This window comes from Gobius niger (assembly GCF_951799975.1).
Source record: "Gobius niger genome assembly, chromosome: 10".
NCBI classification, from domain to species: Eukaryota; Metazoa; Chordata; class Actinopteri; order Gobiiformes; family Gobiidae; genus Gobius; species Gobius niger.
The window spans coordinates 29,455,071-29,568,518 of NC_136861.1; the positions used below are offsets into that span (position 1 = coordinate 29,455,071).

Here is a 113,448-nt window from a genome sequence, read left to right on the forward strand (position 1 = left end):
GTAATGGAACATACAAACTTATACTGAACTTACTATATTTTGGCTTAATTACTGAGTCTATGTACATGAAACAAAACCCGGCATAAAGTTCCATGTCTTCTCTGACAGCATGAATGAACGTACAGGAACAGGCCACCGTTTTTCCATACTGAGATATGTTCGTACCTGAGCGTAGACGAGTTGATACGTACCTGTCTGGTCTTTGTGTGTGCGCTCAGTCACGCAAAATGACCAAAGATGTTGTTAGCATTTGGCCTCTCCCAATGTATTCCTATGGCTCTAAACGGGGGTGAAGTTGGAAGCTACCACGCTCGTCCAACGGGCACACACAGACCCCAGACAGGTACGCATCAACTCGTCTAAGCTCAGTGAAGAACATATCACAGTATGGAAGAACTGTGTGCCCATAGTCACGCAAAAAGACCAAAAATGTAGCATTTGGCCTCTCCCAGTATATTCCTATAGCTCCAAACGGGGTGAAGTTAGAAGCGACCAAGCTCTTCCAGCTCTTCAAAGACCAGACAGGTACGCATCAACTCGTCTTTTATCGTAATGTTGTCCAAAGGTTGTGACAATATTAAAAACATGGATGGGGATGTTGGTGAGTTATTTCATTCAGAAGAATAATATGTCAGGTTTATGGACCTAAACCCTAACAAATAACGACCAAACATTATTAGACTTGTCCCTGCCCTCCATCTGAAATCATAACAATCAAATCTATGTGAACGCCGCCCTTTACCCAAGGAAGGACACAGCCTGTGCACCTGGAACAACAATGACAACGCCACTGGAATATTTCTCAGCTGACTTGCAACACAATTTGTTCTGAGATTACGTCCTTTGCTCGTGGACGTGTTAACTGTCTATTTTGTTGCTACCGAATGACAAACGGGTTGTGAAGGCATTTACATTTCACCTCTCACCTACCCAACCTCCGCATGCATGGTCATACACGTTATGGGTGTGTCAAGACAAGCCTGACAAAGACTGCAGGACGGCATTCCATCCCGCGCTCCCGCTCCTCCCTGCGTGTGCCCACGTCACGTCTGAACCTGGCTGAGCAGAACAGATCCTCTCCGTGGCCACACACACACCGTGCCATCTCGCTGTTACGACCAACCGCATTCCACGAATAGACATGACAAATTCGCACTGGGCTAAAATTAGTCCTCCTCTGTGGCTACGTACAGTAATGGTTAAAAATAGGAGGGAAGGGATTGATCAAAACGTCACAGCTGGAGCCTTGCCCGGTGACCCAGACGAGTTGCCAACACCTAAACCTAAAACTCTTGTGCTGCATGTGTCAAGACTCACAGGATGCCTTTTTACGACTCGCCGATATACTATTATTACGCCTTGCCTCCTGGCTAGGTGTGACATTTAATTTTAGCCGCTTTACTTCTTCTCAGCAGAACGTTGGCAACGCAGGAACAGCCAATGATTGTCCCGATAAAGAAAAACAGAAAGATGGATGGATGCAAGGACTGCACTATAAAGACTTCTCGCTCATGGTGCTGGGAATACTGTATATCAGCATGGCATTTGCAAGGGAAATAATTAAATCGCTCCTTGTGGTATCCTGGTAACTCCGGTAGCCTTTTGAAATGGCTTGAAGGTTATACTACAGACAAAACAAACGCACCATAATGCCAGATATCTCTTATCTATTGTTATCACACGATATGTTTCTGCACAGTCTACTGAACTTAGGTCTATATTTGATCTGGTTCGTAGATAATACCTCTTTATTGTTAGGTTTGTTCACATAAAAGTAAAACAGGCACATGGTTTTCAGATATATTAAAGTAATAGGCCCCCTCCTGGAACCACCACCTTAGGGGTTTGAGAGCCCGAATGATCCTGGAAGCTCAGTTGTCGGGGGCTTCGTGCCCCTGGTAGGGTCTCATGGCAAACAGGTCGTAGGTGACGGGTCAGACAAAGAGCGGTTCAGAAGCCCCTTATGAGAGACCAACAGGCCCGGTTAGAACCATGAGGCCGTCCCTCTGTGGACCCACCACCTGCAGGAGGAGCCATAAGGGGCTGGTGCATTGTGATTTGGGCTCCAACAGCTGCCCCCACGACCCGGCAACGGACAAGTGGAAGAAAATGAATGGATGGATAAAGTAATAGGCCACAGTTTTTCCATGACATATGTTGTTACCTGAGCTCCGACGAGTTGATACGTACCTGTCTGGAAGAGCGCGGTAGCTTCCAACTTCACCTCCGTTTGGAGCTATAGGAATACATTGGGAGAGGCCAATTGTGAACAACATCTTTGGTCGTTTTGCGCGACTGAGGGCACACAGTTCTTTCATGCTGAGATATGTTGTTACCTGAGCTTAGACGAGTTGATACGTACCTGTCTGGTCTTTGTGCGTGCCCGTGGTAGAGCGTGGTCACTTCTAACTTCACCCCGTTTGGAGCCATAGGAACATGTTGGAAGAAGCCAAATGCTAACAACATCTTTGGTCGTTTTGCGTGACTGAGCGCACACACAAAGACCAGACAGGTACGTATCAACTCGTCTAAGCTCAGGTAAGAACATATCTCAATATGGAAAAACGGTGGCCTGTTCCTTTAAGTGTTCTGTTTTCAATCAATCAGTGACTTCACTTATGATAAATGTTATGTTTATTTTTTTGCATTTACAAAAACATGTTTACATGGTGCAAAAGTAGTATTTTTGAGACAGTAATCCAATCAGAAAGCAGAATGAGCCGTAAACTTTGTGTTGATTCCATGGTAAACAAAAACAATTAGTAATGCCTGATCTAATATCCCCAACCAAAGACCCAGCCCAGTCCCTGATCAATATCTAATTAGTTAGTGCTCGCGCAGGCCTGCGTGCGTTTCAAATGAGGCGTGACGTAAGTGAGACCGTGAAGCTTATGTTTGTATCCGCAATACACAGACAACCCAATGAGTCGTGACTGTAGTCCTTGCCCGTTTAAGGTTAGTAAGAGGGTATACATGCCCATCGTTTTTATGTACAATCACATGTGTTCACCTTCTAGAATTCGGTGATGTCATAATCTCAGCTGGAGGGCAGGGTCATAACTCGATGGGAGGGACACCGTTTTTGAAAGAAATCTCCCAAAAAAGAAATCTAGTAATATTGAAGCTGATCAGTATTTGGTTGTATTTGGATTCACAAACCTACTGATTTATTCTTTTATGCAGTAAAGTACTTTCTACAAGCCAACGTCACGCAATTTTTATCTTCTCACCATTTTCGGACTCCTTCATGAGAAAGTATTTGGACCTTGGCGTATACGCGCTGACAGAGAAGACATTGAACTTTGTGACTGTTTCTGTTGCATGTGGATTGTTCCAGGAATGACAATGATGTTAGCCAATAACTATACAACTACACAAACTTTACATTTCAAAAGTTACCATAGTTACCATCCTCGAATGTTCAGTTGCCCACCGCCTCAAATTTAAACTATTGCTGGGTTTCAGGTGACATCACAGTGTTCCGAAGGCCTATAATATTATATAGAGGCAGAATTATTTTGTTTTTGAGGAAATGTTTGGTCTTGTACAGACAGATCATGGACCCAGTGACTGATATTAATGATCTTTTTTTTTATTCAGAATTTTATTTTTACGATACGACTTGTGAAAGTGTAATGCAGTTAATAGGAAAAACTGCTCCGGCCCCCACTGGGTCCTGTGACATCATCACAATCTAGAGCCTGAAAACCACCAATAGGCCCTTTAGAATGATGTGATGTCATATGAAGACAGCCTATTCCACAGCTTCTGACTGACACGCGTCAAATGTCGTTATTATTCAATGATCAGATTCGAGATTTGAGGATGTTTTGTGTGATTTCTTTCAAAACGTGTAATAGACATAGAATGATGTTGATCCCTGTCCTTCATCTAAGATTTTGACTTCAAAATTGAACATGAACCAAACTCTCGGCAACAAAAGGCGAGTCATGAAGCACACTCGGCGTAATCACAATGTGTTTCTCACTTTAACCAACAGAGGGCAGCAAAGATCAGCTGCTTCTTTGACGCTAATGGAAAATGAAGTAGGAGAGCTTGCTGACACGGGCCCTCTGGCTGTGTGTGCCCTTTAATATTTGATTAGGCCCTGCAACTTGTTGGGTCAAAAAGTCATTACCGCAAATTAACATTACAAATTACAACTGCGCTCAGTATGTAAAATTAGACCAATCCGGAAGAAAACATCTCATTACCCGAGTGCACCCTGCGGTTAGAAGCAGTTTAAGTAAAAAAAAAAAACTGCACATTCTCATAGCTCGAAGCGACTGGGCTGCAACAGCACATACTTCTTATTTAGCCTTATTAGTTAATTATTGGCATGTAGTGTGGAGTATATTGACTTACAAGGTCTTTACCCAGTTCACTTTATTGATTATTACATTAAGATCAAAGCAGAATAGTTAAATTTTAGGATATTGTTGGAAAATGCTGAGTATCCACGAAGAGTGATACAAGACACTTTTTGTGTACTTAATGCAGTCCTCTGGAAATACTAGGCCTAATATATGTCTGTGTGAGCTCTCAGTCGTACAGGAGTTGTCCATCCTAGATGAAAGTTCTTGAGACGTCTGCGCATGACACGTTTATTTCAAATCTTATGACAGTTTCTTTGTTTGTTTTTTCATATTATGATTTTTAATATTGACCACAGGCTTAATTGATTGACTGCGGAATTCTTCCGCAGTCAATTATTGGTTTTCATGTTCTTTATTATTATTCCTCTTCCATCTTTTTCCCGATTTTCTAGAGCTTTCAGCACCTTCATGCTTTGTGCAATTTATGCAAGTTATGCATCAAAACGTTCCGCATGTTGAGGAGAAGGGTGCTATTACTTTAGGGACTTCTGCAACTTATGGTTTTTCCGCAATCGGCCAAAATGTCGGAGATTTTTCCCATTGACCTATAATGGGGCTGCCGCAAATCCATGCTTTTCTGCACTTTTTTCTGCATTTTATGCAATTTCTGCACTTTGTGCATGTTCAGCTTATGCAACTTGTGGGTTTTGAGAAAAAATGGTCCTTCTGCAGTTTTCCAGCTTTTTTATACGAGAGTTTGACATTTTTGCATTGGTGTGTATGGGGGAATCCAGCCAATGGGGAGAGTCCAGGCCTTTCAGCCATTTGTGCAGCTTCTGCCAATCAAGCACTGAGGCCATTTCAACAGTTTGACCAGTTTATGGAATTTAAAAGTTTATGCAATATTAACAATTTATGCAAATTAACCAGTTTATGCATTTTAAACCGTTTATGCAACTTAAGCGTTTATGCCATTTAGGATTTATGAATTTTAAAGCGTTTATGCAATTTACATAATTTATGCAAATTAACCCATTCATGCATTTTACCACTTTATGCAAATTAGATTACGCAAATTAAGCAATTTATGCAATTTGAACAGTTTATGCAATTTCTGCATTCGCTTCCCGCAATTCCGCAGTCAATCGCAATGGCGCAGCCATTGCATTTCTAGTTGTGATTGTATTGCACTATATTTATATCGCCAACATCAAAACGATATTATCGCATTTAAATGTTTTTTTTAAAAAGGCGATTTGAACCCCCGTCATACAGAGCTACTGTTTCCACACTAAATAAAACTATTCTATAGCCTAAGTCAGTGGTTCTCAACCTTTTGGAGCCGCAACCCCCATTATATCAGGTAAAGGGGTTCATGACCCCCCCGCCCGGGTCACACCGTGAGAAATAGGAAAATTAGCCTACATAATTCTTAAAAAACAAAGAAAAAAAACAAATGGCTGAAATAAAATTCATGAAACTACGAACAAATAATGGCATTCTGGTACAATAGCAAACACATGCTACAATAAAACATTACAATATTTGCTAATGAAAATATGTATATTTTATCTAAATGATCTGGCAAATTTGTCTCGCGACCCCCATGGGGGTCCCGACCCCCAGGTTGAGAACCACTGGCCTAAGTGATAAACACTAGATTCATGCCTAATTGTTGACTTCCATTTCAAAAACAGGAGCCACTGTCAGAATAATTCAGAACATTTCAGACGATCTGCACAATGTTAAAGGCTTTGTCATGTGTGTTTTGTGTCCAGGGCTATTTTCTACATAAGTTGATGATCATAAGCATCTCACAAACCGAACTTCCACAGTATATTTCCCAGCATCTCATTGCAAAGTTTCGCCATCATCGACATGTTCAACTTTGCTAAAACTCGCATCCAATTTTGTTATGTTAATCGTGTGGATAAGCTCTACGTAAACACCCATTTTGAACGGCAAATAGTGTCGAGTTCGCTGGTGACAGTACATTACATTACTGTTTGGCACATCCGCAGTTCAGCCTCCAAATGCAGAAAGCAATATGAGTCATGGCCATTTGAATACCATTTACTTTTGGCAGTTCGTGTCAACGCTATAGGTCTCGGCTGTGCGCGCCTGCAGAAATATTCGTTTGCTGATCTTATAGCAGAAACGACTAGTGCAAACAGAGTGGGATGAAGGGACTAGAAGAGTCAGGTTTAAGATGCAAATGGGAAATCAGAGATAAACACGAAGAAAGACCTCGATAGACGGTCTGCAATGGGCTGAAACTTTTGGTAGAATATCACCTGAGGGAACAGTAATGTCCAATCTGATTCTTGAGTACTTAGAAGCAACGGTAATGTTGTGGTTACCCACTAACCAAAGGCTCTAGAAAAGATACCGCCTTGGCATTCAATGAGAACACACGAAAGTCAGGCACTAAACTTTCATTTATTAAGAAAACGGAAGAATCACTTTTGCTTGGAAATAGCCTATGCAAATTTTAAGATCAAAGACTTGACTCAACTAAGTGGAAACTAATGAACTTCACATTGAACAGATGGAGCGAGGCGTAATCACAGTCTTTCACTTCAGTGACTGTGTGCCCACCTGTTTCCACTGTCAACATATTGTAGACTGATTCATGCAAAAGGACACGTCGGAAAGTATAGAATGTGCACATGCTGTAAAATCAAAGCACCTCAAAGTAGAAACAACGTCGTTCAAAGTACCAGTTTAAATGAACTAAACCAGGAACCAACTTGGACAATTCCAGGATCAAAACAGTTCATGGGCCAAAGACTTGTGGGAATAGCAAGAAGACATCAACTGCATCGAAGCAAAGAATGGAAATCTGACTTACCGATGGGTCAATGATGTAAAGTGTGGACCGTACCTTTTGAATGAAGTCTTTAAAATGACGATGATTATCAATTGAAAGGATTTCCAAATCTCTCACTGGATGGGGTTGATCGAGTGTAGAATGTTTTCCTTGAGTCTTCAGAAACTTCTTCCCGCTCTTCGCAGTCGAACACAAGCTGGAGGCCGACTTGAACTCCACCACCAGAGGAATGGTCAGGACTGCATTTACCACACCTAGTGACCTACTACTACTATTTCACTGTTCAGCTTTCTTTATGGTTGCCAGGCTGTCCACAGATCTTAAGTGTACCATGTCTTTGTTTTTTTGTGTGCTAAAAGCTTCTGAAAAAGGATATCAACTTAAACCAACCCATTCCAGTCAACGATATTTGAAGAGATCTTTTACACCAATATCAAGATTCAACTCACAAAGCACATTTCAAGATTAAACTCTTCAAGAGCACATTTGTCAGAATACGGAGATTAGAACCAATGATCAAATACAAGGATCACATGCATTTCAGAACACATTTGCAGAGAACAGGATTTATTCAAGATAAGACCCAAGATATATTTCATTGCTTGCAGAGGTATTCCGAGCCATTGCTATTTGCTTATCTCAGAGATTGAAATTGCAATTTAGAATCCATGATCCCGAGTTCCACTGGAATGGAATGGTTCCATTGGTGCCCATATCACGACTAAACTGGGAAACCCAAAACATGGCTAAACATTCTAGACTTAATGAAAACAGGAGTCGGACACAGAGTTCAACATTGTTCATTAATGCTGCGTTGGTGGATCGAGCGTGCAAAGTGATTTTGTTTCCTCGTGGCTTCTTCCTCTTCCCCTTTGACCACAATTGTGATCATCACTGAGTAATGCAATCAGCTGACCGGGGCTTTTTTGGAACAACACAGCCTATCCACATTTTGTTAATAATGTGGAATATTTTCATTTATGGGAGAAGAGGACGCAGTTTCCTGATCGTCTGTGTGTGTTTTATCGGTTCTTTTTTCATGTGAGGAGTCAAAGCTAAGAGGCCAACCATGACAGAGACACAGACCATGTCAAAATCTATCACTGAACTCATGACGAATGCATATTCTACAGCGCCATGAACCAAGCAGCGCATGAGGAGTTTGTTCACGATCTTTATTACAACTGAAATGCAACATTCGTAGTATTCTGTGGACGAGAGATAATGATCTAAAACCTGCGTCAGCCACATGTGCAGCAAAAGTTTCAACACGACCTCACTACCACCTTTTCAAAATCAAAGACTTCACTCACCGTTGCTCAAGGTGCAGAGTTTGGGTCTCAATGTGGAGGATTGTCTCTGATTGGTCAAAACGCCGTCTTCTAATCTTCGCAAGGAAATGAACCTGGTCCAGAGCAGGTTTTGCGCTAAGGGCATGTTTCCACCAGTTATCCAGCTTTGAAGTACGGCAAAATCTACCCCGTTAACCCTCTATAATCCAGCTTCGTAGTACACCCCTCAGGCGTTCCTCTGATTGGTTAATCTGCCAGTCAATCATGTCTATCAGGACTCGCGGGAATAATGCCTTAAGGAAAAGCGTGGAGTCTGGCAGGTCCACGAGAGCTTTCACATCTGGGAGTTTCGATCAAACCAAATGGAACCTCAGAACAGTAACAGGTGCAAAAGCGCCCTCACTGAAAGGGCCGCGATGCACCTCATTTCCAATGCATTTCCAATCCAAACCCCTTTTAGCGTTATGTATCCCAACAAATTCAATTGGACACAGTTATGCAACTTCTGACCTTTAAGTATCTGGACATGTCGCAGTTCAAAGCGAGCGGTAAAAGATGATATAACGTACAGTCATTATAGCTTAAGCTGATATGATTCTCTTTGTAGGGAAAAGCAGTTCTTCAAAGATGTCCAAAAATAACTAAAGCACTCTCTGCTCGAGCTGCTGCAGGCTGAAGTCTATTGATCATGAAGTTCATTCATGATGCCCCGGAAACACTGACAGCAAAGAAGTGTGAGAAGAAAAAAAGGGACTATTTTCTGGAATGCTAAGCTGCTGAGTACCAATAAGATGAGATCAGATCAGACAGTTTATTTTATTTAACTATGCACCACAATGTCTTTGCTATGGCTATTTATGGCTATGTTGAATGTTTTAGTTGAAGAAAAGTAGAATGAATGCCGATAAGGGAGGATTGTTCCTTTGATATTGGCACCACCCATCTTTAATCTGAAAAGCTACTCTCATTTTGTTCACATGAGAGTAGCTTTTCAGATTCTCCCATATATTATTGTTGATTGGAGCAATGAATCGCTCTCCAAAGCCGCCATCATGAACGAAACAACTCAGCAACAGTCATTTTAACCGATTCACCAGCGATTTAAAGTGGTAGTCTGGAAGTCTACGTTTTATAAAATGGGCAAAATTAAGGTAAATAATAATATATATATAATTTTTTTGTAAAGTCCCTCCTTCCCAGCATCCAATCAGGAGTCTCGTATCCTCCCGCGTCAACCAATGAGACGAGCTTTTCCTGTGAACCAGCCTGTCAGGTCCAATCAGGAGGCGAGGGGGAGGAGCTTGATCGTTTCCATTTGAAAATTCTGTTCCCGCTCTCCTCATTTTGCAAACAAAAGGGTTTCCTGGTTAAAGAGGGAGGGATTTCGAATTTCACTCTGTCGCTCCTCACGTTACAAACTTACAGACTATCACTTTAATTCTTCGGCTGATGCATTTTGAAAGAAAGGCTGCATGAAAATGGCTCACGACTCACTGAAAACTGTTCAAAGACCACATTTTGGTTCCCAACGCGCCATTTGAGAAACATTGCAGAGAGAGAGTATCGGTATCAACAAGTTTGCACTGACTGGCATCTTCTCTACGATGGAAAACGCATCTACGGCTGAGAAAAAAAAAAATAGTGTGTGGTGAGAATGATGTGTGCTGTGTGTCAGGAGCAGTGTTCCTATCACCTGGAGTAGGAAAAAACCTGTTATGTGACTGAGATAAAACCAGGCACATGTCACCATGTACACAGAATCCCAGTCGTAGTGAAGGGCTCGCATTAATTCGTTCTTCTCACAGTGGTACCAACCGCACATTCAGTCAAAGAACATGTCCACAGAAGCCGCACAGATTGCAAGAGACAAATATATACACAGTCAGGAAGTGCCTCCCACTCGCCCCCCCTCCTCGCTCGCCCATCTCTCTCTTTTTCTCTCTCTCTCTCTCTCTCTCTCTCTCTCTCCTAGCATTACTCATGGCAGTGCGTTGCCGAGCAGCAGCCAGTCCATCCTCCGCTCTCTCTCGACATCGCATCCACAAATACCTTTCCCCATTCCTAGTTTTGTTTTTCTCTCTTCTGTCATTTCAGTGTCATTTTCGCACCCTAGATTTATTTTATTTCTTCCTGTTCATATCAACCCCCACGATCCCCTGTCACAGCAGGGGGGGTTTTAGCGGGGTGTCCGTCAAGTAGTCCAGCATGGAAGCAGTGGCACTTTACACGTTTCGGGCCACGGAGGGAGACGAACTTAGTTTCAACAAGGGAGATCTACTCAAGGTAAGGAAAGATAAGTCTACGTACCACTCAAGAGTAAAACTACAGAGATTAAGGCTACTTTTCCGGTATGACGTTCTGTGATGACGAACAGCTTTCTGCTCTCTATGTTCAGAAGAAAGTCGGGTCACCGGACAACTTTGGTGTCGTCTCTAAACCCCTGTAATGTGGCAGAACTGAAACGTGTACGGTTTATGCCCCGCTTCCTGTTTTTTCCCCCCCCCGTCTCGTCTAACCGAACTACAAAGGCACATGCTTCTGAGAGCCATTGTAAATATAGCGCAGAAAGAGCCACGCACAGCTGGATGATTAGTCCAGGAGAAAATTGCATCTCTAAGAACGGACGAGAGAGCGAGAGCGTCTTTAGTCCGGCACCAGCTGTTTGACACTTAAACGTGGAGTGCAGTTACGTGGGACCCCCGATGGCTACTTGAGCTCTTTTTCCAAGGGATAATTGGAATTTCCAGAAGTGGCACGTGCAAAACCAAGCTGAAAAGTCAGACAAAGCATGTTTAAAAGAAGGTGAAATAAGGTGCTAGACATCTGCCGGACGAGGCTTTCATTTCATTTGTTCGCTTATTGTCTCAGAATTCTAAAAAGAAACCTCGAGATGCAGCTTTCTCCAAGTGTGGTGTGCATAAGCCAAGATTCTTTCAAGTTTATGCTTCAGATGTTTTTCTTTCTGTCTGTTTCCTTAATTTAACATGTTTATTTCAGATCTTTGAGGGGATACTTAGAATGACATACAGCCAATGAGAAACAAAGGCATCAGACTAATATAGGAGAAGCTGGCTATTATCAAAGCTACTTTTTATTATGTGTGGTCATGAAGTCCATTATTTTTGCTTTTCACACACTGATGAAATGTCACATCAAGGGTTTTTTTTATTTTATTTTTATCGCAATTGCTAATTTTTGGACTGTTCTTGAACAATCCTTATTTCAGACATGAGAGAAAACTGCAATGAATGAACTTCTGAACCCACACCAGGATAGCGTGCCTTTGTCTAAACTAAAGGGTTACCGGCTTTTATACATAACACGACCCCATGCGTGCCTTTGTCTTTCTATAAAGCTAAAAAGTATTTACAATCTGACAGCATTTTGAGTTTGTGACATCGCCTCTTGTTCCCACGTTGCGTCATAATGAAGTACAAACCGGAGCTCTCATCTATTAAAGCAATCAAATATTAATTAATATCTAATGGATTCATGCTGTTTGTAGAGCTTGTCTTCACACTCGAAGTGCATTACAAAAAACATGTAGCCTTTTTTTTCATCATTAAAATCTAATAGTGAACTGATTATTCAAACCTCAGTGTGTTCAATGAGGCTTTGCTCCACTTTTAGCGGGTCTGTTTGTATAGTGGGCTTTCCGCAGTAGTAATTCACCCAAAATGTTTCTCCTTAATGAGCAACGGCGGCTCATTGAGGAGTAAAACTTTGGGTGGAATAAAATGTTTAATACTGAGATCGACCAAATTGTGTATTGCAATCCGCCTGCAAGACTCCATGAAAAGAGCAAACCCTACAGTGTAGCACTGTCGCTAACGTTTGATAAACCCAGTCCCCTTTGTCATATCACTTTTCGAACAGGTATGTCTCCGGCGCCTGTGACTCAACCAGGCGATAATTGCATCCACGCTAACAATGTGCGGCTGCGTTTCACACATATAGCGCGGCGCTTTGCATTTCCCTGTGTGCTTCGGTCCATAGGTCAAACACTGGTGCTGATAAATTATTCCCCACATTAGCACACGCGTCCATGCAGAAGCACACGCTCGCTCGGGCCTTTCACAACACTCGCTGTTTTTTTTTTTTCTTTTGGAAATTTTCCTTTCTTTTTTTTTTTTTCATCTCCAACTGTCTTCCACTCGCGCTGCACTTGATCAAAGTCTATTGTAGTTCATCCGTTTGTCTTTTCTTTTTTTTTTTTCAAACGTGGCACCAGATCAGTATAAGGTCGAGTGGCGCGTGGGCTAAAAGAAACGCTAAATATAGCTTCAGAACTGTCTTTTGCAGTCTGCTGTTAGAACCCAACAGTCTAGTTGAACAAAAAACCCTGTGCTTCTGTCACTGAGCATCTTGTGAAAAGATATTGTATCCATTCCTCCGTGTTTTTTAAGTCCACACACCATAGCCCGGTTATTCCACTGTCTTGCTAATGGCTAGCAGTCATCGCTAGCTATTAGCAAGACGGTACACGCGACAATACTGCTCTGTGTGCACAACAAATGTGCTTTTTGTCTTTGTGTCTGTGTTTAGAAGTGAGTATTACTTAAATTTACATGTTATTAGCTACATTTACTCAAGTACTTTTATGTTTCTCTCCCTTAATAGCTATTAAGGAGAAAACATGTGAGTAAAGCTAAAGCCTAAGTGTCAAAGCAGTTCTTGTGCAATTATTTGGATTGGCTTTCGTTTTTACTTACACTTCAGTTATCGTTTCTTAAAAGTAAAATTACTCATGTTTGTGAAAATATTTTTGGCAACCTAAGTTAACTAGTTCTCCATACGGTTTGGGAAATTCCAAAGTATCTTAGAAAGCCTTGAGCAAAAAAGGAAGTAGTCAAGAAATTAACAACCGATCTGTTTTGGTGTTTTGTTCTGATCGGACGCTGACTAAGATGTGTAAGAATCACTCATTTGCATTTCATTCACAACACAGTCAACGCAAAACTGAACAAAGAGAACACAATAGTAGATCAGAATCGCCTCATGAAATGAAAACATATATGAGCTTCCAAGCGCCATCAACAAGATCAAGTCAGGAATGAAGTGGATCTGATAATGGTCTAACAATAGGTTGCGGTCACATGACATCACAGTATTGTAAACAGCCCATCATTGAAGAATGGAGTTGGTTCAGCTGTGAATAGAGTTCGGGAATGTGACGTCATATCGCTGAGCATCATGGGATTAGCAGCAATTATAAACTAATGGAGATTTTAAAAGTTAAAATACTGGAGTTATTGTTCACATTAAAACACTTGGACACCACAGTGTGTTAAAGCAGCTAAAAGAGTCGTTTTCATACTTTTTTTAAGCTAATGTTAGTCTATGGGAGATATATACTAACAGCAGCAAAGATGGCGGATCTCCATGGTAACTGGATTTTCCCGAACTCTATTAAATTGTGCTAACGATATGGTGCCCGTCAAAATGCTGAATTTTGGGCTTGGTTTATGGTTGATATCTCTGTAATGCATGAAACAAAACCTGTCACAAAGTTACGGGTCTTCTCTCTCTTCTCACTCAGCATATGAAAACTAACATTCGGTTTCTGTCTCATAAAGGCGTCCAAAAGTGGTTGTAATATTTCAAAGTATGTGCCTGATGTTGGTCAGATGAAACTGGATGGACTTAAGATGATTATGGCAGGTTTGTGAATCATACATCCATCCATTTTCTTCCCCTTGCCCGTTTCCGGGTCGTAATCACACTGCACCAGCCCCTATGGCTCCTTCTGCAGGTGGTGGGTCCACAGTAGGACGGCCTCACGATTAACCGGGCCTGTTTGCCTCTCATAAGGGGCTTCTGAACCTCTCTTTGTCTGACCCCTCACCTAGTACCTGTTTGCCTTGGGAGACCCTACCAGGGGCACGAAGCCCCCGACAACAGAGCTCCCAGGATCATTCGGGTGCTCAAACCCCTCCACCGTGTTTAGGTGGCGGTTCCAGGAGGGAGGTTTGTGAATCAAATCACTTACAAATAATGATCAGGGAAAACATAGAACAAATTTATTGAACATAAACGGAATAGTCTCCATTTAAATTGAATAAAGTTGACCCTGAGAGGCACCTGAAGAAGACCAAGCACAACCAGCGCCACATGTATCACAGTTTCAAAAACACTGCGTTACGACCTATAGGTAAATGATGCAATCAACATTTCATAGAAAGGAGACCAAAAAAAAGTGAGTGACCTCCTTGTGGGCAAAGACACTGTGGGCATAAGACACTGAACTTGTGACAGTTGGGAAATCAAAACCAAGAAGTTCCCCCGACTATTTTGCAGAAGTTCAACTCCCTTTGTCAGATGATTAGCGGTTGCAGTTTCCAAACTTTGTAACGGTGCCAAAATATGCGCCTTCTTTTCATTACTTTCGGTTGCCATCGACAGACTACCCATATGTTGCCCAACAATGATGGATGGAGTACATTCTTCATTGCGTTATAGATTTATAAGGGGTTTCAAAGGCAGAGTAAAAACAGCTGGTGCGTGAAATGAAGCCCGTGGTGGCAGAGCGAAACGGAAGCTCTTTTGAGTGATGGGCTTTGTTGACAAAAGTATTGGAAAACTTCATTGGTATTGCAGTTCTGATACATAGGTAACTGACTAACCATGTAACAAAGTTTTTCCATGAGCTCTTGTTGTGTTCAGTCATCAGTCTGTTTTGAAAGTCTAGACACCTTCACTGCACTCATTCATTTGGCTCTAAACAAACAGTGTCTATCTAACGGCTTGCAGCGATTGTTTTTGACACTTTGCCTGCAGAGGAAGAGTCTACAGGCGTTGTTATGCTTAAGCTGAATTTCTTGTATTCACAGTATGTTCCATGGAAATTCTCATGAATGGCTTTGTGTAACGTTTCCTGTCCTTGTTTATTCCTATAGAGGGTTAACCTAGCCATTTCTTGCTGAAATAATTTAATAATTATCTAAATTAGCTGTAGGATAATTACTTAAAACAAACTTTATACAGTATGTAAATACTATACGACGTCTGTCTTTACAAATACAGCCTAGTTGTTTAGCCTATATTTAAGTTCAGCTAAAGGCTAATTTGATGCTAACAAATGGTCAAATCGTGAATCAGATTATGAAACAAACTTGGGTTGACGTTTATTTAAGTTTTCTTTTGTTTTTAATCTCATTCTAGTTTTTGTTTACACTCAAGTGTAGACAGGAAGTGGTCCTTACTCTATACTGTTTAACAGGAAGTTAGCCAAACCTCAAACTATCCACAAACCCTTCCATGCACAGAACCTAAAGTGAAAATTATCTAATGTCTGATCTGTGCAAAGCATTAGTTTTTCAATTAACCTCTCAAATACAGTGCCCGGCCAACAAATGAATAAAATAATACATGTTTGAAAAGCCACCACCCGGATAACCTACGCAAAATGTTCAGAGCCGCCTATCGGATAATTGCAGCATGCGCAAATTCAATATAAATGAATCTATTACCATGAATATTGTTATACATAACATGACATATCACTGCCAAACAGTTCTAAAGCATTTAAAAATGTGTAACTAAATAAGGGACATTTAAAGGTGCACTATGTACATTTTTATGTAAAAAAAAGAAGAAAAAAAGTTCATATCAAGTATGTAGTATTACAGTATGTACAGTATTTGACCTTTCGGTGACCCAGCAGATGTTTGAGTGGTTATCATAGCTGCTTTTACTTACCCGATGGCCTGTAGCTCCAGGATCAATTGTTTTTTTTTAGGTTTGCACTGATTGAATCCTATCCATGGTTACTTATACGTTCCATTCTGAAAACCGACCAGAATTCTAGAAAACTGAAATCCGATTGATCCTGAAGCATCGTAGAAGCCACCGGGATGAAAAGTAAAGGCGCTAAGCTAAGCACCCATACAGCCGCTGGGTCACTGAAAGGTCAAATACGAACGAATATCAAGTTTTCTTTCTCTACACAAAAAGTTGCATAGTGCACCTTGCTGCCTTCTGTTCTTCCTTAAGCATGATAGGCTCTCCTAGATTAAACTAAAACCTTTATTTACCCCATTGTGAGCTAAACAATGTTCATGTTGTGAACGCCAAACAAAACAAATGCACATGTTCACCACAACCACCTCCCCCACAACCCCTCTCGTGACCGCAGAGTCGATCTGGTTGGAGGAAAAAGTGTGTCTCCACCCCAATATCTCCTCCTTAAATGCCCTAAGTCCGGAGTGGCAAGATCACAAAGTGTGCTCCTCTACAAAATTCTACGCTATATTCTGCATTTTGACACACAAGATCGGGCCCAAGGGGTTTAGGCTGTGATGCAAGCAGCGCTAATAGAAAGCCTGAACAGCATAAAAATCATCATGTCAGACTGTGTTAGAAAAATAAATCCTACCTGAAAGGACAAACAATTAAATCTGACAGCCTCTGGTTTTATCCCTTGAGTTTTGTATGCCTATATTTACAAAAAAAGAATGTACATAAAATCAATTCCTTCACTGTCCAATAGAAGCACGGCCACTGATGAAAAGCCCATTAGCCCATCAAAACCTATTTAGTTCCGTAAGGCGCTTAACGCTTGCGAAAAGATATTAACCTGTCACAACATGTTTGGTATGCTTGAAAACTCAATAAAACATGACGATCACGTGTTCCCAAAGAAGGGTCCTGTGGGGGTCCTCAAAAAGAGTATATAAAAAAAGTATGAGGAATAGAAATCTATTCCAGAAGAAGCTAAATAAGCAAACTGACCATTTATATGATGATGGTGTCAAGTTATCAGTGCTTTATTGTGTAATATGTATTTCTGCATTTGAGAAGAACACACTGTAACAACGTTGAACACATGTTACTTAGAGGTCATTTTAAGATGACTGTTACAAGATATAATGTGATGTGGGTGATGTGGGTGCACAGATTGTAACTCTGGCCTATGAATTTTGGCCAAGATCATTGGGTAAAGTTGTGGATAATTGCTCAAATAGCAATACAACTGAAATTCATATACATAGACCGTCCATTATCTTATTCTGTATAAAACCGTTTCATAACATGTTCATATGTACATGAGGTTCTTGCATTAGTTTAGCCATTCATACTTAAAGTCGAACTATGCAACTTTTTATGTAAAAAAAAAGAATAAAAAAAAAGAATAAAGTTTGTATTAAAGCAGTACTAAGTAACTCATACCCGGGCCTAGAGACTATAAGCGCCACTGCAGGTGTCGTAGCATGTTGCAGTTTTTTACTCATTAATTGTCCATGAGAGTAAATACTACGCTGACAAAAAAGACAAAGGGGAAGAGGGATATTGTACATCCAATTACACAATGGAGATAATTTTCTTCACTCAAACTTGGCTGTAAATACTGTGTAAGTGGTGCTAGCCTGCAGTTAGCTTTGCCCGTTAGCCTGTTAGCTTCTTCTTCGTGATTCCATTAGTATGTATTGGAGGCCCCCGACCCGGTGGCAGTGTGGTTTTCTGGCCAGAGACACCGGGAGGAGATGAAAGACCCCCAATCATCCCATCAACACTTGTATTACCCTCAGAGGGATTTCAAAAAGCATTTATTAAGGTAAACAAGCTACAAAGTACTGCTTTAATACTCTTTCAGTGACCCAGCAGGTGCTTGGGCGGTTAGCATAGGGCCTTTACTTACAATCCCGATGGCTTGTTTTTTTAGGTTTTCACTGCTGATTGAACCGTATCCATGGTTACATATACATTCCATTCCAAAAACCTACCAGAAATCCGAAAAACCTGAAATGAAATAGACACTGAAGCATCAAAGGAGCCACCGGGATGGAAAGTAAATGCACTAAGCTAACCACCCATACAGCTGCTGGGTCACTGAAAGGTCAAATACACTAATAATCACCTCTGGAGTTGCATAGTGCACCTTTAAGTCTTCTCTCAAATATTAATGCCCTTGTTTAAAAGTGAACTGAGTCTGGGTTATAAAACACACATTATTTTTCCAAAATCGCGCGCACATGCCAAATTTCTATAACCCCTTGTTTGTTTTTATACGCCAACACGGTGACATTCTACATTGACATTTTGAGGAGCTATCTGGGTTAATGTGGCTCCGGCCTCATCGGATTTGCCGGCAATTGTGTGTGTAATCAAGGCAGACTTTACGTGGCCTTTCCAACTTGGCAGTAATCCTTTGCTCGTCGGGATCTGTGTGACTTGAGGACCTCCGCGCGCCCAAAGAAGGATGGAAATCAGTGTAGCGGATAATGGCAGATGAACAGCTGTAGATAGATGTGCGGTGGGAGCGTGCCCTTTCGCCCGATTGATGGTGATGACCTGTGTCAGTGTCATTAGCCATAATTTCATCGGCCCGTGTCGTCTTCTTCTTTTTTTCTGCCTCCAGATCACCAACATGGAGGACGACCCAAACTGGTACACTGCCGAGCTCCACAACCGGAAGGGCTTCGTGCCGAAAAATTACATCAATCTACGGCCGCACGCGTAAGTACAGAGACGATCGGCAATGCAGGAGAAATGTAACGAGTCCCACAGTATTTTACAATAGACAATGGTAAAGGCAGCGGCAGATCGTTAAAAATGGAATAAAACTAAATCTGCAACTAAATGTTTTGATACATTTGACTGCACAGAACAATAAAGAGCTATGCACATATTCTCCATAAACAGGTGTGTCAAAGCAAATAAAAACAACGTAGAATTGACACTCATTTGGCTTCTGTTCCATTCCTGTTGCTATGCAGTGACATCACTCGCAACCTTTAAGGCTCATTCATACTTCACAAGACGCAAGAACTTCTTGTTCTTGCACCCTGGGCTGCAGAGCAAAATTAAGTCATTTTTGCCTTGTAAACCATGGAAACATTTTGTAACTGACGACAGCTCTATGGCGACAAGGCAAAAGTGACTTCATTTTGTTCTGCAGCTCAGGGTGCAAGAACAAGAAGCTCTTGCGTCTTGTGAAGTATGAATGAGCCTTTAGGCCTCCACAAACATGTCTTTTAGTAGAAACCAGCTCATACGTATGTGTTTATCCAAGGTTGATGCTCCAGGACACTGTAAGCAAACTTAAAAGGTACATTATGTAACTTTTTATGCCGGAAAAAAGTTGAAATTGGTGCGTATAGATACAGACGGCATCTCGTCATAGAAGGGGGCGTGGCATTGCCGAGGGGGAAAACAGAATCTTTTGGGAAACACAATTGTTCACTCTTTTTAGCCATCTTCTGGCGGAATATTAACTTATTTATCACACATAAATAAAGTCAAGTCTAAATCAGGTCCATATTGATGTTTATTCACAGCAGATTGTTCAGTAGATGGGAAAAAACGGCAGTAGTAGCAAGCGCTAGCTAGCTTGTTAGCATCAGCATGATGCTAACATGAAGCATTGTGTTAGCATCTCCGTTATTTATGTATTTATGGGCTGTTGAACCACTTTGCTCCACTCCATGTCTTTGTATCTTTATTTAGTAGAAAACTAAATTCATAATTCAGTATTTGTTAAAGTAGTTTTTGAATAATTAGAGAAAGTTTCGATTTTCCTCCAAATTGTTTTCCCCCTTAACTGTTTTCAAACATGACCATATATGGGTGATTCCAGAGATGCCGTCTGTATCTATCGGGGGTTAACATGCGCCATAGATACAGACGGCATTTTTTTTTTTGAAAAATCTAAACTTTCTCTAATTATTCAAAAACTACTTTAACAAATGCTGAAATATGAATATGGTTTGATTTACACTTGACATTATTTATGTGTGGCAAATAAGGTCATATTCCACCAGAAAATGGCTAAAAAGAGATATTGTAATATTGTGTTTCCCAAAAGATTCTATTTTCCCCCTCGGCGAAGCCACGCCCCCTTCTATCAATCAATCAATCAATCAAAACTTTATTTATAAAGCGCTTTTCATACAAAGTTGTAACACAAAGTGCTTTACAGATTAAAAGCAGTTCCCGCCCACCCAACCACCCACTCTTCCAAACAGACAACAACACTGCTCACCCCACCCCCTCCCCATAGCCACATACACACACGCAGGCACACACACACAGCCACACGCACACACACAGCCACACACACACACACGCAGCCACACACACACACATACACGATGAAATAATGGACGTAATGCTGAGTCTGGGTACAGATGAACCAGGTAAGGAAATGCCATCAGAGGAGCCGTCTGCACCAGGAGCGGTACATCAGCTACAGCCACAGGGCACCACCACCGGACACCCAGCGGAGGTGCAGCAGAAGCACCACACCTCCATCCGGGCACCCAGAGGACAGTGCCCACACAGCCACAGCCGACCACCGCTCCCGGGGCAGAGGGCTCCCTCAGAGGAAACACTGGAAATTCTAAAAATGCAAAAATGCAATATACAAATATATACATAAAATAAATAAAAATAATAATAATAATAAATAAAATAAAATAAACATATATATAAAACTAACTAAAAACTAGTATAATAAGATAATTATAAACATAAATAATAATAAAAATAACTGAATAAATAAGTAAGTAGAAATCAGCTAAAAGCTAAGCTAAAAAGGTGGGTCTTGAGCCTGCTCTTAAAAACATGAACGTTCTCTGCAGCCCTGAGCTCCTCCGGCAGGTCATTCCAGAGGCGAGGGCCGTAATACTGGAAAGACGCCTCGCCATAAGTCTTTTTGTTGACTTTAGGAATAACAAGGAGACCTCTGCCAGAGGAGCGAAGGGGCCGTGAAGGTTCATAAGGTAAAAGCAGTTCTGAGAGATAAGAAGGACCAAGACCATTAAGACATTTAAAAACCATTAAAAGAACTTTAAAATCGATCCTGAAACACACGGGGAGCCAATGCAGCGATTCTAAAACCGGTGTAATGTGGTCCCGCCTCCTGGTCCTCGTCAGGACACGAGCTGCTGAGTTTTGCAAAAGTTGCAACTATGACGGGATGCCGTCTGTACCTATGGTAATGCATGCATTCCATTCAGTAAACCTACCAGAACCTGAAAAATGAATTGATCCTGGAGGGTCAGAGGGACCGCTATGATTGAAAATAAGGGAGCTATGCTAACCACTCACACAACAACTGGGTCACAGAATGGTACAATACCAAATGCCAACTAATAAAACAATAAATCAACTTTTTTTCCCACATAAAAACTTACATAATGCACCTCTAAAAAGGTTGTGTTCACGCCATGTCACAACATTCGAAAGAGCCTACAGTTTAAATTGAGGCGGGGAGCAGTAACTTTGGTAACTTGTTTTTTGGCAAATATCTCCACATTGAACAAACAACTGTCACAAACTTCAACGTCTTCTCTGTCAACAAGTACAAACTAAGGTTCAATTATTTCCTTCAGAAGTGGAGACAGAATTCAAAAAACATCTCTGTGATGTTGGTCAGTAGAAATGACTTTCAACCATAAAATGAACGGCGGGTTTGTGAATCTGAGCATGACCAAATAATGAGCAACATTTCAACATCTGTTCATTTTCTTCCTGGAGATGTATTTCGAAAAGTGTTACTCTACCAAACAGATTACGACGCCGTCACATTATGGAGCGTGAACGCAACCTGTTTGTCAACTGTCACCAACCATTGCAATTAAATATCTCCTCCAAAATTGACCGACCAATTTCAGAGATTCAGGAGCAATTCCAAATGATTGTGAGCCAATCCAAATACTGTGTTACCATACTATAACCACACTAAATCAGAGCTCAATACATCATCAAGTACAAGACTGGAAAATTCAATTTCTGAAAGTGCAATATGAAGCAGAGATGTTGTCACCATATTGTGGGAAAATGCCAACTACAAACTTATTGTGAGGATTATGCAATTAACGTATTTCCAGTTGAAAGTTGAAAATGAGAGCAAACTGACCCAAACCCTGAACATTAAAAACATCTAGTTCTGCCTGCTAATTATAATACTTGGCAAAACAGCAATTTCACATTTGTACGTATTTTGTCCAGTCCTACTTGAACACTGTGGCGAAAAGGAGCTAGATGAACTTCACACATCCGACTCCCGTCCATCTAAACAGCCCGTCAGTGGCGCTTGAGGGCCTTTTAGTTAGTTAGGCTTTGACATCTGCACTCTGGCATAAGGCTGCCCACCCGTAGGGACGTACACTCACTGGCTTACGTAATGCCACACAGTAAGCCCCATGTGTGTCTGTGTGTACGTGCGATGCTAGCTGGTGCACCCCCCGCCTGCCTATCAGATGCTCATTTACCAGCTGGGTCCTCCGCCTCCCCCCTTATTGTGATAAACACCAATCTGGCAACGTTGTATTAGGATGTCTTTGCTGCGGTAATGTAAAGTGAAGGGGGCGCCCCCCAGTCCACGGTTCACTCGAGGTTACCGCACAGTCCCAGGGGAGAGTCGGCCTGCAGGGATTGAAAGTTGTTTTTTTATTTGTGCACATGTCCAACGAACTTAAGTCAATTGCGGTGTCAGGGCACTGATGAAAAGGAACAATCTGTCCACCGGATAAATAAGTAAAAGATTTCAGTGAGTGTCCTGGGACTTCAATTTCCCATGAATTTTTTGCGTCTGTGCTAAAATTAAATGTTCAAATTTGTGACTTGAACAAAAATGTGGGAGAAAAAACATTTAGTGCTCAGATTAACCTCTTCACCCCCACTTTAACCGAGCATATTTTCTCCAGTTCGGCATTACCCAGATCTAAAATCTTCCTGACAGCACGTGTCACACACAAGGCCCGCGAGATGATTTAATGTGGCCCTTTGTAGAACGTAAATTTCTGAGTATGTCAAAAAAAAAAAAGGTAAAGTAAGTCTGTAGCCCATTCCTGTGTGGAGATCTGGATTTTGAAAGAATTAACCAGGATGCTCACTCCAGCCACTAGGGGGCAGCTTAAATTTCCACACGTGTCCAGCAGAGGGCACTGACATAATAAGAGATCAGAAAATAAACAACACATTACAGCCATGTGGTAAATGGACAGTCTGCCCCAGGCTGCGGCTACAACAGTAACTTACTGTGTGTGGAGTGAATGAATAATGACTTTATGTAACACTTTGAGAAACGTGTAACACAGGCTGATAAAGCACAATAAGTGTACGCCATTGTTATTTATTAGGCCACAGTCCTTCACAATATGCGGCCCAGGACCCGCCGTGGGGGCTGAATTTCGGCCCACGACTCAAACGAGTTCGACACCCCTGGCCTGTAGGTCAATGTAATGCCTGATTTGAAAGCTCAGGCAAAACTGATCTAAGATTTTTTCTTGTCCTGTTGTTGTTGCTTTTTGTCACGTTTTTGTTACGCTTCTGTCACTCTTTTGTTGACTCTCTGTTGCTTTCCTGTTGCGTTTCTGATGCTTTTTTGAATTTCTTTTTTTTTTTTTGCGACGTGTTTTGTTGCTTATTTGTTACTTTTTGTGTTACTTTTTTGTCCCTTTTTTGTAATGTTTTCATGGCTTTCTTGTTATGTTTTTGTCGCTTTTTGTCTTTTTTTTTTGTCTTTTTGTGACTTTAAAAAAAAAAATTGTCGTTGTTTACGCCTCGTTTTCGGCGCTATTTTGACGCTTAAATATCACTGTGAAAATATATTTGGGCTCAATCATTCACTTAATATGAAGGTATCATGATCGTAAATTCGACTTTTAGGCTGTTCATGACTCCATCAAGAGATCAAACTACAATGATGTCAAATGTAAACGGTAGTGTGAGGTTTTTGAGAGAGCAGTAGGAGGAAACAAGACAACCAAGCCGAAAAATGTCATTGCAGTTTCTTTGCCATCAAAGAGTTTTGTGAATAAATATAGCATCAACACAAAGAAATAAACTCTTTGGGTGCCAATAGTTTACATGGCATTTCCTTCTTTTCTTGTTTAGTCGGCATGTGTGTGCTTTCTTAAATCTGTATCTACAGCTCACCGGCCCTAATCTTCTTCCTCTTACCTCCAGCTGGTTCGCCGGGCGGATATCTCGCGGAGTAGCAGAAAGCCGACTCAGACACAGGGAGTGCGGAGCCTTTTTGGTGCGGGAAAGCGAAAGTGCTCCTGGAGAATTTTCCATGTCTGTCAGGTACGATAATCGCACACTGTGTTTGCCTGTAAGAAAAGAGAAATGAAAATACTTTTATATTTACCACTGTTGGGGACGTATCATTGTGCAAAATGGACTTAAACATATCTGGATCTAGTATTTAGTTTCATTCACGCAGTTTTGAGTGATCCTGTATACTTTGGTTCTCTCTTCATCTATTGCCTCAGCGTTCCTGTATTTCCTGAATTTTGATTTGCGAGTATGCCGTTAGCAGCAAGCTTGTTTTCATTCCCACTGTTGATTGCAGAAGGTGCTCCAGGCCAATTTAAAATACTGGCCAGCCCAGTCTCCCACTCTTTCCTATCTTCAGTTTTCATCAATTATTTTAAAATGTCATTACTGAGGCACCAAGAAAAAAATGTAATCCTGAATCATGCATGATGTGTCCACTTAGATACAGAGTGTGTGATTTTTAAAATGTTGTTATTGAGTGAAGGATGCTTGCCTACTTGTGACCACAGACACAGTATATTAACTAGGAGCTAAATTTTTCCTAAAAAGGGCAAATAGACAGTTCTTCAGAGCCTGTTCATCAAAATCTCAAACTTTAAAAATCAAGATGACAGAAACCGGCATGGTTAAACATATGATACTCACCTTAGAGTTGTCACAGAAAGAAATTCTATCTAAGGAGATTATAGTATTCTTTGGAGCCAGGCCTTTAAGTTGTTTTTGGGAAAGGTATAATCTCCAGATCAGTTGCTTCTGGAGTCGCCCCTTGCACTACGTGATGGTTTTGCGGCATCCTCATCCATCGCTCTTGACTCCATAGTGGCACAAAATGATTTACAACTCAAAATGTTGTTGATATGCTTGTGATAAACAATGTCAGCTACCAGAGCTGGTATTTCCTATAGGCAAAAGGTGCATAGGGCCCCCGCAGCCCCAAGGGCCCCGCATCTCAGTCAAACTCCGGTGTTGTTTTACTGTTTAATCAACGCGTTTTGTTACGGGCCTTTTTGTCTCAAAGTTACTTACAGTAACTCTGGTTCTCTGAATGTGCACAGTCTAAAACAAATTGGGCAAATTCTCAGTGGTCAGAAAGAAATAACCGTCAGGTGCAGGTTTCAGTTAGTTTTAAATCAGCGGTTCCCAAACTGTGGGTCCGGGACCAGAGGTGAGAGAATGTCACCATTTGCCATTTATCATTTTAAAAGGTTGGGAAATAGATTAGTAGTCCTAAATCCCAGTCTCACAGTGGCTTAGTGGTTAGTGGTTCTCACACAGAGGGACGGGGCCACAATAGAGGTCACTAGTTTCCACTTCTGCCCTGCACGACTGCACCATGGAACTGGTTTTGACCGTAAATGGGTTCGCTCTTCTTCTAACCATGGGATGTGTACTGTAGGGCCCCCCGTGTGGACCACCTAGATGCAGAATTTCAGTAATTTATTTTTTCCCCCAAAAAAAGCAGCACCTTCTACACACTACAACGTTGATCTCTTCATTCCTCTTTTTTACTACCACACTATCTTTGCTCTGTACGCATCCCCCCCCAGCTTGTTGTTGTCCTCTGGGATCATTAAACTTTGATGCCACCTCATCTAATGCAATCTATTTCAATTAGCCGCCCCATCCATACGCTTACTGTATGCGCAGATGAACACGTCTCCAGCCGTGTTTCCTGCCTTGTTTCTCGTCATTAATAAATGTAGCGTGTGCGTGCCGGCCCGGGTTGGCGTGGTTGTGGAGCGATGGAAGGAGGGAGGAAGGAGGGAGGAAGGAAGGAGAGCGAAAGAGTGCAGCCCCTACGGTGTGATGTAAGCTAATCCTGTCTGGCACACCGCGGCGCTGTGTGGAGCGCTAACGGGGGCCAGTTGGTTGTGTTTTGAAGTTTGGAGGGAGAGTCTACAACTGGGGCTCTGTGTTGTGCGGTTTGGGATAGGATTATAAAAGGTACTCCGAAAAACAACTGGCGGAGGTTGGAAGTTGTGGGATGTGTTTCAGCTGTGATAGTGAACTAAACACAGCGGCATAGCTAGTAGCTAAAGTGAACCTGATTTGCGTTATACGATCAGTTGCTAGAAACTGCTCGTCTATCCTTTTTTACCGTCACTTAGAAGCAATGGGAATTACCACAACTACGAGGTACTGCACAAGATGTAAGCAACATCTTAACGCATGAAAATATCCCTGGTACATTACGAAGTATTTTGGCGAAAATGCTAACGAATGCTACATAATGCAATTCAATAAGTCTTCCGGCGACTGAAAGATGCCATGTAAATGTAAAAGCTTTCAAAGTGAATGGAAGAGCTGTTGGAAAAAGAGGCCATTTTGGTTTTATTATGTCATTTAAAACTTTCAGAGATAGATATTGATTCGTTTTTGCCAACTCGGACGCGTCCAGAAAGCTCCGAGTTCGGATGCGAGATGAAGAGAGTAATGGCGGCCCCCAGTGGAAGAGCGCAGCTAAGATTAAACTTTAACAAAACCACTGCACTTTGCTTTTGGTCAGAGCCTTCAATATCATGTTACGGAGCATGTTTTGGATCATATGTTTGTGGGGAAGTTGTGTTAGCATCTTATCAGCTAGCTGTTGTAGCATTAGCGGTTTTGTTCACACACAAGTTTATTCAGATGGAACGCTCTGAGGTCGGAAGTCGTCATTTTCAAGCGGGAAAAATCCCAGTTACCCAGTGCTTAATTTGTAAATTAGTATTTTCAGGAACACTTTTGGTCTGATGTGATGGATTGGGGGGAACAGGCCAAAACATTTGCCGGAACACTCTCATTAAACACCATTATATCAGATACATTTTTTGTCAGATCCTCCTAAATATTTCCCAGATCCTTTACCCTGAAAAACTGATAATTGGGGGAATGCGTTCCGTTTGCGAGAAACAACAAAAAAGTCTTTAATACCACAATCAGTATTTCTGAAACTCAACAGAGAGCCCATTAGCCAAAAATGCTGTACCTACTGCTATAAAAGTAATATTTACCAAAATCGCTACATCCGGGATAAATGCTAACGGCGCAGAAGCTACGCTAACCCAGGAAGTAGTGACTTTAGTAAATATTACTTTTTTAGCAGTAGGTGCGGCATTTTTGGCTAATGAGTCTGAGAAATAAGTAGGCTCAGTAGCTCTCTGTTGAGTTTCAGAAATATTGATGGTTGTTTTTAAGAGGTTTTTTATGTCTTTTGCTAGTACCCGGAAGCGGAAGTCGTCAAACGTACGGTGCTGACTGTCCTGCGTTGCCATGGAGATAATCAGCGATACATTTGTGGCTTTGTGCAGTCAATGACATTTAGTGTCTTACCAATCGAGAAAACTTCTAAGACTCATGCATCAATATTATTACTACAAACAAAAGTATTTCCTCCAAATAAGCAAAATAAAAAGGATATTGCTGTGATAATTTGTTGTTTTAATTGTAAATTACGTAGTTTACCACCACCGAGTATGGAGTGAATGCACAATTGTCTCATGTAAAGCGCTTTGTGACTATATGTCTGTGAAAGGCGCTATATAAAGATTTTCTTCTTCTTCTAAATTATACAAAAAATAACATAATTTTGTAAACAGAACATTGGTGGAACAACACTACTTTCCCCCGCTTGCCTGTCTGGATTATGTAGCCTAATTGGTTGTGGGCTTTTTGAGGAAGCTGTCGGAGGCCTAAGTTATAGGCTGAGCAAACAGTGCTTGGCTGGTTTCATTGGCTACAAAAGAGTTAATGGCGTAACTTTCATGTTGAATTTTGAGAGAAAATCCAAAAACAACAGTATTTGAGCCTCATTTTTTATATTGTAACAACTCCTCCTGGGCCTAAAATTGGATTTTCAAACAGATGCTGTCTAATTCTCATTCCTGGCTTCAGAGAACGAAGCATGGCAGAGAAAAGTAGGTTGGGTGAATTTGGACGGAACGAAACGGCATGGCTTGCGCTAAATGCATTTGCCAAGAAGGGACCGGGGATTTTCAATGCCCCTTTTCTTTTGCCATCCCCCCACCACCACCCCCTCCGGTCGGGCTGCGCGTGGTTGTCTCTCCGGCTGTCGGATGGATGTGCACAGAACTGGGTCAGGTGTGTGTTGTGAGTGAGTGGTCCGCGGTGGGGCTGACGTCTTGACAGTCTTGGCTCAGTCCAGCGTTGACGTCAGCGCGGACACTAATCTCATCTACAGTACATCCCCTGAGCGACAAATGGAGGAACTTAACTCAGTTGGGGGAAAAAACAAGACGCGAGAGTTGGGGGTGAAATCAAGGGCGTGGACTTTGTGTTTAAAGTCGGTGGAGGCACTTTGCAAACGAAGTAATGGTAAAGTAATTGGCTGGCTCTCTGGGATACTGTTTACTCTTTGAATTTTACCACCAAGGTTCACATCCGCGCGGAAAAAAACATTCCCTGAGTTATATCGGAGAAAGTTTTCAAATTAACTGTACAAAACTCTTGAGTACAGTTTTTGGGCGATACGCTACCCAAAGCCCGTTGACTAAAATCGCAGCTTTTGAAAAGGTTAGGAAGATGGCTCTATTTTTAGGCACTGGTCACTTATAATGAGACAAACTGCCGGAGGAGAGTCCAGCCTAATTGGAACTGAAAAAGCTACATTTCCCACACGCGGAGTGCTGGGGCGGTCCGCCGAAATCATGTGGGATACTTCTCTGAAAGGTGATCATTTCCAAAAAAAGTGGGCACTCGCGCACCGTGAAGCTGCCCCTATGGGTTATTTAGAACCGAGATTATTTTAGGAAAAAGTGAAGAGAGGTGTTGCCTTCCCGGACTTTCACAGAAGGAGAGTTGAGAAATCCATTTTGCTTAGTTGCGCTTCCACGGCTCCCTTTGACTCAGCAGCCAATGTACCCGAGCCAGAGTCTGTCTTCCTGTGATTTTCTATGGTTTCATGTGGGTCTATTTTTAAAGACGCTACCTGCAGTCGGAATATATTTAAGAGTAGGAGTGCTTGGTGTGCTTTTTATAACTGTTCACAGAGATGGCACACACTTGGAAATAGAAAGTCTTCTTGCTTGCTTCCTCCAACACAATACGTAGACGTTCATCTTATTTGTCCATCAAGCTATAAGTTCAAGTGTGTATACAAGTATTGTTCACAGTGCTCTATCATTACTACGTAAACTGCAATACAAACTCGTTACTTAGGGTTCTTCTAGATCCCCGGCACAGATCATGACAGTTATAAATCCAGGAAGCGACTACTTTTGGTCAGGCAGTGTATAAATAAAAAAAACTTTACAGCACATTAATAGCATGGTAATAGCATGGAAATAGCATGGTAATTTATGGAAAAGGGGCACACCTAACCACAAACATAGTTAATAAAATATGGAAAAGGGTTGCAAATTGTATTCCCCTTCATTATCCCAAGTTAACATGCACTTTGTTTTTTCTTCCCGTCACTATCGTAGTAGATAATTTCCTAAATCGTCAACTGGACTAGGTTGTTGACAAAGTCTTCTTCGGCTCTCCATCGAATCCTCCTCCGTTTAACTCATTCATCCTGGACTATTTTGATGATGAACTCCTGGACAACTGGGAACCTCAACAAGCATCTTGCTGCACTGAAAAGTACAAGCAAAACCGGTGATGTTTATTTAATACAGAAGGCAATGCGTCAAGGGGGCGTGGCCTCGCCGAGGGGGATGAAAACCTCTCATGGGAATCACAATTTGTCTCTCCTTTTAGCTGTTTTCTGGCAGACTATAAACATATTTATTACACAAAAGTCAAGCCAGGTCCATATGGATGTTCTTTTGCAGCAAATTGTTCAGTAGAATTGAAAAACAGCACCCGTTAGCATTGCGTCGCTAACGCTTGCGTGACGTTAGCATTGTCCGTTTGTTTAAGTATTTATGAGCTGTTGCTCCACTCCATGTCTCTGTATCTTTATTTAGTAGAAAAATATATTCATAATTCAGCATTTGTTAAAGGAATAGGTCACCGTTTTTCCATACTGAGACATGCTCTTACCTCACCTTAGAGTTGATGCATAACTGCATATGTTGTTAGCATTTAGCCTCTCTCAGCATAGGTGTAGCTCCAAACTGGGGTGAAGTTCCACGTTTTCTCTATTTAAATACAGTTTCGTGAAAAGTTACACGACATACATAACACATTTTTAAGCGGTAATAATATTAGTAGCACTTTGACTTTACTGCACGGACGTCGAAGTGCTCCTATGTTATTGCGCCTTACAATATAATTCCCCTTTCGCCGTTTAAAAAATCGTCATGTTTCATTTATTGTAACTAGCCTTGGATCGTGTAACTTTCCTTGTAACTGTATTTAAATAGGGAAAACGTGGAACAGCTTGGTAGCTTCTAACTCCAGTTTGGAGCTATACCTATGCTGGGAGAGGCTACATGCTAACAACATTTGTGTAACTGAGCGCACGCACAAAGACCAGGCAGTTACGCATCAACTCGTCTAAGCTCAGGTAGGAACATATCTCAGGATGGAAAAACGGTGGCCTATTCGTTTAAAGTAATGGTGGAGAAATGTTTTTTTCTCTTCTTTGTTTTCCCCTCTGGCTGCTTCCAACGTGACCATATATGGGCATTTGCAAAGATGCCGTCTGTATCTATTGAAGCATTTTTCACATATAAAAAAACACCTCATACACATCTATCTAATATCTATCTCATTATCCATCTGATCTATGTTTCAAACTAAACTATTGGTAACATAGATTTTTTATTAATAATTCAACCACATCCATCCTCACCACTTTATACTGAAAAACATCTTTAACCGTTTGAAACCATCCAAGTTCCACTGCACAAGTCATTCTCTTTCACCCTCACACTCTCAGCACAGTCGGATTTCCTGTGGCCTTTCCTCGTGCGTAGGTGAAGGTCGCACGCAGTAAAAAGCTATATGTTTTCGGATGTAATGTTTCCCACACTTTTGTCGAACAACATTGGTGCTCATGGCTTCAGCGCTCAGGAAAGGGACCCCCCGGGGGACCATTGAATTACGTGTTCTTTATCTGAAAAGGAAGTTTGGTAGAAAACAACTTTGCCCTCGTGACAATAAGGCTCAAACACAGGAGTGACTAGCTGTAGTTTCATGGTCAACTGATCTTTGGTCTGTGGATGAAGCAAAGCCAAGACTAATCCAGGTCAAATCTGAAACTAAATGAAGTGCCTATTGTTGTGCTTCTACATTCATGTCATTCACTGATGTGCTGCGCTTTTGTTTGCCCACATCCGAAAGTTAAACTACGCATCTCTATATTTAACGCCGAAGAAGATGACTGTTTTGTATTCCTCTCTAAATCCACCAAGCGCCAGTTCAATGACACAACAGCACCGAAAAAGAGAGCCGATCGTATAACGCAGGGGAAAGGCGGGCGGTGGGGAAAGGAGGATGAATGCTTTGTGAATTTGTTTAAAGACGGAGCGCGTTTTAACTTTTATTTCTCGGTTTTGTCAAAGCCACAGTGGAGCAGCCGGTCTCGTGTGGGTTCTCACTTCCTCTATTCTTGACTGGCTTTAAGTCGACGCTGGCTCCAGTTTCTTTTTGTTGCTCTTCTATTGCTAGATTATGGAAACACTGCGTATTTGAATACCTGTCGGATCACTTTTGTGTAGTGACTGGGGCTGCCAGAGTAGATGAACGTTCAGACAAAAGCTCCAGCCACTACAATCCACATTAATTTTTTTATTTTTATTTTTTTAAGTTGTCATTTAGTGATCATGTATTACAATCACATATATAAGAGAAATATCAAAACGATATATTTGACGGGCAAAATATGAGACAAATTCAGATTTTATTCTTTTTAAAGTGGGTTTAAAAAGGTGTTTTATTTTTGACCCTTAGCCGATCAACACACACAGTTGATACACCGTGGCGTCCCGTACATTCCACTGCGAGTTTCCGGTATAGCAGTCTCGAGTTCGGAATGTGACAGCACAATTCTTAACGAATAATCCGACTGCTCCCTCCTCCCGTCCATGGCTGATGGTGAATGCACCTCCATATTTAGATCTGGAAACAAAGGGCCCCTTATAGCACTGCTCTTCTGCTGCATCTAAAGAGTGGCAAGACAGCTCCTCTCTCCTTCTCCTTTCTCCTGTTCCTTAACCTTTCAGGCCGACCTCATGAGGTCGACTTTGACAAACCTTTTCCCTGAACCTTCCAACCCAGCGGGGAGAACAACCATGTAGTTACATCGTACAATATACGCTCCATATCTTCCTGCAGTGCAATCAATTGAACAACAATTACCAATTGGACAAATATAATCTGAGCAACTGCACAAATGTAAGAATGTCTTAAATAAAAAAAACTCTTTATAAACGGCACTGTTCATTTACTGTATTAGTGACAAATATGCACCACTGCGATTTGAAACTACACACAGACTGAAACACTGTTTCTTACTCAACTCAGCTGCTACAGCTCTGTCACAGAAATAACAGGCTCTGGTCAAATATTCAACCAAATCAAAACCACAGACTGCATTAGCTATGAATAGGCCTTTAAGTTTCGTTCTTGTAAAATGCAAACAAAAGTTCGTAGTATTGTCACATAAGTTCATAGAACTCCTAATTAAACTTCCAGATGCTGCTGTGGCTCTAACGCTGCACGTCCTGCTTTATACTTTAATATATTTAGGACAAAGCTCATAATTTAATTGAATGAAATGTCATACAGCAAAAATGTGAATCATTTCACACCCGTGTGGAGATTGACTGAGTTTGGAAACCTTTGAGTGGCAGCGCAAAGGTTTGTGGCATTGTTCTTGGCTCCTTATGAGCTGATGAGGAACATCCCAATGTTCCTCTGCTATAGGAGGCATAAAGGAAACATACAGCTCCTTTCCTCACTGCATCCTAACAGGACTGACACATTTGGATGGTCCTTGTCACGGCTGACGATGACGCACAGCCGGGTCAATGATAAGGAGGTTCCAAAACTTCTTTACACTTTTTAGATGCAGCCTTTCTTTGCTCAATGGCACAGTGGGAAGAGCATCGGTCTACAAATACGATGGTCTAGGGTTCAAACTCTTGTTGTGCCTTCAAAAAATATAAATCAGACTTTCATGATGATCTGGATCACTAAAGGGAAGGAGCTTATTTACTTCAACCATTTTTGCTGTGCTGTTGGTTACTGGTATAATCTAAAACTTCTCTTAAAAGCATCAATTCTACTGGTTCTTCAAAAGGTTCCTCAGTTATTTAAGCATTTCCAACTTGTGTCCAGTTGTCATAGCGAGAAAACATGTGCTAATATGTAGCATTTCAACCTTACCATTAGCCGCCATGCAATATTGCAAAAAATAACAACCATAAATTGATGAAATATAGAGAGAATAACAAAGGAAGTCGAGTTAAGACCTGAATGGGCCACATTGTGCTCGCATAAAAACATAAAATCATCGGTCTGTCAACACATGCCACCTATTTGTCACTGGTTCCATTCAAACAACACTTCCTCTCCTCCTCCCCCTCCTCTGCTCCATCGCTCATACGCTGTGACAGGGCCGTTTCTTACAGCAGCCGGAGCAGCTAAACTCCTCTCGGACACTTTTACTCCATCACACGAGAGCAAACCCGACTCTGATGACAAGCGCGCTACAAATGATGTCATCTGGCTGGTTGGTGACCCTAAAGGCACAACTCCTGCCTCCCACAGAGAGGATATTACTGCCTTTTCCAGTGAAGAGCGAGCGTGCATAGAGGTTTTCTTTCCTGCTATTATGTTGGAAGCGAATGGGTTCAGTTTGGTTCAGTCATCTTGCAAATGACGTCTCGCGAAATCTGACGATGCTTGGATTTGGTGTGAATTACGAGCTTCTTGACTATTTTCAACTTGACTTTTTCCTAGTAGAGGCAATTGAGGATAGACCCTTTTCACCGCGGGCCACATGTTGACATATTTAGGTGTGGAACTTTAATTCCAGCTCCGTCTCACACTAGAATGTTGCTGACTCAGGTTATATACCAGCAGATATATCCCTTGCAACTATAATGTCATCCTTTCATCATAAAGGTGTACAAAAGCGGTGACAATATTCAAACACACATAATCTCGGACTGTCCTATAGTTTCAAGTGTTTGTTTAGCCTTTTTTCCCCTTTCTTGTAAAACCGTTGCGCTTATGGTCAGCAGTCACAGCGCGGCAAAGTCTGAAGCAAGCGAAAAAGAAAAGAAAGTTCCTGCATTTAAATCTTAAAGTGTCAGCGCAAGCGTTGTGAAGCGCTCGGCAGCAGATTAGCGCCGACGGCTCGGAACGGAGAAGTGAAACTAGATTGACGCCGGAGAGATGGACGGATGACCTTCCCCAATCGCGCTGGCGCCGGGTAAAAGTTGTTGAAATAGTTTTTGTATCTGTACATCTCGCATTGTCCAAACTTTTCTTTCTTTCTTACGTGTTTCAATCCAAAGTCGTAATCTCGGTCTGTATCGCTGTGAGCCGTAATTGCGTGGGATAAGGCAGAGGCGAGCGCGTTTGACAGCTGCACGCTAGATTCAATGTCTTCAGGTTAGAAAAGGGTTAATATGCCGTATCTAATGAATACCTATGGCACAAAAATAGCTGTAGAACGACACCTGCTTTGACACCTTCTTCATCTCCTTCCCCTGCTAAATGCTATAGTGAAGGTATGAGCTGGGAAACAACTGTTATCGAGATGACAGCAAATGTTTTGTGTAATGGCTATCATCAAAGGTAATGCTTGCTTCTATATAGTTAAAAGTTATGAAAAAATGTACGAATACAAACAAAGTGCTGAAAGATTATTTTCTTTAAAAAGCAGATTTTGAATGTGAATTATTCAGAGGCAGCTGAATAGAGCGCTATAGGCGCAGTATTACAATGTTTATATTTAGGCAAATTAAAGCCAGACTGTACAACTTTTGAGCATTCATTTAATTGCATGCGGTTTCATTCGTGATTTTTGATTTATTTTCTAAAATGGGCCAGCCTTAAAACTGTGCTGGGAGCGTGACATCACCAGCTCGTTTGTGTGACGTCACGACTTCCACTTCCGGGTCCTAGCAGACCGGCAAATATGTGAGAAAAAAAACATAACAAACTCTTAATAACAATAATAATAATAATGCATTGGTTTTACATAGCGCTTTTCTGGACACTCAAAGACACTTTACGTTGCATTATTCATTCACTCCATACTCGGTGGTGGTAAGCTACAATTGTAGCCACAGCTGCCCTGGGGTAGACTGACGGAAACGAGGCAACCAGTCTGCGCCATCGGCCCCTCCGACCACCACCAACCACTCACTCATGCACTACATTCGCTAGGCTTCCTGGTGTTACTAAACGGTCTCCCATCCAAGTACCGACCAGGCCCTTCCCTGCTTAGCTTCCAAGGTCTGACGGGATTGGGCAGAGCAAAGGTGGTATGACCAAAAACAACAATCAATATTTCTGAAACTCGATGGAGAGTTACTGAAACTACTTATTTCTCAGACTCATTAGCCAAAAAGGCTGAACCTACTGCTAAAAAAGTGTTATTTACTTAAGTCACTACTTCCGGGGTTAGCGTAGCTGCTGCGCCGTTTGCATTTTTCTCCGCTAAACCCGGATGAAGGATTTTGGTAAATATTACTTTTATAGCAGTAGGTGCAGCATTTTTGGCTAATTGGCCTGATAAATAAGTAGGCTATGTTCAGTAACTCTCTGTTGAGTTTCACAAATATTGATTGTGGTATTAAAGAGTTTTTTGTAATTTCTCGCACATCTGCGGACCCGGATGTAGAGCTGTGACGTCACCACTGAACAAACATATAGCTAGCCAAAATGAGGTTTAAAATCACTAAAAAATTCACCTCGTGACATAGCAGCAGCATGTTCTGGACTGTTCCGCAGTGGGGTTATAAAGAAATGGCCTAATGTGCCGTCTTGAGCGATTTCTGTAAGTAATATGGTCATTCATGAAGTGACAGCCTTGCATTGACGGACGCTCCAGATTGTAGGTTTCTATGCCTCACTAAACAGTCAACTGGAATACATAAACATGACCAAATGTTCTCCGCCTCACGCTTGGCTGCCTGTCAATGCAAAACAGCAACATATCTACTGGTGATGTCCCGCTCCCTCCAAAAAGTTTACGAGTCAGGCCTTAGTTGAGGTGAGCTTGCTTCTAGTAAAGACACAGTATAGATACAGACGGCATCTTGTCTTACAAGGGGGCGTGGCCTCGCCGAGGGGGAAGGAAGTATTTTGTTTCCCAAACTTTTTAGCTGCTTTATGGCGGAATGTAAACTTATTTATCACACACAAATAAAGTCAAGTCTAAATCGGGTCCATATGGATGTTTATTCACAGCAAATTATTCAGTGGAAGCGAAAAAAAAAAAAAAAACGCAGTCGTAGCTAGTGTTAGCATGTAGTATGAAGCTAACATGAAGCATCGTGTTCGCATTCTCCTGTTATTTATGCATTTATGAGCTGTTGAACCACTTTGCTCCTCTCCATGTCTTTGCATCTTTATTGGGTAGAAAACTATATTCATAATTCAGCATTTGTTAAAGTAGTAATTATAGAAAGTTTAGATTTTTCTCTCTCGTTTTCTTTGTTTCACCCCTCAACTGCTTCAAACATGACCATATATGGGCGATTCCAGAGATGCCGTCTGTATTGAAGTATTTCCCACACATAAAAAAACACCTCGTAATAAAACAAATGCTTGTATTTTATTTGACTTGTTGGGTGAAACGTTGCGCAGCGTGGCTTTAAGCGCAATTTTCGTCAACTCTGACCATTCATGACAAAGCGAGAGGTCATGAAAACGGCAGAAAGTTTTTCTCACAATTCACCATCCAAAAATACTCAGTGAGAGACAATGAAATTCCCCTTAAGTGGGGCAAAGTGAAACGCCTCCCCACATCCTGTCTGGCGTCTTCACTTTTCACTCACTTTCTTTCCCCTTTTCTTCAGAGGCCTGATATTCAAGCTGCAGTAAAACATCCCCATCAGCAGGGTGCACCACAAAGTCTAGGAACACAGTGGGCAGATACTGATCTGGCGGACAGGCGGATGACTGGGTTTAGCTCAAGGGAGTCTGGGGAAAAATGAAAACAACCTGCATTTTAGGAGGGAGGAACACACGGAAACAGAACAGTGAGTAAAAAGTAATCTAACACAGACAAAAGATATTTATTTCTTTGTGACGTTCATTGTTGGATTTCCCTATTGGATGGCGGCACAGAATGTGAAATATAAAGAGATAGAAATTCCACAGCTGTTGTCGTGCAAATATGCTGTACCAATGGGCCATGAGTGAGTTCTCAGTTCTATACTTCTATACTATAATGTTTTGGAGCAAAAAATGCAGCTTATTATTTAGAATAGAATAGAAAAAACTTTGTCTACCATACACAATGATTGCAGAAATTTGACTTTGTCTTGCTCATATATTCCCAGTACATTTACATTTATCAACTTTTCTTGAAAAAAAAAGAAAGAAAGAAAGAAAGAAAGAAAGAAAGAAAGAAAGAAAGAAAGAAAGAAAGAAAGAAAGAAAGAAAGAAAGAAAGAAAGAAAGAAAGAAAGAAAGAAAGAAATGCCACTAAAACCACTAAAAACTAACAAAGTAAGAATTAAAAAATAAATAAATGTAGCATTAGGTGCCATAGTTTTAGCCTGATTATCACGATTGCTGTTTTTTTCTTTTAAATAACAACAACTATGCTTTTGATTTGTGGTGTACATTATTCCAAGTTATACAACAAGCAAGGCGTCCAAAGCAGTTTAAAAAGCTGTAATAATACATATATATGACCTTTAAGTGGTTGATCTGTCCGCCATTAATTCTCTGTTCGACAATACACCACAAACTAATGGCAAAAGTGGTGATTTTACTTTTATGGAATAGTCATCTTAAGGTGTGATTAGAAGCTTTTCTTTAACACCAACAAACTTACAGACACTTTAAGAAAAGCATGGTAGATTTTTCCCTCATTAAAAACATACCGGGAGTAGCATTTTGCAGTTTTGCGTAATCATGCTCACTTTGATCGATTCTTCTTCTACAATTGAAGCGCTCCGATCGGTCTTTTCTGGATTTCGTTGCGTCATGATTGAACGCAAAACTGCCCTCCACAATTTTTAAAGCCCCAAACCCATAAACACACCTGTTCTGAGCAGTTCTGAGTCATTCTGTTTGTGCCATCGTTTTGGTAGCATGCCGTTAACTGACAGTGAGTACTTGTTTTTGTTTTTACTGTTCTATCGCCCGCTGAGGACGCCCCAGGTCAACTCAAAATCCTGACCGACCCCGTCTCTCACTCCTTACTGTTTTTTCTTTACACAGACATATAATTTAAGGCATCCAAAAGACTGTTTTTAATGCGAGACACGACAGGTGACAACATAGATTTTTCACGCAGTGGTCAATGTTGAGATTTTAACTAGTTTTCTTCCTTAAAGGGACTATACAGAGTTTAAAAATGTTAAAATTATGTATTTTCCTCCCCCTACATGTTCCTAATGAGCTCAGACCTGTTCACCACAACTGCCTCTAAAATCCTGCACTGTCACTCAAAAAGTTGTTACTTCGGGTCTGAAGTGCCGTCATGCACGAGCTTAATATAGAAGCTGCAGTTACACGTATGGCCTGAGGTGGCAGTAGTGAGTATAAAAGGACCAACTTGCATCTAGTCTCTTTAACATCTTAGTTTTAATGTCAGAGTAAATGCTTATTTCTCTGGACTTTTTGCGATTAATTTCGATGAATCAATTACATTATTATTATTTATCGCGATTAAAAATATGAATCGAAAAGAATCACACTTTACTTTAACTTTTTTCTGCAAGACTTCGTTGCTTTGTCCCTAAGCAACGCCAAAAGCTATTTCACTATCGAACTTATTTATTCACACAGTTATTTTTATACTCACTACTGCGCAGGGTTTTAGAGGCAGTTGTGGTGAATAGGTCCGGGCTCGTTCCACACATCAGGACATTGCTGGAGCAAAATACATAATTTTAACATTTTAAACTCCGTCCAGCCCCTTTAAGCCACATAAACTTATTTAAAAAGATCAGTCTCCAAAGCAAATCAAACTGCTATTGTCTTTGAAGTGTTTGAAACGACCACACAGGCCTCATATCTCCACGAAAATGAGTTGAAAATGAAGGAAAGTACAAAAAAAGCATGTAAGATACACCAACGTAAGATATTTAACCATTTCCCCTTATGCTTGTATCAACAATCTACAGCAAACATTTGAAACTGATACTAATAACACTTGTAAGGTCCTTTTAATAGCGTAACCCCTGTATAGTACCTCAGCATTGTCTTGTCTCCCTTGGCCTCTCGACTTGTGAGTGACGAATCAATCAGCACCCCAGCCAGTAGCACACCTACACCGCTATGCTTTTAGAACCACGGGGGCGTTTACGTGGACTTCCGCTGAATATTGGATGCGGTTACATAATGGCGAGATTGTCGGCGATATGTCCAGTTTTTCTAAGGATAGGCCGACGCGTTCCTTAGCAACCGCCGCACAGCAGGAGAGGTAGGTGAGTAGTTGCCAACGGGAAGCGGCCAAACTCTTTATAATCGCCACAACAAAATGCCCGCTCCGGCACCGCTCTCATGACTCTCCAGCTATTTTGGGGAAGATGAGTCAATTATTTTTCGAGCGCTTGGACACCTCGCGATCAGATTAATGGCTGAAAAGGGGATCCAATGGGGGAGCTTTCAGTTTATGAAAAGACACTTGAGTAAAACCAAATTACTTCCTTGTAATGTAACACCGTCCAGCTTGCCAAATGCATCTATTATTTCTTAAAACTAAGGCTTGTGAAACTTTTTCTGGTCTCTTTGAATCCAGGGGCTATACACAAGTTATTTACAATTCAAAGTGATTTTTGGATAAGTATTATATTTCCTTAACCCGACTGTTGCTACAAAGAATTTCAGTAGAAAATGTGTCAACAAATATTCAACAGCTCATCAAAGAAAATATGCCGGGTTACGCATATCCTGCACAGGTTATGTTTTGATATAAAATTATATTTGTTTGACAGCACAGTGATGAGTTCATAATGACAATACTGAAACAATGATATAATATGATATATTATGTCTATTCAAAACAATGAAACATAAAACATGTTTTATAGCACAGTAGTGGACCTTCCATATCAGATGATGGAACCAGCAAATTTATATTCATAAGTTTGTCTTTTAAGTAACGTTTGACAATGTTAATTCACTAAATAGTGTAATATCAAGTTGAAATACATGCATTTTTAATAGACTTAAATGTATTGACCTGCAAATGACCAGCCTAACCCTAAACCCACAGCAATCATTCATATTCAGTTGTCTGAAAATCTCTCTCTTGAGATGCTGTTGAGATTTTCGAATACCGTCGACTGGACTGGGTTGGTTGGCCAGAGTTTAAATAGACCTATAGTTTGTGTGTGGAGCCAGTTCTACATTCTGAGCAAGAAGAAGCTTCTGAAGATACAGAAGTGAAATATCCTCAGCTCAACCAACCCAGTGCAGTCAACGGCGTCTGGAAATCTCTACCACGATGGATAACTCCTGGATGAATGAGTGCATTTGCTGCAACTATGTAAAAAACAACAACACTTGAATCATGTTAATGCTTTAGAGCAGTGGTTCTCAACCTGGGGGTCGGGACCCCCAAGGGGGTCACGAGACAAATTTTCACATATTTTCATTAGCATATAATCTAATGTTTTATTGTTGCATGTGTTTGCTATTTTGCCTTAGTGCCATTATTTGATTGTAGTTTGATGCATTTTTTCAGCCATTTGTTTTTTTCTTTGTTTTTTTAAGAATTATGTAGGCTAATGTTCCTATTTTTCACGGTGTGACCTATGCGGGGGTCACGAACCCCTTTACCTCTTATAATGGGGGTCGCGGCTCCAAAAGGTTGAGAACCACTGCTTTTGTGGTTAGTGCAAAATCTGAAAAGGGCCGACAAATCACTTTTGTGGTTCCAGAATGTTATGACCTGGCAACCATGTTTTTATGTTAATATAACATGTAGAGGACATATTTAATGTCACTCGTGTATCACCTTCGTTCGCTTTTTACTGAAGAAGATCATGGTTACCGAGGTGTCACATTTTCAGTTTTGTTTGTCATAGAAAATTAATTTTCTTCAATGTACTATTAGAGATTCACATGACATTTGCTCTGCACGTGTAGTTTGACATTATATCACCTCAGATGAAATCTTGACCTTATAGGTTTAATAACTTTTTCATTGAGGAAACAATGATGTAACTGAATATTCTCTATATCTTCAAAATTAAAAAAGATTGTCGGTATCACTTTAGAGCAGGGGTCCTCAAACTACGGATGATTTAACCCGACCCCTGACTTGTAGAGCACTGGCCCCTCTAGCCCTTTCCTGTGCGGAGTTATGATACTAAATAACCAGTTTACTCATTCCAGCCACTAGGGGGCAACTTAAATAAATAAAAAATAATTCCATACCTGTCCAGCAGGGGCACTTACATAAGAGATCAGGACATAAACAACACATTATAGCCACGTGGTAAATGAAGCTTACACCACAGAGTGAGGAGTGAATTAATAATGACTACAGTACTTTGAGAAACGTGTGACTCAGGCTTGTAAAGCACAATACAAATGTAAGAAGGTTCTACTTTAGTCACATTACACAATGATGTTTTATTTGGAAATAAAAATAAATGTAATACCTGTGGTATTTCGAATTAAAACAAAGTGTGAAGACTTGATTACTATTTTTGCAAACCACTACAAATATGTGCTTGGAGTCATGTGTTGATCTTGTGGATATACAGTAGTAGTGGGGACGACTGTGCCAGGCGAGTACTCTCTACTTCACAATGAGGCCTGCTGCTTTTTGCTCTGGGTCATACAATTCTATTTAATAGCCAACCTGGCCCGGCCCCCCCATCACAGCCAGGAACGATAATGTGGCCCCCAAAGAAAAAAGGTTGAAGATTAAGGTGTGCTCATTAAGTATTAATAAGCATTACTCGTCATTTTAAGGTTAGGGTAAAGGTTAAGGATAGGTGAAGGGTTGGCTATGAATAAGTGTATTATTAATGGCCTATTAGTATGTTAACAGATAATAAGCAGCTTGTTAATACTTTTCAAGCATATTAGTAATGCTTATTAATACCTTATTAATACTTAATGAGCACACCTTAATGTAAAGCGTTACCAGATTTTCTCATAAACTTTACACTGTATAGACTTTATCAACCTAATGTAGTGTGAAAAATGTCATCTTTATAAGTTCATGCATTACTACTACTACTGTCTGTTGTACACAATGAAATATTTCTAAATAAAACCAGCACTGTATGCGCAGTTTGACATGACATCACCTCATGTGTGTGTGTGTGTGTGTCTGTTTCCCTGCAGTTACGGGGACCACGTGCAGCATTTCAAGGTGCTCCAGGACCGCTGCTGTCAGTACTACGTGTGGGACGAGCTCTTCTCCTCTCTCAACGAACTGGTGGAGTTTTACCACAGCAACAGCATCGCCAAGGAGCGGACTGTGTTTCTGCGGGACCCCGAGCACTTCGCCAGGGTGAGCGTCCATCCAGCCACTCCCCGTCGTCAGTCCTGCGAAAACCAAAACATCCGCAGTTTTCAAACAGGTTCTTTGGAAGTTCTCGAAACTTGCAAAAGGCCATAAGTGGCATTTTGGCTGATAGGAAAGCGATACCTCAATGCCAAAATAAAGGTTATGATGTGATATATTCCCTGTCAAAGTAGCACCAATCAATTCCCACGATGCGGTTTTACGAATTATAAGGATGAATTTGTTGACTTTTTTTTTTACAAAATGCGAAAGTTAAACCTTATTTTAGCATCATTTGCTCAGAAAAAGCCAATTAAAAGTGTTGTGAAGTTGCCAGAATGCTACCGACCCTTTGGAATAGAAAAGTCATCAATCAAAACTTTCCTTCAGACTAAATTAACGACTCGGGACACATTTTCCCCGCCATCACAGAATCTGTTTCATTCAAAAGCATCTTTTACCAAACCTGACAAGCCCTCCGCATGTTCATATTTCATTCCGCCGCGACTTGAAAGCCCAAACACTTTTTCTCCCCCCCCCTCTTTTTTTCCTGCGACAGGATTTGACAGCTGGCAGGCAGTCCATATGTTGCCGAGATTTCTCGAGCTGTTCTTTTCGCTGCATGTTTTTTCGCTGAACTGAAGGCGCAGGCGGTAATGGAAGATCACAGGCCAGTCTGCACTTTATAACCCGACCCGACGTGTCGCGTCATCGGGAGAGAGAGGAATACTGTACACACACAGTCAATGATACTTTTTTTTATTGATTCTCTATTTGTTTACGTTCAGGCAGAGTGGGCCCCTTTTGATCGCAAGCTTTATCCCTGCCACGTTCGATTCAGCTCATAATATTTGTATCCTTGGACAAGTCACTTCACCCAAACTGCCTTTGAAAATGCCGTGTGTGACAGGAGAACTATTGAGTCAGTCTCCGGTGCTGCTACAATAATAGTTTACTATACCACCCAGTGTGGAGAGTGAATGAACAGCAGAAAACCAGTAAAAGTAAGTGAAATGGCTCAAATTACTAAAAGACATTAAAGGGGGGGTATTATGCTTTTTTCAATCACATAGCACCAGTCTATAGCACACTACAGTGATGACCAAACCTTCTGTTGGTCTGTAAATGCAGTAAATTAGAATAACTGCCTTGTATAAAATTGCCCTCTCAAAATGGCTGTAGTGAATGTCTTGAAATAGGCCTCTGTGTCTTTAAGAACCTCTGACCCTTTCAGACACGCCCCCTCCACACGCTGTCTGTGGCATCAGTGGGGAGGGGGTTCTGCTGAGGAGCAGTGGTTGGTTACTCGGCTGGTGACGAAAGCTCGACTCAGGCAAACCTATCCCTAAAATGGCCGCCATCAGAGTTTTTACAGATTACTCAAAAACACGTGAATGTGCCAAGACAACACTTCAGGCATGTTTTTAATCAGGGAATGACATAATAACATGATGTAAAGCTTGAAAAAGTCGATTTTGCATAATACCCCCCCCCCCCCCTTTAAATTAAGAGAATTTCAGCCAATTTTGAGTAGGTTTAGACTATTTTGAAGTTTGCCAATAGATCAAGCACTATTTATTTTTACTTAGATAAGAGAAATGAACTTGTGTACTCAAAATAAGAAAAACAACTTTTGAATAGAGACAAAAAAAACTTAAAGCAAACATATTTGAAGACAAAGTGGGGCTGAGACAAAATATTGTTTTGCAATTTATCGCAATACAATGTTGTGACACGTGTATGCAGTGCGTTAAATACCCGTCAATGTTCGTGGAGGGGGTGTGTCCCCATCTCCGTGGCGAAGTTAGTTGGATATTCGGCAGATATTCAGAGCGGGAGGGGAAGCGGCTAGCGCTCGTAGACTAATGGCCGTTCAGATTTAGGGACCGTCAGCAAATGACTCTACTTAAATTGTGGTTGTGTAGTAGGCCTACGTGCCCTCTATGTTGACAGCATTTTCATACAGAGTCTGCACAATGCGCTCAAATCCCTGCCCGCGATGGGCCCTTTAAGTGTCGTGGGACGTCGCACAGTTGTACCCTACGCCGCTGGTCCAGCTCACATACACCGCCGGCAAGAATGCAGAGTGCGCTTTAGCACCTTTGCTCTAGTCTGCCACGTTTGCTTTCGCCCTCAAGATCGCAAGATGGGTTAATGAGGGGGGTGGGACCCCTACGCACGCCCCGTGTTTCGCACACTGCGTGTATCGTATCGGAAACTATGTATCGCAATACTTTTGATACTCCACTCAGTTATAGAAAAAATATGTGCAAATGTTGTGGACTTAAAGATTGTTTTGTTAAAGGAATAGTTCACCGTTTTTCCATACTGTGACGTGTTCTTACCTGAGCTTAGACGAGTTGATCTGTACCTGTCTGGTCTTTGTGCCCGTGGAAGAGCTTGGTGGCATCCAACTTCACCCCCGTTTGGAGCTATAGGAATACATTGGGAGAGGCCAAATGCTAACAACATCTTTGGTCCTTTGTGCGTGACTGAGGGCACGCACAAAGATCAGACAGGTACGTATCAACTCATCTAAACTTAGGAAAGAACATATCTCAGTATGGAAAAACAGTGAACTATTCCTTTAAGTCCAGAATATGTGCTGATTGGTAAAAAAAATAAAATAAATAAACTTCTTCTGCTATTTGCACTTTTCAAAAATGTTTTAATCAATATCAGACAGATTTATACTTTTTTTTTTTTTCATAACGGAAACTCAACTTTAACATTTTTATACGAAATATAAAAGTTGATGATTTGTGCGTAGTGGACCTTGTAGTGACTGCATGAGTGGTCAGCATGGCGCCTTTACTTTCCATCACGGTGGTCTCTACAACGCTCTAGGTTCAACTGTATTTGTAGGTTTTCTGCTGAGCAGTGAAAACCAACAACAATTGATCCTGGAGCGTCCTACAGACCACCGTGATGGAAAGTAAAGGCGCCATGCTGACCACTCATACAGCCGCTGGGTCACTAAAAATCATGTGGGATCAAACATCACAGTTTGTATCGCAATACAAATCGTTTTGGGCCCCCAGTATCGTGATACGGATCGTGACAAGCCCCAGCCCTGGAACTAACTATCTGGAAAAACTAAATGTCTTTAATTCAAGCACATTCTAGTCATTTCATTACCCAAGGCGATTTATTTCCCAGTGCAAGCTAATATGCTAATTTAAACATTTCATTGAATCCATATTTTCTAACCTACTTATAACAATACTTTTAGACACTACACAATTATTCAAAACTTGCTCTTCTTTGCTTTTCAAATCATCATGTTGTGTGTGCTACAAAAACATCTATTGTGCACTATGACGACAGTAGCCATGAAGCTAATTTGTCGTTTCAAAAGGCTTCAGTGTCCATTGTTGACAGCAAAGGGCATCAGTCGCCTAATCTGAGCGCTCTGCTTGAAACTGAACATGAAAGCACTTGGGGGAAAAAGAAGAGGATCGCTACAGTACCTCAAAGTACAATACTGTATTAAAATAAGACATAATAAAGCTAAATTCTGTGTTTCAGGTTCAACCAGAATACAGATGATTAAAAACCACACTGGAGAAAGCACAATGTAATTATAAATCGGTTCTTGTATCAAATGTAACACTCTTTTCCCAGTTGCCCAGATACAAGGCTCCCAGTGAGGTCGTGCTGTAAATTGAATTTGGATATTATTACACTCATTAATTAAACACTATTCTTGATTAAACACTCAATTTTCAACTCGGAGATTAAAATGTTAAAAATGAAAAAATCCTTGGCAAGAATTTCAGACACATTTCCTGTATTTATTGCAGCCAAAAACCTTCTTTCAAAAGTCTTTCAGCTAAAATCTTCAAGTATAAGGAAAAGCGATATTTGTGAGAACTTTCTGGTTGGGAAATTCAATAGAGCGAAGACTGTATAGATACAGACGGCATTTCGTCATAGAAGGGGGCGTGGCTTCACCGAGGGGGAAAATACACAATTTCACTCTTTTTAGCCATTTTCTGGTGGAATATGAACTTATTTATCACACATAAGTAAAGTCAAGTGTAAATCGGGCCCAAATGGATATTTTTCTCACAGCAGATTGTTCAGTAGAAGTGAAAAAACAGCAGTTGTAGCTAGCGCTGGCTAATGTTAGCATTAGCCCGATGCTAACATGTAGCATCAGGTTAGCATTCTCCGTTATTTATGTATTGATGGGCTGTTGAACCACTTTGCTCCTCTCCATGTCTTTGTATCTTTATTAAGTAGAAAACGATATATAATTCAGCATTTGTTAAAGCCACACCGCGTAGAAATTTACCCAATAAATAAACTGAAATACAAGCATTTATTTTATGACAGATACTTTCATCATTGAAAAATACCTCATAAATGTATAAACAAACATTTATGAGGGTCTCCCCTCCTAAGATATGACTAGCTTAACCAGGAGTGGGTGCGTCTCCAACTCGTTTCCATGGAGATGTGACAAAAGGCAGTAGAATTTGAGATTTAAACAGGTTAGTTTCTCATCCAAATCCATTCTTTTATTACACACTGCAGTCATAGCATTTTCTGTGTTGAGCTGGACATTAGGAGCTTTTTATGTTTTGCTGGCAACAGTATAGTCCAAAATGTTACGCAGTGTACCTTTAAAGTAGTTTTTGAACAATTAAAGAAAGTTTAGATTTTACTCCAAATTGTTTTCCCCCTTCAAACTTGACCATATATGGGCGATTCCAGAGATAGATACAGACGGCATCTCGTCATAGAAGGGGGCGTGGCTTCACCGAGGGGGAAAATAGAATCTTTAGAGAAACACAATTTTCCACTCTTTTTAACCATTTTCTGGTGGAATATGAACTTATTTATCACATACAAATAAAGTCAAGTGTAAACCGGGCCCATATAGATATTTTCTCACAGCAGATTGTGCAGTAGAAGTGAAAAAAACGGCAGTTGTAGCTCGCGCTAGCTAACCGTTAGCATTAGCCCGATGCTAACTGTTAGAGAAATAACAATGGTGTTCGAGAGGATAGATGAATGACAGGCAGCAGTCTGGATGTCTTATGCAGGAGAAGTTTATTTACCATCGGTGCGGGACCCGGAGACATGAACTCGAGACATTGCGCTAGTCCTACCATTCAAGTCTGTCTATGCTTCCACAGAAGAGGGATAAATACCCTCTCAGAGCGTCATACTGATACGCAAGCATTCAGTGGCAGAGAGTGGGCGCCTGAGCACCACAGTCAAGGCTATGACAGAGATAGTACGACTGTACAGCCTGACCCAGTATGATAAATAGCGATTTAATGTTATCCTCTAACACTCCTCCCTTTCAAAACTACAGTTTTCTAGTGGTTTTGACTAAGTGAAAAAAAATCAAAATTAAACGCCAGCATAAAATAAACCTGAATCAACTACCTAAGTTTCAATTTAATCCAAAACCAAGATTTGAGAATAAAATCAAAATTCAAATGGTTTATCTGTGCCCTAAGTGGAAGCATACACAGAATTTACATTTCAAAACAACATTCAACACACTTCATGTAAAGTACCACAGTACATAGTTATACGGGTCATTGTGATGGAATTAAATGACCCCCCTCCCAGTGACCCCAAAGTACTGAGACATGTGCATCATTAGATTCACTAATCACCCAATCGGGGCAAATACTGCTACCAATAAAAACACATGCATCAAGTACTAAAGGCGTGTAAAAGGGGGTACCATGACCAAACCTCAAATCCCCGACCTGATTGCCAATTATCAGGGATAAGTAAAAGATCATGGCCGCCAATCAGTTTCTCCTGCAAATGATATATTATTGGTCCAAGTCAGAAAATGTACATACAATAAAATACAAACACAACACAATATTCAAAGATATGAATCAATCAATTCTCATGAAAATCATATTCACATATTAAGAGAATGCTCATAGCAAACTATTAATCATGAAACAATCTTCATACCGGATGGTTAATTTCAACACAACACTTGTGAGGCCCGTCAAAACACCTCCAGGTGCTTCAGATCTATACGGATCACGAGTAGACTATCGTGCCGTAACACCTCTTGGTGTGTCTTTGGGATTATTCTGCCCACACACACCAAGAGTTCCCTATTGTCTTCCAAGTCTTCAGGTTGAAATAGAATGGCGTGGAGAATTGGCAGCGTCCATTGAGAAGGGTGCAAGCTCATACACTCGTGCACAATGAATTTTCCTTAAAATTCAAATCTAACGAGATCTTAAGTCTTATTATTTGTTATCCCTTGCTTCCAATGTTTTAATCAAGATTAAAAATAATGTTACTGAAAACTGCTAAGCAAGAAACCATCATTTAGGACAAAATATATTAAATCCTCTTATACTTCAGGCGTAATGGCCTCTGAAATAGAGCTTAAAACCCTTCCTTTTTGACCTAAACATACCTGCAATGAGCAACACGCACAAAACATAACATGAAAGAACATCACCACAAGATAACCAAGTATTGAATACCTGCCCTTTTATCTTGTGAATCTGTACCTGCAAAGTTATGAATTGAAATAAAATGAAATTGGTAAGTTGAATAACTAAGCCATAAAGAATAAGCACCAAAGATTAAAAAATATAAATGCAAAATCAAAATATAAGCTGAAAACTGACTGGACCAAAATGAGTAATAATATATAGAAAGAATAAAATAGAAAAATAGAAAATGCTAAAATAATAATAATAATAATAATAATAATAATAATAATAATAATAATAAAAATAGGTAATAATAATAATAACAATAAAAAATAGGTAAATATAGAAATAAAGTATTTAAAAAAATATATATATATCTAGCCTCACACTAAGTCCTAATCAATCTATATGCCTTTGTCGCTTTAATTGAAACAAACTGCCAACCATCATTGGTTTAAGCGGGAACAAATCCTGGCTTAAACGCTCCCTCGGTGTTGGCCACTAGTGACGGACTTCAGTGATATGGCCAGAAAAGAATAAACAAACACTAAATAAATGAACACTACATCTAAAATACATGCTGTAAAATTAAAAATACATGAAAGCTTATTAACTATAAAAGAGTAATAAAATATAAAATAATAAATGTCAAATATAAAGTAAATATGAATACACACAACTATGAAATAAGTAAATATAGCCAAGTAAAAATGTAAATATAGAATAAAGGCAATTATGAATATATAAAAGAAAATAATAATGAGAAATGAATAATAAAATATAAAATAATTAATGTAAAAAATGTAAATATAAAATGAAAGCACTTATAAATATATAAATGAAAATAATAATGAAATATGAAGTAAATGTAAAAACAATGGGAGTGTGTAAGATGAATCTTTCCATTTAAACTTTATTCAAACTCCAATGGATGTGTGTTTGCCTTCCTGCCAGATCCAACCTGTCTCTCAGGTCGCCTGTGGAAAGAATGTTATACCTTGCAAACATCAACACATCAGTATAATTTCTACAAACTTACCGATTAAGTATGACTTTTCACCAGAGTCAGCTTCAGCCATCATGACATGAATATCAATCATTACTATCATTCGCAAGTTAAAATATTTGATGAGATAATAAGTGTTTCTTTCTCTTGCTTGGAAACACAAAATAGATACACAAAGGATACTGATGCTCAGGCACGACCTCCAGACATCCAGAACAAACCGACATTTTCTTCTTCCACGTTGCCTCCTGCAACAATAAAGAAGCACACACCGGCCTGCATAAGGCCATATTTTATCATGCCATTGGTATTATTGTTCTCGGCTCATCAGCTCCCGTCCTGAATCAGACCCTCCTGCATCAGAATTCCTCCTGTAAATTCCCTGTCTCTGTGGGAAATTAACGTCATCAACCTGGAAATAATATGGATTAAAACATGTTACACACTCACAATCAAAACAATCACACTCTTTAATATCATTTTATAGTAAATATAGTAAAAATATAGTAAAAATTAAATCATGGCATTAGTATTGTTAGTATGAAGCAATAATGGCATTACACATTTTCTATTTTCAGAACAACTGGGTTTCACTTACACAACTTTTCTTTATTCTTTATTATGTTGCGTTATTTCTGATACTTTCCCTGTGTTTAATTATCAGGTTTTAGACTTGAAATTAAACTACTTGCTGTAACTTTTGTTTTCTCATTATTTGTTTATTTAGATCAGAAAGAGTCACAATTATTTCTACAGAGAGCAAATCTCCTCTGCTTCTTGGCCCCTCCTTTTTTCAACAATTATAACGAGCTCCGTGTGCACCCAGAGTCGTGATTAGTGTTGAAAGCTGGGCAATATACTTTTGAGGCCATAAGTGTGACCTTTTGAGTGACTCTTGAGATACTGGATTACACTGAAAACTCTTGCTAGTCCGAAATAAAACATGTTTGCCAGCACAAATTTCAAATTTGAAGACACCGCTTTACTTACACTGTATGCAAACCTCTTCATTAGGCTGCATACAGCTCGAAATCACAGCCTCAGATCTAAATCTAAGAACACACGATGCGTTCAAATCTGGATTCAGCCTCCACTGACAATTCTTTGCAAACAACAAAATATCTCAACCTAAGCATCCTAAAGTCTTCCAATGTAAATGATCACCTTTATCATAAACGCTTCAAATTAACATACACCAGTATCTCCACTGATCAAAATTTAGGACTTCTCATTTTACCTAAAACCGAAACCAACAACAAAATCCAGAATCAACTGCACAGTCAATTTCTGTGCAAAACTCACTCAATTTACTTAAATTAAATTCACGACATCTTTTATCAATTTCAGAAAGTTCAGAAAGAACATAAACACAAACAACAAATTGTTAAGCCTTAACCCTCCTTGGGTACTAACAAAAAATTAATCCCTACAGTCCTATCAACAAAACTATTTCACACGAGTGGTAACTTGTGGATATTTATCTTTCAAAGTTATGTTATCGGCTGTTACAGATCAATGCAACTGCGCTACACAGTAATTTGGGAATTACTCTATTTTTGAGAGGCTAAAATGTTGTTTATTGCATACTATTACTGACTGAACATTCAAATCTCTCTGTCTGTCGTTTTATTATTTTATTTTTGTAAAAAATTGTTATCTCTTAAAATATCCAATAAAATGTATTTATTTATTTATTTATTTATTTTAACTTGATTATTTTTGCTGTTTAAGACTCATTGACCAATTTGAGCATTCTATAGTCAAAAATATCAAAATGAGAAAAAAAAATAATAATTATAAATCGCAGCAAAAGAGGATCCCATGGGCCGCTGACCCATCGGCAAAAACACCAAAAATTGCTAAAAAAAAAGTAAATATAAAATAAGTATATAGCAAAAAAACTTAAAAAATGTAGGTCCAAGTGGTACAGAGAGCAAGGCATCAGACCTGGGCAAATTGTGAGCACTAGTCCTCCTGCAGACGACTGTTCAAGGCTTTCGAGGGGCAGCAGCAGCGGGGCTTTTGTTGGCATGTTTTCGAGGACAGTTTCTCAGCGAGGCAGAGCAGACTCTCAGTTCGGTGGACGATCAGTTTGGCGGACTTTCTCTTCGGCAGACTATCGATTCGGTGAACTTTCATTTCAGGGTCTTTGAGCAATGCACTTGGACCAATGCCCACGCAACGCGCAACAGGCCCTTGCCTTTTCCCATCACCACCAAAAATGGCAAAGTAAAATCTAAAATCTAAAACCTACAAAATTCAGCATGTCCTATTACGCAAAGCATCACAAAAATAAAAGCAAAAATTCTGTACTTTATCAAAAAAGGCCCATCCTCAAAAGAGTCAATGCAGCATGCTTGAAAGTAAGCATAGTGTTATTCATTTCTCCTTTGTCTTTAATGTGTTTAATTTTAGTTGCCTTTAGGTTCTTAAAACCACATCACTAAGATTAAAACATCAAGAATTGAGATACTGTACAACAAGTTTTCTTTAAATCTTTAACTATATTTTACTATATTAAATTCAATTGTCTATTCCAGACTTAAATTAAATTGGTCTCTAAAGTTTAATTTACACATTTCTGGTCAGGACCCCCAAAAACCCTTTGCGAACTATTCGAGATATAAAGTGTTTAGTAATTTAGACAATGTCAAGCAAAACAACACTTAAACTCTTTTATATTATTTGCATAATTTTCTTTTATTTGACCTCTTATATTCAAATCAGTGCTGTTTGCAATTAGGAATTATTTAAAATTCATATTATCTCAGTGCTCGCTATCTCCTGGGGGATCCTAACCCCTACTTTGGGAACAACTGTTCCGACTAATGTTGGAATTTATTAAGACACTTAGTTTGCATTCTAAACCTCTGGTTACCTTTGTCGCAAATATGTTTCTCCTAAACACAGTTTGGACTCCAGCTGACCTTGTCTTGAACCTTGTTCTCGAGGCATTACTTAGAAGAGCAAAGGAAGTGTTTTGACTACTCCAATCTAATCTTGGGCACAAAATGTAACAAAGCAAATACTTAAACTATCTTTAAAGGAACCAGGAAGCCAACCTGCCGTAATCTGGGCATCTCTCAATATTCAAATCTTTTATAAAGATTAACGATGTGCAACTCCTGTACAACTGAGAGCCTATATAGACATTCAGAGCCTAGAAAGACAGAGTTAAATTTCACTTTACCACAAGTCTAAACAGTGAAGACAAAATAACAAAATATAATATTTTTCAGGTCCTGGTACTTTTAGAACCAGGCCTACAAACTCAGGCTTCTCAAGCAAATCACAGCAGAACAACATTTATCCATCTATTCTATTATTGGGCTAATAAACTAAAAATGCAAGCCATTTCAACTTCTCGATTGTGCGCATTTTACTTTTAAATTTGTCTGACTGTGATCAATATCATTTGTTTTTATTGCTCATCACACCCAAGTCATACCTTTTACTAACATAACTACTTGTAGTTATACATCTTTCCCTCATAGAATTTTTTCTTGTGTATTTTAAAACCCAGTTGTTATACTCACAAGTTGCAGCTAAAACATTGTGACATTGTGACACCGGAAATCAGTCCTCCACACAGTTCCTGTGGCCTGTAACAGATTATAAAGCAGCATCAATTCACAAAAATAACACATTTTTCAATTCATCATCACCGTCATGTGAACATCAATTGATTGTGATTCAAAATGCGGACATTGTTTACCCTACGGGGACTCTTAACTTGTATCATTGCTTTACCAATGCATTATCATTATTCAAAAGCATACCCCCCTATTCTATGAAATAGTTATAGCAAACAATGTTGGCATTTTGTTTTGTTAAACTGACTCAACAATCTTCCGAGGCAAGAGTTTATCAGGAACGCTCTGCTCATGGACCTTCACAGACAGAGACAAAACAATAACAGATAGGAGAAACAGTAGATGTGGACAGAGGAGACAAGGCAGAGACACAAAATGTGAGCATCACTCTCCCTGAATTATTCTTACTTTGAAATAAGTGAAAATGTTCATAATTTGGTCTAACATTATGTCATTGCATCTTGCTGAATGTCAAAGAAACCGAACAGCATCAGGTCACCCCTAACAACACAATCTGTCCTTTGTATAAAACTGACAGATCCCTTACTTTGTTCATTCAGACCCTTGTTCTTCTTTGACCCTGTGTCCGTGAAAACTCTCTACTCTCGTAGTTTGTTGCTTGTGAACACGGTCGGTGTTATACAGCAAGACCTTCACTTATAAGTCCAGATATAGGTGAAATCTCTGGCAAATTACTTATGTGAGAGTAACATTACTTTGAAATAATTTAGTTTTTACTCGCTCAAGTGCAGTGGTGGAAAGCAACAAAGTAAAAGCACAAGTACAAGCAAAAGGTAAAAGTATGGGCATCTTACTTTTCTTTAGTAAATTTATGATGAATGAACCTCTACTTTACTTCACTATATTTTTCAATTGGGTTAAAAGTAAAGCATTTTATTTTCAAAGTGACCTCATTACGATGAACTGGTTAGACCCAATTTAGACTTGGTTTAGTGGTTTAGTCTTTTAAACCTTGTTTTAAACCCGGTTCAAACCTAGTCCAATGGTTTACTCCTTTAAACCTTGTTTTAGACCTTGTTTAAACCGGATTCAAATGATTTTAAAATCCTGCACAATAATCTCTTAAATACCTTCACCTTCCGCCTATAAAGCACATTCCACAATGCATAACTCAACACTTCTACTTAAGTCAAAATCATGTCAGATACCTTCACTTCTTCTCAAGTAAAAAGAATCTGTATCTGCACTCTTAAGTAAGAGTGTCGAGCAATTCCTCCACCACTGGATTTTACTCGCTCAAGTGTACTCGAATGCTGTGAGTACTGAGTAACTGTGAGGATGGTGTTGCCTCTATTTTACTTTGTTGGTGTCAGTGTAATCTTATTACCAAAGAATGTACAGTTTTACTCAAATAAGCATGTTGTTATCGCAAAATAACTCAGTACACTTTATGTTCTCTGTGTGTCCATTATAGCCCTAAGAAAAAAATTCAAACAAACATCAAATAAACCAAGCAAACAAAGCAAACCAAGCAAGGAAGCACAGAATATGAAATATAAAAACATGGAAATAAAGATCTACTCGCTGCATCCAGAGCCATAGCCATCAGTTACATTTCTCTCAATGTTCATCAGTTGATTCTGGAGTTTCACAGTTAGATTAGAAATGAACAAACACAACAGCCTCCATAGGTTGTATATGGAGCGTACGTGTTCCTCTCTTTTGTGCACATCTCAAAAATCGGTGCTAAGCGGGTTATCTCTCTTAGGAGAAAAATATCCTAGGTTCATCTCCTACCCATAATCCCTTAGCACCAGTACAACTACTCTCTCTACTTCTTGTAACTATTCTATAGTCAGAAGAAAAATCAGCAGATGTATATTAAACCACAAGCTTTTATGACCACTAAAAACAGATAGTTCTATTCAAGTTTTCACACCAGCCTGTGGTCACAGTCCTCTGACTGTGGCGTATTTCTAAGTCCAACTGCCTTAGTAATTAATTACACGGCCTATGTAATTATTACCGACTCAATATTCAGCACTTAGTTCAAAATTAAAAGTAACATGAAACAACAGCTTTACACAGTAGCCCACAGCTTTTGCTTTGACCCACACTTGCTATCCGTAAACCAGACATAGAGACCAGTGACCTGGACCCAGACTCGTTTACAGCTTTCTGGAGCATTCTAGCTTCCTGGCTATGTCGGTGTGAGGCCTTTTGTTTGACACTAAAATTAACATTAAACAAAGCTTTACACTCAAGATAGTCTATAATATGTGTTCCTCACTCTTGCCTATGACGGCTATGTGGATAAACAGTAGAGTCAACAAGTTTAAAACCTGACCTACTCTAAACTGTATGCATGGAGCTTCACAGATTATTGCAGCTATTTCAGTTCAAGCTTTGTGCATCGGAATACCCCAGTCACCTAGTGGACCTAAAGTCCCTACTCTCGACCGGAACCAAACATCCAGAATTAACCAATAACATGAGATTATGTCATTTTTACTAATTGTACGTTTCCCATTGCATTGTTCTTTTTTCTATCAAGCGTGAATCTGGTAAGGCCATTCCCCCTCCCTTTTATCAAAGGATAAAAATGCACTCACCAGATCAGCTGTAGACATGTTCGTTGACGCCAAATTGTTAGAGAAATAACAATGGTGTTCGAGAGGATAGATGAATGACAGGCAGCAGTCTGGATGTCTTATGCAGGAGAAGTTTATTTACCATCGGTGCGGGACCCGGAGACATGAACTCGAGACATTGCGCTAGTCCTACCATTCAAGTCTGTCTATGCTTCCACAGAAGAGGGATAAATACCCTCTCAGAGCGTCATACTGATACGCAAGCATTCAGTGGCAGAGAGTGGGCGCCTGAGCACCACAGTCAAGGCTATGACAGAGATAGTACGACTGTACAGCCTGACCCAGTATGATAAATAGCGATTTAATGTTATCCTCTAACACTAACATGTAGCATCAAGTTAGCATTCTCCGTTATTCATGTATTTATGGGCTGTTGAACCACTTTGCTCCTCCCCATGTCTTTGTTTCTTTATTTAGTAGAAACTATGTTCATATTTCAGCATTTGTTACAGTAGTTTTTGAATAATTAGAGAAAATTTACATTTTTTAACTGTTTTCAAAATTGACCATATGGGCGATTCCAGAGATCGCCGTCTGTATCCATATTCATGAGTTTCAGTCACGTGTCTGTTTTCCGCTATTTTATACTATTGGGGATTTTTTTGAAAGAGGTTGTTTTGAATTATTTATAACTCAATGGCAAAAGTTCAAACTTGACATCACCCCAGACCCACAGACAGACGCTCACCTCCCAGCCGACATTCTGACATCTTCATATTCCACACTGAAAACACCTGATTGTGTCGTTTCATCTCCCGACTAAAAGAAACCTTGTTGCGACACCCCGCGGGCGAGAGCTATTTTTAGCCTCTTCTTTGCGACTTTCAAAACAGGATGAAACACTACAGCTTCTCTTGTCTCTTGTCTTGTGGCGTCTGAATTGTCAGCGTACATGTCCTCCACGCCGCATCCGCCAGCTTATGCACATGTGTTGTTTTTTTGTGTGTGTCGAGTGTGTGAAGTTAATTTGCAGCTTGTGTCTCGTTCTCACTTCGGCAGCCTGTCTGGGAGGGGCAGGTAAAAACCCTCCCGCCGGCTGTGAGCGCGCTTGAATCGTGACTTGACAATGTGTTCGCACCGGTTTCGCGCCCGACACACGAGCTGCTCCCTCTCACGTGTACGTTTAGCCACCGCCAAACATCTGGAAGCTCGGTACGGGTCGCTTTTTGCATCGTTTGAGGTGGTGATTTCGGATGGAGGGCAGGGGGGGTCTAAGGATGTGACTCATTGTTCCTGGAAGAAATGACCGAACAGAAAATCCCTTATCAATTATGTTAATTTGCCCTCTTCATTTTAATGCGATGATGCCTGTGCTGGGTATAAATGATAGTCTCTCGATAGTGGAATTTTAAGAAGAAAGGATGAAAGAAAGGGGGGAAAAAAGAGTAAAAATTGTCCAGTGGCACAGAGAGAAAGGGAAAGCTCCATAGAAGTCTGACTCATTCATTCTCTGGTGTGTTTTACAGCAGTTAATGAAATTACACTTCTTCGTATTTCACTTCCTGTGCCCAAAGATCTATAAAATGGAAAAAAAACACACACAAAAAACAACCATGTCAGCCAAATTCATCTGCACTTAAGTCAGTGTACACCAGGCATGTCCAAAGTGTAGCCCCGGAGCCAAATGCGGCCCTCAGACTGATTTTTGGTGGCCCCGAAGACTTCTAGTTTTATTGGCACAAATCACCAGAGATGGAACGTTTTACTGCAATCTTAATAATTCCACACAATTAAAACCTCACAAAGTAACATTTGTTGTGAGTCAGAGCGGTTTGGGGCACGGTTTAAACCTTCAAAGGAACAGGCCACCGTTTTTACAGACTGAGATGTGGCCTTTCCTGAGCTTAGACGAGTTGATGCGTACCTGTCTGGTCTTTGTGCGTGCGCTCAGTGACGCAAAAAGACCAAAGATATTGTTAGCATTTAGCCTCTCCTCCTCTACGGACCCAAACGGGGGTCAGAAGCTCTTCCACGTTTCCGCCATTTAAATACGGTTACGTGAGCAGTAACATCTTCACTTTACTGCTCCCCCTCATCTGCTTCAAACATGACCATATATGGACAATTCCAGAGATGCCGTCTGTATCTGTGGAACTTCACCACTAGCTTTGTCACTTCCTGTCATTAGCTTAAAGGGACACTGCGTAACATTTTGGACTATACTGTTGCCATCAGTGCAAAACATGCTCCTATTGACCAGCTCAACACAGAAAATGTTACAGCTGCAGGGAATAATAAAAATAAATAAAAATAAATAAAAACATTGAATGAATTTGGATGAGGACCTTTTAATCTCACATTCTATTGACTTTAGTCACAACTCCATGGAGACGACACGGAGACGTACCCACTCCCGGTAAAGTTACAGTCAAAAGCACAGTTTTGTTTGTACATTTATGAGGTATTATTCCAAGGATGAAATGATCTATCAGAAGATAAATGCTAGTATTTCAATGTTATCAATAAGCAAAACTCTACGCGGTGTGCCTTTAAATATAATAAGAATATTTTCCATCAAAATAAGTCATATTTTCAAAAGCATCACAGTCCTGTCATACGCACTTAAAATACTTTCTACAGCAAATACTTCAGTGCCAAGTACACATTTAACTGAGCTGCTTACCCGTCGAATCTGTACTGTAGTGAAATCGAGTACGCGGACTACTTACTTAGCATGTCACTTTACGAACTGTAATTCTATAGGAAGTCAAGTTTACGGTCAGTTTAGGGTCAGTATATCTGCCCAGGTGAGCTCTTCTCGTCCTCCTTTTAATGCATCTTTGTCAATTTTAGGGAAAATAAATAAATAATAATAATAATAATAATAAAAAATACAATAATACAGATATAGACCAGGGGCAGAATGGTGGAGAACAGATGTATAAAATATAAGTAATTTATTATATATTATTATCATTATTATTATACTATTATTGTTATGGTTACTGTTATTATCATTATATTATTATCATTATTACGATTATTATTATTACATGCAGTTTGACAGTGTGGATGATATTAGATATGCATTTCTGTGGATAATGATGACGGTGGCAATGAAAACAATAACAATTATCATTATTAATTCCTAATTTTTATTTATTTTTCCATTACACACACACACTTCCGCCCAGTACGCCTACCGACACAGCCGAAATTCTAAGTTTTCTGGTTCAGCGTCATGTGAGATCTGTTGTTTTGACTGTCTCTGTATCTCTGTTTTTTGTAATGTCTCTCTCGTCTGTTTTTTTTGTTTTGGTTTTGTTTGTTTCTTTTGTAATTGTCTTATAATTCACCATTTTAAAAAAGAGAAAAGAAAATAGCGTCGCTGCATGAGACGAAAAAAACAAAATAAAATAAAGATAACCACAAAAATATTAATGGTCGCTGAAATATTAAACCACTTAAGGCGAGAGGCTGTCGTTGGCATTACGCGGGAATATTCCTAATTACATCACGTCCCTAATGCATGATTCAATAGGATTAAAAGCAAGAGACACAGATTCAGGTCACTGCTACCCAAACAGTCACCGGGTCCACGTTGAGTTATGTTATTCACAAAGCCGGTTCACGGATTGATGTGTGGGCTTCAGGTGTCCTGGCGATGCCGTCTGCTCGCTTGTACTCGAGTGCGCTTCAGAGCGGCGTGGAGATCATGTTATATAAAGAAGCAAAGTTTTAGGTGGGCGCGTGTTGGTCTCCCGTGTCAAAAAAAGCGCAAAGCCATTTTGAAAAGCTGTGCGTCGGTGTCTGGCAGAGTCTCCGCGGCGTGCTCTTAGTCTCATAATGCTCAGTGCTCAAATCTGGAGCAGGTGCAGGTGAGGTATTCTGCTCACGGGCGTCACATCGGTGGTTAGACGCAAGATAACGTCGGTCCTCTCCCGGGAGCGTGACAAACCGGCTGACCTGGATTCGGAAAAAATCTCCCTCGTGAACAACTCTGCAAAACAAAACCCCCAAAATAAAAGAATAAAAAATCATGGTTAGCTTTCCACCTCAGCTCACAGCGGATCGAGTTTGTATGTGAAAAGTGGGATCAGACCTTTGACCACTGGCTTTTGAGCTTACTTTTTGGATTCTCAACATTTTTGATTGTTTTTACATTCTCGATCGTTTAAGTACATTTTCATGCAGACACTTTCATTTAAAGGCACTATACCTGATTTTTTTTTTTTCCTAGTAATGGACTGAAATGTGTTTTACCCTCCTTTCGTGCATTGTACACTGGGAGAAACACTGTGCATCTCAGTGTTGTTTTCGTCGATAACGATATCTTTTCGATCATGCCCCTTTTTTTAATGGCGATAACGTAACAATGACGAGCTAAAATGAGCTCTTTGGGGACTAGAACATGACGAGGCGTTTACGAGTTTATGTCAATGAGACGAGACGAGACAAAAATGGGAGAAGGTTTTTCGTCAGATCGTTCACAAACAGAGTTGGTGCGCGGAGTGAGAGAACACACGGTAAACGTTTTTTCTCAGGACAGTTTTCAATACCGTAGCGTATGAACGCAGAAAGCACGTTGAGGTAGTTACGTATGTGCAGACAGCGCTGTTGGTAAAAAAAATAAAAATCTCGAAGCGATGATCAGAGGACGAGGAGAGCGGGCGCTTTTGGGAAAAGTACTGTTTACAGTCGGCCGACCACTTCTGCCAGTGCCTATTGTGGTGTCATCTGTTTGTCAAAAGCTATAGAAAGCCAATAGAAGCTATTATTTATCCCAATTTCCAAGACTTATCGAAATTAATTATCACTTCTTATAATGAAACCGACGAAAACTTGACAAAAACCTTTTTAATTTTCGTCTGACTAAAACGTGACTAAAACGATCACATTTTGAAATGACTAAAATGTGACTAAAACGATCACATTTTGAAATGACTAAAACGTGACTAAAACGATCACATTTTGAAATGACTAAAATGTGACTAAAACGATCACATTTTGAAATGACTAAAACGTGACTAAAACGATCACATTTTGAAATGACTAAAACGTGACTAAAACGATCACATTTTGAAATGACTAAAACGTGACTAAAACGATCACATTTTGAAATGACTAAAATGTGACTAAACCTAAATGCATTTTCGTCCAAAAGACTAAGACTAAGACTAAAACTAAAAGGGCTGCCAAAAACAACACTGGTGCATCTAACTATTAACCATTTGTGTAAATTTCATGAATTTGCAGACTAGTGTTCTTGCATTCCTGTGAAAGTGGCCTGAAAAGTGAAAAATGACTCTGCAAACTGTGAAACGCGTCGGTAAACTCATCCCTGTGAAGGAACGGGATGCTACAAATATATCTTTTTCATAACAGTTCATAACCAATGTTTTAATGTAGTGGCTTCCTCTTTCATTAATTGTAATTTAAAAAACAACTTTAATTTTAATTAAATCTCTTAACCCCCACCTGAACCAAGCACATTTAAAAGCTTCTCGTGTCAAAAGAGCGACAAAATGCGATGAAAAAACGCTGACAAAAATGTGTGATGGAAACTCAACAGAAATGTGGTGGAAAAAGTGGCAAAAATGTGATGAAAAAGTGATTTAAAAATACCCGCATAAGAGCAACAGAAAAGCAAAAAAAGTGACAAGAAACTAAGAAAATGTGATGAAAGCCCAACAAAAGAGCCGTGGAGAAAAAAAAGACGAGAATGCGAGGGAAAAGATTCATTTAGATGAGTTTTGTCGGTCTTAGCTTTCAAACTAGGTGTTACCCTGGCCATTTGGATCGAGCTGAACTGGAGAAAATGCACTTGGTTAAAGGTGCATTATGTAACTTTTTATTCTAAAAAGTTTATATTTGTGCGTATTTGTCCTTGTGCGCTCGTCGCTAACTGCTCTTGACAAGTGTCCTCAGCAGCATTGCAGGACGGGTCAATACGTGGACTTTAAAGGTGCACTATGCAACTTTTTGTGTTAAAAAAAAAAAGTTGATATTAGTTCGTATTTGACCTTTCAGTGACCCAGCGGCTGTATGGGTGGTCAGCATGGCGCCTTTACTTTCCATCACAGTGGTCTCTAGGACGCTCCAGGATCAACCGTTTGGAAGGTTTTCACCGCTGACGGATCCTCTCACCAGAAAACCTACAAAACAAGTGATCCTGGGGCGTCATAGAGACCACTGTAATGGAAAGTAAAGGCGCCATGCTGACCACACACACAGCCGCTGGGTCACTACAAGCTCAAATACCCACAAACATCTACTTTTGTTTTCCACATAAAAAAGTTGCATAATCCTCCTTTAAGGCGGGGGTTAAGAGGTTTAGTAAGGACTCGTATGTTGCTTCGAGCGCCCTCCACTGGCAGTAGGGGGAACTACATATAATGAAAACATGACAGAAGCAACAGCATTACCTTGCTAACTTCCTGAGAAGCTCTAAAAAGTCGATTTTAGATTAATTAGCAGTAGAAGAAGAAACACGTTTTGTCGTCTAGGTCTTTGGGTTGAATTCCATCCATTCCATATGTTTCAGAAAGGTTAAATTCCTATATCAGTGTAGATATTTAAAGGATGATTATTTACCCTTTTTCAGCATCAGATGTCAACGTAATAATAGGTATAGATAGAGGGGAATGAATCCGCTGTATGCAAAACAAGGAAAACTCTCCCACTGTGCAAATGCAGCCCCCTGACACACAACTGGTCTCACGTTTGCCTGTTTGATTAGCATATAATTGCATATCTATAATGATCCGTAATATCATGTTTACGCTCGGTGATTTCATTGTGCGATGTTCTGTGGTTAATTCTGGCTCTAATTACTTTCTGCAGCGGCGTTAAGTGGGGCAATTTTATTTAGTGGCAGACTCAGAGCTGGATTAGGAGGGCCTCTCTCAGTTTGGATGTCTTACTTTTGTCGAAATGATTGCCAAATAGAGGAATGAGAGACGTAGAACTGAGTGGACCGGGACACTTTTGATGCAGAGTTTGCATTGTGTGCTCCTAAATAATGCAGTTGTTGGCTTCCCCTCCAGCCGGGGACTTTGTGCTAAGATTTTGGTTAAAAATCCGAAGATAGGACCCTGGGTGTTGGACTGTAGGTTGCCCACTGCTCCTGACAGGTTGCCCAAAGGTTGATTTTGTATCGCTCCTGAAGAAAAATGTAAGGAGCATCAAGAAGAACATGTTTTGCTACTATTACATAATGCAGGGGTAGGCAACGTCAGGCCCGGGGGCGAAATCCGGCCCTCGAGCACAGAACCTCTGGCCCTCAAGATGATTTTGAGAAACATTATGACACAAATCAGAAAGTACTTTAACATTTTTAAGGTTAAATGGGAGAAATACTGTCAATACACCCAATTAGGTCATATTATGTACAACTCTGGCATTTGTAGAAAGAGCACTGGAAAAATAATAATAATTTTAAGGAAGAAATGACAGAGACCTACTTGAATTAAGAGATTCAATCTAAAGTTTGAGTAGATTTGGTCTAGTCTTAGATAAAACATCTCATCGCCAATGGAACAAGTCATTATTCTCTTAATTCAAATTATATTAAAAGTTCATATGTCTGATTTCAAAGTGGGTTTTATGCTCGTTCCATTGGCATCAGCATTTGTGTCTTTATCTTAGATTAGTCCAAACAGACTCAAATTCTACATAAAGAACCTTTATTCAAGCAATTTTAAGTCATTTATCTCATTTAAGATGGTAATTTTTCCAGTGTAGTGCTTTACTTTGGCCCTCCGTTAAGAAAACTTGCCTACTCCTGACATAATGTGTACTATAACAACTTCAAAGCTCAAACAGGACCTTGAATGTAAAATAGTGCAACACATTTAGGATGAAATATCTATTTTACCTTTTATATTACTATCATTAAGATTTTTCTGACAAGGACTGCGTTTGTGATTAAATGAGACATTTTTTTACATCTATATTCAGTTCTTTTTAAACACAACCCGTCGCACCGACACTAAGAGAAGACTAAAAAGAACAGCTCAACTAATGTAAGAATCCCCGGCATTTCAGAACATGCTCGCCGAGGTCCCCACGACAGGTTCAGCAGGTTTTAATGAGACCGCATTGAGATCATTTGTCACCATTTTTCAACATCTACTTCATGCTTGTCTCCGCAATGCCATTCCTTTGACAGTGACTGCATTATCACATCGCCATAACAGGGACTTCTCATTACTTATAATAACTGCAATTCTATAATCATCGAAAGAATAATAATCGTAATTTTGCCCAATTACAGGCTATCACACTGCAGTGATTACTTTGATTATGTCATTTGCCAAACTGATGCTTTTCTCGTAGTTTATTTACCCTCGAACAACGCCCGACTGCACTGCTCACGTTCCCCATTATACGTCCAATACGTTCGCTCTTTTGTGCTTTCAACAAAGGCATTCTGAGAGCACTCCATACTTTATAAAAGCACGTAGCTCAACAAACAGCACAGCCATGGCCTAAAGACTCACAAAGGCCCAGAGGAAACGCTAGCGTGTTGGATTTGCGTGTTTAGCCGCTTAGTGCGTTTAGCCCCTGAAGAAAAAGAGCTAATTACCTCCTGTTTACAATGATGACCTATGGCATACTGCTCGAGGGGTGCTCCACTTGCACTGGAGACACATTAAGATGTGCAAAAGCAAAAACAAAAAAAATAGTTGAGGTTAAAGCCACACTGCGGAACATTTCAGATTTTATGTTGTGATAAAAGCTCAAGTTATTGCTATCAAAAAGATCGCAAAATGTGCACCTAATAATTTTAACTGTGAGTGAGCAAAATTAAAGCCGTACTAAGTAACGTGTTCACCTTAATAAATCCTTTCCGTAGTCCCTGTGGGGGTAGTACAAGTGTTTATGGGATGATTGGAGGGTCTTTCATCTCCCCCTGGTGTCTCTGGACAGAAAACCATGTTTGCAACTTGACTGCCAACGGTCCGGAGAAAGCAATACACACTAATGGAATCACGAAGAAGAAGCTAACAGGCTAACGGGCAAAGCTAACTGCGGGCTAGCGTCACTTTAAACAGTATTTACAGCCAAGTTTGAGAGAAAAAAAATATTTCCATTGTATAATTGGATGCACAGTAACCCTCTCTCCCTTCGCCTTTCCTGTCAGCGTAGTATTTACTCTCCAAGACAATTAACAAGTTAAAAAATCGTAACTTGCTACTACACCTGCAGTTGCGCTTATGGCCTCTAGGGGGAAGAGTTACTTAGTACTGCTTTAAAGAGACCAGGGAATCTATAACGTTGAAAAGCAGCGACGTCTCCGTGGAAACCAGCTGGTGATGTCGCGCTTCCTGCAAATTAACGGGTTAGGTCTGAGCAGAGGTGCTTTTTTTGAGCTTTATCATCACCCATAAAACACCCTTTATGAAATGAATAGTAGTGTTCTGGGTAAAATGTTACGCAGTGTGGCTTTAAGGTGAACTTAAAGGTGCAAAAAGTTGATATTAGTGCGCATTTGATCTTTCAGTAACCCAGCGGTGGCCTTTAGGATCAATTGTTTTTAAGGTTTTCACTGCTGGTTGAACCGTCTCCATGGTTACATATGCATTCCATTCCAAAAACCTACCAGAAACCCTAAAAAAAAACTGAAATAACATTAATCCTGAAGCATCATAGGATTAGGAGCCACTGGGATGGAAAGGAAAGACGCTAAGCTAACCACCCATACAGCCGCTGGATCACTGAAAGGTCAAATAACTAATATCATTTTTTTTTTAACACAAAAAGTTGCATAGTGCACCTTTAAAGTCCACGTATTGACCCGTCCTTCAATGCTGCTAGGGACACTTGTCAAGAGCAGTGGGCGACGAGCGTGCAGCGCCCTCGGGAGGAACTCATCTCCAGTTCATGGGCTAGGTTCATAGTCAGGAGTAGCTAGCTGGAGAATTTGCCTATTGTGCATGTTTTGGGTTGATAAGGGAAACCGGAGCACCCGAAGGAGACTCATCCGGACATGTAGCAACAAATATAGTGCAAATAGCATTAGCACGGTGATATCAACCTCTTTAATTTGCTGGTTAGGAGGGCGGACTTTTAGTGGGATATCAGCTGCTGATTGGATCAAGAGCGCCTCGTTTTAGCCAATCACAGCCGAGTCTCAAAACACACAGTGAAAAAAACACAAAACGGAAAAACACAGATAACATTATTAAAGACATAGATATTTAAGTGCTTTAAATATCTATGTCTTTAATAATGTTATCTGTGTTTTTCCGTTGTTGCCGCGCATATTCTTGTCAGCAAAATAAGTCCCTTCCACTCACAGCTTCACTGCCGCGTGATTGGTCCAAACCACCAGTGGGTTGGAACGCAAACGTATCAGCTCCAGCTTTTCAAGATGGATTTTTGTCAGAGTGAAAATTCATTTCTATAGCATAGAATAATTTAGAGTTGTCATCAAGATAGAAGGGCTTTGTGGCTAATAGCATTTTCCTTGGGTTGACATAAAAAATAATTGCATTTTGAGCTTATATATTTTTGTTATAGCGATGACATTAAAAATGACTGGAATTGTGAGGTTAATTGCTGCTAAACGACAAGGCTGCTATAGAAATGCCTCAAGGATTCTGTTGCAATGAGCCAAGAGCCGAGAAAAACGGCGACATCTCAGCAAGCGCCTTCCCTGCTTTTCTCAAATGCTCACAAGCTAAAATATTAATACTCCCCTTTCTTCCGTTACTAATGCTTTTTTATCAAGGTCACAAATATCTAATGCCAAAAAATGCAAAAAATTGCGCTGCAAAAGTGAGCGAATGGTCTGAAAATAGGCCAGCCGTGTTTGTTTTATGGATCTTTGTAAATATGTTTAAGCGGATTACTCATGAGACACTGTGAGACGTTTGCTTTGGGGTTTTCAACACCAGGCGACCTCCATACCAGCTCATTACATGCTCCTGCATCATCTCTGCATCAACACAGCAGGGGGAGCGATTGTCAGGGTTGTTCTTCCTAAACATGTTCTGTTGAGAAATGATCGAGACTCTAAATTCACATGGTCAAATCGAATGAATAAATATATATGATAGGGCCCGACCGATATGGCTTTTAGGAGTCCGATTCCGATATGAAGGGGGTTGGGCATGGCGGATTCGATATATATAGGCCAATATGTTAAGTAATTTAGTTGTGTACTTTTTGTTTAATTAAACATATTATTATAGTAAACGTTTCAATCATAGAAATATCTCATTTCTGATATAGGTCGATTGTTTTAAGACCGATAACGATATGCACCGCTGATATTTTTGGCCCCATTTTTTTTAAATGTCTCATCTATAATCCTGTGTATGATGCTTCTAAACATATCAGTGTTAAACTATGACAGGGGGCGCTATATGAGGGGAATAGGGCTGATTTATTCAGAACATTCATGTTTAGTAGGTACTTTAGAGGGAGCTCGTTTGAAAGACAAAAATGAGTAGATTCCAAATCTATCACTTATGGTTCCGAAATTATACTAGTTTTTAGTTTTATTTGAGCAATTCCAAGTTCCAGGTTGTTAGAAAAAAAGAAAAGAAACACAACAATGCCCAAAAGGGAGTAGACTGAAGCAAACTAAAAGTCTACAACATAAAATATATAAAATAGGTGCACAGACTTGAGACAGGTTATCACATCGATGTCTGAGGCCCAAGAAGCTATAGCAGGGGTCATTTTAAAGCTGAGCTCTTTTCTGGGCAAAAGACAGGAAGTCTTTATCACATTCGGTTCCGGAGGTATCATCCTTTTTATTGGCCGATCGTAAAAAAACAAATATCGGCCCGATATATCGGCCTCGCCGTAGTTGTGTCCTTGATGTTTTATAGATCTATATCTCCTATAAAACTATAGGTTTTATAGGAGAACATGCTACTCCATTCAGTTGTAAGGTGATCCCTAACCGCTGTGCCACATGACCTGCAGTGAATGAGCTCATATACCTCCAGGTTTGCCATCACTAAAAATAGTTCATAAAACAATGCAGATCGACTACAGGCAGCATTGTAGTCTGCATTGTTGTATGATCTATCGGAAAGAGGAGTGGCACAGCAGTTAGGGATCTCACCTCACAACTGAATGGAGTAGTATGTTCCCCTGGTGCCTGCGTAGGTTTGTATAATGGGACTCTGTTGTACATCTTTAGGGTCAAGACTACCCTGAAGAAGAGACTTTGAATCTCAGTGAGACTTTGACGGATAATTAAAAGTCAGATCTCAAGAATTACAATGTACAAACAGGCTGGTGTCGCTGCTGTTTAAGTCAAACCTGGCACAGGACGTTTATCATGATAGTTTCCCAGCGAACATGCCACTAATTGATCAAATAGCTATCGTTTTGAATGATTGTGTCTGTAAGCAAAACTTAACTGGCTATGTGTATCTTGCCTTAGCGCCAATCTACAGTCTGTGGACGTTGGCGAGTCATTCGTCGTGTTGTCATTCGTCGCTGCGGGTTGCGGCAGCTCTGGAGAGGATGCTGATTACAGGGCAGTGGAGCGCGGCTGATTCCGACGGGCCATATTTCTCTCCTTCCAAACCATCGCTCCTCGCAAGCTGCTGCTGCTGGCTCGGAGAAATGAACGGGCTCCTACGCTCGCAGAGAGAGACAGAGAAAAGCACATAAACAGTGGCTAATGCGCTGGCTTGTCCATGTAAACTCGACAACACGCCCCGGATAAATGCCGCACACGGCGTGAGCACACGCACAGCCCAAGTCTAGACGGCGTGAGTGCAACAGTCAACAATGAGGGTTTGAGCGCCTTGTGGGAAGTTTACACAATCCTAATCTGCGTGTCTGGATCGGTCGTGATCGGGCCTGTCTGTAATTAGCTTAATCTTTACTAGAAACTTGTTTTTTTTTTTTAAGTTGGATCGTGTAGTCATCTTTCAGCTCGCCTTCACTTTTCGATTACGACACGACTGAAGGCTCTTTGATGGAACCCTGTTGCAACACAGTGGTGCAATTGATAGAGCAGGTCGTCTCATGATTGGAAGGTCGGGGGTTCGAATCCCGCCTCCTGAAGGTGCCCACTGTAGGAATGAAAGTGTGAATGGGTGACTGGTTCCTTGCTGTAAAGTGCTTTGAGTGCCTAATGTACGTGGAAAAGCGCTATATAAGTTGACACCACTTACCATTGGTCCAAATTTCCGTTTTCATTGACCGCACTATTTTCTTTCCATCAAAAGTTTAACCTCTTACCCACCTCCTTAGCCGAGCACATTTCTCCAGTTGGGCTTTACCCGAATCTAAAAGCTTCTCAACTGGAAAGCTTGGCCAGTCATTTCAAAGCTAAAACCTAAAAAAGCGTTTTTATAACATTTTTGTTGTATTTTTTTTGTCATGTTTTGACGCTTTTTTTTTGGACACTCTTTCATTGTGTTTTCATCCGTTTTTCTTTGCATTTTTGTCACTTTTTGGTGGCTTCTTCGTTGCGTTTTCGTCATCTTTTCCCATGTTTTTCATCGCTCTTTTGTGACTTTTTTATCACTCTTTAGTCGTATTTTTGTCCCTTTTTAATTGTGCTTTTGTTGTTTTTCCGGCCCGTTTATGTTGCTCTCTTTGCCGCTTTTTGTTGCGTTTTCACCCTCGTTTTCTTCGCTATGTTGACACTATTTTTGACAAAGCTTTTAGATTTGGGTAAAGCTGAACTGGGGATAATGTGCTCGGTTCAGGTGGGGGTTAAGAGGTTAACCATCGTGTCGCAATGAAAAAGTAAAACATGACCGCTTACTTCTGCCCAGGCATCCTAAAAATGTGTGGCGTCATTGTGCTATTTTGCCTCACCTCAGTCACGCCTACTTTGCATCGACAGTGTGTCACTTAATCTCACGTTGCAGCAGTTAACTTCCTTAAATTAAACACACTAAACCACTGTTTGTGATCGGGGTTATTTCCCTTTTTGATGCACTAATCCAGGGGATGAATTAACATTGATTCTGTGCTGTGTAATTACAAACATATCAGTTTCAATGAATACCACATTGATAAATAATATTATACAATGAACACCACCTATTTCAGCATCTGCACCTTTACAATGTGATGAGTAATTATACATATCTCCTGTCTGTCTATTTTTGTGTGAGCTGTAGCTGTCTCGGTCACTTTAATATTTCATAATCCAAACCGGACAGACCAGGGCCTGGCAAAATAAAAGTTAAATGAGGGTCATGAATAAAATATGTCATACTTTGAAGAAATAAAAGGACACATTGTTTATTGAAGATGGGCTCAAGCCTATTTGAATATTTTTTCTACGTACTATAATGTCAAGGGTGTGGGGGTTATGAATGAATCAATACTAGCGGGGACTAGCGAACATTATCATTAGCTATCATTAGCATCATTAGCTTAAAAGAGTGGCAAGACAATGCTGTTAGCTCACGTCTGTAGCGTCCAAAGTACTTTTTTGAGAACAATTACTCTGGTATTTTACGTTTTAAGATCTACATTGGTTTAAAATGACTCAGGAATCCCACAATTCTTAGTGGCTTTGATGACTGTTTTCTGTCTGTGTTTTAGCTATTCCGAGTTAGCCGTGTGTGGCAGAAGTAAATACATATTAAAACAGCACCTGTTGGATAATCACTTATAACATGTTAAAAGCTTTACTGAGGATGTAAATATTTCACCAGAGGAGACTTAAGTGTTTATAACTGTAAGTGTTTTAGCCTTGAAGCTAATGGCTAACATTTATTTAATGCTAACAAATGCTAAAATAGCATCTGAACAAATTTTTATTAAACACACACTCATCTTGATACATTTTATTCAATTATTTTACCGTCTTTTAAAAAAATATATATTTTTATTTCTATTTTAAATATAGAAATGTAATTGTTGACAGAAAGTAGTCTTTAAAGCAGTTCTAAGTAACTCATGCCCTTAGAGGCCATAAGCACCACTGCAGGTGTCGTAGCATGATGCTTTTTTTACTCATTAATTGTCCGTGAGAGTAAATACTACACTGATAGAAAAGACAAAGGGAGAGAGAGGGATATTGTACATCCAATTACACAATGGAGATATTTTTTTTCACTCAAACTTGGCTGTAAATACTGTTTAAGTGGCGCTAACCCGCAGTTAGCTTTGACCGTTAGCCTGTTAGCTTCTTCTTCGCTGTTTTATTAGTGTGTTTTAGTGCTCCGACCCCCCAATCATCCCATCAACAGTTGTATTACCCCAGACGGACTGCGAAAAGGATTTATTAAGATAAACCAGTTACTTAATACTGCTTTAGCCTACACTGGCCAACAGGAAGCTAGCCAAAAACATACCATGCGCAGACATGTTTTTGGCTATCCCGAACTCTATTCTCGCAACAAAAACAATTTAATTTCTCACTTGTTGTCATCCTCTCTCATGCAGCGCCCACACCACGCCCACGCCCTCTTCGACTACACCCCGCACCAACAGTCGCAGCTGCGGTTCCTGCGCGGCGACGTCATCGAGCTCGTGGAGTGCTCCGAACAGACCCGCTGGCGGGGCCGTTGCCATGGACGCGTGGGTTACTTCCCCCCGGAGTATGTCCAGCCGATATACCACTGCCAATGACAATGTGACGACAGCGAGGCCAAGAACGCCGCGTCGACGATTCGGATCGTTGGCCCGAACTTCACATCACTTTGTTATGCTTTTCTCCAATTGAACTTTTTTAAGCGTCAGTCGAGAGCGTAGGGTGACGTGTCGGATGCGTTCACGGGGGTTAGTCGGCACTCTTACCTCACAGGAAGACGGTTTTCCTCCGGATGCATCCATCTAAAACATGCACAATAGGTCAGAAACTTGCTCAAGATCTGGACATGTGACACGTTTTCCCTAAAAGAGACAAAAAAGTATACCTTACCTTCTAGATACTCAACGTTCTGTACTTTAATGTGTCGGATGTATTCATGGTTTTCGGTCACATGAGTTTTCCCCCCGTTGTGGACGCCATTTTGAGGACTTCGGTGGACTCTCCTGACAACAACAATCCCACAGTCACACTAAAACCTTCATACATACAGGCAGACGGGCTGAAGTGTCTTTCGCCGAAGGGCACAGTATGCAATGCCAGTAACAGGGGGAATCAAACCATCGACCTTATCGTCACACTAACATGTTCACGGGCATGAGAGCAGTGGGAGGGATGGACAGGAAGTTTACATCGCTGTAGTATGTACATATCAGACAGGACAGGACCCCGGGAGCAGTGCAAAAGAGACTGAATGTTTGGAACTATGAGGGCTTTTTTTGTAAATATGATCAACTGCAAAAAAAAAAAAAACTATATGTATATGTACATTTTTGATGTATAAAATGGGTTTGATGTTTCAAATTGCACTTCAGCAACACACACAATGTAAAAAGCACCCCCATAATACAGTATAAAGGACTTTCACAGAACTTGCTTAGCTCATGACTCCCTGCTTGGTCACGTAAAATAATTTCTTTTGAAAGAGGTCAATAATGTATTAGTTTTTGGACAATTGACCTTTCGCAAAATCCCACCCCAAAACGATCATCATATCTCACAGCAAAGCAACCGTTGCTACCAGACATACTCCAACTTTCAGGCCATAGAAAGTGGTGCATGGTGGGTTTTTGCCCTTTAAATGCCAAAAAAGGGCAGAAAATAGCACCTTGCTAGCTTGTAAGCCAAATTACAAGGCCATCCATCTTACCATTTGCCGAGAGTTTCAGGAGCCGTCATGAAACTCTCGTTGCTGGACATGCACTCGGCTCCTCCACACTAGACTAACAAAAGAAGAGAACTCCGTAGTGACTAGTGCACACGGCAGTGCTGGTTGCACTTAAGGTAGCTCCAGGGGTATTTTCTTATTTCCGATGAGACTGGTGCTTTAGCCTCCATAGTTGTAGTGTCCTCTTCATCGTATTTTCTTCTACGCCACCTGACTGAGTGGAGTTTGCATTTTCTCCCCGTGGGTGTGTGTAGGTTTCCTCTGGGTACTCTGGTTTCCCCTACCACTAAAAACATGCACAATATGCCAGGATGAATGATGTATGTGAATGAATGGTGGTGGTCAGAAGGACCCTTGACGTAGATGTGTGAAGTCACACTTCTGTCAGTCTACCCCAGGGGAAACTGTAGCTATGCAGCTTACCACCACCGTGAATGAAGTACAAAATCCCCGACACGTGTGGAACGAATTTTGTAGAGCTAAAAATTCTTTGCCGATAATGTTGAGGATATAAGGAATATGTTGGAATATTTGGAATATGTTGGAATATTTGATTTGCTTAACAGATACTCTGCCCATGTTGTTTCTTTTTATCATAAGAACTTTTTTTAGTTGTTGTTTACAAAAACAACTAATTCCGTTTTGGAACATTATTCCATCATTGTTTGATTTTACGTTGATCGTTTCTATACATTCATGCATTTCAAATTGCACTACCCATATTAAGAGATTTTTTTTATAATGCTTTCACTATCTCACTCAGTATGTATTTTTAAACAGACTTTAAAGCTTAAAATGATATAACAGTTTCAGAAAAAGTCACAAGAAGCTGAGTTGTTTTCGTGATGGTGTGTGTGAAAATACGCTCTGTCGAGTGGAATAAGCGCTGCCCAAATGTGTTTCATAACTCACCCAAATGTCATGTTTTATCCCATGGTTTTAATTTCAATATTTATTCATATAATGACATTAATGTAAATTACAGGCACATAAATGTAAAATATTTTCTGCCGGTTTAGAAAAAAAACATTGATTCTGGGACAAAGGACTGTCTTCCTTTACTTGTAATTATTCCAATGAATAAAGTTGTTAATGTAATGACGATCAATGCGTTCAAAGCTACTTCATTCTCCAGCTGTAAATGTGACGCCTTGGACTGTGTGTTATGAAATGCAAGTGATTCTTTTATTACATTCGCATCAATCCTGGTGTGCACCGCACCGTGATACAAAGTGTAATTGTAAAACAGAAGTTGCTCGTTTCATTGTTCTTGCAATGAATCACAATTAGACACGAAATTTAGCAAAAGTCGTGCAGCCTTAAAAAGGAATTCAAATGGAAAAGACGGCACGAAAGCAGAAAATGTGTGGAATGCAGTCTTGCAACGGGCTAGAAAAAGTCATTTTTAGACATTTTTGCTCGACTAAATAAAAGTATGAGTCACAATTAGTGAAAGAAGATTACTACTATTACTACAACTACTATTACCACTGATGATGCTACTCCGAGGCTCTATACCAAAGCTGTGTTCAGTCCCACGAACTGCAACTCAACATGTGCTTTACGTAAGAGTGAATTTACATTTGCTGGAGTAAAGAGGGGGTATAAGACATCTTTTTCACTATCTCACACTTTGTTGGCTAGAAAATGCTAAAACAGCAAAACAAAATATCCAGTTTTTTCACTTCCTGATCCTCAATGTGAGCGACCAGCAGGATCCTCCGAGCATGTAAACGTGCTCCCCTTCGCTGTGCAGCTGTTTCAACAAAGAGAGAAGTTGAAAAGGACTAAGCTCGATGCTGGGTATGCAGGACCTCAGGAGGAGCAGGAGTGCCGATAATGATGGCCAGTGATGAAGATCCAAAGATCACTCAAAGATGTGCGAGTGGCTCGAAACGCAGCTCCAGGTATGTTTTTTATGAGAGAACGATACTGTAACGTGGTAAAAAGCTCTAAAAGGTTGATTTCAACACACTCAGATCTTGTGTTTGCTTTTTATCCACGACTGAGCCAAAGTGAATGATCAATCGTACATTTTAAAAGTTAAAGGTTCAGTATGTAAGATTAATTTTTTCATTTTTCTTAAAGTCTATGAACACATATGAGGTCCAAATATATTGCTCATATTGAAATATTGATTTGACTGATAACAATTGTAATGTTGATTTATCCCCCCCCCCCCCCCCCCCAATTAAAAACGCATTTCACGCAATTTTGCTTTCGTAACAGGCATCACTGTATACGCCTCCTTTAAAACAGTACGTTTAGTTTGAGACGACACAGATTCTTTTCACTATTCTTATCTTCAAATAGCTTCCCTCCCCTTAAGGAGTCACCTCTGCCTCTCCGCTGACAGTCAGTCGATGCGGCGCAGTTACTGAAGTGAAGATGAAGAGCTTTTGGATGACGCGTTCCAAAAATAGTGCCACGACTTAACTTGCTCTTTGTAAACTGCTGAGTCACTCTGAAGTGTCTACTCACCGGAAACGATTTGTGCCACACGCCTGGAACAGAAAAAAAGCCAAATCGTGGTGACATATCTGTGCCAACAGGTGGAAGGGAGATTACATGCATGTTGGAAACAGGAGTATTGGGTAAATGTCAGAGACGACGGCCATTAAGTTAAGCCCCTGGATGAGTCATGTTCAGGCAAATAATGTCAGTTTATACAATAGGCGGCGTTCACGGTTTAGAATGTGATGATGTCATAATGTCAGATGGAGGGCGGGGCCAATACAACTCTATGGGAGAAATACAGTTTTTGTAAGAAATCTACAAAACGAAAGTTGAATCGTTGATCGTGATTGGATTCACAAACCTGTGATATTATTTTTTTGTCTGAAAGTTCTTTCTATTGGACAACATCACGCTCATGTTTTCGCATATTGTCACCACTTTTTGAAGTTTTTCGGAGAAAATAATTGGACATTAGTTCATATGTGCCGACAGAGGAGACGATGAACTTTGTGACAGTTTTAGTTTCATGTGGATTCCTCCAGTAATGACTGAGATATGAGCCAAAAAACAAAGAGATAAAAATATGCATTTTGTCAGTTACCACAGTTACCATAGTTACCGTCAGTTGACCGCCGCCTCAATGTTAAACTATTATTATTATTATTATTATTATATGGGCTCTTTAGAATGTTGTGATGTCACGTGAACATAAATGGAATCACCCATATATGGTAATTTTTGAAAACAGTTAAGGGGAAAACAATTTTCTCTATTGTTCAAAAACTACTTTCACAAATGCTGAATTATAAATATAATTTTCTACAAAATAAAAATACAAAGACATGGAGAGGAGCAAAGAGGTTTAACTGCCCAGAAAAAATGGAGAATGCCAACATGATGCTTCATGTTAGCATCATGCTAATGCTAACGCTAGCTAGCGCTTGCTATGACTGCTTTTTTTTCACTTCTGCAGAACAATCTGCTGTGAGAAAACATCCATATGGATTTACACTGGACTTTATTTGTATGTGATCAATAAGCTCATATTACACCAATGGCTAAAAAGAGTGATGAATATACAGAGTACAAAGTATGCCAGGGGGTAACAGAATTGTACAATACCATTATTCAGTTACAAATATATTGTATTTTGAGCAAATACTGATAGTTTTTAGAGCCTTTTTGATATCAGAACCTTCCAAAATCTTGATATATGAGAGAGTATCACTAAAAAAATGTGTAAAGTTGGGTTTCTGCTTAATTAAATTAATAACAAAATAGACATTCTTTTGCTTTCTGAAGAAACAAAAAATAACGTTTTCCCATTTCAATGTTAAATCCTTGTGTAGATGTCCAATTATAAAACTATAAAAAGAGTGAAAATTGTGCTTCCATTTCCCCCCTCGGCGAGGCCACGCCCCTTTATGACGAGATGCCGTCAGTATCTATAGTGCGTACATACATTTCTGATCAGTCTCTGTACACAGCACACCAGGCCAAATCAGCACAGGGGTGAAGAAAACAGAAACAAAGTACATCAATGACAGTCACACACGTCAGAGGCTCTTCCAGGAAAACCGTCGAACCTGTCTGACTGACTGGCTGTCCCAGGACCTTAAATCATCAAGCAAATGCAGGAGACTTTACAATTACCATCAATCACGCCAGGAAAACACACTTAAGGCCACTTTAAACATATGATCTCACACAATGTAGCACTCACTACAACAACCATTAGTGACACCTGGACAAAAAGGAAAGTTTGAAAAGGCAAAGGAAGTGTTATCAACCGCCTGAAGGAAAGCAGCCACTTGAAAAAGCAAATAACCATCTACAACGAGTCGCACAGGTTTTAAGCTAAACTGTTAAAATGAGCATCAACATTAAAATGAGGCTGTTTTGGTCAAAGTCAAATATAGGCCTGAATCAGCATATTTGAGCCTAATGCAAAGTCAAACAGCTGAGTGGATCTGATTCCCAGGCACGTTTGGACACGCTGCTTCCCCCTCACTCCGTGTTTGTGATCAGGGGCGAGTGTTTAGTCTAGGGACATTAAAGACAACAATCTCAACAATGCTGACACTGAAGCACTGTTCTCAGCTCAGAGCAGGAGCCCGTGGTCACGTGGTGCAGGTGTGGTGTGTGTGTTTGCCTGTCAGGGTCACACCTGCCGGGCGGTGCCGTCAGCTCAGCAGCCTGTCACTCATGTGCTGCTCGTCTAGTTGCGCTTGTCTCCAGACGCGCAGACACCGGGGAGCGCGCACACGGCCCGGTCACAGGAGCTAACGGCGGGACACTTCATGAAGGAGCGATATGGTCAACAGGGCACGGTCTGGACTTGTTTTCACCACTCCGGAATTTGAGCGTCGCTTCTATGCAACTTCTTCAAGAGGAAGAGAAAGTTTGAGCCGGACAAACTTGGGTCCAAGTGTTGGATATTTTTCTCCTACTTTGAGCACCCGGACGCTGAGCGCGCCATGGCTCTGTCTCAGGTCCAGTGTCTGGATGACAACCACGTGAATCCGCGCACGCACGAGTCCAAGCCGGAGTTCCTGTACTGTGAAGAGCAGCGGTTTGCCATTGAGACCCTGCTGCGCGATGGACGGGAGGCGTTCTTCAAGCAGCTGGAGGCGCGGAGCCTGCGGGGCTTCCTCTCGGACCTGGAGCTCGCGGCGCTGGCGGGGGCCGTGGAGCCCTATGACCCTGGGGTTGATCTGTACCGGGAGGACCGGGTGGACCCCGAGGACGAAGAGACCCCGCTGTCCCTGCACTACTGGCCCGACATGTCAGACATGTCCACCCCTGACCTGGACATAGGCTGGCCGGACAGCGAGGCTTACCGCGGGGTCACGCGCACCACGGTGCACACGCAGCCTCCGCTGGAGGGACAAGTGCACATCAAAGAGGTCATCAGGAAGATGATTGCGCAGGCGCAGAAAGTAGGTCCCACACTTGATACTGTATGTGACAGGGGCGGACTGGGACTCGGACCAGCCTGGCCCAAATTAAATTGTGACTTCCACAAATACATATTTTAACCTCTTACCCCCCGCCTTAACATTAACGAGTGCATTTTCCCCAGTTCGGCTTTTTATTATTATTTTTTTGATCGGTATCATCAGCAAAAAGAACGGGAAAGGTGGTCGTAGAAACAGAAGCAAAATCATTCATATAAATAGTAAATAATAATGGTCCCAAAATTGAACCTGGTGGCACACCATACTCCACGGAATTCCTTTTAGATTCATGTTTTTTTATACTGGGCTTTACCCAAATCTAAAAGCTTCTCGACTGGAGAGCAACAATGTAACGCCTCATTTGAAAGCTAAGACCTACAAAAGTGACGGAAACTTTTCGTCACGTCGCCACATTTTTGTCATATTTTTGTTTTGACTTTTCATCCTCTTTTTCTCGCTATTTTGATGCTTTTCTTTTTAGCTTTTAGATTTGGGTAAAGCTCGGTTGAGGCGGGACTGGTGGCCCTAGAGCCAGTGGCCCCTCTGTGCTCTTCCAGAATGAACATATGGCCAGTCCGCCCCTGGTGTGTGATGTCGCGTAGACCGCATTTCATTTCATCGCGTAGCCTTCGTCGTGTAGTGTGCTTAGATAGCTATTACATTTGTATCCTCCCCAAGACTTGACTAGTTATTCATCAAAAACACCAACAACGCCTGACCGAACCACACCATGAGGAAATCTTTACGCTGACACTGTTTTAGGCCACAGCGAATGAGTCCAGAGTACAGACCTGACCGCTGAGAGTCAGGAGTAAAGTTCAGCTCCAGCAGATTAAAGTTGACTGAGTGAGGGATGCACGTGTGAACACCTCATGTGAACCGCCTATCGTTCACTTTATGACTGGACACTAGGTCTGGAGACATGAGTCACTGTGCTGGCATGTGTTTTGACACATGGCCAACAGACTGTCTGATAAAGCTCAAATTGACAAAAGCCACTCACGGAAGCAGCAGATGACTCACACAGTTTTTTCATCTGTCATTTGCCCATGTACACGATTATGATTGTCATGTAATACCCATGTTCTTACATATTTGAAACCAGTCCAACGCCTCTCATCATTTGTTTTGGCGTATCTCTGGTGTTGCATGTGCAGGTGTTGACAGGGCACGGGGAGAGCAGATGTAGACATTAGTCACGTACCTGTAAAATCTGACTGCGCGTGTAATTTAAAGGCCCCCGTAATTAAAGGCGTCTCTATAATGCTCATATATCTTCATCAAGCGTTAAGTTTGAGATGGCAGTTTTGACTCTAGGCTATCACGAGACTAACCGCATGTATTAAACAGAACAGTTAGAGTGTGTTTGACGTGTTTGTGTGCAGGTTATAGCGGTGGCGATGGACTTGTTCACGGATGCAGACATTTTCCGGGATTTGCTGGACGCCTCGTACAAGCGGAAGGTGTCCGTGTACATTCTGTTGGAGCGTGTCCACATACCTCACTTCCTGTCCATGTGCCAAAGAGCCAGCATGCACACCGGGCACCTTAAGGTGAGTCAGAGCCGCACAATGCACAATGTTTGCCCATCGAATAAAAGCACACAACTTTCTACTACAGCCTGGTTAACTTCCACTGTTATTGCAAATACATAAAGGCTCACGTTAGATATACTTTTCCCCTTTGCTATAACTAATAAGAAGTTGCTGGTTAAGGTTATAAAATGAAGATTTGGATGAAGAACTGAAATATAATCTTGCCTATAAATCCATCCTGCGGAGTTGGCTTTTTTATGGTCCTGCCAAACCACAATTGGTTGAGCTTTGTTATGCAATTTGAACAAGTCTGCACGAGATCCGTGTGAGGATTAAGCGTCAACGTGAAGTCACTTTGGATTCTCCGCCACTGTGATGGCACAAAAGACCAAAAACGGAAGGCGCACTCGCGGATGTAATGATGATGGGAACGAAAGAGAAAAGCCAGGAGCGTGAGCGAGAATGCGGGGGGACCTCCAACTAAGTCGCAAAGTCACATGAGAGCCTTCAAAGTGTTTGTCGCCCCCTGATGTTTTTTTGTCACAAGAAACAGCTGTAGCTCACAAGGTAAAAGGAGAAGCACGGAGACCACCTGGCCTTCGGGTGACCGCCTCAGACAGTCGTCAAAGTGGGACAGGTCATGTGATGTGGTGGGATATGGAGGGACTGAGATGAGAAATAAAATGTTAGATTTCATCAAACTTTATTTTATTTATCAATCAAACTTTATTTATAAAGCGCTTTTCATACCGAAAGGTGTCACAAAGTGCTTTACAGATTACAATATTTAAAACAATGCACCTGAGACAACCTCCCATATATATATTTTATATATTAGGATTAAACAAATAGATTAGTCAGTTAAAAGCTAAGCTAAAAAGGTGGGTCTTGAACCTGCTCTTAAAAACATGAACGTTCTCTGCAGCCCTGAGCTCCTCCTCAGGTCGTTCCAGAGGCGAGGGCCGTAATATTGGAAAGACGCCTCATCGTGAGTCTTTTTGTTGACTTTAGGAATAACTAGGAGACCCCTGAGGAGGAGCGAAGGGGCCGTGAAGGTTCGTAAGGTAAAAGCATTTCTGAAAGATAAGAAGGACCAAGACCATTAAGACATTTAAAAACCATTAAAAGAACTTTTAAATCGCGAATGTAATGCGTGAGTGAGTGAGTGGTGGTGGTCGGAGGGGCCGATGGCGCAGACTGGTTGCCTCGCTTCTGTCAGTCTACCCCAGGGCAGCTGTGGCTACAATAGTATCTCACCACCACCGAGTATGGAGTGAATGAATAATGCAACGTAAAGCGTCTTTGAGTGTCCAGAAAAGCGCTATATAAAACCAATGCATTATTATTATTATTATTATTAAATCGATCCTGAAACACACAGGGAGCCAATGCAGCGATTCTAAAACCGGTGTAATGAAGATTAGCATTGGAGCGTTTGCTTTGCTATTTTGGCCCAAATCACACACACACAAAGATCATAAAATATTCTCCCTTGAAAAGTTAGGACACAATATTGTAGCTTTTAGCTTTGTAGTTTCTTTTAATGCCTCAAATGCAGCAAATCTGTGCATTTATAGTTTGTTTCTAAAAATGTGGAGACATTAGATTAAGCAGAGGAATGGAGTAAGATTTTGACATTCGCCAAATTGGGGCGACATAAATGTGAGCGTTGTAGAGACCACTGTGATCAAAAGTAAAGACGCCATGCTGACCTCTCATACAGCCGCTGGGTCATTACAAGGTCACATACGCACGAATATCATATCATATCTTTTTTTTTTTGCATAAAAAGTTGCATAATGCACCTTTAAGGCCTTCATTTTAACTCGGAAACAATAATAATAATGATAATTTGTCATTTTCTGTATGTAAACCTAACATTATTGGAAAAGTGGGTCATTATCTAAATAGGTGGGACGGGGCGGACAAAGGCAGTGCAACCACCGTACCGAGCCCATTGGAAAAGGCACAGCTTTCCAAAAACAACACATCTTCGCCTGTTATACAAACAAAACAGAACTTCCAGAAGATCGTGAACACTGCGATTTACTTTAGTTGCTTTTCCCCATTCTCAGATCCCTTTGTAATTGGATTTCGTCGTTCTCTCCGGGCCTGGCTCTGGCTCGAGGTCTGCCCATAGACTGTAAAAAATAATGGACGTCTTCTGCTCACTCCTCCCCGTTTACCATAATGACCACGCTCATGTGGGACATCATGGAGGATTTACAGACTCCCCCTCCCCAGCTCTGACGAAGCATGTTCCTAAAAAGGGCATAAGGGCGGGATCTTCACCGTAGACTCGGCCCTTGCGTGACGTGTAGCTCGCGCTGCTCCAATGCTAACAGTCCGACTAGGGCCGCAGCTGACGATTATTTTGGTAATCGATTACTCTACCGATTATTTTTACGATTAATCGATTAATCGCTTGGCTGTGAATGGTATATGAAAATTTTATTTTTTCATTTTTTTTAATCACATAAAGCTAAAGTGGCATCATTTGAGGACGTGTTGATGGAGTAAACTTAAAGTGAGTGTTTTTGGAGGCTCTTTCTGCTGATTCTGCTTTATGATTGGATGAGAAACAGACAGACATTTATGACATTTTCAATGTACAAAACACTAAAGACCCCAACTTGGAAAAACAAAGTAGGTTTCCATCAAAAATCAAAAATGTTCATGTAATTTTTGCTCTTTTTAAGTCTGTGTTTACTAGAAAACGATTCATCGATTAGTAAAATAGTTGACAACTATTTCAATAATCGATTAGTTGTCGATTAATCGATTAGTTGTTTCAGCCCTAAGTCCGACCCTCATTAAGTACGAGATTTCAAAAATTCTTCTTACGAAAACCAGCCTGGTTTCTTAAATTGTGACTAACCCAGCGTTATCTCAGGGGGAATATCTTGCCAAGTCTAGTGTTGAAAAAATTGAAACCAACCAATGCTTTTCAATGGGGGCCTAGTGGCGATATGGAGGGAACTACAGCAATGGCGGAGCAATGGCGGCCCCCAGTGTCGTGGTCATAAAGCAGAGCAGCCAGCGCCCATAGATACAGACGGCATCTCGTCATAGAAGGGGGCGTGGCCTCGCCGAGGGGGAACATAGAATCTTTAGAGCAGGGGTCTCAAACTCATTTGGAGCGGGGGCCAAAAATGCAAACCCAGTGTTGATCGGGGGCCGCAACAGATTTAGCCTTTTTTACTCAGAAAATTATGATTAGCAACTTTTTACTGTTTGCTATAATTTAACTTAAAATAAACGGTACATCACCTACCTGCACATTTTAAGCTAAGCCTCAGACAGTTGGTGTTTTTGTAATGAATCTCATTTTGGTTCAGGGCCTCAGTGAGTCTGGAGTCAGGTCCAGTCTCTGTGCTTATTTAGAAAGAAATGCAAAATGTACCACAGATGTCATTTTAATGTAGTGTAGAAGGCCCAACCAAGGACTGGAGTCGAAAATCAGCAACAAACTTGTTTTGTGCTGTGTTTATTTACAATTACCCTCAAATAAATATAATGAATGAGTAAATGCCATTATACAGACTGGGCTGATCTCAGGACACACCAATGAGGAATCATTGGCCTCAGGCCTTTTTCTTACCCACAGTTAAAGAATTGATGGGGTTATATTTTTTACCGTTAATGTTGCTGTAATTATTTGCAGTATTTTTTATACATTTCCATATTCTATATTTTTAATTTAACTATGGATCATGTGGTCGCACATGTGTCCTTAATAAAGAGTAAATGATTTAACATGATGTGCTTCTTGTGAGCTCACAATGTTGCTCTGAGAGAGAGTTGAGCTGCTCATTTTACTGTTGTGACGCTTTTAAACACTAATTACGATGTGTTCGCTTTGTAATGTCATAAAGGTAAAGATGGTAAAGGTGCTTTTTGTCCTGCTGTAACTTTTCTTGCACATGTTAATTGAACGACTAAAGTTTCTCCCTGGCGTTCTGACGTCTCCACCTGTTTCAGAAGCTCCTCTCTCTCAGTCGCTGCTTTTAGTCCATGTCTTTGTTGAAAAAAGTTGATAAGTCGTTTGCAGAAGCGTCGCATCTCCTTCCCCGTCTGATGTTGTCGTTCTCACGCCCGTACGGTCCGCTATGCTAGTCTTTGGAGTGAAGAGCGGCATTGGCGCTACCGTGTGGTGCCTCATGGGAAATGTAGTTCTACCGTGTTCAATGCAATTTACCGCCGGGCCACATTTAATATAAATAAAAATCATCTCACGGGCCACAAAAAAAGACCTCGCGGGCCGCATTTGGCCCCCGGGCCGCATGTCTGAGACGCCTGCTTTAGAGAAACACAATTTTCCGCTCTTTTTAGCCATTTTCTGGTGGTATATGAACTTATTTATCACACATAAATACAGTCAAGTGTAAATCGGGCCCATATGGATATTTTGTCTCAACAGATTGTTCAGTAGAAGTGAAAAAACTGCAGTTGTAGCAAGCGCTAGCTAATCATTAGCATTAGCCCGATGCTAACATGTAGCATCAAGTTAGCATTCTCCGTTATTCATGTATTTATGGGCTGTTGAACCACTTTGCTCCTCTCCGTGTATTTGTATCATTATTTAGTAGAAAACTATGTTCATATTTCAGCATTTGTTACAGTAGTTTTTGAATAATTAGAGAAAGTTTACATTTTTTCAAAATTGTTTTCCCCCTTAACTGTTTTCAAAAATGACCATATATGGGCGATTCCAGAGATGCCGTCTGTATCTATTGGGTCTGCCGCCGCTCCTGATGTGTAATTACACACGTTACAATATAAAAGAAACTTTACAGCGATGTGCGGTGACACGCGTTCATTACAGTCAATCTTTGCATCTAACTCAGATAAACCAGCACACCGTAAACGTGGATGTTTTTTTCACAGCTTTACAGCACAGTGCGACGTTGACATCGCGCGCTATACGGTCACTTTGAATCATTAGAAAGTGTCGTGTGAGCACACTCGCGTTGACAATTTGCCACAGATTCTGACTAATCGTCGTCTCCGGGCGGCGTGACAGTTAGACATTTGTGACACACCGCGCTGGTGCCAGGAGCGTCAGCGAGGGCGCGGATCTGGGCTAAGGACAGAGGAAGAAGGAAAAAAACAAAAAAAAACAGCCCAAATGTTTTTTTACTGTTCGGAGGCAGAGGCACGAGGAGGAGTGGGGGTGGAGGACTGGATAGACAGGACTGGGAGGAGTAGCAGATGAGCACAGGGGATGACTAAGAGCGCGCCGATGCCAGGTTTGATGTTTTGATTTTTTTTTTTTTTTTTTTTTCAGTCGAGTCTCTTGGGGGTTTTCCTGATTTCGGATTTGTGCCGCCGTGACGTTGATCGGAGTAATCAATCGGAAAGTTGGCGGAGAGTCAGCAGCAAGTCCGGGAAAGGGTTCTGTGACTTTGCGATGTTATTTTGGTCGCGTAGGGGTGGTAACTCATGAGAAAATGTGTCTTCTGAATTCGACCGTCCAGGAGCAGTGGCTGACCGTTGTGCAGCGCCAACGGGGTCAGGCGGCTTCTCCCAATCTTGAGCTATAGCATAATGCAGTGGTTCTCAACCTGGGGGTCGGGACCCCCAAGAGGGTGCGAGACAAATTTGGGGGATCATTTAGATTAAATATACATATTTTCATTAGCATATAATCTGATGTTTTATTGTAGCATGTAGCATTGTAGCATTTATTGTTTACTATTTTACCAGAGTGCCATTATTTGTTCGTAGTTTGATTAATTTTATTTCAGCCATTTGTTTTTTTTTCTTTATATTTGAAGAATTATGTCGGCTAATGTTCCTATTTCCCACGGTGTGACCCGGGCGGGGGGGGGGTCACAAACCTCTTTACCTGTTATAATGGGGGTCGCGGTTCCAAAAGGTTGAGAACCACTGGGTTAATGGACAGGTGTTCTTAGCTCTCTGCAGAAAAAAAAAAAGAAAAGATCTCATAGACGCCCAATGCCAGACTTTTCCCCAGCAAGTGAAATTTGAAAAATGTCACTTATCGTCTTGTAAGAGCCAAAAACTTGCCAAACGGGCTTTGAAGAAACAGGATGTTAGAAATGTCTTTGCAGAGTTAGGAATGAGTCTGGAACCACAGCGAATAATGTCAAATTGAGCCGCTCCCTCATCAATTGTTTGTAAAGAAAAGAAGGGATGTATAGGGCCTTATGTTATAGGGTATATACGACAACGTGCACTGATACGCACGGGCCTACGGTGCCTGGGTGGAGATGGCGTGTCCATGGGGGAGTAGGTTTGAGCCAGTGACTCTTTCGGCTGCCATAATACCAGGCTTAAGCGCCTTTCGTTCAGCAAGTTGAGAATATTTCCCACCAGTCACCCTACAGGCCTCAATAAGGGGCCGGTGTCTGGGTCCGGCCTTCTTGCGCGATCTCTGTTGGGCTCGTTTCCCTAACATAGTGGAGTTCTTAGCCGGCCGAGGAGAGGGCTATACTCTTTGACAGTGAGGGAGCCCGTCTACTGAACTCACTTATTACCTCCTTTGTTTTGCTCGCTCGTTTTCCTCCCCATAGGCCGTGATGCGATGCTCCAGGTCCCTGCAGGATGACTCACCCTCCCTTTGATGAATCCAAGAACAGTCACACCAGCTGTACATTTGATGACTAGATTATTGACAAGATTAGATGTACGATCATCAGTGTGAAAAGAGTGAAAATAGTTTTGGGCTGAGGTAGCACCCCTTACATAAATCATTTTGGCTAAGGCTGGGCAATTAATCGAAATCGCAATCTCTACTTTTAGCAATCTCTGCAATCATCATGGGACTTTATAATCGACAGGTTTGATTTCATCATTTCTTTGACAGAAGCAGCTCCAAGTTTTGGAGTTTGGATGAGACAATGGAACATTATTGTGTGTTAAATGATACTGGAGGAAAGCATTTGTATTTGCTTGAACTGAGGCTGCATGTATTAATTTCTTGCCACATCGTCCAGCCCTATTTTTGGCTGAGGTTCATTTCATAAATCACTTTCCATTTTAGACCGAGCCCAATAGGAATTCAATTTTAACGACTCACAACGACGCAAGCATGTATCATCTGCTCGTTCTATCAGAAGTCAGCCGCCTCTCAGTCTGGAATCCACATGCAAGGGAAAGTAAAAGGGTGGGGCCTGTTGTTTCTGGTTATCACTTGCAGTCACACCATGCTCATCTCTGCTATGTCATACAACCAGCCCTGGGAACTTTGCGAGTTTTCTTTCTACTTCCTTCAGCCGTGCTAGATAAACTGTGGCGAGATTAAACACCATTTAAATCACAATTTGAATGGCTGCGTTTAAAGTGCCATAATCTCGTCTGTAAACAGCAAACGCTTATGTCTACACGGAGTCCTATTTGCATAAATCGTCCCAACCTTGAAAGTAAATTTGTTCAGATGTGCACGTGATTCTTAGTCAAGGTATACTTTGTTATTCCTGTTGAGAAATTGTTCCTCTACATTTGACCCTTTCTTCAATGCCACTGGGGCAACCTGACCCATCGACAGATCTTCAACTCCAGCTATTGGGGGATTAGCTCATTAGTCTATTTTTGGGGGGTTTATGGGGACACTGGAGCTCGTGCTTGAGAAAATACGTCCAAACATGGGGTGAACATCCAAACTCCACACAGAAAGAACCTGGAATCTTCGGGCTGTGAGGAAAGACTTTTAACTATTTGTTTCCTCATCAAAATCATATTGTAAATGTGATGTCTGTCACGATAAATAGTATATCGACTTATCGTTCAATAAGTAACAGATAAACGATACATTTTTGGGCACGATATTTATCGCCTGTACTTTTATTAGCATTTTCCCCCCATTGTTTCTTTGTAAACCATTTTTAACTGAAGCAAATTGAGGTTCATTATATTTCATGTTTATTGCAGCTTGTGTGGCAGCTTAGGATATGATGATGCACTTTTAGAACAAAGGTTTACTGTCATTTTCATGCCTGAGAGTTGACAGTATCTAGTATCGTTAGAGTCAATAGTATCGTGTATCGCGATACTTTCCTGCCTCGATCCAATCCAGTCCACTTTATTTATATAGCACATTTTATAAACAAGTGTTTCCAAAGTGCTGCACATAAAATCGGCAATATAGGAATAAAATATATATATATATATATATATATATATAATAAAATCAAGTGAAACCAAACTATACATTCAGTTAAAACGATAAAACGATAAAATAGTTTAAAACATAAATAAGATGCAAAAAAAGTTCGATATATCGAAATTCAAGTTTGTTATTGTAACAGGCCTAATAGTTAATAGTATTTTGCCTCATTCACACAGTTTTGGGTAATATTCTTTTCTTCTTGTACCACTGAATCGCTCCAATCTGTATTTGTTGGATTTGTTTTGCTTCATACATAGAATGTAAAACTCTCCTTCACACTTCAACTCACAATCCATCAATCCACCAGTTCTGCGCTCAAAGTGTGTTCCATGCCACGCCATCCGTTTGTTAACATGCCATTAGCTGAAAGTGAAAGCTTGTTTTACAATGTGTAATTCCTACTACCTTTTCTTTAGACACACATTTAAACCATGAAACATCAATGCTGTCCCATAATGTCTAAAACCTGTTTGCTTAGACTTCTGCAAACCCGTTGTGCCTCTTGTATCAGTTGTGCCGTTCATATTTCAGAATGCTCTCAAATGTTAACGCGCCTCCTCTTAAAAATGCACCGTGTGAACTGAACTCTGATTTTCCCCGACAAATCTAATCGCTACGTCAAAACCGTTCAGCCCCGCTTTCTGTCTTTTGCATAGTTCCAAAGAGGGAAAAAAAACACGCAGCACAAGCCCATTTTTGACACATTTTTGACACATTTTTGGCCCGTGGCGCCGAGGCAGGAATGGAGGCCCGAAAAGATCAAGGCAGGGCGTCAGAAAGGTCTAAGTACAGCTCTTTGCAGAGGCTTATCAAACCGCACTTACACTTCACCATTGAACTATTCCAAGGAACAACAGGGAGAGAAATCAAGGCGATAAGAGCGGAAGGGTCAAGACAAGTCACTTCCAAGTCACTTCATGATCCTCTTATCTGACACCTTTTCATGACGCCATTAAACTGTTATGGCTCATGATGTGGCAGAAAGATAATGCTAAACAATGCTACATTTTTCAGTTTTATCAATTTATTTTATTCATACACTGTAAAATGTATTCTTACTCTGCTACACTGTAAAATGTAAAAAATGTTTCTACTCACAAAACAAATTCCAAGAGCTGCCAAGAAATGTTATGTTGAACCAAAAACAACTTTACAATGTAGTCGATTTGAAATTTGAGATTCACTTCTTTAGGCAGTTCAGTTTAATTATATTCTTAGGTTGACGTAACTGTTCTCAGTTGTAACTGATGTTTTTCACTTCAGACAACTGAGAACAGTTATGTCAACCTATGAATACAACTGAACTGAAAAAAGTGAGTCTCAAATTTCAAATCGACTACATTGTAAAGTTGTTTTTGGTTCAACATGAAATTTCCTGGCAGCTCTTGGAATTAGTTTTTTGAGTTGAAACATTTTTTACATTTTACAGTGTAGTAGAGTGAGATCCATTTTACCTTCTTGTAGTATATTGTGTTGTGAAAGAAGACTGCTGTGCATAGTTTGTTCCATATTATATTAACCTGCAAGTATTAGCAGTGCTAGCATGCTAGTTGTTGTTAGCATTCTCTGAAAGTATGAACTGTGCTTTAAACTCATCCTCATGAGGAATTGAGAAAAATAATATACAACAATTTTAACTATAACTATATTATTATTATTATTGACTTTATTCCGGACACTAAAAAGATGGTCAATAATAGTTTAATTAGAGTTTAATTTTCTGCCTCTCGTTTGGAAAAGGAAAGAAAAAAGTCGGACACCGGGCCTTTAATGCCTTTAACACATAGCTTGTTTTGTTATGACACTTACAGTAAAGACCAGTATAAAAGGCATCATTTTAAAATACAGATGAGGCTACATGTGCGGCTCAATGGATAGAGCACTTACCCCCGGACTAAGCTAGGTTTTAACATAACAAGAAAGGCCAAGAATCTGTCATCAAGCTAAATCCTTCACAGTGATACTTAACTGCATGTGTGTGTGTTGCAACACGACACAATAATGCTCGACTAAACTTCCTTCTATTAACAACCAGATGGCTAATGAAAGATTTTTATTTTGCCAAAAAATCGGAACCTACAAAACAGTAATTAGTGTGGTCAACAAGAGCAGCGTAGGCGGATGACGCGTCGAATCGAGTTGGAACAAAATAAAAGATCAACTGATAAACTTTGGGACTAAACATGCCGCTGCCTGTGGCTTATTTAATGGCCCTATTTACTGTGTGCGGTTGGTGTCATTACACCTTGTTAATGGGCAACATCTAAGAGGGTGAACAAGAGTGGTAAAGATACAATTACCATCTACCGGAGGATTAGTTTACAACGAACAAGAAGGAGGAGGCGCTGGTATGTCTCACCATATTTCTAACCGGAGATATGTAAAGTTTATGATATTTCACAAGCTCAACCTGTAAATCTCCATTGGTGTGCATCTTTATCAGATCAGAAGTTTATATTTATATTCAGCCTATTTTCACAATACTTCCACAACGTTCACATTCATGAGTTTTAAAGAATTAAAGAATAACACTTTATCATGTGGTTAACATCAAATATAACCAGGGTGTTCTTAACATTCATTTTACTTGAGCTAAATCTTAAAATCACACATGGCAATAAAGTGACAGTGAGCACACATGACAGCAGAAGTGGTTTATGAGATCTAATCAAAGGCCTGTTAAAGTACCTTAAAATGTCTTAGCAGAGCACACTTTTAGGCCATTATCCTAAAGGAATACTCATCTATAGGCTGAAATGACTTAAATCTACTTGAATTAAGATCTAAAGTTTGGAGTTGGAGTAGATTTGGTCTGGCCTTAGAGCAGATAAAACCTATTTTTGCCAATGGAACATGCACAAGTTCTTTCTTAATTCAGATTATTTTGCATAATTTCAAGTGAATGATACATATTTTTTTACAGTAAAAGTTAATTTGCCTGATTTCTATTTGTTCCAGTGGCATTAGCGTTTTTATCTGATCTTAGATTAGTTCAAACCGACTCAAATTTAAAATTAAAAAAACCTTTATACAAGTGATTTTACGTCATTTATCTAATTTAAGATGGACATTTTTACAGTGTGTATGATGTACAACACTGGCATATGTAGAAAGTGATGCTTTACTTTAATGGCTTCAATTGGAGGGACCGGCCCTTGGTCTTTTGACAATGGGGAAGAAATAGGCCCTCCACCGAGCAAACTTGCCTACCCCTGTAATAGAGTATTTGGGCTTTTGATCCTAATATATACAGCATACTGTATATATTTATGCACAGTTACCAAGCTGGCTGTCACCTGCTCTGTGTATTTTCCATCAAACTTTGCAAATTATGAGTGATCAACATGTTCTTCCCTGGAAAAAATCATTGCCGAATGTGTAGACCTTTTGAGGTTTGATTCATGTGTAAAAGTGGAAGCTGAGCTGAACACTAAATCATAAAAGGTTTAAAGGGGTCAGATGCTAGAATGCAACCCAAGAAAAATATCCACCTTTTATATGTTAATGATGGAGAAACCACATAAATAAAATGAATGTTATGAAATGCCAGAAGCATGTTATATTTTTTTAAATAAGGACGTCACCACCAAGTGTCCAGATTTGTAGCGATAGGAGCAGATAAACACTGCTCCTCCTGTTTACTTCCATGCTGAAGTGTGAGAGAAGAATCCCGTGTGAGTGTTGTTTGTTTGTTTGTGCGCAGAACATCCGCGTACGCTGCTCCGGGGGGACAGAATTCCTCACTCACTCCAGCACAAAGATCCGAGGATATATGGGCCACCGCTTCATGTTCATCGATGGAGACAAGGCTGTGTCGGGCTCCTACAGGTCAGTGGTCTTTAGATGTGTTACTGCGTCAGCCAGTGGCTAGTCCTGGTTTTGTCCAACTGTGTCTGCCTTATACAGCGCACGGTGGTGGTGAGCTTTTACTTTGCTTTCACAACTGTATAATGGCTCCTCCTTGTTTTTTTTCTTGCCGTGGCTCATGTTTTACTGAAGGAAATACAGTTAAGTTCATTTGGAGGGCATTCCTGGATTATCATGCTGTGAAGTTCATTGTATTTAAGTGTCATTAAAAGGTGTGGAATGATATCCTACTGCAGAGTATCGCCTTTCAATTTGTATTTATTTTTATGGGAGAATACTTCTTTATGAGAATCTTATCTATGTGCCCCACCTCGCTTTGTAATCTTCAGCCTGACGTAGGCAAACAGACAAAAGAACGTTTACAGTCTCTGAAAGATACTTTGTCGCTATGCTAGACGGGCAGGTCTTAAACCTTGTGTTCATCGAAAAGTGAAAGCAATTATCAGCAAGTGGATGCCGTTTTGTTTGTGTGATTAGTGTCATTTCATGTTACTTGAAAGATTATGACAAAGATCTTGGCTGTGCTTCTGTCTTCTTTGGGTGTGGCTACAAGGTGTGCCAGGTGCATTTCTTTGCTTGTAGTTTTACATCATGCCCTTGTACATCCTGTGTGTTGTACATGGATTATCCAGTTCTAAAGGAGTCATTTCTCGGCTTAAGTCAATGGTTTTAGGTCATGTAGGCTACAGGTCGGGGACAGGCCACATCAGGCCCAGAGGCCAGACTGGGCCTCTAAGCACATATAATCTGGCCCCAGGTTATTTGGACATAGAACACTGTACACAGCAGATCGAAAGACATGTTTAAGTACCAAAAGTATTTTGAAGTGTCCTGAAGGGACACTTAATAAGCTATATATGCTATATATATAGTATTTATGGAAAATGGCAGAAGCAAAACGGGCCGAGGTAACTTTGGCCCCTCAGCTTTTAAATCTAGGCAAACTTGGCTCCTCAGCTGTTGGTCCATGTTTCCTTATTGTGAAAGGAAAAGGCCATGATTTTTCTTAAACAACATTAAAAATATTCTGTAATCAATATTTTTGAAGGAAAAGCCACCTTTTAAAGTGATAGTTTGCAAGTGTGTTTTACAAATTTAATAGATTGTGTGATTGACCGTCTGCTGTTGTACAAAATGCAATGTTTTTTTCTAAAATCCCCCGTTTGCAAATTTCAGAAAACAATCTGAATCCCCGGGCTACCACTTTGACCAATGAGACGAGCTTTCCTGTGAACTGACCCAATCTCTAGAGGGAATGGGGGAACTTGGTTGTTTTCCTTTGAAAAGTCTGCCTGCCTGTCTCCCTCCCTCCCTCCTCATTTTGCAAATTTACCGACTATCCCTTAAACCAAATATTGTTTTTTGTCAAAAACAGCTAATGATGCATCCTTTTACTTTTACAATGTGTGTTCTCATGTCTTTCCTATTTTGGCAGTTTCACTTGGATGTCCTCCCGGCTGGACCAAAACCTCATCACCGTGGTAACCGGCCAGGCCGTGGACATGTTTGACCGTCTGTTCCGCTTCCTCTACACCACCTCCAAACTGGTCGACCTGAGCCATGTGACGATGGCGCCCGAGCCGGAGCCCGACCCCGTGCCACAGCTCGCCTCCGTGGCACCGCCATCTGCCGCCGTCGCTAGGAAACTGTACAACCCCAAATACGCTCTGGTTGCTGCGGGCAACGCCAGCCTCAGCCCGTCTTCCTCCCCTGGCAACAACAGTCCCAAAGAATCCCAGAAAGACACCAAAAACGAGGGAGCGACTAAGAAAGGGCGTAGGCGGCAGAGCAAGGACGTCGTCCGGGAAGCTCCGCCCCTTCACCCCGGGCTTGTGGATCTAGAAAAAGCGTACTTGTTCGATTACCTGCCAATTTGGCCTGAACCCGACCCGCCTTCTGATGTCATAGGTTTTATAAATATCCGCGACACGCGCAAGCCCACGCAAGTTCACCTGCAGCGCTCGGAGATGTTCGAAGTCAGCCAGGCCGTCAGGTTCAGCAGCCCCTTCAGCAAGCAGAAGGAAACTCTGCCAGAGGTCGCCAAACCCAGAAACCTAACCCCAGCTAAACAAGAAGAGAAAACTCCACAACAAAAAACTCAGTCAGAGCTCGTTTCAAAGGATTTAACTCCATCAAAATCTGACAAGGAAAATGCTAAATCTCCCAAGAAAGAACCACCCACAAACCAAATTCACACCTCTACTGCAAAATTAAGTCCACTAGTGCCTCGACAATCTGCTAAAGCTGTGACAAATCCCCTTGTTGGCGCCAGCAGCCCCAAGACAGAAGCAAAAATTGACACACCAGCAGCATTTTTTAGCGAAAGCAGAGATGGCACAGAAAGGAACCAACCTACACAACTATTAGCCCCAAGTGACTCTAAATCGCAGATAAAAGTACAGAACTTAAGCCAAAATACTTCTTCCACTTGCAACATTCCAAGCACTGTCAATTCTACCTCAGTTTCTGCCAATTACCAAGTATCCCCAGCCACAGCGGTGCCTTCAACCTTGACAAGCGCTAGCCCCATACAGCCTTCCAACGCTATTAGCACCTCCGTTTCTAAGCCAACGAATCCCCCTATAGCGACTCCTCCTGTACCATCTCCTCCCGTTCCGAAGCCCCGCACTGTCCAGCTAGTCATTAAAGACAGCCCGAGCAATGGTCAGAGAATACCAGAGGTCAGCATTGTAAAGAAAGCGGACAGCAAAGCGAAGGTAACCGCGGTGGACAATGAGACCCTTGTAGTAAGCGCGCTCCCACAAAAAGAATCCGACACTGTCCCAGAGCTCGCCAACAAAAGCGCCGGCGAATCGATCCCACAAAAAAGCGCAGAGAACAGTGCTGCGAGAGATTGTTCCCAGCAAAAAGAAAGCAAGGAGTCCCTAGAGGTTCAGGCAGGCAACAAAGGAGAGTTGCAACCTGTCGCTGGCAACAAGATAATAACCCAGACAAACGCTCAAGTTACCGAGGCACCAAGAGAAGCAAGAGTGAATATTCATAAGGAAGTTCCCAAAAAGGAGGAGCCCACAAATATGCCAAAGAGAATAATAATAAAAACACGTGACGTCTTGGACGAGCCAACGGAAGCTCCTTTTAAAGATAGCGCTGTTGCTAAAGTTCAAAGTAGTATCAAGATAGGACGGATAAACCCAGCTAGAGCCAGCGTACCTCCGAGAATGACCTCGGCAAGTTCAGACGAAAACTTAAACTCATTAAACTCCCCGATTAACAGGTCTCCGATTTTAAAGCCAAAACAAAGTTCAGAAAGCACACCCATGATTTCTCTTGAAACGCAGCAGGGCGACACTTTTCCACACGCCAGCGAGGACATGTCACGAACTGCCAAACTGAACAGTCACGCCCCGCCACTATCGCCTCGAGCTCCGCCAGAAAAACCCACATATTTGCACCTGAACAACTCACAAACGGTAGATTCCACGACACCGGAAAGAGACTCTCGAACACTTTTGACCCTAAGACACAGCCCTATCCTGGACGGGTTTCTCCCCCGAGTCCCGACCCCGGATTCGCGACGTTCCCGCACTCCGGACTTCCGAACCCCGACTTCGGATATAAGCGACGGCTATGGTTCCACGACATCTGATGAATATTTTGAATGTAACGACTCTCCTTTCCATGAATCTAAAGAGCAAGTGCCTTTTTACAGTCTCAATGCAACAGAGGATAGAGAGATTCACATCGGCAATAGTTTCGGGAGTTTCAAAGAGCAAACTGCTGCGTTAAGCATTGAGAAAACTTTGTCGAGCTGCGAAACGCTCAACTTATCCACAAAAGGATCTTTATCATCCATACCGGAAAAGTTAGACGATGAGGAGAAGCTGACAAACGAAAATGCGCAAAAAGGAATTGAAAGACCGGGTGGGAGTCTAGGATCGCAAGCAATTCGAGACAATAATCACTCTGCGCTGGTGAACCAGCCGGCTCTGGCTGAACAAAGTTTAACTCTGAGGCTAAATAATGAGGCGACCGAGGCTAAACGAATGCTCGCGCGTGAGTTGAAGCCTAAAAGGGTCCACTCTAGAGCTGAGCGGCCCGACAGAATGCCCGCAGGGGGGGAGAAGACGGCACTCGGCGGCGGTGGAGTGGAGAGGAGGGACACAGCGCCTGTAGCTAACAAGGAGCCCGAGGGACACAAGGTACAAAAACACTGTCTGTCTTCGTGCTTATTAACTGCATGATAAGTGTCTGCGTATGTTAAAATGACTTGAATTGAGGGTCTCGTTTTGAGTGGTTACTGATAGCTTTGGTGGGACAGATGCAGATAGATTGCACTCTCACCTCACAGCAGGAAGTTCACATATAGGGCAGGGTCCCTATTTTGGATTCAATTCTAGTTTGTAATCCCTTAAAGCAAATGAACATGGTTTTCTGATATGATTCATGAGATTGATTCTTCTAAATGAGCCTCAGTTCTTTCCACTCCAGTACCATATTTCCATTTTTTTCCCTCAAAATCAACCATGTTTCCAAACAATGTAACAAGGTTTGGCTGTAGGTATGAAATTCTGTTATTGCACAGCCCTAGTCCCCAGATCATGTGGGCCGTTTGAAGGCATCTCTTTGGGTTTTCCCCCCTGGTGCTCTGGTTCACACCTGATCCCGTAGTGAACACACCGGCGAATCCTTTCAGCTTGGCAGTCTTTGAAAAAAAATATCCTGGTTCAAGATCTGGAAAAAGGTTGCTGAGACTGACCAGTTGCCCCAGCAGTGACACAGATCAAACATGTTTCTGTTGGAGAGCAATAAATTGTACCTTAAAAACATTTAGTTTCACAGTTAAAGCAGTACTAAATGACTTGTTTACCTTAATAAATCCTTTATTTAGTCCCTCTGGGGGTAATACAAGTGTTAATGGGATGATTGGGGGGTCTTTCATTTCCCCCTGGTGTCTCTGGCCAGAAAACCACAATTGCAGCTTTCCTGCACCAGGTCAAAGGCCCCAATACACACTAATAGAATCACGAAGAAGAAGCTAACAGGCTAACAAGCAAAGCTAACTGCAGGCTAGCACCACTTAAACAGTATTTACAGCCAAGTTTTTGTTAAAAAAAAATATCTCCATTGTGTAATTGGATGTACAATATCCCTCTCACCCTTTGTGTTTTCTGTCAGTGTAGTGTTTACTCTCAAGGACAATTAATGAGTAAAAAAATGTAACTTGCTACGACACCTGCAGTGGCGCTTGTGGCCTCCAGGGGCATGAGTTACTTAGTACTGGTTTAACTCAAATGTACATTTTGTTTAGAGCTTTGATTTTATGACTTGTACTGTCAATAATATTCCTTCAATAATACCTTCATCCAATATTATGGAAATGTTGATTCAAGTTTAATTATCACCCAGTGGAGGAAAGAAATTCGCACTTGACTCCCGACTGCCTCGCACCATTTTTCACCCATGCAGGCTAAAAAACAGTAAAAGGGAAAGAAAAGAAAGGAGATTTACTTATTGACTTTTTAAAGAATGAATCCCAACCACTCAAATCAAGATAAATTTTACAAATTCAAGTCACCCTCGCAGTTGTACACTTTTTCTTGCATCATCCACATCCACAGTTTCCCTCAACACCGTGGCCCAATGTGACTAAAATCCTTTTGTACTGTGTGTGAATGTTTCAACTACCTTGCAGTTTTCTGTTCCGCCCACCCCAGTGATTTGAAGGGTAAGCACCACAAACGTTCTTTCAATTCATTTCAATCCTGATTCCCCCCCCCACACCCTTTACTAAAACTCACTCCCCAAGGAAATCAATGCTTCGCTATCACCAAACTAAAAACTCACAAATGTAAACTTTAACCGGTACATTCCTTTCATCCCTGAGAGGTAAGTAGAACTTTTTCATTTTTATTTTCAATGCTTAGCGCTTTGACTCGTCTTGTGCCACGTTAATTTCAAAGCGTGATTTATTTCCTGCAGAACATAAACAATCAAAGGCTTTTTGTAATGCCCCTGATCCCAGTAAGTGCCTTGGTCGTTTCTTTACTATAACATGAATTTAATGGATGAGCTGCAATAAATCTGAAGCACTATTGTTTCTCGACTAAAAATGGCGCATTAGTGCCTACATAAAATGAGTCAGAGATCCAGTGTATTCATTATTCACCCCTCCACACAGCCCACGTGTCGTTCCAACAACAGTTACGCGGTTCATAAAGTGCGTTTCTTATTAGGGACAATATTGTTGCCTGACGTGCCAGTGTTTCCACCAGCAAAACCACGGAATGAAAGAGTGGGTTTGATGCTTTTTGCAGGTAATTTGGTAATAATCTCAAGCACATCTTTATCAATATCTTCCTTTTTTTTCACGTTTTAGAATAAAACAGTGCAAAGTAAATATCCAGTAGTTTCTGATTCTCCAATAGAGCTACCATAAGCCCCTCCCACCTCCTCTTGCTCCCCTTTGCTGTGCAGCTGTTTCAAAAAAGGGTCAAAAGATCTAGAGGCGAGGAAAGCATCTACCACAGTGCTACGAATAGTTGCCAGTGAAGATTCTCAGATTACTCAGAGATGTGCTAGCGACTGGAAACACAGCTCGAGGTGTTGATGTGAGAACAACATTGGAACCAAGTAAAAAGCTGTAAAAAAAAAATCAATTCGAAAGTCGATTTTGCGTAATACACCGTAATTTCTCATATGGGACAATATGTTAATGTGGCAGATCATATCTTATTGACTATATAACAATGTGTCAGGTGTGTCAGTTTCCAAACATTTAGTACTAATCAATGGGCCTACTTAATGCTGCCTTCATGTGCTGTGGGGGAAATGATCATTGTGGTGGAAAATAAATTAAACTTGAAACTTTAAAAAAGATTTCCACTTGGTAAACCATATCAATAGTGGCTTGTTTTTTTTTTGTGGCATTGGATACTCACTCATGCTATAAAAATAATAATTGTCTAATACCTTTGATGTCAATTCTTTTTTCATGCTGAAAGGTTAAAGCTTCACTCGTCTCAGAAACCCAGTTCTCCTTTAGAAAATATGACACGAGGGAGTGTTTGGGTGCAATTTTCAACTCGACAAGTAGTATTCACCACAATTCCAATACCACATGAAGGCAGTATAACTAATATTTGTTTGTATATATATTGTATTTTCCCATCTTTTATTACTTTCCAAGCACCTGATATACTGTTTACATTCTATTGTTAAAGGTGCATTATGCAACTTTTATGCAGAAAAAAAAAGTTGATGCTTGTATGTATTTGACCGAGTGGCTGTGTGAGTGATCTGCACGGCGCCTTTACTTTCCATCACAGTGGTCTCTACATCACTCCAGGATCAATTGTTATGTAGGTTTTCTGGTAAGAGGCTCCGTCAGCAGTGAAAACCTTCCAAAACAATTGATCCTGGAGCGACACAGAGGCCACTGTGATGGAAAGTAAAGGCGCCATGCTGATCACTCATAAAGCCACTGTGTCGCTACAAGGTCAAATACATACAAATATCACCTTTTTTTCCCCACATAAAAAGTTGCATAATGCAGCTTTAACTAAAAAGTATAATAAGAGAATTGCTCATAAAACGCTTGCATTTTAATCCCAGGTTACTGTGGAATAAAGTGATATTTTCACAGAATCTCTTTATCAATGAACCAGACAGCTACTTGTCAGCTGAGAAATTGAGCTCGCTGCGCAGAAAAGAGATTGATCCGAATGTCTGTTTTCATTGATTCAGCAGAGCGTCAGTGTCGGAAAACAGGACTTGCTCATTATTGAATAAAAGCGACACTCTTTTAATGAAGCCAGGACGTCCAAACGCATCAAACAACAAACGTACAACGGTCAAAGACTTGGTCGCTCCACATTTTACAGGGTGCAGCTTAGTTCTCCGTCTCCGGCTTTGTTGCCTAACTGTTTTCTTTTCACGCCAGAGCGGTGTAGTTGGCATGTTCAAGCGCTCATGAAAAATTGACTCGCAATAAAAAAAGAGCTGCATTTTCACACGCGCTTTCCCTTCGTCCATTTGCAACACGATTTCACTTGAGCGTAAAAAGCTCCACACTGCGGCCTGACCACTTTTGGGAATTAATACTTTTTTTTTTTTTTCTGTACATTAGTTTCTAGCGCAGCAGCCGGCGCAGGGGGATTTCGGAGCGTTCGCCCAGTTGCGCCCGGCCAACCCATCCAGGCCGCCCCGCCCGCTCTCGGCCACCCAGTCCACGCTGCTTCAACCGCAGGGCCACCGCGCGGAGAGGAAGGTGTCCGAGGGAGACCTGCCCATTTCGGACGGAAGGAACCCCTCCCCCCCTCGCCGGCTGCCTCCCAGACCGCCGGCGCCCAAAGCTTTCCCGAACCAGCACTACAGGCAACTCCCGCCTTCGCCCGTCAAACCCAAAGCGGGTCAAATGCAGAGCCCGTCCCCTCTGCCCAAACCGCAGCCTTCCTTTCTGTTCACGCACAGTCATAGCACGCAGCAGCAGGCGGCCGTTTCCCCTCCACCGCCGTCGCCAGCGGGAGACAGGCTGGAAGAGGAAAAGACCGCATTTGGTATTACGTTTAGCAAGCTCTACAATCTCAAGGGCCTCAAAGACAAGATGAGCAAGGCGCCGGCGCAAAACAGGAGGAGCGGCGGTGCCGGCGGCGCAGCTAAGAAGCGGAAAAGCACTGGATAGGCTTGATGTTTTTTTGATTGTTTGATACATTATTTGTTGATTCTTGACTTACTTTCAAGTGTTAAGTGGCCGAGGCACATTGAACAAAACACAAAGAGAATATGTTGACGTTAGTGGATACGATTGTACAAATAATTCCATTAGCCATGATGCATTGTGGGCGCTACACCGTGGTTGTTTTACGTCCTGTTGCATCTCTGTGACAGTAAGGAAACCGATAGAAAGGCAGGATGTGTGTGAGGTTAGTAGCTTCAGGTTCAGATTGACATTATTTGCATCAGAAATGTTATCCAATATGGCGGTAATGGCGTTTTTTTTTGTCACATGACTTCCTCCCAGATATTCCCCAATTCCTCAATTTGCTTTGCTGGGTTAAGAAAATGTTTTTGGATAATTGTGGTTTCATAATGGGCCCAGAAAGAAAGAAATACTCAGAGGCCAATGTCTAACATCTTAAAAGCCAGTCATTATCTACTATTTTCTATTTGTTCACATCGGCAAAATTATGTAAAAAAGTGAAAATTTCAGCACAGAAAAGCAGGAGGCTTGGATATATATTCTAATCTACTACTAATGTGGACATTCCTTTTGTGCTGATGCCCGTTTTACTCTTTGCAGTTGGTGCATTTTAAATGAAAGAAAAATAATTACATAGGAATTGCGCAATACAAAATGTTTTATTTATATTTCGTGCTTGCGCTGGAAAATGTGATTCACAGATATGGAAAGTACAGTGCAAATCGGTACTTTCCTTCTGTCAGCTGGTGTACAGGATAAAACTCTGAAATGTGTAAATCTATCAATTTAAAGAAAGTGTTTACCGAGGTTGTAAGATTTTAGCTGCTGTTTAAATATTGTTTGTGGCGTCTTTGGCACGTAATAAAGATTTTGTTACATGTACAGATAAATATGTGGACATGAACTAATTGACCATTACCCATCGTAATCGAATGTGTGGATATGACAGTTTTTTATGTTGTTGTTTATTGTGAGTTTGTTGGGACAATGTCTGTAAGTATGATAGTTTTACACCCGCCAAGTGTCAACACTCTGTAAGACAAGTGAAAGAAAAGTAGCATTTTTATATATTCTACAACATAGATACAGACGGCACTGTGTCATAGAAGGGGGCGTGGCCTAGCTGAGGGGCTGAGAAAACCTCTCATATTTATCACACACAAATAAAGACAAGTCAAAATCGGGTCCACATGGATATTTTTTCGCTGCAAATTGTTCAGTAGAAGCAAAGAAAAACGGCAGTCGTAGCTAATGTTTGCGTATGTAGCATAAAGCTAACGTAGCTTCTTGGTTAGCATTGTCTGCTTTTTAAGTATTTTTGAGCTGTTGAACTACTTTGCTTCTCCTGTGTCAAACCTATGATGAAGGAAGTTAAAGCGGAAAGAAGTACAACGTGAAAGAATGGCAAATAAAAGAGGAGTAAGAGCTGATCCCTGTGGGACTCCTGACACTTAATTAACGTCACTGTTTATTAACGTAAAAATATTCATGATTCATCTGTTGAACCACTATGCTCGGATTCACGTCTCTGTAATTTTATTTAGTAGAAAAAATATATTAATAATTCAGCATTTGTTAAAGAAGTACTAAGTAACTGATGCCCCTAGAGGCCATAAGCGCCACTGCAGGTGTCCTAGCATGCTACGTATTTTTACTCATGAATTGTCCTTGAGAGTAAATACTACACTGACAAAAAAAAGACAAAAGGACAGAGGGATATTGTACATCCAATTACACAATGTAGATTTTTTTTTTCACTCAAGCTTGGCTGTAAATACTGTTTTAGTGGTGCTAGCCCGGAGTTAGCTTTGCCCCTTAGCATGTTAGCCTGTTTTCTGGCCAGAGACACCATTAACAATCATCCCATTAACGCTTGTATTACCTCCAGATGGAATACAAAAATATTTATTAAGGTAAACAAGTTACTTACTGCTTTAAAGTAATGGTGGAGTAATGTGATAAAGTTAATTTTTTCCCTCTCTTTGTTTCCCTCCTGCTTTAAACATAACCATATATGGGTAATTCCAAACATGCCGTCTGTATCTATAGGAGAGTTCTACTTTCCGAGGATAGAACTGGGACTTGCTCGTGGTCCTTTCGTTACAGTATAGTTGCAGACAGTTGACAGTTGGGAAATTCTACCTCTTCGTATTGTTCCTGCTCTTCCTGCGCCCGTACGGTCAATTAAGTTGGTGAAATAACAAAACAAATGAATAATGTCACACCAGGGAAAACTACCAGGTCAAACTTATATCACCATAGTTGTGTTAATTGGTGGAATGGCTTGAGCTGCACCACAAAGGGACACAACCACTTGGAAATAACCCCCCCTTTTATTCTACGTTAATCATGACACTCCCATGATTATGTGTGCTTGAAATATGCACTGACAGATGTGGATTGTGTGCCATATAAACACCTCTCGAAGCAAGCGCTGACAAGCCGTGTCTGACTCACCGGTATTTGCACGTTTAGGTAACAGCCGGATAGAAGAGATAATTAAATACATCTCACCTCCTCGCATACAGTATGGAGGGCTGGGTGAGCACATAACAGCATTGCACTGTCACACTATTTCTGGGATATTGGGTGAGTTAGGTGTAGCTTGTTTTGTCACGTTATTTTTATGTTTTGGGAGGTAGAAAAGTAGTACGCACCCCAGCACTGTTAGACAGCAAGTGCAGAGGCGGGTACAGCGATCCAGTTGAGTTACTTTCATCAGTAGTTTTGTTTTTAAGAAATATCGTTTTGCTTATTGCTGGGTTTCAGGTGACATCACAGCGTTCTAAAGGCTTATAATATTTATACAGGTGGGGGGCGGGTATTTTGTTTTTCAGGATATTTGTGGTGTTTTGGTGAAGAGATCATGAACCAAGTCAATGATATTAATGATCAAAGTGTAATGCGGTTAATTGGAACAACTGGCTCCTGCCCCCCACATGTGAGTGTGACACACATTCTAGAACCTGAAAACAACCAATAGGTTTGTTCTTGTTGATTATGTGCGAAGATATGTTTTTTGTGGAAATGTTCTCGTCAATGTGTATAACATTTCACTCAATAAATAGATTCAACTCAAGCAACTATTTTTTACAGATGTGGAAAAAATTGCTCTAAAATATCAACCAATAGACCGAGAGCCGGTCACCAATGGCTTGTTTATGAAGAGATTGTTGCTGGTGTGTTACATTGCACTTACACAGCATGTTAAATTCCTTAAAACAATACAAACTATAATAATAATAATAATGATTAAAAAGTCTGTCTGTCTGTCTGAGTATTAGGAGGCCTTTTGGTGTTGCTGGCTTGTTTGTTCATTCACATCACAAGATCAGGTGTAGTGGATCTTGTGATGTAGCAACATGTGACCTGTAATGCACCACGGGGCTTTAACTTCTCTTGTATTTTTACCTTTATATATTATTTCATTGTCATTTGATCTGTTTGAAGATTTGCAAAAGGCAATGCCAGTCTCATCACAACACTGAAATAAAATCTGACTTCAACAGTTACTTACAAACAGCATATTCATCAAATTCTTTGTACAAATAGTTTGGCGATAGTTTCTACTTCGGTGACATTATTCTACTGTAACACTGCTCTGTTTCAGCATAATTTTGACTACTTTACTTCTCCCGTGTCCAATGTCAAACCTATGATGAAGGAAGTTAAAGCGGAAAGAAGTATGACGTGAAAGAATGGCAAATAAAAGAGGAGTAAGAGCTGATCCCTGTGGGACTCCTGACACTTAATTAGCGTCACTGTTTATAAATGTAAAAAATATTCATGATTCATTACTCCTATTATTCGAAATCTGCTCTAAAAATGAATGTGGCTGTGGCTTTATCTCCGCAGTGGACTAGAATTATCATGAAAAGTCCATATTGCCTTATACATAGATAGGGGATCCGATGCGCTTTTATGAATGGTTTTCTGGGTCACTTCCTCCCAGATTTAGAATGAGTCAGACACTAACCCACGCTTGACACAGGAGGAGGAGGATAGCAGAGGGAGAGTACAGCGGCACAGCGGAGATTGAGATGCAGAAAGCAGTCGGATAGAGGAAAAGAAAATCCCTCTTATCAGAAGACACTGGCAAAAGGAAAAAGAACAGCCAGTGTGCATAAAGCGAGGCAAGAGATGCAGAGAATGAGATATAGCGCAAGAGACATGAAATCTGCAGAATAAACCGTTGACGTCAGCCACCATAAGCACGCCGATCGCTTTGTAGATTCAAATCTTTGGAAGCCCTGGAGTTTAATGTATCAGATTGGGCGAGGAATGTTTCGTAAGATTCAGCAAAGCAATCCTCGTGATGTAGGGAAACTTTCTAGACGAATGCGCAAAGAAAGAATTAATGGAATGATGTTTTCTTTCTTTTTTTTTTTATCTCGTGTCAGTGTGTTGTTTTTGATAGAACAGTACTGAGGTGGAACTGTCAACCGGAATGGAAAATCAGCCATCTGTTGTCGTCCCGTGAGCTAGAAGTAACGGACTGTTAAATGTGTATGGGCAGCAGATATGATTCAGTGTGGTGTAGAAATGCAACATCAATTTTGCTTACATTTCTCCTCAACTTTTGTTTGGCTGCACTGTCTTTTACTTTTTGTTCACATTTGCATTTGCAGTTTTGTGTTTCCTGTCACAAATATTGACTTTACAGTGTAAGTTTTCAACAATGTATGTGAAGCTTCTTGGATTTTTGATGCGATTTGAACCAACAACCCTAAGGAAATTGTTTGGTTGAGATTCTAGATCCGAACCATCTGTGAGATACAACTTTATTTCTCTGTAGCGACACAGCCAGAAGTGATCAGCCAGTGTCTATTGGGATGAATAGAGATCATCACGTTCGAAAGGGCATCCAGCATAAAATGTATTCCAAATCCAACAATGAATTTGCTTTGGGTTATGATTGTTTGTTGCGGTTACAACAATAGCGTAGCACCCAGGCGCACTCCACTTCGAATTGTAATCATCCTTAGTCCCGAAGGCTATTTATATGGAGATGAGAAAGTTGCTTACGTGGACATTTACTCAATTGATTCCAAAATCTGACAAAATAGAGCTGTGTATATGTCTTGATAGTTAGTTTTGTGTCATACCCGCAGAGGAAGAAATGAAATGGCACAGAGGGTAACATCATCCTGTGCTTTGGGCCCTCACAGATCGTCATAAATGATAATGCTAGGCTTCCACTGAGCCCTGGGGGTAAGGCAAAACAACAGAGGACTAGCACAAGGCAGTGACTCAGCCCTCTTTTGCTGCTCGGTGCTTTTGTGCAGACAACTTTCAATTTAAAAGTTTCAAACACGCTCACGTCACCAGAAACGCTTGTTGTACAAAGCAAGTTCCATTACAGACAACTTTTCCAGACTTTTTTGTTACATGGGAATCAAGGAGAAAAAGAGACGATGCATCAAATTACAGCAAGTTACAATACAGTCCTGGTCGTTTGCAGTCTTTGTACTGGATTAGTTATGACAATCATGTTACCAGTGTTAGTGTTCATGCCTCACAGCAAGAAGGTCTCGGGTTGGATTCCCACCTGGACGGGGCCTTTCTGTGTGGAGTTTGCATGTCTCCCAGTGTCCGTGTAGGTTTCCTCCGGGCACTCCAGTTTCCCCCACCACTAAAAACATGTACAATAGGTTCCACCCTGGAGCCAGGGCTCAACTGTAAAAGAGATTCTCAATCTCAGTGGGACTTTGCTGGTTAAATAAAGATCAAAGAATAAGCTTAAATGAGTAAATACCACATTATTATTTGCATTGCCAAACTGAACCAACATACCGCAAGTATGCCCTAATTAAAGGGACTATAAGGATTTTAAAGATGTTAAAACTAAGAATTTTCCTCCTCCTACATGTTCCAGCCATGTCCTAATGTGTAGAATGAGCCCTGACATATTCATCACAACTGAGAAAATAAAGCAATGCACACCAGAAGTATTCTCAGAGGTGCAGATGTTGAGGAAAATCTTTCTTTTTTCATTTTTGAACACACATTGTGGTTCAAAGGTGAAAAAAGAATGATCTGATGAAGGCTATGCCGAAACGTTTTCCTTGATTAAAAACTGGACATCAGCTACTTGAGTGCTACTTGCGATGCTGTTTTTAAAATTTTATTCACCACAACTGCCTCTAAAATCACTCACTCAAAAATCACTCAAAAAGTTGTTACTTCGGGTCTGAAGTGGCGTCATGCATGAGCTTAATATGGAAGCTGCAGTTACACATAATACCTGAGGTGGCAGTAGTGAGCATAACATGACCAACCTGCGTCTAGTCTCTATAAATTCTAATTACAGAGAAGTGATTGGCTAAATGTGGAAAGTACAATGCCAATCCAAAGTACTGCTTGTTACTGTGGACCATTTCTAAGTGTTACAAAACAGTTATTTTGGGAAAATATCTCCAAGATTGTGAGTTTGAGTTTAGATCTTAATACATATAGAACCAGAGACACATGCAGCTAAAATTTGGATTTTTTTGTTTATTTTTCAGCTATTTTAATGTATACTGAATCCATAAACTTCACTTAACACCCTTTTCATAAAAAACCTGTACAGCCTATGTGCATCTATATACAACAGCGCATCAAGAAATGCTCCTTTGGGAAGCTCGAAAGGCAAATATATATGGACCAACGACAAACCCCTGTGGGACGCCACGTAACAGCGATAGCCTATGGGTCAGACAGGGAACACAGCATAGACTTTCAAACCAGTGACTCACCGGGCTGCTTCTATACTTGTGTGTGGACAACTTGAAAGTGCATTTAACTGTCAAGTTGCACCTACACAGGCGTCCGAAGACATAAAAATGAGCTGTCAGTGCATACGATGGAGTGCGCGTAGGTGGCGGTAGATGAAGAGCCTTGTAGTCAATATGTTTTTGTGACATTAACCATTTCCGACACGCGGCTTGAGTCATTCTTTGTAATTAGCGCGGCTGTCGATGCTCCCTGTTTCCTCTGGCAAATGAAGTGTCCCTTTAGCCTGTTTAGACTCAATTAAAAACGAGTGTCGGTTCACAGTTCCTAATTTGACGAGAACGGATAATGGAAGATGAGTAAGTCTTGTCATTGGTGTCAGTGTCAAGTGAGAGAAAAGGTTTGTGAAAGCTAATGAAGCCAGTGAGTGCTTCTGCTGGTTTAAAGTGACAGCGTGTGAGTTTAAAATGTTTCACCAATTTTATAGATTGTGTATAGTTGACCGCCTGCAGTTTAGCAGTTTGATGTAACGTAAGTAATATTAAATAATTATATTTTTTGTAAAGTCCCTCCTGAGTCCACTCTTCAGAATCACTGGTGCCATAACTTCGACCAATGAGGCGAGCTTTCCTCTGAACCGGCCTGTCAATCGCGTGCACAGGGAATGAGGGGAGGGGCTTTTAGGTCCAGCCAGAAGGTGAGGGCGAAGGAGCTCGATTGTTTACTTTTAGATTTCTCTCTCTAGCCATTTTGTAATCTTGTAGACTATCACTTTAAAATCTTAACCTCCACCTGAACCAAGCACGTTTTCTCCAATTTGGCTTTACCCAAAACGAAAAGCTTACCAAAAAAAAAAAGAAAATGCATAAAAATCGTGAAAAATCCTTGTACCGGAAAAGCAACAAAAATGCGATAAAAACACAACAAACACGACAAAAACGCTGTTGGTAGCTTTCAAATGAGGCATTACACTGTTGCTTTCCAGTGTCCAAGCTTTTAGATTTGGGTAAAGCTGAACTGGAGAAAATGTGCTCGGTTCAGGCGGGGTTTAAGAGGTTAAAGTCCATACCCCTTGCACTAGACTGATTTTGATTTCAGCTTTCAAATTGCCTTCGCTCTGAAGAATCTGCCTGTTAGTGTCTATTTACACAATCATGCATGCTGACTCACTGATACCAGCAGAGGGCATCAGACCACTCATCCCAGTGTTAAAATAAGAAAAAGACTCAAAATGAAGAATGGCAAATAAAAGAGGAGTATGAACTGATCCCTGTGGGACCCCTGACAATGAAATAAACATCAGTGTTTATTAATGTAAAAGATTCATGATTCATTACTCATATTATTCCAAATCTGCTCTAAAAACGAATGTGGCTGTGGTTTTATCACCGCAGTGGACTTAAATTATCATGAAAAGTCCATTTTGCCTCATACATAGGGGATCCGATGCGCTTTTATGAACGGGGACAGTGCATGTTAATGAACACACATGCCTGTAAACACCATGTGTACTCTCACACTACATTCATCCTGGCCTATTGTGCATGTTTTTAGTGATAGGGGAAACCGAAGTACCAGGAGGAAAGCTACACAGACATGAGGAGAACATGCAAACTCCACACTTAAAGGCCCCGTCCAGGTGGGAATCTGGGACCTCTGAGCTGTGAAGCACGAGCGCTAACCCCCGCGCTACATGCCGTGCATAATTAGCAATTTATCAAATGCACATTTACATGAGCCCATTTAGATAAGTGACTGAATATTCCATGATAGACCATTGCTGGGTTCAGGTGTGACATTAACATTCCTTCCGACTTTCGCAACATGTGGATTTTGCGTCTTGTGAAAATGCAATACAAAAAGTGTAAAAAACAAACAAACAAAAAGTTTTAAAGGTCAGAGTAAAGCCTAACTTTTAGAAAACTCATCTTGTAGCAGAGGAAACTGGGCAGTGGGGAACATTTTGGAGTTTCACAACATTGTAAACCAACACAGCCAAATTGGAAGTGGCAGCTTGCTAAGGCTTCAGGGCTTCAGGGTTAAACTGAGCACCTGGTGAAGCAGACACAACACCATCGATATGCTTTATACTCACTTGCTTAAACACCTAATAGACACTGTCGCAAGATTGCACGCAAAATTCATGGGAACGGGCTCTGTATGGACTGAGAAGAGAGTGATATTTTGGATTTGAACAACATGGTAAAAACCTCCCCCCAAAAAATTAATGGAGCATGTTATGTCCCCTTGCAAAACAACAGGGGACAATAGTGCAGTCACCAAACTGGAAAAACAGCAGCGCGTTGGAATGAGCGCTGTGAGAAAACGATGCGGATTTTTCCAAGCGTGAGACAGGTTCATGGGTGAATTATGTGCAGAGATGTGCAGTGAAGATGTGGGAATGACAGATCTATTTCAAAGTGCGAACAAATGCCTCATATCAGGAGCACTGTCATTACAGATCATGGCTGTTCTCTTACCTATAATTCAGATATTAGCTCATATTAATTATATTACTGGCAATGGTAAACATTTGTTCAAAATATCATGATAAATCAAAGAAGACCAACGGTGGAGCTCTGTGGGATGTGAAGGATGTGTGTAGTTTATGCTCTATGATGTTGTTTCAACATAAAATATAAAACAGTTTAGTGATCAAAATAGCCGAGGCTGCGTGTGGAAATGTTACTGTTTATGGATCCGTTACAACTCCTCGATATTGAACGCCGTAGTTATGCTACTAACTAAGTACAACTAATGAAAGGCATGTGGCCCGAAACATTACAATATGATACAGTGTAGGAAGAAGAAGAAGGAAAAAAATGGGAGCTCCTGCCCTCATTTTTAAATTTTTACTGTTGTTGAGCTTTACCTACCTTTGGATGTGCATGTTTCTATCATAACTAAGCCACATGTAGAGTCTAAAAAACGTTACGCTAGCAAGTGGCCTTCAGCTTTATATAATGCCTTTATATAATGTCAAACATGGTAAAAACAACATCTGGCTTATATACTGTAGGTCTACAGTATATAAGCTTCTATATAAGTTTATAAATTCTAACCTTTTGGTTGCAGGACTCCTTAAATATTGTGAGGGTGAGGATGGTTAATCAAGGAGATTATCATGGATTATGTGTTTGCTTTGGTGATTCTTGTCAATTAAGCACTAATTATAACATCAAATGAGTTCAATTGTTGAAGTGTTTTTCGTGAAGGAAATTAGTATTTGTCTATTGCATTAGCCAGCCCTGCAGTTCCCCATACGTAGGGAGCCCCTCTCGGTTTGAACATTTTATTTAATACAACCACACTATCTATAGAGTTCTGGAAATTCCACTGTTACCATGGAGATCTGCCATCTTTCCAGCTTATACATGCAGCATACATTCTCCATTGACTAACATTAGCTAAAAACCAGTATAAAAAGTGGAGAAAAAAGCCGTGGAATGACTCCATTAGCTGCTGAGTTACTGCTGGTAAATACATCTAACTCACTGAGGTGTCCAAGTGTTTTAATGTGAACAAAAACTCCAGTATTTTAACTTTTAAAATATCCATTAGTTTACAATTGCTGCTAATCCCATAACGCTTAGCGATGTGACATCACATTCCCGAACTCTATTGCTGGGTTTCAGGTGACGTCACAGTTCTAAAGGCCTATCTATTATAGAAAACGCTATCTCAATGGCCGCCGCCTGGGCGCCGCCATGTTTATTTCCCATACCGACTTTGAAGCTAAGCAGGAAAGTGCCTGGTTAGAACTGGGATGGGAGACCGTTCCTCCGAAGCTAAGCAGGGAAGGGCCTGGTTAGGACTGGGATGGGAGACCGTTTGGGAACATCAGGAAGCCTGGCGACAGTAGTGAGTTTGTGCGTGGTGCCGGCCCCCACGTTGCGGTCCCGCCGCCAGCGGGAATTGACCACGGGTCCATATGGACCGCGGTGCTGCTGTCCGAGGACAACCCGCCGTCACAACAACGCGAGTGCGCGAGATCTGACTGCCGTGCGTGTGCGCGCATCCAAACAGGGCGATGTGTGTGTGTGCGCGCGTTTTTGTGTGCGTCGGTGCGTATATGTGTGCGCGCGTGCATCAAAACAGGGCGGTGTGTGCGTGCGTGTGCGTGCGTGTGTGTGCGCGCGCGCATCGAAGCCGGGCGCTGTGTGTCATTTGCTTTCACGTATTGTGAGCCCAGAGGTACATTTTATTCTAAAGCAGCTTTGAACGCATTGCCAATTTTATTGTAAGGTTAAAAATACTGTCTAATAACGATCATTAGGCTATTTCATTTCAAAACCTACTTATTGTTTTTTACATCGTACACTACCGTGATGCACCAAACCACGGGTCCTGCACCGTGAACCGAACCGTTAGAGCTGAACCCCTAATATTTATCCATAATTATCCCACTGTCTCTTGAATTCTATTCCCTTTTAGCGAACATATTGTCGTTGTAGTTTATAAGAAAGGAGTACGGGTGCATCAAACACTCAAATTGCAGTTTGTTTGAAATTATTTTTAGCATTAATTATTTTAAACTTTTGTAGTGGCCATAGTTTTTGGAATGGGTTGGGAACCACTGGTCTACAGCTGAACTGTGTGACCGGTTGGACATTTCTTTTTAATCACTCACAATCTCAGACTATCACATGTGGAAACTAGCGAGGCCCGGCCGAAGGCCGGGTCTCAGCTAGTAGTATTATATAGAGGTAAAATGATCTAGTTTTTGAGGGCATTTTTGGTCTTGTACAGAGAGATCATGGACCCAGTGACTCATATTAATGATCATTTTTGTAATTCATAGAGTTTCTTTTTAGATACGACTTGTGAAAGCGTAGTGCAGTTAATAGGAACAACTGGCTCCTGCACCCACTGGGTGCCTGTGACATCATCATATTCTAGAATCACCCATATATGGTCATGTTTGAAAACAGTTAAAGGTCCTCTATCATGCAAAATCGACTTTTTGGAGCTTTTAGCCATGTTGTTATGCTATTTCCTTATCAAAAACACTCCCAGAGTGGTTTGTGGCTTCATTCACGCAGCTCTCAGTAATCCTCCTGAATCCTGCTCTCTGAGCAGCTGCTCCGCCCTCTCCTCGTGAACGACTGAGTGTTCAGTTGTGTCGTAACAGCGGAACGGAAGTGCTCGACTTCTGTAATGTAATGTCTTAATTCTATGCTCAAGGCCTGATTTTAATTTGTAAAACAGCTTTTTCATTATTTCTGTCGTAAGAGAGAAACAAAGAGTAAAAAAAAAAAAAAAAAAAAAAGAAAGAAAAAAAAAAGCTGCTGTGGCCAAAACAAACACATCGCGTCTGAACAGATCAGTCATGTTTGCGCTGTAGCTGTGAAGATGGGGCTCGTCGTATCCTACTCTGGACACACCTGTTATTTATTCTTAACTAACGATAATGTCACGGAGAAAAAGAAGCGCGTTTGGCTACGAGGACGAGGAGTTTATATTCAACCTTTTTCAAGAAGAGGCCACTCAGCTGTTTTTTTCTCCGGGATTCAGCGACTATCAGCCAAAATGGTGTTTTTCTGTGACTGTCACTGATGGATGTTTGGTGAACCCTCGCCAGAATCAAAGTGGATTAACTTTTATAACCAACGCGAGTCCCACAATGTAAACAGCGATGGACCAGAGGGTGAGTCAATCCAAACGCGGGTTAGCTTGTGTGTTAGCATATTAGCTTGTGTGTTAGCCATTTATGAAGCTGTGTTGCAGATGTCAACTCCGCATAACTGCATCGTGAAGTAACTTCACTTATTGTTGTTTATTTATATTACGGTAAAGTGTGTGCGGAGAGAGGGGGCGGAGTTAACTGAATCGAAGCGTTGTGTCTTCCGG

General features: G+C 40.9%; 2 protein-coding genes across 3 annotated transcripts; both read left to right on the forward strand.

Moving 5' to 3' along the window:
* Window positions 1–10,425: 10,425 nt before the first annotated feature.
* On the forward strand, window positions 10,426–72,997 carry grapa (GRB2 related adaptor protein a). The gene is made up of 5 exons (XM_079564038.1): window positions 10,426–10,721; window positions 18,796–18,893; window positions 24,351–24,470; window positions 42,834–43,002; window positions 71,966–72,997. The coding sequence occupies exons 1-5, from the start codon at window positions 10,644–10,646 to the stop codon at window positions 72,149–72,151; spliced, it is 651 nt and encodes a 216-aa protein (XP_079420164.1). The 5' UTR covers window positions 10,426–10,643; the 3' UTR covers window positions 72,152–72,997.
* Window positions 72,998–77,988: 4,991 nt separating this feature from the next.
* LOC306968588 (uncharacterized protein) lies at window positions 77,989–101,006 on the forward strand. Of its 2 annotated transcripts, XM_079564008.1 has the most exons (6): window positions 77,989–78,674; window positions 80,078–80,245; window positions 92,062–92,186; window positions 93,661–96,385; window positions 97,879–97,911; window positions 100,312–100,449. In XM_079564008.1, the coding sequence occupies exons 1-5, from the start codon at window positions 78,213–78,215 to the stop codon at window positions 97,906–97,908; spliced, it is 3,510 nt and encodes a 1,169-aa protein (XP_079420134.1). In that variant the 5' UTR covers window positions 77,989–78,212; the 3' UTR covers window positions 97,909–97,911; window positions 100,312–100,449. The 2 variants fall into 2 exon arrangements, with proteins under 2 accessions (XP_079420134.1, XP_079420133.1); XM_079564007.1 differs by lacking the exon at window positions 97,879–97,911 and having other exon boundaries at window positions 100,312–101,006.
* Window positions 101,007–113,448: the final 12,442 nt, after the last annotated feature.

Bases quoted from the DNA above. Each gene is read 5' to 3' on its own strand.
- grapa (XM_079564038.1), top strand. From the start codon at position 10,644: ATGGAAGCAGTGGCACTTTACACGTTTCGGGCCACGGAGGGAGACGAA. The intron at 18,894-24,350 runs GTAAGTACAGAG...TCTTACCTCCAG, and splicing joins ATCAATCTACGGCCGCACGC to CTGGTTCGCCGGGCGGATAT. The intron at 24,471-42,833 runs GTACGATAATCG...GTTTCCCTGCAG, and splicing joins GAATTTTCCATGTCTGTCAG to TTACGGGGACCACGTGCAGC.
- LOC306968588 (XM_079564007.1), top strand. From the start codon at position 78,213: ATGGCTCTGTCTCAGGTCCAGTGTCTGGATGACAACCACGTGAATCCG. The intron at 78,675-80,077 runs GTAGGTCCCACA...GTTTGTGTGCAG, and splicing joins TGATTGCGCAGGCGCAGAAA to GTTATAGCGGTGGCGATGGA. The intron at 96,386-100,311 runs GTACAAAAACAC...TCTGTACATTAG, and splicing joins AGGAGCCCGAGGGACACAAG to TTTCTAGCGCAGCAGCCGGC.